General features: G+C 37.3%; 9 protein-coding genes and 2 long non-coding RNA genes across 14 annotated transcripts; 5 read left to right on the forward strand and 6 right to left on the reverse strand.

The window, feature by feature from the left end:
- Positions 1–25,119: 25,119 nt before the first annotated feature.
- On the reverse strand, positions 25,120–25,937 carry LOC131014220 (uncharacterized). The gene is made up of 2 exons (XR_009098111.1): positions 25,626–25,937; positions 25,120–25,376 (listed from the first exon to the last, which is right to left on the reverse strand). It is a non-coding gene; the product is annotated as an uncharacterized LOC131014220 (long non-coding RNA).
- A 4,508-nt stretch (positions 25,938–30,445) lies between these two features.
- On the forward strand, positions 30,446–32,178 carry LOC131014222 (uncharacterized). The gene is made up of 3 exons (XR_009098112.1): positions 30,446–30,806; positions 30,896–31,973; positions 32,067–32,178. It is a non-coding gene; the product is annotated as an uncharacterized LOC131014222 (long non-coding RNA).
- Positions 32,179–51,348: 19,170 nt separating this feature from the next.
- Positions 51,349–53,157, reverse strand: LOC131014223 (11S globulin seed storage protein 1-like). Its single transcript, XM_057942111.1, has 4 exons — positions 52,729–53,157; positions 52,394–52,662; positions 51,879–52,325; positions 51,349–51,807 (listed from the first exon to the last, which is right to left on the reverse strand). Exons 1-4 carry the CDS (start codon positions 53,018–53,020, stop codon positions 51,421–51,423), a joined length of 1,395 nt encoding a protein of 464 aa, XP_057798094.1. The 5' UTR covers positions 53,021–53,157; the 3' UTR covers positions 51,349–51,420.
- Positions 53,158–56,956: 3,799 nt separating this feature from the next.
- LOC131014224 (patellin-4-like) lies at positions 56,957–58,785 on the reverse strand. Its single transcript, XM_057942112.1, has 4 exons — positions 57,964–58,785; positions 57,765–57,889; positions 57,548–57,686; positions 56,957–57,484 (listed from the first exon to the last, which is right to left on the reverse strand). Exons 1-4 carry the CDS (start codon positions 58,633–58,635, stop codon positions 57,224–57,226), a joined length of 1,197 nt encoding a protein of 398 aa, XP_057798095.1. The 5' UTR covers positions 58,636–58,785; the 3' UTR covers positions 56,957–57,223.
- Positions 58,786–59,421: 636 nt separating this feature from the next.
- Positions 59,422–62,537, reverse strand: LOC131014225 (TOM1-like protein 2). Its single transcript, XM_057942114.1, has 3 exons — positions 61,857–62,537; positions 60,286–60,561; positions 59,422–60,054 (listed from the first exon to the last, which is right to left on the reverse strand). The coding sequence occupies exons 1-3, from the start codon at positions 62,364–62,366 to the stop codon at positions 59,707–59,709; spliced, it is 1,134 nt and encodes a 377-aa protein (XP_057798097.1). The 5' UTR covers positions 62,367–62,537; the 3' UTR covers positions 59,422–59,706.
- Positions 62,538–62,764: 227 nt separating this feature from the next.
- LOC131014226 (uncharacterized) lies at positions 62,765–64,566 on the forward strand. 2 transcript variants are annotated; one of them, XM_057942116.1, is made up of 3 exons: positions 62,765–62,901; positions 63,321–63,676; positions 63,749–64,566. In XM_057942116.1, exons 1-3 carry the CDS (start codon positions 62,883–62,885, stop codon positions 64,337–64,339), a joined length of 966 nt encoding a protein of 321 aa, XP_057798099.1. In that variant the 5' UTR covers positions 62,765–62,882; the 3' UTR covers positions 64,340–64,566. The 2 variants fall into 2 exon arrangements, with proteins under 2 accessions (XP_057798099.1, XP_057798098.1); XM_057942115.1 differs by having other exon boundaries at positions 62,794–63,676.
- Positions 64,567–73,366: 8,800 nt separating this feature from the next.
- LOC131014227 (mitochondrial ATP-independent inner membrane protease subunit 2-like) lies at positions 73,367–80,064 on the forward strand. Its single transcript, XM_057942117.1, has 5 exons — positions 73,367–73,669; positions 75,534–75,706; positions 78,297–78,480; positions 79,504–79,610; positions 79,700–80,064. Exons 1-5 carry the CDS (start codon positions 73,502–73,504, stop codon positions 79,785–79,787), a joined length of 720 nt encoding a protein of 239 aa, XP_057798100.1. The 5' UTR covers positions 73,367–73,501; the 3' UTR covers positions 79,788–80,064.
- A 3,050-nt stretch (positions 80,065–83,114) lies between these two features.
- On the forward strand, positions 83,115–85,844 carry LOC131014228 (rho-N domain-containing protein 1, chloroplastic). The gene is made up of 2 exons (XM_057942118.1): positions 83,115–83,305; positions 84,534–85,844. Exons 1-2 carry the CDS (start codon positions 83,266–83,268, stop codon positions 85,625–85,627), a joined length of 1,134 nt encoding a protein of 377 aa, XP_057798101.1. The 5' UTR covers positions 83,115–83,265; the 3' UTR covers positions 85,628–85,844.
- Positions 85,845–87,400: 1,556 nt separating this feature from the next.
- Positions 87,401–91,899, reverse strand: LOC131014229 (FRIGIDA-like protein 5). Its single transcript, XM_057942119.1, has 3 exons — positions 89,706–91,899; positions 88,207–88,382; positions 87,401–88,130 (listed from the first exon to the last, which is right to left on the reverse strand). The coding sequence occupies exons 1-3, from the start codon at positions 91,597–91,599 to the stop codon at positions 87,624–87,626; spliced, it is 2,577 nt and encodes an 858-aa protein (XP_057798102.1). The 5' UTR covers positions 91,600–91,899; the 3' UTR covers positions 87,401–87,623.
- Positions 91,900–97,794: 5,895 nt separating this feature from the next.
- LOC131014230 (uncharacterized) lies at positions 97,795–100,486 on the reverse strand. 2 transcript variants are annotated; one of them, XM_057942121.1, is made up of 2 exons: positions 100,341–100,486; positions 97,795–100,115 (listed from the first exon to the last, which is right to left on the reverse strand). In XM_057942121.1, exon 2 carries the CDS (start codon positions 100,071–100,073, stop codon positions 97,992–97,994), a length of 2,082 nt encoding a protein of 693 aa, XP_057798104.1. In that variant the 5' UTR covers positions 100,074–100,115; positions 100,341–100,486; the 3' UTR covers positions 97,795–97,991. The 2 variants fall into 2 exon arrangements, with proteins under 2 accessions (XP_057798104.1, XP_057798103.1); XM_057942120.1 differs by having other exon boundaries at positions 97,795–100,456.
- Positions 100,487–107,088: 6,602 nt separating this feature from the next.
- On the forward strand, positions 107,089–112,374 carry LOC131014231 (U-box domain-containing protein 3). 2 transcript variants are annotated; one of them, XM_057942123.1, is made up of 6 exons: positions 107,089–107,520; positions 108,575–108,744; positions 109,030–109,306; positions 109,464–109,580; positions 109,791–111,647; positions 111,832–112,179. In XM_057942123.1, the coding sequence occupies exons 3-6, from the start codon at positions 109,031–109,033 to the stop codon at positions 111,895–111,897; spliced, it is 2,316 nt and encodes a 771-aa protein (XP_057798106.1). In that variant the 5' UTR covers positions 107,089–107,520; positions 108,575–108,744; position 109,030; the 3' UTR covers positions 111,898–112,179. The 2 variants fall into 2 exon arrangements, with proteins under 2 accessions (XP_057798106.1, XP_057798105.1); XM_057942122.1 differs by having other exon boundaries at positions 107,091–107,520; positions 108,575–108,721; positions 111,832–112,374.
- Positions 112,375–143,994: the final 31,620 nt, after the last annotated feature.

Consider the following 143,994-nt stretch of genomic DNA (forward strand, 5'->3'; position numbering starts at 1 on the left):
AAAATTTAAATTGTATATATTTTATAAGCATTATATATCATAAAATTTTAATAATTATATGTATCATTGCCGAATCGCACCCTATAATTTGTAAAAATTCGTATCCCTGTACTCGTATCGTATCGCCCCCGCATCCGCACCTCCGTACCTATGCAACATAGTGTTTGACAAAATAAACTGTTAAAAAGCTTATAAATAGTAAAATTAGGTAGGTTATAAGCTTAAAAAAATAAGTTCCCCTACGTCAGATTTTTTTTTCTTCTTATTTTCTTATAAGTAATACTCATTCTTATAAAATAACTCAATTATGATTTTTTTTTCATTTTATTTCATTCTAATTCATCTCTTTTCGATTTTCTCTCTTTAATATTTCAGCTACACTATAAACCCTAAATCCTAAATATGGGCCTATATTTCTATTCTATCACATTAATGTCATATTAATGATTAAAATTCTTCAGCTACACCCTGAAGCCCGACGCTATATCCCATTTGAATTCATATCTGCAAATGATAGTTAGGAAAATAATTTTACTACACTATCACATCATTAATTAACTTCTTTACAATTTATATTGGATTTAAAGTAAATAACTATATTGAAACTAATTTATGATAGCGAATGGTTCCCATTGCCTTTTTTAAATGTTACAACCCGTAGATAACTATATATATATATATATATAAATTGATCATTTTTTTCTTTCTACTTATAATTATTATATTGAAAATTCAAACATATAAAAAAAATATTAGTAGAACGGTAAAATATATAAATTATGCATTATTTTGCTATAGGTTTCCGAAATAGAACATATATTTTAGAAACAAAACTAATTTCTTAACAGGAAGTGTAAAAAATTGAGCGACTTATTATTGTAATTAGGTTAATTAAGGATGGATATATTTATAATTAGGTAGCGTTTACTTTGATGGAAAATTTTCATTGAAAAAGGATAGATAAGAAAATGTGAGATAATATTATCATTTTCTCATTTTTTATCATGTGTTTACTTTGATGGAAAATGTTGGATAAAATTTTCACACCTCTACCCTTGGATAATATTATCCAACATTTCAGAGAAAAGGGTTGAAAAGGAGCTGCCCGAGAAAATTTTCTAGGCCCATCAAAGTAAACATGTGAAAAGAGTGGAAAAATAGTGAAAATATACTTTTTCTCACCTTTTCCATCAAAGTAAACGCAGTCTTAGTAGATTGTGGTGAAGTGAGAACAGAAAGACAACTACTGCTATGTTTGTGAAAAGGCTGCCTGCAACTCATGTACTCTATCTGACGCTGCCGCTGCCGTAGGTTTTCTTTTTTATCTAACTATAAATATACATACAAATTTGATTTTTGGTTTGTTACTTTGTTTTCATATTTTCCTTGTAAGCTTATATATGTAATTAATCAGATTATTATTATCATATTGCACTATTCATTTCTCATAAATATTTTTAAAACTCGATATGTAAATTTTATAAACATTATAAATCTGAATCACAATGGATACCCTCTTGTAATAAAATAAAATTAAGCTACATAATATAGAAAAAATAAGATTAGTTATCTACCTAGCCTATCCAAATACAAAATTATGAATACTCCCTAAAACGCGCTAACACACACACATTCACATTTAAAATATTAGGGTTATATTTTTTGTATATTCTCTACATAGAAATATTCATTAACTTCATCTTTTTCCCAATATTGACTATAGCCGGTGAGAAAAAAAAAACTCTACAAATTTTCATATCTTAGAAATAATTAGATAAAGGAGTATAAAGATTTACATTTATATCAATATATATTTATCTTTACGCGCTAATCTTTCAATACATGTCTAAAAGATCATGTTAAGTATGAATATCAATATATGTTTATCTTCATGTTTCTTTTGCTTTGTTCTTTCATATTGAAAGCTTAAGATGCATGTCTATAAGATAAATAAATACAAAAGGTGTGTGTGTTGGCCAAGCGGCAAGCGGTTAATGCCAAAAGTCTTAGGTTCAAGTCATCAGTGGTGCGGCCTTTAAATTTCTTTATTTAATACTGTTAGTTTATAAAAAAATATATAAAATGCTTATTTAATTACAAAGATCTACATTAACCCGAATTAATTTAGTGTAATAGCACTCAAAATGTCAATAAAGATTTGAGTCATAACTTGGTTCAAATTTATTAAATGTTTAAATTAATAACATTAATTAATTTAAGATACAATAAAACAACTAAATTTAATAAGTTACCAATAATAATAAAATATATATATTTTTAATAATATTAATAAGCAAAAATTATTTATATAATAAATACACAGTAACTGAGCTCTAAAACTCTAATTTACTCCAAACTCTAAATCTGCAAATTCAATAAAAATTCATAATATTATCTGCGGCCCACACACACTCACCCTCCAAGCCCTAAACAAATTTTATTTTACTTCTTCGTCTTTCTATACAAAATCCGAAACATCAAACCTCCATTGACCCTTCTTGATTTTTTTCTTTTAACTTCCGTGTTTCCATCTCTCTTATATATCTTTCATATTTTTGCTCATCTACAGACTACAGCAACTATTTCAAAACTCCAACACTTCACAATCAAAAATGTCAAGGCTATCCTTTGATATAGAAATCACACCTAATTTCTCTTCTTTGTCGTGTGCATTTTCAATTTTGACACCTATATATGAATCTTAAGGTCCAAACTACAACAATCAAAGTTTCGAAATACTTACAACTAAGTATCAATTTATTTTCTCATTTGTACAACAAAATTAAAATTAAGTTAATTAAGAATTAATATTTTTGTAGTTAGTAGATTGGGGTGAAGTGAGAACAGAAAAATAACTACTGCTATATTTGTGAAAAGGCTGCCTACAACTCATATACTCTGTTTGAGGTTGCCGCTACTACAGCTAGTGTTACACCCGTGCTACGCACGGTATTTGAATTATATATATTTTACCATTTAAGTTTTGTATATTACAGCTAAGCTCAGTCAAATACCATCTAAATACTAAACAACTTATAATAAGCTATTCAGGAGCTTATAAGGTCCTTCAAAGTGTTTGGTAAAATAAGTTCTTAAAAAGCTTATAAGCTGTAAATATTAAGCAAGTTATAAGCTTCCAAAAAAATAAGTACCTCTACCCTAGCTTTTTTTTTTCCCTCTTATGATGTTCTTATAAGTAACACTCATTATTATAAAAATAAGCTCAATTATCAAAATATTTTCAGAACTAATAAGATTTTAAGAAACTGCATTTTATAAGCTCTTAAAACATCTTGTAAGCTTCTAAACCTTATAAAGTCTTTAAATTAAGCTTAGCAAACACACTTTTATATTATTATCAAAATTCAGATTCAAATAGTTATAATTTGTAAATGATACAAAAACATCAATAAAAAAATCAATAATATATCTATACTACTCCCTCCGTCCCGCGAAGCGTGACCCACTTTCCTTTTTGGGTTGTCCCACGAAGCTTGACCTATTTCTAAAAATGGCAAAAAATTGACCCTTTATTTACCTTTTTCACTTTTTCACCTACCACACTTAACACACAAAATACCAATTTCTTAATTCCCGTGCCGAAAAGAAATGGGTCACGCTTCATGGGACGGAGGGAGTATTAATTAATTGTGAAAACCCTAAAACAAAAGTCGTTATTCAACGGTTCCACTCAACCTTCACGGTATTACACCGGTGCTCATTCTTCTCAAATCCACCGGAGGTGATACTTCTCATTCTTCATCATGAAGTAAATTTAATTCATATGTACCTCATGTTATTTATTAATCACAATAGAATTATTTTTCTATTTTTATTATTATTTCTTGAGTCGTGAATTTATTCCGGTTTATGAAGAATTAAATCTACGGATTTAATTTAGAATTTATTCTAGCTAAGAAAGGAAGCAGATATCGAGTAGTTTTATAAACACGCGATATTAACAAAACCCGGTAGTTGGATTTTTAAAAAAAAAAGATGCAATACAATATTACAGATATAGAAATTCCAAGACAAGAATTATTGCTTCTGTTTATACTTCACTTTACAAACCCCTATTTTTCTATCTATCTACCAACATTAAAAAAAAAAAAAAAAAAAATAGAATAGTGTATGTGTGTGAAGAAAATCTGCAGATATCCTTTAAGCATGCTCAAGCATGCTCAGCCATCTATTGACATTTTTCTTTGACTCCAGCTCCACGCCTATTGAAATATTCTTCTTTGACTCCAGCTCCAGCAGCATTTTTGCAAAATTTTCACACCCGAACACCTTCATTTGGTTTCAGATTTCAGCAGCTATTAATCCTCATCTCATACCCATTCCATACTTAAACGTTTTCATCATTCTCTGCCAAAGAAATTTTCAAGTATCAGTTAATTCCTGCTTCATTCAACACAGCAGCAAATAGACACCACAACCATATCCTCAAGGTATTTTCAGTTCACTATCCTCATATATGCATTTCACTTCCCTCATTTCATATAAAAGAAATTCGAAACATAGGATGAGAGTAAAACAGAGGGACATAGCAAATCACATATGCGTACATGATTAGCATTAAACAGAAATAGATTTATTCATACATTGATATCTTTATACTGCCTTTGTACTTAGAACCAAGTCATGAGAATTTCCATCGGCAACAACATGAATTGAAATACAATTGTAGAAGGATAGAACAAGAACTTAGCTTTTAGGAACATAGGACCGACTGCCCTTTTTAGCCAAGCCCCGGAGAGACCGCGGCGCTTTTCGACAGCACGGCGTCGAACCTCGCTGTTCCTGAGCCCAACTTTGACGGCGTTGCGCTAATCGACGATTCACAGACGACCCCGGCCAAGATCGAACCAAGGCAGATCGTAGAGGCAAAGCAAAGCCACGGCGGGATTTTCTAGAAGAAGATGAACTAGGGCTAGGGCTCTCCACCGATGCTTCGAATCGAGAGAGAGGAGACGAAGGAGCAGACCGGCGTCGAGGTCCGGAGCGACGCCGGCGACTGGAACGGCCAGGACTCCTCGGCGACGGCTGGATCGAGTGAGAAGAGAAAGAGAACACCGATTTGGGAGGAAGAACGATGTCTAGCAGTCGCCGGACTTACAGCAGCAGCGACGTCGCGGAGGGAGGCAGCGGCCGCTCGCCGGCGACGGCTGGAACGGCAGCCTTTGGGCGCGACAGCACCTACACAGGGAGCAGCAACAGATCGATTGAGAGGGGGGGAGGATTCTGGAACGGGCGAGCAACAACAGAGCGCGGAGCCACGGAGGCGGAACTCCTCGCCGGCGACTGGAACGGCCAGGACTCCTCGGCGAATGGCTGGATCGAGAGAGGAGCGAGAGAGAGAGATGATGAGCAGTGAGAGAGAGATGATCGAGCTGAGAGAGAGAATTTAGAGAGAGTTTTAATTTTGATAATTGAGAGAGAGAGAGAGTGGCTGCTTTAATAAAAAAAAAAAAAAAAGGGAGAGAACCGATAATTTAGAGAGATAGAGGAGAATTGTCGGTAGTGAGAGAACCGAGAGTGAAGATTTATGGGGAGAAATTTTGGACTCTTTTATTGGGCCATCTTTTTATTTCTAACTGGGCCGAATTTATTTAATGTTCTTGGGCTGGAATTTATTTAATTCTATTGGGCCTGTTTCAGATTTGTTTAGTTCAACCCAGCTGTTAATTCGTCATTTGGGCCGATTAAAGTGTCTATTGGACTAAGATTAATTCTTTCCAGTCCACATTAATTATTACTTGGATTCCTATTATTTATTAATAATGGGTCTCGAATTTATATTACTTGGGCTCCTACGATTTAATTGATTAAGTCCAATTTATTTATTTATTTAACCCAATAAGAATTATTATTTTAGGCTTCTGTATTAATCCTAATTATTTTAATTAGTGATTAATATTAAAATTTACTAATTATTTTAAGGGTGATGATGGGCTCACTTATTGGGCTTCATGATTTTATTATCTTGGGCCTCATGTGTTGGGCTCTAGAATTTAATTGATGTTGGGCCTAATATTATTAATGCATTGGGCTTTGAATTTATTCATTTGGGCTCAAATTAAATTCCTATTGGGCCTTGATTATTTTATTTAATTGGGCCTTCATAATTATTCTATTAAGTTTAATTAGAGAAGATTTTAAGACTTACTAATTATTAATTAGTAAGTGAATTAGATTATTTTAAGATGAGTAGATTATTAAAGATTAATAATCCGACCTCATAAGACGAGCTTTAATTCCTTAAATAGGATTAGCATCTCATAATTTAATTAAAGGAATATGAGTCATGCATAATCATTTCACGCATCCTCATTTATTGAGATTTTTCGAGAATTAGAATCTTATTTTATTTTCTCGGATTAAAGGTCAAGCACCAGAGTTAGAGCTAAACCGTGAGTCTGCTATTCAGGTAGGCTTTCTATGTATAAATTAAAATTATATATTAGAATTGTTAAGACTTTATGCTTATGAATTTAAATGATATTGTCAATGCCTAAATGCTTTATGTTTTATTATTAATTGCCTATCTGATGTTAATCGAATTCGGATTCTGGATGGGACCGCAAATCCCTTCGGAATTAGTGTACACCTTGTGATCGTGAGTCATCTAGCGGGTTGGCCGATCATAGTGTCCGTAGAGGGAGGCCTCCCTCTCGGCACGAGTTACTGATATGGTGATTAATGATATAAAATACCTGCGCGGGTTATTGATGAAAGAAATGATATTATGTTTGGTAAATACGAGTCTTTAAAGGAAAACCCTCGTATATTACTACTGTTGAAAGGCTTGACAATAAAATATTATGCATGTATGTAAATTTCGGCAAGTGTCCACTAAGTACTTTTGTACTTAGCCCTGCATGTATTTTTAAATGTGCAGGTTGAGCTGTGATCGAGGATGTAGTGTGCAAGCGGAGCTTCTGTCAATTTAGGATGAGTACCTCAGAGTAGAGTATATGTCTTCATACATATATTCAAATTATTATTCCGCTGCAAACACTGATTTTACTAAGACATTATGTTATCTGTCAAAACAATATGTACTATTTAATAATGTACTCAAACTCGTTGAGTACCCCTTTGAATAATATTATGTACGGTCCCCTTGTGGCCTTCGTTGAAATTCTAGTTAATTTCAATTATTTTCCTTATACAAGTCGAGTCATCAAGAAACCGAATATGCCCCTTTCTTACTCCCGCTCCTAAATTCCCTCCCTTAGTCGCGGTTTCCCCGAATTTGCTATCCTTAGCAAGTGCGGTCGTGACAGAATGGTATCAGAGCATTTCTTTTGCTCTGAGTACTACTCATTCCTTCTAAGTTGAGTCTAGATTAAGTAAGTTAATACACTTTTGAACTAGTTGACAAAAGCTTGGCACTACATCTCGTCACGCTCAACGGAGGTTATGGTAAGTACTTTCAAGTTTTAATTAAGTTAATTTCTTGAAATGTATGAAGCATGAATAAGTATGACTATTGTATGAATCACAAGAACTTAGAACTGTTAAGTTATATATGCTCACTCTCACGACGGAACATAGAAGAGAACTTAGGGAGATGCCTTATTTCTTTTTCTTCATGTTACGATGACATCGACAATGACGGTCGAAATAGAGAAAGAAGAATCACACGAAGGGTCGCATGATGAAACCACGAGCATGAAGATTGAACAGCGTAACGAACGCCAATAGTACGTTGATGACATGGGCATAGCTTAAATATTCGAGTGTTTTTCTACGATGAGATCTCGAATTAGCTTGGCCTTTTGAACTTATTTTGTTGAAACTTTTAGTGCTCGTTGCTAGATTTAAGAAAATATCATCATCACATAACAAGCCCTAAGTTCGGGAAACAACGACACTAGAACTATATGATAGTCGAATTGGTAATCTGTGATTAAGTATTAAGAACCTGTATGGCTTGTGTAAATGCTAGATTTAGATGATGAGGTGTTTTTGCACGTTATGGTTATTGAACCAAACTTGTTTTCCGATTTTAGATATTTAGAACCTTATCGCCTTAAGTTACTTGTCGTGTGCTACTTTTGACGATAGAACTTCCTTTGTTAGATGGCGAGGACTGTTTTCACCCGACGACGACCACTGCCCCCATGGGCTAGTCCAGAGGAGGTCGAGCGGTCCTACCGCACCTATGCTCCATGTCACGGGGATAACCTCGGACAGTTCCTCGCAGGTTTTCACAGACACTGGGTCGAGGCGAGTGCACATGGAGTATCAGGGTATGACGGTATCCAGAGGTTGATCTTACTGTTACCTTCCGAGTGGCAGGGATGGGCTAGACAGATTTCTGCCCACTACATCTTTCGCCGAGAAGATTACCACGACCTCATGGGAGACTTCCCTAGCTTTATTGCAGAGCTTCAGATCTGTTTCACTTTGTGGGGCCGTGCTCCTCTAGGGCCCTACATCCTTCCGGGAGACTACGTACAAGTGGGGACGCCTATGCCAGCGGAGACACCCGCTACTGCCCCTGAGTCTCCGATGGTCTTGCCACGAGATTCTACACCACGTGCCTCAGTTCTAGGGCGCCGTGGTAGGCACGATGACGAGGCAGGCCCTTCTCGTCCTCGGGCTCGCAGGGATTTCCCATCGCCTCCTGACTCAGCGATCCGAGCTACTACTCCTCCACCACCACTGATACCTACGATAGACGCAAGGTTTGAGGCTGCCATGGCAGATGTCGACAGGGTCATGGCCAACATGAGGGAGTTTCTAGATAGGGGCAAATACCCTATGCAGGAGGATGACGATACAGCGCAGTATGGTACGATAAGGATTACTCGTCCTGAACCCGTGCCAACTCCAGCTCCAATCAAGCCTCGTGCCACGGCCAGGATCAGCACCAGAGACGATCCGATCCGTGAAATTGTGGACGATATCTTCCGCTCAGCCCAGATCATGCAGGAGACAGGCGAGGGCCAGGGAGAGACTCCGTTGCCCAGCTGGGAGCCGGGCAAGGATGAGGAGGAGGACCCCGAGGAGGATCCAGAAGAGGACCCCCTGGCGTCACCGAGGAACAGTCGTACCGCGACTCAGAGTTCACAAATTTGATAGTTTTAGCTTGTGGATGTACTCCGGAAACGATGATTCGTTCCAATGACTATGATTTTATTTATGTTGTTTCTAGCTAGCATTAGTACGGAAATGTTGATCTCTAGGACGTTCCGTGAATAAAAACCCTTTTGTGATTGCTTAACTAGTAAGCCGGTACATCATAGGGATTACTGGATAGACTTTACTTACAATTTGGGTTGACAATGTAAAAGCCCTCGATGAGACAATTTTCCATGAGATATAAATGACCCTAGCATGGGTTTTCTACGACGATCTCGTGTATGTTTTATGTTTCTCTACGGGTTTTATTCTTCACGAGTCAGTTAAGAATGTAGTAACTTTGAATAATGTGACTTGTGTATGCAACGGTTCCTGTTAATATCTTAGTTTTGGAGTTATAATAAGTTAAATTTGACAAACAGTTCTTTATTAATTGCCTTAGAGATTCCTGTATAGAATGTATTAAAAAAGGTGTTTGTAATTTGCAGAATGCCGCCTAAACGAGGTCGCCCCCCTAGGAGAAACGTTAACAATGATGGAAATCGCGATGAAATACCTGAAGGGCGGCGAAACGACAGGGAACCTACCCCACCCCCTCCACCCCCTGCTAGAAGGACTGAAGAACTGTTTCTTCGGCAGAATCCGCCCACATTTACTGGGACAGGCGACCCAGCCGAGGCCGAAGCTTGGATACGCGCCTTGGAGCGTATCTTCACTTTCCTACACTGCACAGAAGAGGAGCGACTCTCGTGTATGTCTTTCCAACTAGCCGGATCGGCTGACTTTTGGTGGGAAGCCCGCCGAAAGACTCTGACTCCCGAACAATGGGCAGCATACACTTGGGAGGACTTTAAGACGGGATTATATGATAAGTATATTCCCAAAAGCTACAGAAAGAAGAAGGAGGCTGAGTTCTATAGCCTGAAACAAGGGAAAAGGACGGTAACAGAATATGACAGAGAGTTCTGCGATCTATCGCGTTATGCTCCGCAACAGGTGGATACTGATGAGAAAATGGCGGAGAAATTTTGTGCCGGTCTGAGGCACGAGATTCGGATGACTCTAGCTAGTCATGGTGGACTCTCATACACTGAGTCTTTGAACAGGGCACTGGACATCGAAGCTGCGATGCCAGTAGAAAGGTTGGCTCCATCACAGACCCCAGCGCCAGCCAACCCACCTGCACGCCCTCAGAACTTTAAAGGGAAGCGCAACTGGAACGACCATAGAGGAAATGAAAACCAGACTAACAAGAGGCCATGGCAAGGAAATGCGCCGTTTGGACAATATCAGCAACAAGGACAAGGGAAGCAACAGGGTCCTGCCCCAGCTGGAGGCAGCCAAAGACAAAATGAAGTTCCCCTTTGTCCAAAATGCCACAAACCACATCGTGGTGTCTGTAAGGCTGGAACTGACAGTTGCTACACGTGTGGCCAGAAGGGCCACTACTCCTCACAATGCCCCAACAAACAGCAGGGCGCGGCAATCAGGGCCACTTATGCCCAGCCCCTGCAAGCAGTTCAAGGGCAACACCAGCCCCGCCAACAACAGCCATACCAGCAGCAATACCAATACCAGCCCCGCCAACAACAGCCATACCAGCAGCAATACCAACACAAGTACCAACAGCGCCAACAGCAACAGAGGCGGCAGCAACCATTGCCGCAGCAGGCGAGAGCCTTTGCTCTCACCCAAAACCAGCCCGAGAAAAACCAGGGAAACCTGGCAGGTATGGGCAAGCTTAAAGGTTTTTCCATAATGATTCTGTTCGATACTGGTGCCTCGCATTCTTTTATATCTGCCCCTTGCGTAGATACCTTAGAAATCGAATCAGAACGAGCTAAGTGTGCCTTAAGAATCACTACACCCTCAGGAGGAAGATCTACCACCACACATGTTTGCTCGAACGTAGAATTTGAAATAGGAGAACTTAAGATGGTAGCGAACAATCTTAATATTCTGCTCATGTGGGACGTAGATATAATCTTAGGAATGGACTGGCTAGCTGAGAATCACGCCACCATCCTTTGTAGTGAACGAAAAATTTCTATTCGACCACCTGGAAAGGAACCAACGGAATTTCACGGCATAGGTATGAAGAAAAGAGTACCAGTAATATCCGCATTACAAGCCAGAAAAGAGATGATGAAGGAAGGAAGCACAGCTTATCTCGTCTACCTAAACGGGGAAGCTAGTGAAGACAAGAAGGTGGAAGATGTGGCAATAGTACGAGACTTTCCAGAAGTTTTTCCTGAAATATTGCCAGGACTACCTCCAGACAGGCAACTAGATTTCACCATTGATCTAGAACCTGGATCTGCCCCAGTATCAAAGGCACCGTACAGGATGGCCCCAAAGGAACTACAAGAATTAAAGGTGCAACTACAGGAACTCTTGGACTTGGGTTTCATCAGACCCAGTGTCTCGCCTTGGGGAGCGCCTGTACTCTTTGTCAAGAAGAAAGATGGAACCATGAGGATGTGCATTGATTATCGAGAGTTGAACAAACTGACGCTTAAAAACAAATACCCTCTTCCAAGGATAGATGATTTGTTCGATCAACTCAAAGGAGCCAGTGTATTCTCAAAAATAGATTTAAGGTCTGGGTATCATCAACTGAAGATCAGACCAGAGGATATATCTAAGACCGCTTTCCGCACAAGATATGGTCACTATGAATTCGTTGTCATGCCATTTGGTCTAACCAATGCACCGGCAGTATTCATGGACCTCATGAATCGAGTTTTCCATCCATACTTAGACAAATTTGTCTTAGTATTTATAGATGATATCCTCATCTATTCTAAGAATGAACAAGAGCATGAAAATCATTTGAGAATCATCCTGGAGACATTAAAGACGGAGAAGTTGTTCGCCAAATTCAGCAAGTGCGAATTTTGGTTGAAAGAAGTAATGTTTCTAGGGCACATCGTATCAGCAGATGGAATCAAGGTGGACCCCGCCAAGGTGCAAGCAGTGCGCGAGTGGAAATCACCAACCACACCTAATGAAATCCGAAGTTTCTTAGGTTTGGCAGGATACTACCGGAGATTCATCGAAGGATTCTCTAAAATAGCGAGACCAATGACGCAATTACTTCGCAAAGGAATCAAGTATAAATGGAACGAAGAGTGTGAAGCCAGCTTCCAAGAGCTGAAGAAGAAATTGACAACTGCACCAGTGTTAGCAGTTCCAGCAGCCGATAAAGAATACGTGATCTTCACAGACGCGTCCAAAAATGGGCTAGGTTGTGTGTTGATGCAAGAAGGAAAGGTCATTGCCTACGCCTCGCGACAACTAAGGCCACATGAATTGAACTACCCCACTCATGATCTGGAACTGGCAGCAATTGTGCACGCTTTGAAAATTTGGAGACACCATCTATACGGAGTTAGATGTGAAATCTTCACTGATCACAAAAGTCTTAAGTATTTTTTCGAGCAGAAAGACTTGAACATGAGACAGAGAAGATGGCTCGAGCTCGTGAAGGATTACGATTGCGGTATCAACTACCACCCGGGAAAAGCTAATGTAGTAGCTGATGCTCTAAGTCGTAAAACTCAATCCGAGTTAGGACTTCTTCTCACTCAAGAGGACACGCTTGTAAGGGATTTTGACAAATTGAAGATAGAAGTGGTTCAGCCACCGGCAACGACAAGAGCAATTATTGCAACTCTAGTAGCCGTCCCAGACCTCAGAGAAAGGATCGTCAGTGCCCAGAGAACGGATGAGAGCTTGGAAAAAGTTCATCTCAAGATCCGAACAGGCACGCCAGGAGGCTACCAAGAGGCAACGGATAACGCATTTCTTTTTGAAGGAAGATTGTGTGTTCCCCATAACGAGGAACTCAGAAACGAAATCATGAGTGAAGCTCATGACACGCCCTATACCGCTCATCCCGGAAGTACCAAAATGTACCAAGATCTAAAACAGAAGTTTTGGTGGGACGGGATGAAACGAGATATAGCCTCGTTTGTAGAGCGTTGCCTTGCATGCCAGCAAGTGAAAGCTTTACATCAACGACCATATGGGAAATTACAGCCATTGGAAATTCCAGAATGGAAGTGGGAGCACATAGCGATGGATTTCGTGACGGGTTTACCCAAGACAAATAGGGGCAACACAGCTATTTGGGTAATAGTAGACCGTCTCACAAAGAGCGCTCATTTTATACCGATTCCAATTACCCATGGATCGGAGAAACTAGCCCAACTGTACATTCGTGAGATTGTACGGCTACATGGAATACCAATATCCATTACTTCAGATAGAGATTCAAAATTTACTTCTAGATTTTGGATCAGTTTGCAGAAAGAGTTGGGAACGAGATTAAACTTTAGCACCGCCTTTCACCCTCAAATAGATGGACAATCAGAAAGGACAATTCAGACCCTTGAAGATATGTTGAGGACAGTGGTGCTAGACCGAGGAGGAAGTTGGGAATCAGTGCTGCCGTTAATCGAATTCGCCTACAACAATAGTTACCAGGCAACCATTGATATGGCACCTTATGAGGCGCTGTATGGAAGGAAGTGTAGATCACCACTTTACTGGGATGAAGTGGGTGAAAGAAAAATCCTTGGGCCAGATGCAGTAAGCGAGATGATCGAGACCATCCGCCAGATTAGAGCAAGAATTAAAGAGGCCCAGGACAGACAGAAGTCTTATGCTGATACCCGACGAACTGAACTACAATTTCAGATTGGAGACAAAGTTTTCCTTAAAATATCACCCTCGAAAGGGATCGTTAGATTCGGTGTTAAGGGTAAGTTGAGACCCCGTTTTGTAGGACCTTATGAGATCCTAGAAAGAATAGGTCCCGTAGCGTATAGGTTGGCACTGCCACCTAGCTTTGGAAACGTCCACAATGTGTTCCACGTGTCACAGCTGAGACGGTACGTGTTTGACCCCAAACACGTGATTCACCAAGATGAAATGATTCTTAACCCAGACTTGACGTACGAGGAAAAACCTGAAGCCATTTTGGACCGAAAGGTGCAAGAGTTAAGGAATAAATCGATCGCGTCAGTCAAAATACTGTGGAGACACCATGGACCGGAAGAAGCAACGTGGGAACTTGAGGACCAGATGAAAGAAAAATACCCAGAACTTTTCACATAGGTATGCAAATTTCGGGACGAAATTTTTGTTAAGAGGGGTAGTATGTAACAACCCGCTCTTTTATTATATTTAAATCCAGTAATATGATATTATTATTTCATCTTTCAGTAAATCAAGCCCAGTAATTATTTATGATTTAAATTCAACTTATGACCTTGGATTATATTCAATTAAGCAGGATTATTATTTTATTACCAAGTCAGTAGCTTCGCGTAAATAAAACCGCGATGAGAATTATTGAGTAAGCCAATAATTATTTCAGATTCATAACTGACTTAGCGAAGTCATGTTATTTATTAATCACAATAGAATTATTTTTCTATTTTTATTATTATTTCTTGAGTCGTGAATTTATTCCGGTTTATGAAGAATTAAATCTACGGATTTAATTTAGAATTTATTCTAGCTAAGAAAGGAAGCAGATATCGAGTAGTTTTATAAACACGCGATATTAACAAAACCCGGTAGTTGGATTTTTAAAAAAAAAAAGATGCAATACAATATTACAGATATAGAAATTCCAAGACAAGAATTATTGCTTCTGTTTATACTTCACTTTACAAACCCCTATTTTTCTATCTATCTACCAACATTAAAAAAAAAAAAAAAAATAGAATAGTGTATGTGTGTGAAGAAAATCTGCAGATATCCTTTAAGCATGCTCAAGCATGCTCAGCCATCTATTGACATTTTTCTTTGACTCCAGCTCCACGCCTATTGAAATATTCTTCTTTGACTCCAGCTCCAGCAGCATTTTTGCAAAATTTTCACACCCGAACACCTTCATTTGGTTTCAGATTTCAGCAGCTATTAATCCTCATCTCATACCCATTCCATACTTAAACGTTTTCATCATTCTCTGCCAAAGAAATTTTCAAGTATCAGTTAATTCCTGCTTCATTCAACACAGCAGCAAATAGACACCACAACCATATCCTCAAGGTATTTTCAGTTCACTATCCTCATATATGCATTTCACTTCCCTCATTTCATATAAAAGAAATTCGAAACATAGGATGAGAGTAAAACAGAGGGACATAGCAAATCACATATGCGTACATGATTAGCATTAAACAGAAATAGATTTATTCATACATTGATATCTTTATACTGCCTTTGTACTTAGAACCAAGTCATGAGAATTTCCATCGGCAACAACATGAATTGAAATACAATTGTAGAAGGATAGAACAAGAACTTAGCTTTTAGGAACATAGGACCGACTGCCCTTTTTAGCCAAGCCCCGGAGAGACCGCGGCGCTTTTCGACAGCACGGCGTCGAACCTCGCTGTTCCTGAGCCCAACTTTGACGACGTTGCGCTAATCGACGATTCACAGACGACCCCGGCCAAGATCGAACCAAGGCAGATCGTAGAGGCAAAGCAAAGCCACGGCGGGATTTTCTAGAAGAAGATGAACTAGGGCTAGGGCTCTCCACCGATGCTTCGAATCGAGAGAGAGGAGACGAAGGAGCAGACCGGCGTCGAGGTCCGGAGCGACGCCGGCGACTGGAACGGCCAGGACTCCTCGGCGACGGCTGGATCGAGTGAGAAGAGAAAGAGAACACCGATTTGGGAGGAAGAACGATGTCTAGCAGTCGCCGGACTTACAGCAGCAGCGACGTCGCGGAGGGAGGCAGCGGCCGCTCGCCGGCGACGGCTGGAACGGCAGCCTTTGGGCGCGACAGCACCTACACAGGGAGCAGCAACAGATCGATTGAGAGGGGGGGAGGATTCTGGAACGGGCGAGCAACAACAGAGCGCGGAGCCACGGAGGCGGAACTCCTCGCCGGCGACTGGAACGGCCAGGACTCCTCGGCGAATGGCTGGATCGAGAGAGGAGCGAGAGAGAGAGATGATGAGCAGTGAGAGAGAGATGATCGAGCTGAGAGAGAGAATTTAGAGAGAGTTTTAATTTTGATAATTGAGAGAGAGAGAGAGTGGCTGCTTTAATAAAAAAAAAAAAAAGGGAGAGAACCGATAATTTAGAGAGATAGAGGAGAATTGTCGGTAGTGAGAGAACCGAGAGTGAAGATTTATGGGGAGAAATTTTGGACTCTTTTATTGGGCCATCTTTTTATTTCTAACTGGGCCGAATTTATTTAATGTTCTTGGGCTGGAATTTATTTAATTCTATTGGGCCTGTTTCAGATTTGTTTAGTTCAACCCAGCTGTTAATTCGTCATTTGGGCCGATTAAAGTGTCTATTGGACTAAGATTAATTCTTTCCAGTCCACATTAATTATTACTTGGATTCCTATTATTTATTAATAATGGGTCTCGAATTTATATTACTTGGGCTCCTACGATTTAATTGATTAAGTCCAATTTATTTATTTATTTAACCCAATAAGAATTATTATTTTAGGCTTCTGTATTAATCCTAATTATTTTAATTAGTGATTAATATTAAAATTTACTAATTATTTTAAGGGTGATGATGGGCTCACTTATTGGGCTTCATGATTTTATTATCTTGGGCCTCATGTGTTGGGCTCTAGAATTTAATTGATGTTGGGCCTAATATTATTAATGCATTGGGCTTTGAATTTATTCATTTGGGCTCAAATTAAATTCCTATTGGGCCTTGATTATTTTATTTAATTGGGCCTTCATAATTATTCTATTAAGTTTAATTAGAGAAGATTTTAAGACTTACTAATTATTAATTAGTAAGTGAATTAGATTATTTTAAGATGAGTAGATTATTAAAGATTAATAATCCGACCTCATAAGACGAGCTTTAATTCCTTAAATAGGATTAGCATCTCATAATTTAATTAAAGGAATATGAGTCATGCATAATCATTTCACGCATCCTCATTTATTGAGATTTTTCGAGAATTAGAATCTTATTTTATTTTCTCGGATTAAAGGTCAAGCACCAGAGTTAGAGCTAAACCGTGAGTCTGCTATTCAGGTAGGCTTTCTATGTATAAATTAAAATTATATATTAGAATTGTTAAGACTTTATGCTTATGAATTTAAATGATATTGTCAATGCCTAAATGCTTTATGTTTTATTATTAATTGCCTATCTGATGTTAATCGAATTCGGATTCTGGATGGGACCGCAAATCCCTTCGGAATTAGTGTACACCTTGTGATCGTGAGTCATCTAGCGGGTTGGCCGATCATAGTGTCCGTAGAGGGAGGCCTCCCTCTCGGCACGAGTTACTGATATGGTGATTAATGATATAAAATACCTGCGCGGGTTATTGATGAAAGAAATGATATTATGTTTGGTAAATACGAGTCTTTAAAGGAAAACCCTCGTATATTACTACTGTTGAAAGGCTTGACAATAAAATATTATGCATGTATGTAAATTTCGGCAAGTGTCCACTAAGTACTTTTGTACTTAGCCCTGCATGTATTTTTAAATGTGCAGGTTGAGCTGTGATCGAGGATGTAGTGTGCAAGCGGAGCTTCTGTCAATCTAGGATGAGTACCTCAGAGTAGAGTATATGTCTTCATACATATATTCAAATTATTATTCCGCTGCAAACACTGATTTTACTAAGACATTATGTTATCTGTCAAAACAATATGTACTATTTAATAATGTACTCAAACTCGTTGAGTACCCCTTTGAATAATATTATGTACGGTCCCCTTGTGGCCTTCGTTGAAATTCTAGTTAATTTCAATTATTTTCCTTATACAAGTCGAGTCATCAAGAAACCGAATATGCCCCTTTCTTACTCCCGCTCCTAAATTCCCTCCCTTAGTCGCGGTTTCCCCGAATTTGCTATCCTTAGCAAGTGCGGTCGTGACAAATATGTACAATATAAGTAACTTTAATGTAAAATATTAAATAGGAGATAAGGTTTGCAATATAATCCAATTATCTAAATTGTTTAGTTTGATAAGCAATATGATTTTTTAAAATTGTTGGTATTGGATTAAATAGGGGAAGCCCATTAAAACCGTATTTTTTTATTTAATCTTGGCCAGAATGTCTTTTTTTTCCCACAAAAAAAATTAAGTATCATAATTGGCCAGAATGATATTCACTAATATATGAGTTTGGTTTTTCCTTCAAAAAAAAGTATCATAATTGAGCTTAAATTTTATAAGCCCATTAAAAAACTATATAGTACTTGTTTCCTCCTATCTCAGCCCATCAAATATTAACCCTAATATTCCACTATAAATATATACTACTACTTGCGCCTCGCCTTCTTTCTTCTCAAAAAACAGCTCAATCGGTTACTTCTCAAAAAACAGCTCAATCGCCCATCAAATATTAACCCTAATATTCCACTATAAATATATTCCACTATTAATAATAGAACAATTAAATAAATACAATCCAATTAAATAAGTACAATAAATTCAGCCCAATTAAATAAATACAACCCAACAAATTAAATACAGCCCATCTACACTTTTAAACCCTAAAATACTGCTCAAATACTCATCTTCTCTCATTGGTTCAGCGCCGCCTCTTCTCTTCTCTCTCGTTAGGCGTTTCTTCTCCCAGTCCAAACTCTCCTCTTTCTTCCACATGCGCCGCTGCCGGCGAGAAGCCACGGTCGCTGATGCTCTCCATCCTCTTCTCTCCCTCTGCCTCACCCTCTGCCGGCGAAAAACCTGCAACCATTCACTACAAAGCCGCCGTCCAAAAGCCCTACATCCCTAAACCACCAACTCCGCCCTCACATCTAGGCACTGACGCTGCTCCACGCCGCTGCCTCCGTCTGCACAGATACGCCGCCGCCGTCGTCCAAGCCGTAGCCTCCAGATCTCGGCCTACTTCTCCATATTAAATTTTGAATTTTTTTGCTTGCAGATTCGTTTTTTTTAACACCGAGTAAGATCTAATTTTTTTTTCGTTTATTAGTTTTTCGTTTTTTAATTTTTAATTTTTTAATTTTCTCCATGTTTAATTTTTCTTGCTGAAGTATCGTTTTTGTTCATTTAAACAATAGCAACAAATTTTCGTCTGCATATGCTCCAATGTTTTTGTTCATTTTGTTCTTTAAAAACCCAAGGCACAAATTTTATTTGAGAACGAATTTAGGTATTTTTTGATGATATTGCTTCACTTTTCTTTTTTCTTTTTCCTATACAGACATCTTTATTTTTTTTTCGCATTATTAGTTTATTGTTTTTCAGATTTTCATTTTCGTAGATCTCTGAATATCTACACATGAAACTGTTAGTTGTCGTTTTTTAGATCTCTGTAGATCTATTTGCTCTTGCTTTTCGTGTTTCATAGAAAATGCAGGAATTTTGTTTACTTTGCTGTTTCAAAAAAAATCAAAGAGGCAGCACATATGAAGAACTAAAAATCATTACTTGTTGCTAACACAAATCCATTTGAAATATTTGCTGCCTCTTTGAAATTATTTTTGATTAAGAATAAGAACAAAAAAAATCATTCTTTTTTGCTACCTCCGAAATCTGCCTTTGTTTGACTGAGTAAGTTACTTAAACCTTATTTAGCATATATCTTGCAAACTCTTCGAAATTTCATATTCAGATAACCTGTTGTTTCTTTTGCATGTTTATTCATATTTCAAACGTGTTTTGCACTTTCGTCATTATCATAAACCTGTTTGTTGTATATGGGATTATAGTAATGTTTTGCTCTATTTTTGTTTAGAAGTGCAGAAAATAGGGGGGGTTTTGCTCTATTTTTGTTTAGAAGTGCAGAAAATAGGGGGGAAAAATCTAAAGATGTAAAACTGAAATAAACACATAAAATAGGAAGAAAAGATAGTTGAAGATATAAAAAAATAAAGAAAGAAAGAATCTAAAGTTGTAGTTAATCAGAAATAAACACATAAAATAGGATGGAAAATTAAACTGAAGATATAAGAAAGAAAAGAACGAATATGTAAAATAGAAAGAAACATATAAAATAGAAACAAAAAAGCTAAAATATAAAAAAGAAAGAAAATAAAGAAAATGATGTAAGAAGTTGTGAGAAAGAAGCTTAGAGTAGAAATGAAAAGTTTAGGTAGAAATAAAAAAAATATAAAAATTGGAAGCAAGAAGCTTAGAGAAAAGAGCAAGAATATGCCAATATTACAGATAGAAAAAGAAGTTGCTGCTCATTAAAATGTAGAAAAGAAGGTGCAAGAAGCTGACAAAGAAAAAAGAGGAAAGAAAGAGAAGCAAGAACAGAAAGATAAGAAAGAGAAGCAAAATAGAAAGAGTGCTGACATTGAAGCAAGAAAGTGCCGAAAGAAAAATGGAAAAAGAAAGAGAAGCAAGATAGTGCCGAAAGAAAAGTGGCCGGTGAGGGAGAAAAGAAGATGCAGAAGAAATATGGCTGGTGAGGGATATACTCCCTCCGTCCACGAATCATCTTCCTGTTTGCCTCTAAAATTTTGTCCACCAATTAACTTCCTACTCTGTTTTTTGGACATATATACCCTCCCTTACTTTTTAAATTACTACACTTTATCAATTGGACCCACCACACTTTACCATTACTTGTCTAATTAATCCAATTTTGAAGTTAATTAAATGGAGTAGTATATTTCGAATTTTTCAGTTTATTTATTTATTTTCTGAATTTTCAATTTATTTATTTTCTGAAAATTTTATTTCCAGTTTATTTATTTATTTTCTGAATTTTCAAGTCTATTTATTTATTTATTTTTGAATTTTCAGTTTATTTATTTATTTATTTCCAGTTTATTTATTTATTTATTTATTTTCGAATTTTCAGTTTAATTATTTTCCAGATTATTTATTTCCAGTTTATTTATTTATTTTCTGAATTTTCAGTTTATTTATTTATTTATTTTCTGAATTTCAAGTTTTTTTATTTATTTATTTTTGTATTTTCAGTTTATTTATTTCCAGTTTGTTTATTTATTTATTTATTTCCAGTTTATTTATTTATTTTCCTGATTTCCAGTTTATTTATTTATTTTTGAATTTTCAGTTTATTTATTTCCAGTTTATTTATTTATTTATTTAATTATTTCCAGTTAATTTATTTATTTTCTGAATTTTCAGTTTATTTATTTATTTATTTTCGAATTTTCAGTTTATTTATTTTCTGAAAAATTTATTTCCAGTTTAATTATTTATTTATTTTCTGAATTTTCAGTTTATTTATTTATTTATTTTCTGAATTTCAAGTTTATTTATTTATTTATTTTTGTATTTTCAGTTTATTTATTTCCAGTTTGTTTATTTATTTATTTTCCTGATTTCCAGTTTATTTATTTATTTTCTTTTTTTTTGAATTTTCAGTTTATTTATTTCCAGTTTATTTATTTATTTATTTAATTATTTCCAGTTAATTTATTTATTTTCTGAATTTTCAGTTTATTTATTTATTTATTTTCGAATTTTCAGTTTATTTATTTTCTGAAAAATTTATTTCCAGTTTAATTATTTATTTATTTTCTGAATTTTCAGTTTATTTATTTATTTATTTTCTGAATTTCAAGTTTATTTATTTATTTATTTTTGTATTTTCAGTTTATTTATTTCCAGTTTGTTTATTTATTTATTTATTTCCAGTTTATATATTTATTTTCCTGATTTCCAGTTTATTTATTTATTTTATTTTTTTTTAATTTTCAGTTTATTTATTTATTTTTCGAATTTCCAGTTTATTTATTTATTTATTTCCAGATTATTTATTTATTTTCTGAATTTTCAGTTTATTTATTTATTTATTTATTTTTGAATTTCCTGATTTCCAGTTTATTTATTTATTTTTGAATTTTCAGTTTATTTATTTCCAGTTTATTTATTTATTTAATTATTTCCAGTTTATTTATTTATTTTCTTAATTTTCAGTTTATTTATTTATTTTTGAATTTTCAGTTTATTTATTTTCTGAAAAAATTATTTCCAGTTTATTTTTTTATTTATTTTCTGAATTTTCAGTTTATTTTTTTATTTATTTTCTGAATTTCAAGTTTATTTATTTATTTATTTTTGAATTTTCAGTTTATTTATTTCCAATTTATTTATTTATTTATTTCCAGTTTATTTATTTATTTTTCGAATTTCAAGTTTATTTATTTATATTTTTTTGAATTTCCAGTTTATTTATTTTCCAATTTATTTATTTCCAGTTTGTTTACTTATTTATTTATTTATTTATTTTCTGAATTTCAAGTTTATTTATTTTTTGAATATTTTATTTCTAATTTATTCATTTAAATGCTTTCATTTAATTCACCTAATAAAATAATGCCAAATAGTTAGTGCAAGATTAGTAAAAGTAATCACAATACATTAACACTACCCTTTTAGTCTTTTACACCACCTTTACACCACCTTTTTCAGCTTTCTTAAAACCCGTGCCGAACACCAAATAGGAAGATGATTCGTGGACGGAGGGAGTATAAAGAATGTATCTTGATGGCTAAGTTTTGTATTAATGAGCTCTGCATTAATTGTTGTCTTTGAGCCCCACAATAATTATATGTATAGTATTAGATATGTCAGCAATTGTACAAAAAGATATGTTGAATAGTTGTTGAACAGTGAAAATATTTATTGAGTCATTTATTGCAACCACAATTTTGCAGCACAAAGCACGTGCAAATAAGACAAAAAAAAATATTGGCTGAAATGCAATTGGGCGGGAATGTGTGTGTATTTTGGTGCATTGTTTTTGTGTTTTTAGATATTAAGTAGATTAAGTTCCAAGAATCATCTTGTTTGGAGTTTGAAACAACAAATTTAACTTGTGAATATCATCATTTAATTGGGTTTCGAGAATCATCTCGCTTGGAGCAATTCAAATTGTATTAGTCTCAATCATTCCGCCAATTAAATATAGATTTTTAATTTGGAGAGCAAGAGTTTCTTCTTGTATAAGTTTTATTTTAGTGAAACCTTATAAAAAAAAATAAAAAAATCAATGTGAAATGAGGTGATTTATATGAATTCTTCACTCGATTGAGATTATTATAAATTTAATACTCCCTCCGTCCGCGATATCGTTTCCACATTGTGGACGGCACGTGTTTTAAGAAAAGTGGTGGATAGTAGTAGATATGTAGTGAATGGAGTTTGGGTCCCACAATTGTTGTGAGTGGAAGTTTGTGGACCCTACTTCTATAAATTGAAGTGGAAACGATATCGCGGACGGACCGAAATGGCAAATGTGGAAACGATATTGCGGACGGAGGGAGTACATAATTAAAGATTTTTAATGTATTTTAACATCATATCCTCTATTGTTCTTTATCTAAATTCTTCATTTATGCATTACTAATTTCATAATTTATCTATTATTATTGTTATTATTATTATTATTATTATTATTATTATTATTATTATTATATTATTATTATTATTGACGAAACTGAAACAAATAAAGTTTTTAGATATGAAAAATATATTTTTCTTCCCTATACAAATAAAATGTACGGATATATTTTATAAAAAATAAAAATAAAATTTTAATTATTTTGATAGACATAAAATAAGATTTTGTTTTAAAGTAATCGGGTTATAGAATTTGTGCCTTATTATTAGGGCTGTAAACGAGCCAAGCTACTCGTGACTATTCGACGTTCGACTCGATAAAAGCTCGTTCGATAATTTAATGAACAGCTCGTTTAGCTAAACAAGCCAAGCTTGAGCATGACGATGTTCGGCTCGTTAGCTCGTGAACAAGCTCGTGAAGTGATTTATCTTAAAAACATAAGATTATTCATTAAATGTCTTACTATATTTTATAGTATATGTAGTAATATTTGGATTAAGTATCTAATTAACATCATTTATTTACAAGAAAATAGTAAATATATTATATTTTTGTGAATAAAATAACTTATATATTTGAAAATTAACTTATGTATTAGGAAAATAACAAAAATTTTAAATAAAAATTTAAATTTAAAAAGCTCGATTAGGCTCGGCACTGTATTCGACTCGATTAAAGCTCGATCGATAATTAATCAAACAGCTCGATTAGCTAAACGAGCCAAGCTTGAACAAGACACTATTCGGTTCGGCTCGGCTCGATTACACCCCTACTTATTATTCAACCATGTAAATCAATGACCGAACCCATTTATAATTTACATACACGTACAGTCTCAATTCAAACTCAATTTAAAATTGATTTTATTGAAAATTAAGAAGATAAATATTATATATATATATATTATATATAATATATATATATATATATATATATATATATATATATGGTGCGGTTATAATGAGAACCACACTTATCGTGAGAACATAAATAACCATTAAAATCAATGCATCTATTATATAAATTAATGCATTCGCTATTAAATTTAATGCATCCGAAAATAATAAATTTTTTGCTTCCTTCAGGATTCGAACCCAGGATCTGCATTCATCCACCAAGATGATGCATCCACCGTAGATGTAACACCCAGCATTTTCACTGCAGTATATATATTATTAATATTGTTTTCTATGATTTTAAAGAAGAAAGAGAAGTCTCAATTTTTATGCAAAACTTGAACTTAGTTATTTAACGAGCAGATTATATCGAGATTTTTTTTAAAATCATAAAAGCCCGAGTATTTCATGATTTTAAGGTTGATAGGATTTTATGCAAAAAGCCCAAATTAAATTGTCTCAAGTTTTTATTCACAGCCGAGTAGTTATTTATTTGGGCCAAGAGGTTGTTAAGAAAATAGTGAGGAAGCCCAATAAGTATTTATTTGGGCCAGGAATATTGTCATATAAAAAGGGCCCAAGCCCAATTTTATATCTTTTAATTAGAGTTTTAAATTGCTAATTAGATCTATTAAGCCTGATTAGCTCACAGAGGGACACGGCAGCTACTCCACAACCGACTTCAGCTTATTTAAATCCCCTCACCTCTCACGTTAAACCCTTTTCTTCCTCATTCTGCAATCTTAAACACGCAGCAATCATCCATTCAAACACACATCCTCCACAGCAGCAGACATCAAAGAAGGTAGTCTTTCTTTCAATACAGTAGATTCTTTATGTAAAGAAAAGCAGTGAAAACAGACATAGCTACACCAGTTAAGCACAAATAGATATCTCTAACTCTAATTTCTATAAGCACAGTACGATTTCCCCAACCATTACAGCTTCAGTTTTTCAATAATCAATCAATGAAAGAACATAATTTACAATAAGAAAAGTAGAAAAAAAATAGAATCTTGAGCATTGATCAGGAGGCGGGCTGCCTCGCCGGAGTTGAATCATCGATTCCTGAGATAAGGAAATAGTTAGAGATTTATTTAATTTATCGTATTAAAACCAGCAAATAGAGAAAAAGAGAAGAGAGAGAGAAAGAAAGGGAAAGCAGAGGCGGCGGCCACCCCCGGCGCTGCTACGCAACCACGGCTCACGGCGGCAGCCGCGAACAGGGCAGAGAAAGAGAGATCGAGAGAGGGCAGAGAGAGAGGGAGTTCGAGGGAGAGAGCAGAGACAGAAGTAGAGAGAGAGACAGGGACTTACCTGAAACAGAGGAGGCGGCGGCGTGACAGAGACGACGGCGGGGCGGTAGGCTTCGCCGGAGAGACGAATCTCAGAGGGGAAAAGAGAGACAGAAACCCTATATATATAAGTTAGGAATTTTAGAATTAGAGAAGAAAATAGAGAAGAGAAAGGAAGGAGGGGGAAGGAGAGGGCCGGCCTCGCCGCGCCGGAGGCGGGGAGGACCGGCGACATCTGCCAAAGGAGAGAGCGAGAGAGAGAGAATGGCAGATTTAAGAGAGAGGGAGCGTGAGGATTGGGGAGGTGCTTATACGTGCTGCTAGAGGGAAAGAGAATTTAAGCTTTGGTTTTATATTAGTTATACTTACTCTAATGGGTTTTGATAATTTGGGCCCATTTCTTATTATACGTATTTGGGTTGATTAATGGAGTGGTGGCTTTGCTTAGCCTTAATTTATTATTGGGCTATTATTAATTTAGTTGGCCCCTTAATTTAGTTAAAGTGAGCTAAGTTATTTTAGTTTAAGCTTATAAATATGTATAAAGGATTATTAGCTATTAGCTAATAATTAATTTGATTTATTAAATGGCCTAGACATGTAGGATTATTTTAAATAGTGTGAGCGGAGTTATGATTAATGCCAGAGTTACAATTATCGTAGTTTAAGTTGAGATTTAGATAATATGTTAGTATGCTTTTAATAAGTTAAGTTCAGAAAAGTAGATTACTTAGACTAGAGGAAGCAACCCTAAAGTTTCAATAGATATAAGTTTCAACTAGGAATTCTTTTATACTTATTTCTTGTCTATTTATCCAATCTTACATTGGGAACCTCATTATAATGAAGGTTCGAGTGGCTTTATAAAGTGAACAAGCAAGGATTTCTACTTCATTAAGCGTATCAGGTGGGCTTTCTAAACTCAAAATATGAAGTGCACACTATTTCATGATGTTTACATGAATAAAGTTATATTAAAGTTATTGACTTGCCAAAACTTTTATGAGCTTGTATGATACCTATCTGACACCAGAAGTTAATCGAATTCGGATCATGTTCTATCCAGATGTTAGACAAGATTAGTGTACACAAGGGACCGTGAGCCGATTTAGCATATCGGCCGGCCTAGGACTGTGAGCCGGTTTAGCGTATCGGCCGGTCTAGGAACGTGAGTCGGTTTAGCGTATCGGCCGGTCAGTGACCGTAGAAGGTGGCCACCTTCTCGGCACACAGTTATCATTGCAGATATGGTATAGTACAACGAAGTATGTCTGCAGACGTATATGATGTTATGATGATATATATATATATGTATATAGAAGTTTTACAGTTTTGGCGTGCACAGGTTATTTAAATAAAACTCCTGTGTGATGCTTGAGATGGCAAGTTCAATATATAGCTCTAAGAGGAAGCTTTAAAGTTATTTCGGCATGTGACCATTGAGTACCTTTTTAGTACTCAGCCCTGCATATATTTTCTAAATGTGCAGGTTAAGCTGTGTTGCAGATGGATGTCAGCAGAGCAAAGTTTTTGATATATAAGTATTAAATTAGGCTCAGGATTCCATGTCTTCATACATGTAATCCACTTAAGCTATTCCGCTGCAACGCTCAGTGCGTTTTACTTTATTGATGTGTTGCAAAGATTTCAAACTAATAGCTTACAGAATTATATCACTTGATACTTCTACAACTTGTCGTTATGTATTGTGAGTTGTCTGCTTTTGAGTTTTAGAAAAGATTGTTTATGATTACCAAATACTTTGGTAAATTATTGTTTAAGCAGGTTAGTGATTTTTATTGAGATCTATTTTCTTTTTCATTTTCTTATTTTGTTTTCATTCACACTTTTTCCCGACTTAACTATTCACTAGCTTAGGTCGGGCTGTGACAGTAGATCTTGATGATCGAATGGTTTAAAATGGTTCTCTGTTCTAATTTTATTTAGTGGTTCTTATTTGAACCTCTCCCTATATATATATATATATATATATATATATATATATATTCATACAGTATAATATATTGCAACATATACATATAATATATACGCTTTTGAGAAATATAAAATTAATAACAAATATACATCTAATGATCTAATAACTAACATTTAATTAACATCATGTATAGTTAATAATATTATTATATATATATATTTATAATTAATTATATTTATTAAGATTAATGAATCTTTATATGGAATGTATTAGTTAATTAATTAATAAATGATGAAGATTATATATGGTAAATTTTGAAATGGTGAGATTCTAGATATGCCACTGTAAACACAAATTTTTGTATTTCAATTTGATAAAATACAAAAATGCGTTACAAAGATAATTTGATAGATTTGAAGATAGATTTATGCGGGTTGTAATCTCTAGTTAATCCTCTGATTCTTCTCTTCCATTTGATTCTTGAACAAACTCGAAGGTTCTTGAAATACTTGATTTGATGACGCCAATCCAAGGGACTCAAGTCATGATTTTGGATTGAACGTTGAACTTGATTTGATTTGAGAACATTCTTAGAATTTGTAAGAATGCCTTGAAGCTTTTGAACTTGATTTCTTTGGATACTTGAAGATCACTTCAAAGATTTGCAGGAATACTTGAGGAGTTTGAAGGATACTTGAAGATTTGAACGCTCAAATACTTGAAGATTCGAAGGATACTTGAAGATTTGAATGCTCAAATACTTGAAGATTCGAAGGATACTTGAATGTTGCCTTGAAGATTTGAAGGATACTTGATGAATACTTGAAGACTTGATAGAATTCTTTGAACTCCTCAATCTTCCACTTCAACTTGCGATACTAGAGAGGATTCTTTATGCTCTTCGATCTTCCGCTCCCTCCAGTTTTTTTTCTAATGAGCACCCCCAACACCTCTATTTATAGATTTTAGAGATGGGCTTCGTGGGCTTTATGGGCTTTGGGCCTTCATGCATGGGCCTTAGGGCTTTAGGTGTCCATAAGCCCATTAATTTATTTATGTTAAATATTAATTATATATCTATTTAATTTAGGAATAAAATCCCATTTAATAAAATAGAAAATATAATTGAATATTTAATTCATGAATTTACACGTGGCATGATTTAATTCGACGACAATTTAATTGTCTACAAATTGCCCCATCGAGACTTGTTTATGGACAAAATGTCTTTGGTAATAGACAAGTTTCGAAATTTATCTTGATAGTTTAAACTCTTATCGAGGAGTTCTTGACTTGAATTTAATTTTTTTTTTGAATTTTCAAATAGTTTATACTCGTATTTAGGAGTTCTTGAATTTCTTTGAATTTTTGTAAATAGTTTATACTCGTATTTAGGAGTTCTTGACTTGAATTTAATTTTTTTTTGAATTTTCAAATAGTTTATACTCGTATTTAGGAGTTCTTGAATTTCTTTGAATTTTTGTAAATAGTTTATACTCGTATTTAGGAGTTCTTGACTTGAATTTAATTTTTTTTGAATTTTCAAATAGTTTATACTCGTATTTAGGAGTTCTTGAATTTCTTTGAATTTTTGTAAATAGTTTATACTCGTATTTAGGAGTTCTTGAATTTCTTTGAATTTTTGTAAATAGTTTATACTCGTATTTAGGAGTTTTTGACTTGAATTTAATTTTTTTTGAATTTTTGTAAATAGTTTATACTCGTATTTAGGAGTTCTTGAATTTCTTTGGATTTATAAATAGTTTATACTCGTATTTAGGAGTTCTTCAATTTCTTTGAATTTTGTAAATAGTTTATACTCGTATTTAGGAGTTCTTCATTTTGAATTTGAATTTGTAAATAGTTTATACTCGTATTTAGGAGTTCTTCATTTTGAATTTGAATTTGTAAATAGTTTATACTCGTATTTAGGAGTTCTTGAATTTCTTTTGAATTTATAAATAGTTTATACTCGTATTTAGGAGTTCTTGAATTTCTTTTGAATTTATAAATAGTTTATACTCGTATTTAGGAGTTCTTGAATTTCTTTGAATTTTGTAAATAGTTTATACTCGTATTTAGGAGTTCTTCATTTTGAATTTGAATTTGTAAATAGTTTATACTCGTATTTAGGAGTTCTTCATTTTGATTTTGGAATTTTAAATAGTTTATACTCGTATTTAGGAGTTCTTGACTTGAATTTGTAAATAGTTTATACTCGTATTTAGGAGTTCTTCATTTGATTTTGGAATTTTAAATAGTTTATACTCGTATTTAGGAGTTCTTGACTTGAATTTGTAAATAGTTTATACTCGTATTTAGGAGTTTCTTGATTTTTTTTTATTGTAACAATTTTAGCAATTAAATAATTAATTGCTTGATTACATTTTGAGGTGAACAACTAACACCTTCAATATTTGGGACCATTTCTCGGTCCAAATCAAATAGGTAGGCTAATAAACTCCTTAAGCCCATTTTTGAAACTCCACATGGCAACTCCTATTTCAAGTTTGTTTGATCACTCTTGTCTTTTAATCCCAGCCATCCGTTCTTATGATCAGTGACTCCTTTTTCCAGCAGCTTTAATTTGAGAATTTGTTGGCTACTGCAAGTTGAGTTCTATTTTAAGCTACCTTTTGTGCCATCCTCAGCCATCTTATGCGTGCCAACCATCTTATGCGTGCCAACGCAAACAAAGTCCTTCGTTGCATTAAATGTAGTCCCTTTTAAGCTTTAACAGCTTGTTTTGAAGGGCCTTTCATAGCTGGAAGAATAGCTGGAACTCCACTCTTCGTACACTGGCAGCTAGTTTAGGGATTTGGTAGCTAGGATTTTTGGTGAGAAGTTTGCCTATAAATAGAGGAGCCACTCTTCCTTTCTTTCATTCACAAGCCCAGTAGCCTCCTTTTCGCAACCTTAGCATTCTTTAGCAGCCATCTCCCTTCAGCTACCCTCCTCTTCACTTCTTAGCCTTCTTAAAATATAGCCATGTGAAGAGTACTTCGAGAGCTGCCATTTCTTTCTCAAAGTTCACCTCTTTTTCATCTCCACAGCAACCTCCCTTCATAGCCAAAGACCTCTCTTTTTGTAGCTCTAGCTCTTTGGTTACGTTTCTTTTGACAACATGCTAATACCATTTATCATCTTGATATATAGTTCAAAGCAACTTCATTTTGGTTGTTTCGTTCTAGCGGCGGTTGAAGGTAGAGGCGTCGAACGACGACGTGTGCTGCTTCGTAGTCCCGGCGAAAACTTTTGGCAGCGTAGGTAACCTTTCTTTCTTCTCCGCAACTTCTATGCCGAGATATCATCGGCAATACACTTACAACCCCTTTTTTTCTTCCTATGATGTGCAGCTCTTTTCACCAAAGCAACTTTCATTTGCGTGGTTCCGTTCTAGCAGCGGTTGAGGGTAGAGCTAAAAGCCGATAGTAGCGGCAGCAGCAGAATTTTGAAGTCTCCGCGTTACGCCGTCGCCGTCAACTGCAAGACTTACGTTGAGTCCCATCTGCCGCAGCTGCTGGAGTATTCACGCCACCGTACCGTCGACTCGGTCCTTCGTGAAACAATGCCACTAAAACTCTCCGCCGACACGCCTCTGTGTTTGACTGCTCGCGAAAGCTCATTGGCTTGTGTCCGAGATGCAGCACAGTTACGCAGCTCGCTGCTTGTTGCTTGTCATGAAGGAGTAGAGGTTGGAGCTGTAGGGAGCTTCTCACTGCCGTTCGCCGGAGATTGAGGAGTCGGTGGCTTTGAACTTGAGGTGGTCCAGGCTGGAGAGCGCCAAGGAGGCTGTAGCTGACCATGACTGGAGGTCTTTCGTGGCGACGTTGCTCTAGCGGGAGGGCTGCTGTCGGAGCAACGCGGCGGCGAGACGCCGGATTTGATAAAAGGAGCAGAGCAGCGTCGTGTATGTGTGTACTGTCAGCGAAACAAAAGAGAGTATCACCTGCAGAAAATGTGGCGCCGGCAACGGGAAGAGGCTGGCGACAGTGGGCAGATTTTGGGTGGACAGTGGCGTGAGGTGGATGGCGTGAAGGAGACGGCGCCGGGCATAGCTCCTTGTTGCTTCCCTATTTTGCCGGAGCTATGTGCGCAGCGGCAGTCTCCGGAAGCGGTGGCGGGTCTGCTGAGTTGTCTCGCGAAAGTTCAGATGGCGAGGAGAGGCGACCGGAACGAGGCCGGATGGCAGGCGGTTGCCGGAGAAGAGAGAGTATGAGAAGAGATGCGCCGCCTAGGAGTGTTGGCTGCGGTCTCATCCGAGGAAAAGAGAGAGTATGCAATTTAGCCCTTGGTTGAATTTATGTTGGGCCATCTTTTGGTGGGGCTTTGGGCTTCATTGCTGGGCTTCTTTAATTTGTAGAGAGGCCATCTTAAATTACACCAAGCCCATTTCTATAAATCAAATAAATCGGGCCCAATTTTGGAAACAAAGTATGGGCCCAAGTTTTGAATTGATTTTTTTTTTTTTATCAAACCATTTATTGTTATTCAATAATTTTTTTTTTTTTTTTTTTTTTTTTGCAGCTGGCAGCAGCGAAAGCTTGGTGATGACGATTTTGGAGGGTTATGTTCAAGATTGGCGCAGTCTTATCAACCAACTTGATGGCGGATTTTGCCCCAAACGAGATGCTTTGAGTATTTGCAAAGTTTGGAATCTATTGTTATTTTTCTTTCAGTTTTGACATCTCCATTAGCCCGACTAAAGACCATCCTCAGAGAGTTTATCCAAAAATCTGGCGGCAGCTCATCTAAGACCTTATTTGAGTGATGTTTACTTTGCACTTCAGGTGGTTCAATTGGCTTTTAATCAGATTTCGGGTGCGCTCAGATCTGGGCCATTGTGAGTCCAACCTTTGAAGATTGCTGGTTACATCTTCTCTTTGCGCGCATTTGAGCAGGCTAGATGACTCAAAGGTGTGAACGTGTATTTCCACTCCACAAATAGTTTCAACTTTAGAGAAGTGAAGTTGGCGATGCATAGCTGACCTCAACGCCAGATGACTCAATTCTTTGACAGGTCTTGGGTGCGCTCGGACCTGGGATTGTTCGAGTCTGGTTTGAGTGAGGTTGTCATGTTTGGCATCTCACGAAGTTGGGAGAATTCTGCACAGCGACTCGAGAAGATTGAGTCTTCTCTTCTTGATGCTTAAGCCAAGGAGAATGAAGCCATCGTCAGAATTGCTTTGATCAAGGAAGAGCTTGCTATGATAGAGATGTGGGAGATGGAGATGACGTTGTTCTTCAAGCAAGATAGTGCCTCCTTTCATATTGCCCGAGGTGCAATCCCATAATTCAAAAGAGAGTTTGACAAACATAAAGTTGCACATGTTGATGAGGAAATGCTGCGGAATTTTGAAGACTTCAGAGTCACTTTTGATCTCTGCTCAGAGAACTTTGGAGGATCAAGACCCATTTGCTTAGTATTGGTGCAAACCGCAGTTTCTATCATTTTCCTCTTTTGATGACTCTCATTTGGTTTGTGATGGATATTTTGACATCTTTTTCTCCAGATACTTGTGTTTTTTTTTATGACTTGATCTTCTTCTCAACCTTAGAATGAGACATATTCGGCTTCACATAATCAACTTAAATCATAACTTGATGATATAAATCGAAAAGAGTCAAACACAACTTATGACTGAACCTAGAAATTATCTAAGTTGCCTACGTACCCTTTTGAAAGGGATCAAGTCAAAACGTAGTTCATAGGATCAACAGGTGTTTGAGATTGGGTGCCGTGCACAGTTTATACTCATGCGGGCCAGGAGTAACATGCAGTTTAGGCTCGTGCGTCAAGGAGCTGTCTTCATACACTCCATTTTGTTGCTTTTCTTCATCTGACTCATTTTTTGGCTTTTCTGCTTTTCTATTTTTTTTTTTTGGCTTTTTATGCTTTCCATTTTTTTTTGGCTTTTCTATTTTTTTTTTTTTTTTGGAACTATATACATATGTACATGCTTGAACTTCTACCACCCTTCAAGGATAGTAGTACTTCAAGAACTTTCCTTTGAGAGTGATAACAATTGGCCTCCTTGCAGCGAGGGCCATGTCTCCAATTTGAAAAGAGGGCGCTCGCACTGCTTTGTTGAAGGATCTTGAAGGAAGAGTTTGATAGTATTCCAATTTTGCTGGACTTCTAGTCTCTCTTCATCCAGAGTTTCCAGTTCTTTGGGGCTCAAGTGCGAATTCTCTTCTCCAACGACCGTTTTCTCGCAGGAGGTGATATGGTTTGCTGTGACAACGTCTTCGTCTTTTCGGCGAGGATCTTTGCAATCAAAACACGTCTTTATGCTTTCATTTCTCTGGCGTATGAAGGCTATATTCTCTGCAACGCTTGTTGTGATAACGTCACTTCTAACGAGACTTGCAATTTCACGACGCACTTGACTTTGAGTAGTATGAGGAAGAGGAACCGGATTACTAGCACTATTAGTAGTGTAGTAAGAGGAAGCCACACTTTCTCTATCTTCTTGATCTATGGCATCTCGTGTGAAGATGGTGGTCTTCATTTGAGCTTTCATTTTTTTCCCACATGACATAATCAAAGTGGTGTATCTTTTCATTCGAGGAGGGATCAAACTTCTCCATTTCTCTGTTATGTGCAGTTCATCACTCCCTTTTGTCTTGCTTCGTTTCCATGATTTGCCTTTGCCAAGTCTTTTAAAGACAGATACTTGTTGAGCTTCTCTTCTACCCATCCTATTGAAAATAGAAACCCTTTGGGTTCTCCGATTGCTTGAAGATTCCAGGATTTGCTTGGTGCTAGCATAGTTAGCAGTGGCTCTCTTGATGGCAATTCGAATGGGGCTTTGCACTGTATATCCCAAACCTGCTTTGGAGTTTTGGCCTGCGTTATCAGTCTTTTCCAAATGAGACCTTGACATAGAGCTTTCTTGAGGATTGTATCCAGCATTCACGAGGAGTTTATATGCCTTCGGACCAAAGTGCTTTGAGAGTTCTTTGTTTGAGAGATCTTCATGCTCTGTGATGCTACTTTGCTTTGGTCGGACAAACCCTTCAAATGGTTGGTGAATTGGCTTCTTGGCATCAATCTTCGTTAAAGGCATGGTGAATCCTTCCATCTTCAGAAAAGATTCTTCTTTCTTTTTCTCCTGGCAAGATCTCAACTCGTCATGTGATGTATCATCTTTCACCATTGAGACTTTGGTTCTTTCCAAATAGAACTTAGCATCAGCAAAATGTGATTCTGCTTCCGTAAACGGCTTTTGATCACCAACCACTTTTCTTATGGCACCATTTTGATAGTACTTGAAGCATTGGTGCAATGTAGAAGGAACAACACCATTTTCATGAAGCCATGGTCGACCCAGAAGCATATTATAGGACGTCTTGGCATCGATAACATGAAGCAACGCTGTCGAATCCATGTCCTGCATCAGCAATCGCAACCTTATAGTTCCAAGAGCTCTTTGCTCTTCATGATTGAAACCTTGGATCATCAATCGACTTTTTGACAGCTTATCTACTTGGATTCCCAATTGCTTCAAAGTCCTTAGTGGCAAAATATTGACCGCCGAGCCTCCATCGATGAGAATTCGATTGACCTTCTGCTCATGTGTATAACAACTCACGAACAATAGCCTGTTATGAGGTTCAAATCCAAGCCGCAAGTCTTCATTGGAGAATGTGATTGCCAATGCATCATCGTCTTCATCCATATTTAGCTCAGGTTCTTCATCTACTTGATTGGATGTGTCATACAGAGCTCCAATACCTTCTATTATGTCATTCAAGTCTGTGGAGACCATATTTACAGCAGTAGCGTCTTCTTCAAGAGATATTTTCCCTTCTCGAGTGACAAACATGGATTTCATACCTCAATATCGCACGAATTGTTGTTATTTTCCCCCATGAATTGATTGCATATATGTGTTTGTATCCCAATTTTGAGTTTTATGTAGTTTTGATTGCTTGGTATAGTTTTTGAGTATTTTCAGGGCAAATCAAGAGTTGATTGGAGAATTGTGAGAGCATAGGATCGAAGCACGTCTCGAGAGGAATCCATGAGCGTGAACGGCGCCCGAATCAGAGTTCGGACGAGGGAGAACGGGGCCGACAAAGTCAGCCGCGCACAGGAGGCCGCGGCCGCGGTCGCGCGTCCGTGGGAAAGCTCTCGCCCGCGGTCCCCACCCGCGGCCGTGGGCCAGGACCGCGGGCATCTTCACCAGTTTCAGGGCTCCCCCGCGGTCATCACCCGCGGCCGCGGGCCGGGACCGCGGGTCTCCTGACCCTCCCCCACGTTTGTCAACCGCGACCGCGGGTCAGGACCGCGGGAAAAGAGCAGAGCCTCCCCCAAGTGGGCCCCAGTCGGGTTTTTCAGCCCTTAAACCCCATTTTCCCCCCTTTCCTCTCACCATTCATCATCTCCATCATTCAATACTCATTCCTACCTCCATATCCAAGCCCTAACCCCCATTAATACTCCTTCCTACCCATTTGAAGAAGGCATTGAAGAGGAGAGAGGATTGAAGCAAGCTTCTCAATAGGATTTGATTATTCTTTTCTCTCTCTTTCATTTATGTTTCTCTTTTCATTGGGTATGTTATTGTTGAACATGATAGGCTAAATTTCTCTTTGATTTGGGGATTAGGCTAGATGATTATTGTAATGGATTGATTATTTGTGCTCAATATAAATCTTGTTTGTTCCTTTGCACATTATCTTTTCAAACCCTTGTTTTATTTCTTGTATGGTTTGTTGGCCACATTCTATGCATTTCTAATTTGCAATTTGAATCGGGAGAGAATAATTGCAATAGATAAGGTGTTTGAAACATATCAATTCGATAACCGGGAGGTTGAGAGTTGGGTGAGAGTATGTCGATCTTTGTGTGCTTTTGGGAGTTATAGGTTAGAAGTTGACCGGGGACGGCAACTATGACCCGTAATCTACCGTTCTAGTCGTCCGGGAGGGGGCTAGAACTAGTTGGGAGATCACTCTAGATAATTAGGATTGTCAAGATTAATATTGAGCTATAATTGAAGTCTTTTGCTTAATTATCGATGCCTAGTCCCTAAATCGCCTTAATCATCTTATTTATCCACTTTGCTTATTTGATTTTTATTTGTCTTTGCACTTGTTAAGTATTTAGTTAGATAATCAAACCAATCACTCAATCGTTTAGTCTAAATAGTCGAGTAAAATGAATTAGGATAATCACTAGATTGAACTACTAATCCTTGTGGGATACGACCTTGCTTCCATATATTACAACTACCCGTATACTTGCGGCGTGGTGAAAATATTAGCGAACAAGTTTTTGGTGCGGCCTCCTGTGCGCGGCTGACTTTGTCGGCCCCGTTCTCCCTTGTCCGAACTCTGATTCGGGCGCCGTTCACGCTCATGGATTCCTCTCGAGACGTGCTTCGATCCTATGCTCTCACAATTCTCCAATCAACTCTTGATTTGCCCTGAAAATACTCAAAAACTATACCAAGCAATCAAAACTACATAAAACTCAAAATTGGGATACAAACACATATATGCAATCAATTCATGGGGGAAAATAACAACAATTCGTGCGATATTGAGGTATGAAATCCATGTTTGTCATCGAGCTAACCGCATGACCCTGTCTTTGAAGATGAAGCAATCATGTATGGGGTGCCCAACCAGACGATGGTATTTGCAGTAACTTGGATCGTCTGTCCTCCCTGATTCATTTGGTCGCTTCATTTCTGGCAACTCGATAAGCTTTTCTTTGATCAGGTCATCAAAAATTCCTGAAACATCAGAGTCTAAGAATGGATATTGTTTTTGTTGCATTTCTTTCAAGGTAGGTCTTCTTTGCCCCAAATCTCGGGAAGAGTTCTGGTTGCCTTCTTGTCCAGCTTCTCTCTTTAAGAATTTCACCGAAGTTGCCTTAATCGCCATGGATTCTTTCTTTGGTGTTTCATCGGACGGTTTGCTTCCTTTCTTGAATTCTGGCTTGAATTTGCGAGGTTCTCGGATGGGTGGTTCTTCGATCCCGCTTGTCATCATGCTCAACTCCATATCATGAGCTCTTGTAGCAAGTTCTTCGAATGTTCTAGGTTGGATTCCTCGCAAGATGTATTGCAAGCCCCAATGCATCCCTTGAATACACATTTCGATGGCAGATGATTCAGACAATCGGTCCTTGCAGTTGAGACAAAGGTTTCTCCATCGGTTGATGTAGTCAATGACTGGCTCTTCTTTGAATTGACGCGAACTTGTGAGCTCCACCATGCTGACAGTTCTTCTAGTGCTATAGAAGCGGTTGAGGAACTCATGCTCCAGTTGTTCCCAACTATCAATTGAGTTTGATTCTAAGTCGGTGTACCAGTCAAAGGCATTACCTTTCAATGAGCGAACAAACTGTTTGACCAAATGATCTCCACAAGTACCAGCGTTGTTGCATGTTTCAATGAAATGAGCCACGTGTTGTCTCGGATTTCCTTGGCCATCAAATTGTTGGAATTTGGGGGGCTGATAACCAAGAGGCATCCTCAAGTCGTCGATCCGCCGAGTATATGGCTTGGAGTAAGTCAATGATGACTTTGAGTTTCCAGCATTGTTACTCTTCATGGTTGCTTCGATGAACTCCTTGAGTTGGTCGATTGGGATAAGGCCACCAGACGAGAAAGGAGTATCCTTTCCTGAAGATTTTCTTTCATCATAGTTTTGCTTGTCCTTGGAGATTTCTTTATCATTATTCTCTCCATCTTCTTCGTCTTCTTCATCTTCCCTATCATTGTTTGCGTGACTTGATTCTTCTTTTTCTTCTCTCAGCTTTGCAATCTGGGCATCTTGATCTTGGATATGCTTAGATAGAGATTCGACCATTTTTGTTAAGTTTAAGAGTTGTTCTTCCACAGTGGATGTGTTTGTCATCATGACATCCGCGTGGAGTTGATAATTTTCCATGGGAAACATGAAGCTTCTTCTGGAGTTGTCATCCTCTTCATGAATAGATGGAAGACGGGAGGTCGACTTGGACACCTCTTGCATCAATTTTGCTTTGCTTCGCGTAATTACACCGATGCTTTCCGAAGAACATTTAGATGAAGCTTGAGCAGTTGCATTTGGTTGAATAGACATTGTTCAAGATTTTTGGTGAAGAGTAGAGATGAGAGGTAGAGATGTCCCACCGGGCGTGCCAAAATTTGTAAACACAAATTTTTGTATTTCAATTTGATAAAATACAAAAATGCGTTACAAAGATAATTTGATAGATTTGAAGATAGATTTATGCGGGTTGTAATCTCTAGTTAATCCTCTGATTCTTCTCTTCCATTTGATTCTTGAACAAACTCGAAGGTTCTTGAAATACTTGATTTGATGACGCCAATCCAAGGGACTCAAGTCATGATTTTGGATTGAACGTTGAACTTGATTTGATTTGAGAACATTCTTAGAATTTGTAAGAATGCCTTGAAGCTTTTGAACTTGATTTCTTTGGATACTTGAAGATCACTTCAAAGATTTGCAGGAATACTTGAGGAGTTTGAAGGATACTTGAAGATTTGAACGCTCAAATACTTGAAGATTCGAAGGATACTTGAAGATTTGAATGCTCAAATACTTGAAGATTCGAAGGATACTTGAATGTTGCCTTGAAGATTTGAAGGATACTTGATGAATACTTGAAGACTTGATAGAATTCTTTGAACTCCTCAATCTTCCACTTCAACTTGCGATACTAGAGAGGATTCTTTATGCTCTTCGATCTTCCGCTCCCTCCAGTTTTTTTTCTAATGAGCACCCCAACACCTCTATTTATAGATTTTAGAGATGGGCTTCGTGGGCTTTATGGGCTTTGGGCCTTCATGCATGTGAAGGAATATTAAATTGAATTAATACTCGATTGCCCGATGATCGTTTCTTGGATTATTATTAATTCATCATACAACGATTAATTCCTAACATGCTCCTATGAATTTAACAGCTGCACACAGGTGTTAGGAAAAACTTACTTGAGAATCGGATGCACAGATGGTTGATGATCGCGTCGAATGATTCAGACTCCAGCTCTGATCTTCTCGACTGTATCCCGCTCAATTCCCAACGTTGGATGGACAACGAGCTATGAGAACTCCCAAGACAGAAAAGCCAATCACGTTTTTCTGCGCCCCCTCTCTGCTCTCAAAACCCTAATTTTGATCAGTGTATTTTCCTGAGAGCTGACAGCTGTATTTAATAGATAATTAAATACGTATGGGGCGCTGCAATCTTTGTGATAGGCGACTTCTGCCCTACTTGGGCTAGGAGACATTGGGCCAGCCCAGGGACCAGATACAAGGAATAAAGATGGGCCTCAAATAAATTAATTTATCTATGGTCAGCCCAGACCATAATTAATTTATAAATATCAGTTCATTCCACTAGAGAACCGATACTGACTTACCCCTTTATTGCCGGTGATGAGTCGGGGCTTGTATTTAGACTTATTAAATCTCCGTATTTAAAATATCCGACATCCATTAATTAATTAGAGCTCTGACAGCTTAAATTAATTAATCTCTTAATAATTCCTTAAGCAGTACCACTCAATCTTTATTATTACGCCTGAACTTAATCAACCTGCAGGGTTTAGCGCAATAAACCTTATTGAGCTCCTTAAGGGGATGTCATTATCTTATACCGGATACGGGTACTAATACAGATAATCAAATATCATATATTAACCGCTATCACCCAAGATACAGAGTACTCGAGTTAGTATATAACTTTCACCCATAGTAAGTCAAAGTGATATACGAGTTAACATATATATCTGAATACTTATTAGTATTAAGATTTATGAGTCACCGAGATCTTGATTCTTCACTTAAGTCAGATAGAAGAATACATCTCAAACTGTGGTCCTATCAATACGTAATGACGTACCAGTATAGACAAGTAGCCAAGACAAACTACTTCCATCTATACTGCAGCCTAAACCAATAACTTGTCCTAGAGTTATTTCGGCTGTGATCATATTATATCTCTTAAGGTTATTCCAATTATATGGTCTTCTGTGATCTACAACACACCATATAATCTACTTATACAGAGATAAAGAACATACATATGCAATCATGAACACAATCAGATAGGAGATAAGAATAGTGAATAACAGGAATCATTGTATACAAGCATAAAGTTCTTGCTTTCAGTATACAAATCCAACAATCTCCCACTTATACTAAAGCAAAACTTTTAGTATACAATGTGTCTAAATACTAGCTATTACAAAACTTCACTTCATCTCTCCCACTTATACTGAAAGTTTTTCTCTAAGTGGGTGGCATCAACCGCAATCCCATCCCTCGAGCATGCTTCTCATAGGTCTTTTGCGGTAAGCTTTTCGTGAAAGGATCAGCTAGGTTCTCCAATGTATCAATCTTTTCTACTAGCACATCTCCTCTGTTTACGATTTCTCGTATGATGTGGTACTTTCTCTCTATGTGTTTTGACGCCTTGTGGCTCCTGGGTTCCTTGGAATTTGCCACTGCACCCGAGTTATCACAATAAATTATGATACTCTTAGGCAAATTAGGGACCACTCCTAGATCCAAGAGGTAGTTCCGGAACCATACAGCCTCCTTAGCAGCTTCCGAAGCAGCTACATACTCGGCTTCCATGGTGGAGTCTGCAATGCACTTCTGCTTTGCACTCCGCCATGATACGGCTCCACCTCCCAAGGTAAACACATAACCAGAGGTAGATCTCTTCTCATCCCGGTCAGCCTGGAAATCCGAATCGGTGTAACCCAAAGGAAATAGACTGTCTGACTGGTAAACTAGCCTATAATCTCGAGTCCGTTTCAGGTACTTGAGAATATGCTTTACCGCAGTCCAGTGTCCTGGTCCAGGGTTCGACTGATATCTTGCAACCATGCCAACGACATAGCAAATATCAGGTCTCGTGCATAGCATCGCATACATGAGGCTACCTACGGCGGAAGCATAGGGTATCTTCCTCATCTCCTCAACCTCACCAGGCGCCTTAGGACACATGTCCTTAGACAGAGGAATGCCATGTCTAAAAGGTAGCAAGCCTTTCTTGGCATTTTGCATGCTAAAACGAGCAATCACAGTATCAATGTAAGACGCTTGAGATAAGCTCAACATCCTTTTCTGGCGATCACGAACGACCTTGATCCCCAGGATGTACGCTGCATCTCCTAAGTCTTTCATTTGAAACTGTTCGGATAACCACTTCTTTATGTCTGATAATAGCTCAACATTGTTGCCAATGAGGAGGATATCATCTACATAAAGTGCAAGGAAAACCACGTCACCATTGGCATCTAAACGGTACACGCAACTTTCGTTCTCACAACGAGTAAATCCATAGGATTTAATGACCTCGTCAAAACGTTTGTTCCATGACCTCGAAGCTTGCTTAAGTCCATAAATGGACTTCTTAAGCTTCCACACAAGATGCTCTTCGCCCTTCTTCACAAACCCTTCAGGTTGCTGCATTTAGATGTCCCTTCCTTCTTCAAGGAAACCGTTTAAGAAAGCGGTCTTGACATCCATTTGCCAAATCTCAAGGTTCATGTGGGCTGCTATGGCAAGGAGTATTCGGATAGACTTGAGCATGGCAACCGGCGAAAAGGTCTCATCATAATCTATACCCTGTTCTTGGGTATAACCTTTCGCCACCAGTCTAGCTTTAAAAGCTGCGACTTCGCCATCCGAATCTCTCTTTCTCTTGTATACCCACCTACTACCTATAGCTACAAAGCCATCTGGTAGTTCGGTCTTCTCGTATACATCCATAGCACCCATGGATTCTATCTCAGAAACCATGGCCTCGTACCAAGAATCTGCATCTTGATCTTTCATCGCTTGTCTATAGTTATCAGGGTCGACATCCTTTTGTTCATCAACAGGGAGTAGATCCGAAGATTCTCCCAAGAACATAAATCGATCGGGTTGAACTACAACCCTCCCACTACGACGAAGCGGTGGTGGTACAGCTGTGACAATGGTTTGTGCAGTGTCTTGTGGTGCATTCACTTGCACACTTGGCTGGGGTGATGGAATCGCCTGTCCATTGCCTTCGATTTCTTGAAGGACAATCTCGGACCTAGACTTGTGATTATCTATATAATCATGTTCCAAGAATCGTGCGTTGGTGCTAACAACCACTTTCTGATCCTTAGGATTATAAAAATAACCACCTTTCGTTCCTTTAGGATATCCTATAAACAGCATTACTTCACATCTAGGTTCCAATTTCTTCGCTTCCTTGTCTAGCACGTATGCAGGACAACCCCATATCTTTATATGGTTTAGACTGGGCTGGTACCCATACCATAACTCGACAGGAGTTTTAGGAACCGATTTGGAAGGCACTAGATTCAGCAAGTATACCGCTGTTTCCAAGGCATATCCCCAAAACGAAATAGGCAATGATGCATAACTCATCATCGATCTTACCATTTCCAAAAGAGTTCTATTTCTTCTCTCTGCTACACCATTCTGTTGGGGAGTACCCGGTGCAGTCAATTGGGATGTAATCCCTGAATCTGACAAGTATTGCAAGAACTCGTTCCCGAGGTATTCGCCACCGCGATCAGACCGCAATGACTTGATAGATTTACCCAATCTCTTCTCCACTTCCGCCTTGAATTCTTTGAATTTCTCAAAGCATTCAGACTTGCGTTGAAGTAGGTAAATATACCCATATCTTGAGTAATCGTCAATGAAAGTGACGAAGTACTCATACCCTCCACGAGCTCTAGTGGACATCGGTCCACACAAGTCAGAGTGAATCAATTCTAACACATGCGAGGCCCTATTCCCCTTGGCCTTAAAAGGCCTTGCCGTCATCTTTCCCTCTATACAGGATTCGCAGGTTCTAAATGGAACAGCTTGAAAGTCTTTCAAGACTCCATTTGAAACGAGCCTTTGGATCCTATTTAGATTGATGTGGCCTAACCTTAGGTTCCACGCATGTGTATATTGTTCATGAGAATAATACTTCCTCTTATTTGGATTTGGAAGAATTTGTGATGTAGATGCAACATGGACAGAGTTATTCATTGGACATGTAATAGTATAGAGAGAGTTGTTCAAAATTCCAGAACAAATAATCTTGTTATCTCTCATGATAGAGACACCCCCATCAAAAGTAACAGAATATCCATTCAAAAACAACTTTGAAACAGAAATTATGTTCCGCCGAAACTCCGGCACATATAAAATATCTCTCAAAACTAAAATGTCATCACCAAAACATAAAGATAAATCTCCAATAGCAACAGCTGCGACCTTCGACGCATTGCCCATGGAGATGGTGATCTCATCACTTGCTAGCTCCCTTGTTGGGTTGAACCCCTGCAAGGTGTAACAAACATGGTCAGTTGCCCCCGTATCCACTACCCACGAATGAGTAGAAAACGAAGCTAAACATGTTTCTGTTACCAAAACTTGTGTACCTTGTCCCTTTGCCTTGAGCACTGGACAATCTTTCTTCCAATGCCCAACCTTGCCGCACTTGAAGCACTTTCCCTTGGCCGTTGGCTTGTTCACGCCGCCGGTAGGGCCATCAACTTTGGCTTTACCGCTCCCACTAGCCTCATGGTCATGCTTGCCCTTTGGACCCTTCCACTTCTTTTTCCCGCCTTTCGACGAAGAAGTAGATCCCTTGGCAGCAACAAGGACCTCTTTCCCATTGCGCGTGCCCATGACTCCCTCCGCCGAAACTAGAGCATTCAATAACTCATTGAGAGTATAGTTGGCCTTGCTCATAACGACGTTGAGTCGGAAGTTCTCATAGGTTTTGGGGAGAGTGTTGAGGATGATATCGACTTTGGCTTCGCCTTCGATACCCCCTCCTAGCAGATCAAGCCTGTCAAACAAATTTGTCATATGCATGACATGATCGTGCACCGAGCTGCCCTCGCTCATTTTACAAGATAAGATTTCTCTCATCAAGTTAAAACGAGCAGACCTCTCGGACTCCCCATAAACCTCCTTGAGGTTTAACATGATTTCAGCCGCGTCATTCATGACCTGATGCTGGAGTTGCAAAGTTTGTGACATAGTCATCATAATATAGCACTTGGCCATATTATTTGACTTGTGCCACCTTTTATGCATTTCTCGTTCCGCATCAGTGGACTCATCAGTTAAGGGCGCGGGATGTGGAGTAGTAAGCACAAAACTGTGCTCATCAGCGTCAAGAATATACATAATATGGCGTTTCCATTCGGTGTAATTTGGACCGATGAGAGGATTGTTTGCTAGAATGTTAATAATCGGAGACATAGACATATCTGAAAGTAAACAAATAAACATGTAAGAACATGAAACACATATAGTTCGTAACAATAATATTGTAACCTTTTGATAAAACAATATTAGTGAAACCTCCAACTGCTCAAAGAATCCATATGCAAGCCACGCGGGTGGACGTTTACACACGAACTCCTCAACCAGACTATTTACCTAGTCATTTAATTTCTATCCATGTCAACTTAACCTTTTGACAAAAGAAATTAATAGTTGGCACCTTAACTAGACCATATCATAATCAAGAAGGGACTCCGCGGGGAGTTGTACATTGTACTTGATATGATATCTAAGCAATGACCACAATTTAACCTTAATAATTAAATTCTCAAAATTGACATACTCACTCGGACCATGTCGCTTTCGATTTAATTACTTTGGTTATCTTATTTAAAATCATTCTCCAAAGTACTTGTGAAAATCATACAAGCAAGCCACGCGGGTGGACGTTTACTGTATAACTCCCACTACTTTAATGAATTTAAATATTTTTATAGAAACCTCTTCTGACAAACTTATGAGAAACAAATATGAAGTAAGCCACGCGGGTGGACGTTTACCCATACCGCCAATCACTTTGTCTAGAGACCGCATGTGGAGGTCTAAAATAATTTTTAATCACTATAAAAATTATTAAACAGCTTAGTCTTTTTCTTTCAAAAGGTTTGTACATGCTCAAGCACATAAACCTAAACATGCTCCTCTAGAACACAACATGTAAAACATGCTCGCAGAATTCTAAAACATGCTTAAGAAAACGGCAAACCTACTAGCATGCTCGTCTAAGCGCAATTAATAAACAAATATTAACAAGCAAAGACGTGCAAAAGCAGGTAAAGAGCATAAGGGATTAACAACCACGACATGCAAAGAACATAATTAAAGAATTAAAATTCTTCGTGACCCATTCGTGGAATCCCATTTCTAATCTATTACAATAAAACAATAGAAAAGAAAATAAAAAAAATGGGCAAAAACAGCCCAAAAACTCTCCAGTCCAGCAATTGGGCTCAAAAGCCGCGGCCCAGCCCTTGTTTGGGCCCAAATTCGCGGTCAAAGGCCCAGAACCCGGAGTCAACAGACCCTACCCGCGAACAGTATCCGGATCCGCGCCTCGGATCCGGTTCCTCACCCTTCTGACCCGCGACCTGCACCTTCCATCGCTAGGGTTTCGCGCCGCCAGAGCGGCGCCGCCACCTTCCAACGCAGCCGCCGCACAGCAACCCTCGGCGCCGCACAGCATCACGCCGGTGCTGCAACAGCCATGGCGCGCGCAGCGTCGCGGCGCTGGCAGCAGCCCGGCGCTGCATCAGCACGGTCCGGCACCTCCAGCAGCGTCAATGGTCGGCAGCAGCTCTCGCCTGACTCGGCCTTGGCGTCCCCGGCAGCAGCAACGAATGGCGACAGCAGCGGCTCCAGCGTGCGGCAACAGCAGCGGCAGCGTGCCGCCCGCCGGGCGCGCAGCGCGCAGGCGCAGCCCCGGGCGCACACCGCCCCTGCCCGCTGCTTCCAGCCCTCGCCCAGTCTCGCCACGCCTCGCGCGGCCGCCTGCAACCTGATTCCGGTGCCGGGCTCAGGTTACAACAGAAAGTTTGAATCGGCAAACATCCTCATCCCCGTTCTTCGTGTTCTTCGTTTGTTCTCCAAAATTACAGATTACAACAGAAAAACGAATACAATTCGAAAATCTAATCTAACCACGGATTTTCTCGTGGTGGAAAAACAATTACAACGTCAAACCGACGTATCCCACGAATCAACAAGCCACGAAGAACAACAGCAGTTAAAAAACAACGCATATTATTAATCGTACACAAATTAATAATAGAGCCAAGAAATTAATCCTGGGCTCTGATACCAATTGAAGGAATATTAAATTGAATTAATACTCGATTGCCCGATGATCGTTTCTTGGATTATTATTAATTCATCATACAACGATTAATTCCTAACATGCTCCTATGAATTTAACAGCTGCACACAGGTGTTAGGAAAAACTTACTTGAGAATCGGATGCACAGATGGTTGATGATCGCGTCGAATGATTCAGACTCCAGCTCTGATCTTCTCGACTGTATCCCGCTCAATTCCCAACGTTGGATGGACAACGAGCTATGAGAACTCCCAAGACAGAAAAGCCAATCACGTTTTTCTGCGCCCCCTCTCTGCTCTCAAAACCCTAATTTTGATCAGTGTATTTTCCTGAGAGCTGACAGCTGTATTTAATAGATAATTAAATACGTATGGGGCGCTGCAATCTTTGTGATAGGCGACTTCTGCCCTACTTGGGCTAGGAGACATTGGGCCAGCCCAGGGACCAGATACAAGGAATAAAGATGGGCCTCAAATAAATTAATTTATCTATGGTCAGCCCAGACCATAATTAATTTATAAATATCAGTTCATTCCACTAGAGAACCGATACTGACTTACCCCTTTATTGCCGGTGATGAGTCGGGGCTTGTATTTAGACTTATTAAATCTCCGTATTTAAAATATCCGACATCCATTAATTAATTAGAGCTCTGACAGCTTAAATTAATTAATCTCTTAATAATTCCTTAAGCAGTACCACTCAATCTTTATTATTACGCCTGAACTTAATCAACCTGCAGGGTTTAGCGCAATAAACCTTATTGAGCTCCTTAAGGGGATGTCATTATCTTATACCGGATACGGGTACTAATACAGATAATCAAATATCATATATTAACCGCTATCACCCAAGATACAGAGTACTCGAGTTAGTATATAACTTTCACCCATAGTAAGTCAAAGTGATATACGAGTTAACATATATATCTGAATACTTATTAGTATTAAGATTTATGAGTCACCGAGATCTTGATTCTTCACTTAAGTCAGATAGAAGAATACATCTCAAACTGTGGTCCTATCAATACGTAATGACGTACCAGTATAGACAAGTAGCCAAGACAAACTACTTCCATCTATACTGCAGCCTAAACCAATAACTTGTCCTAGAGTTATTTCGGCTGTGATCATATTATATCTCTTAAGGTTATTCCAATTATATGGTCTTCTGTGATCTACAACACACCATATAATCTACTTATACAGAGATAAAGAACATACATATGCAATCATGAACACAATCAGATAGGAGATAAGAATAGTGAATAACAGGAATCATTGTATACAAGCATAAAGTTCTTGCTTTCAGTATACAAATCCAACAATCTCCCACTTATACTAAAGCAAAACTTTTAGTATACAATGTGTCTAAATACTAGCTATTACAAAACTTCACTTCATCTCTCCCACTTATACTGAAAGTTTTTCTCTAAGTGGGTGGCATCAACCGCAATCCCATCCCTCGAGCATGCTTCTCATAGGTCTTTTGCGGTAAGCTTTTCGTGAAAGGATCAGCTAGGTTCTCCAATGTATCAATCTTTTCTACTAGCACATCTCCTCTGTTTACGATTTCTCGTATGATGTGGTACTTTCTCTCTATGTGTTTTGACGCCTTGTGGCTCCTGGGTTCCTTGGAATTTGCCACTGCACCCGAGTTATCACAATAAATTATGATACTCTTAGGCAAATTAGGGACCACTCCTAGATCCAAGAGGTAGTTCCGGAACCATACAGCCTCCTTAGCAGCTTCCGAAGCAGCTACATACTCGGCTTCCATGGTGGAGTCTGCAATGCACTTCTGCTTTGCACTCCGCCATGATACGGCTCCACCTCCCAAGGTAAACACATAACCAGAGGTAGATCTCTTCTCATCCCGGTCAGCCTGGAAATCCGAATCGGTGTAACCCAAAGGAAATAGACTGTCTGACTGGTAAACTAGCCTATAATCTCGAGTCCGTTTCAGGTACTTGAGAATATGCTTTACCGCAGTCCAGTGTCCTGGTCCAGGGTTCGACTGATATCTTGCAACCATGCCAACGACATAGCAAATATCAGGTCTCGTGCATAGCATCGCATACATGAGGCTACCTACGGCGGAAGCATAGGGTATCTTCCTCATCTCCTCAACCTCACCAGGCGCCTTAGGACACATGTCCTTAGACAGAGGAATGCCATGTCTAAAAGGTAGCAAGCCTTTCTTGGCATTTTGCATGCTAAAACGAGCAATCACAGTATCAATGTAAGACGCTTGAGATAAGCTCAACATCCTTTTCTGGCGATCACGAACGACCTTGATCCCCAGGATGTACGCTGCATCTCCTAAGTCTTTCATTTGAAACTGTTCGGATAACCACTTCTTTATGTCTGATAATAGCTCAACATTGTTGCCAATGAGGAGGATATCATCTACATAAAGTGCAAGGAAAACCACGTCACCATTGGCATCTAAACGGTACACGCAACTTTCGTTCTCACAACGAGTAAATCCATAGGATTTAATGACCTCGTCAAAACGTTTGTTCCATGACCTCGAAGCTTGCTTAAGTCCATAAATGGACTTCTTAAGCTTCCACACAAGATGCTCTTCGCCCTTCTTCACAAACCCTTCAGGTTGCTGCATTTAGATGTCCCTTCCTTCTTCAAGGAAACCGTTTAAGAAAGCGGTCTTGACATCCATTTGCCAAATCTCAAGGTTCATGTGGGCTGCTATGGCAAGGAGTATTCGGATAGACTTGAGCATGGCAACCGGCGAAAAGGTCTCATCATAATCTATACCCTGTTCTTGGGTATAACCTTTCGCCACCAGTCTAGCTTTAAAAGCTGCGACTTCGCCATCCGAATCTCTCTTTCTCTTGTATACCCACCTACTACCTATAGCTACAAAGCCATCTGGTAGTTCGGTCTTCTCGTATACATCCATAGCACCCATGGATTCTATCTCAGAAACCATGGCCTCGTACCAAGAATCTGCATCTTGATCTTTCATCGCTTGTCTATAGTTATCAGGGTCGACATCCTTTTGTTCATCAACAGGGAGTAGATCCGAAGATTCTCCCAAGAACATAAATCGATCGGGTTGAACTACAACCCTCCCACTACGACGAAGCGGTGGTGGTACAGCTGTGACAATGGTTTGTGCAGTGTCTTGTGGTGCATTCACTTGCACACTTGGCTGGGGTGATGGAATCGCCTGTCCATTGCCTTCGATTTCTTGAAGGACAATCTCGGACCTAGACTTGTGATTATCTATATAATCATGTTCCAAGAATCGTGCGTTGGTGCTAACAACCACTTTCTGATCCTTAGGATTATAAAAATAACCACCTTTCGTTCCTTTAGGATATCCTATAAACAGCATTACTTCACATCTAGGTTCCAATTTCTTCGCTTCCTTGTCTAGCACGTATGCAGGACAACCCCATATCTTTATATGGTTTAGACTGGGCTGGTACCCATACCATAACTCGACAGGAGTTTTAGGAACCGATTTGGAAGGCACTAGATTCAGCAAGTATACCGCTGTTTCCAAGGCATATCCCCAAAACGAAATAGGCAATGATGCATAACTCATCATCGATCTTACCATTTCCAAAAGAGTTCTATTTCTTCTCTCTGCTACACCATTCTGTTGGGGAGTACCCGGTGCAGTCAATTGGGATGTAATCCCTGAATCTGACAAGTATTGCAAGAACTCGTTCCCGAGGTATTCGCCACCGCGATCAGACCGCAATGACTTGATAGATTTACCCAATCTCTTCTCCACTTCCGCCTTGAATTCTTTGAATTTCTCAAAGCATTCAGACTTGCGTTGAAGTAGGTAAATATACCCATATCTTGAGTAATCGTCAATGAAAGTGACGAAGTACTCATACCCTCCACGAGCTCTAGTGGACATCGGTCCACACAAGTCAGAGTGAATCAATTCTAACACATGCGAGGCCCTATTCCCCTTGGCCTTAAAAGGCCTTGCCGTCATCTTTCCCTCTATACAGGATTCGCAGGTTCTAAATGGAACAGCTTGAAAGTCTTTCAAGACTCCATTTGAAACGAGCCTTTGGATCCTATTTAGATTGATGTGGCCTAACCTTAGGTGCCACGCATGTGTATATTGTTCATGAGAATAATACTTCCTCTTATTTGGATTTGGAAGAATTTGTGATGTAGATGCAACATGGACAGAGTTATTCATTGGACATGTAATAGTATAGAGAGAGTTGTTCAAAATTCCAGAACAAATAATCTTGTTATCTCTCATGATAGAGACACCCCCATCAAAAGTAACAGAATATCCATTCAAAAACAACTTTGAAACAGAAATTATGTTCCGCCGAAACTCCGGCACATATAAAATATCTCTCAAAACTAAAATGTCATCACCAAAACATAAAGATAAATCTCCAATAGCAACAGCTGCGACCTTCGACGCATTGCCCATGGAGATGGTGATCTCATCACTTGCTAGCTCCCTTGTTGGGTTGAACCCCTGCAAGGTGTAACAAACATGGTCAGTTGCCCCCGTATCCACTACCCACGAATGAGTAGAAAACGAAGCTAAACATGTTTCTGTTACCAAAACTTGTGTACCTTGTCCCTTTGCCTTGAGCACTGGACAATCTTTCTTCCAATGCCCAACCTTGCCGCACTTGAAGCACTTATTGGCATCAAACATTAGCACAAGCCGATATACATTATTCCTCTTGAACACTTATTTTACATTTATTTATGGACACATTTTCTCAAGCAGAAGCAGGTCGTCTCTGAGTCCCGCTGAAAATGAGCGTCTCCCGTCGTGAAAACTTGAGTCTCTCGGCCTCCTCCCTGGAGACTTGGTAGGCGTTGGCGACGACATCGACGGGCAGCCCCCTGATGGCGGAGGTGCGGCCGCTCAAGGTGTTGATAATGGCGTTGTCGTTGGTGTTGAACGCCACCCACTCAAAGCCCTCCTCTCCAGCCTGCTTGACCACGGCGAAGTTCTGAGGCACCACCACGACCTGGCCCTCCCTCAGTTGGCCGTCGAATACGGCGTGCCCGCGGTGGTTGACTATCTGCACCCGGGATGCCCCGCGAGTGACGTAGATGAGGCTGTGGGCGTTGGCGTACCAGTGCGGCGAGAATATGGCGTTCTGTCAATCAAAATATGTATATATATTAATCAAGTGTTAAGAGCTAAGAGAGAGAGTGGTAGTGTTGTTACCCTATGAAGGACTCCTCTGGCGGCGCTGAGTTGGAGGAAGCGGAGGATGGGAAGGTTGAAGCTGTTGAGGGTGGAGAACCTCCCGGCGCGTGGGTTGTAGAAGTCGGCGCGTGATGCCCTGTCGAGGTTCTCTTTGACTCTGGCGCTGCAGACGGTCTCCTCGAGGCCGTTGTCGTTGTGGTAGCCCTCATCCTCACGTCGGCTCCTGCCATAGGGCTGGATCAATTTAATGCTCTTCTCTGCCCTGATAATATGGCCCCTTTCGTCGTTTTGGCCCCGGAGCTTTCTGGCGGTCTCCACATCAACGCCAAATGCCTCCGCCAACAACTCGTCGTGGAAACCGCGGAAGACATTACCCAACTCTGATTGGGCTTCTTTGCCTCCGCGCAGCCTCATGTATTGCTCTTCCTCTTGCTCGTTGTTGGGGTTTCCGGCCAGGAAGAAGGACTGCATTCATTCATTCATTTTTAATTAAAATAACACTACCATGGATGTATATCTATGTATGTATGTACCCTTGGGTTTTGGTCGAGTTGGTTGGCATAGTTGGCGTTGTGGTGGAAAACAACAAGAACAAGCTCTTGATCGCCGTCGTTGTAAACCCAGTGAGCCTCGCCGGCCCTGACGGCGATGACGTCACCCTGCTTCACATCCTCAACTTTCTGGTGTCTGTCTTCTCTGAATGATCTCTCGCTTCTTTCCTTGCGAGAATATTGTTGTTGGGCTGATTCGGCTTCGAATGTTTCGGGGCAGCCAGAATTCAAAACTCCATAAGTTCCCCTGCCTGCACATACACATGAATTAAACAATCCATTTCAATTTCCAAAAATATACATGCAAATAAATCAACCTTGGACGACATAGACGAGAACGGGGGCGTTGTGGTACACCGGCAGCAGGAGGCCTCTCTGCTGGATTCTGTGGCGGCGGATGGACACACCGGCGCATCGGAACTCATCGTTCCGGTTGTCCCAGAACTCGGTCTCTCCGCCCTCCGATCTCACGGTGTAGGACGGCTCCCGGGCGTCGATGTTGCTGATCTGGCACTCTCCCACCTGCCACGACCCCTCTCGAACATGAGTGGCGCACCCCAATCCTAACACTAGAAGAAAGCTTACAACTGAGAGCGAGAGCTTCGCCATGCTGGAATGTGTTGTATTTTGATGATGTGAAGCGGCGAGGCGGAAGCGTCATTATTTATAGGGGAGAAGTCTGCAACATGCATGGCTGCCTACCTCCCATGCCTTCCACCTATGATTTTCTCAGGGGGCACCTGGCTTCATTCATGCTTCCCAAATTATGTCTCTTTCTCTTCTCTCTTGCATCTATATGCTTCCACTTTTTCTATATTTCCTTCTTATGTACTTGGACCAAAAACAAGCCTACATACATTCCTTAATTACTGCTCTTCAATTCGATCAAAAACTTAACCATAATATTTTTCATGCATGCACCTACCGAATAATTTCTAATACCCATCGATTTTACATTTTTCATCAATCTTAATTATATACTCCTTCTTTCTCATATTTATCTTATAGGCGGATAACCTATACAATTTTTAAAATAATAAAACACACACACACATATATATACAGGGGAGGGCTACCATGAAAAACACCACCCCTTATACTATAAAATAGGAACATTTCCTCACCCTAGATCTATACCAAATTAACGGTTCAGATTGAAAATCTGTATTTTGGATTAATTCATTTCAAATGTATTATGAATTCAGAGCTATGATGGTAGAACATGTACGATAGTCGTCGATGATGCAGAGCAACTGGCCCGAGAATCAAAGAAATGGGCGATAAACAAGCCAAGGTCGAAGAGGAGAGCAACTCGACAATCGTTGTTCCGATAACCCAAATAGTTGTCCAATTTTACATATCTTGATGATAAATTCGGCGATCGCCAAATTCGTTAAGGGATGAAGAAGAAAAACGGTGATCGGTTTGCTCGATCGCCGAGTTGTTCTGTTGCTTATATCTTTTTTATGTTTTGTTGTATTTTTTTTGGTAATGTTATAACAAGAATGTTAATAACACTCAAGCTAACACACAATTAAAGGTACATGTACATGCAATTAAAGCTAACATGCTTACCGGTCTTAAGTCCGCCACTACTTTCGGCTTCTCAACCATCATCTTCGTTTTCAAAGTCTGTGAGGATCAAAGATATCTTATACTCTGTATTCAAAGTTCGATTGTGAATAAAGGATAGCTCGATTTCTTAGCCCGTGGATGTAGGTTGAAAAACCGAACCACGTAAATTCTTGTGTCGGTTTTTCTTATTCACCAATTAGCTCAACAAGTGTCACCGTGTGTGGGAAGGGAGACCACCGATCGATGATCGGATGTCGATGCCAAGAATTGAATCTAAAAAATTCACTAGGAAAAATGACTTTTAATCAAAATGCATGCGCTATTGAAGCATCAGGGTTTTGCAGCTGCATTGAAGGAGGATGATTTCTCGTCTTGATCATTATCGGCCAAAGATGCTTATTCAAAAGAAAAGATTGCAGCAGCCGCAGATGAAAACCTCAAGCTGAGCTACACGAGAAGGCGCATAGTTTGATCATATTGTGCTTTGGCGGTGATAAGGTGCTACGGGAGGTGGCAAGGGAAAAGTCTGCACGTGCAGTTTGGGAGAAGCGTGAGTCAATTTATATGACTAAATCTCTGGCGAATCGACTCTATTTGAAGAAGATATTGTACTCTTTCAAGGTTGTGGACTCTAAGCCTTTGGAGGATCAATTCGAAGCATTCAACAAGATCATTGATGATCTTGAGAATGTGGAAGTAAAGATAAGTGATAAGGACCAAGCTATCATTCTTCTGAATTCTCTCCCATCATCATATGATTGCCTCAAGGATGCTATGCTTTATGGGAGGGAGAATGACATATCGGCTGAAGAAGTCCAACCAATTGATGTTGCGTTTGAGTATAATTTTAATCAATTGTGCAGGTTTTGAGCCTTTTAAAGTAGCCATGATGGTAGAACATGTCCGATGGTCGATGATGGAGAGCAACGAGCCCGAGAATCAAATAAATGGGCGATAAACAAGCCAAGACCGAAGAGGAGAGCAACTTGATGATCGTTGTTTTGATAACCAAAATAGTTGTCCAATTTTACATATCTCGACGATAAATTCAGCTATCGCCGAATTCGTCAAGGGATGAAAAAGGAAAACGGTGATCAGTGTGCTCGGTAGCCGAGTTGTTCTGTTGCTTATATTTTTTCATGTTTTATTGTATTTTTTTGTAATGTTAACAGGAATGTTAATACACTCAAGCTAACACGCAGCGAAAAGTACAGAACAAATATGAATGTCTTCGATACAATCTTGGTATTGCACATGCTTACCGATCTGAAGTCTGCCACTCCTTTCGGCTTCTCAACCTTCGAAATCAGTCTGATAAGAGTGTGATTCCATTCTATAACCCTTGTGTTCCCGTTGAGGACGCCCACCTGCTTCGTAATAGACTCTCCCATAGCTGACCAAAAGCTCTAAAAGAAACGAGCATTGAAACCATCAGGTACTGGTGCTTTTGTCGGGTGCATATCGAACAACCTGCTCAAAAAAACATAGTCTTCTTCTGATCAGGCCCGTACCTGAGGGCATGCTCAACATGCTGCCGCATAGGGCCCCAAATTTTTGGGGGCCCAATTTTTTTATTTTTATTTATATATATAGTATATATAAAAATTATTTTTGTTTAACAAATAGTATTCCAAAAATAAATGCAGTAACTGAAAAGACATTCTAAAAAAAAGTGAATCAAAAAGCTTATCTAACTATGTCGCAAGACATGTTGAATGGGTTGGTTATGTTATCAATTGAAAGAAAATTGGTTGATCAGTTAGATTACACAAACTTGATAAATACATCTGTCTCTAAAACTGCAAGACGTGTTATATTTAGATAAAGTAAGAAACTTATCCCTATTTTGAACTAATTTTTGTTGTATGTTCTATCAATATTTCATATTATTTATTTTTTTTCTCAAATCCTAATATTTTTGTCCTTTTTGGTTAGATATATAAGAATTTTTTTCTCAAATCCTAATATTTATTTCATATTATTTATTTTTTCTCAAATCCTAGATATACAAGAAATTAAATTGTGTTTTGGTTAGATATTGTGGGACAGATTGCATTCAATACTGCTGTTATGGTGAACCGTATTATAAGGTATTTATTTACATAGCTTTGTGAAAGTTCTTTTCTTCATTTAGATCATACCGTTAATGTTGAATTCTTTAGTAACTTATATTTTCTTCTCTTTTGATTGAAAATTCTTTTGAATGATTGATTGAAAAAGTTTATGTTAATAAATTATTGTTGTTTCGTCAATATAATTTTTTTTATTAGGGCCCGTTTTTTAATTTTTGCTTAGGGCCCTGTGAGATACAGGATCGGCCCTGCTTCTGATACTCTTTCCTCAATTGTGCCAACCATTGTATCAATCTGTGTTTCCCGAAGGCCTACGTAACTTAACATAAAGAGCTTGCCAAAGAATTCTTGTATCACCTGAGCCTTCTCTACCTTACTCCATTCACATTTTAACCTCTTTATTGTACATGTTCTTCTTTTTATGCTTCGATACTTGCGCATGAAAAGCTTTAGTGTTTCTATCGCCATTTGCCCCGGGCTCGTTGTTTCCAATAGCATGCTTCCGCCTCAACTGCTTTCTCAATCTGAATTCTTGGTTGCCATGTTCTTCATCAAGGTATTCCGCTCTGCTCTCAGTTTTTTAACCGTGCTAGCTAGATTAATCAATCTTTTTCCCTGCCCACTTCTTGAGGAAGATCTCACAGAGGTTTAGCTTTCTTGTCATGCCTTAGAGATGTCCATTCGCATAAGAAATCACATTCCAGGAACCACTTATCTTCAAAGTGAAAACGCCCCCTCCCTTTACACGTAACCTGCCACCACTCCTCATCGAACTTGCATGAGATGGGTACATCTTATAAGTTGTTTCGGAGTTTATTTTGTCAGCTATTCTAAACAATTTATAAACCCAACCAAACAATGTGTATGTCGTCCTTGAAAAAGCTGATTGTCCAAGAAATTGGAGAGAAGTAAAAAGTAGTAATACATTAATCACATTACATAGAATGCATAAGCCAAAATTAATTAATACTAGCTATTACACATGTACATGTGGAGGTTTACCTGCAGCACACCTCTAGCTAGTAGCGGATATCCCGCCTCACAAAACCCATAAGGAAAAGAAAAAGAAAAAAAAAAAGAGGCGAAAATGAATGAAATACAATTAGCAAGATTATTGCCAAATGCTTTGTTTAGCAATACTAGAAAGCCTAATATGAATGGGGAATTAATTGTAGATCCTATAGATGGGCAGACTTTGCCTTGTCTTGTACCTGTAGAAAGCCTTCTTCCTTGTGTATGAAGCATTGAGTATGCTTATCACAATCTTCCCTGGCTCTCTGATGTAGAACGAATTCCGGATGCTCTCTCCCATTCTCTTCTCCTGCAGCAGAATCTTGTACGAGCACTCGTCGTCTGGTACGAATTCTTCTCTGTATGTCACATCGTATCCGATCACAGTTATGTCCCACGTTAAACTCACCCCTGCCTGCAGCATTCATCACCAATTCATCATCAAAACTAAGTTAATCATTTAACTGAATGTATTTACCTCCACAGGTATCTGTATGAGTTCAGTCCCATTTGCTCTGATATAAGCTTCAAGAACTTTGTCTTCTGATGTGAATTCTGTGTCGTTCTCTCTCCTAAGCCCCCCATATTGAACCAGTATGTTCTCTATGGTGGCGTACCTTCATATGTATCATCCATCAAACAAGAGTAAATGAGTTTATACTAAGAATTAAGAGATTAATTGATTGGTTAATTACTTGAGAAGGGTCTCTGTAACTCTTGATGGCTTCACAAATATGAACTTGTTCTTGCTCCTCTTGCCCAGCATCCGCAGATTCAAAGCGTTCAGAGTCAGAAACCACGATGGCACATTGATGATCAGCTGCATATATAAATCGAGAAACAAATGAATTATAATTACATAGTATAGTAGAATTGATAGTGATATGAACTGACATTCTTGTGGACGATGCCGGGATAATGATCATGGAGCAATGTGATCATCTTCTTGCCGATGAGCTTCATCTCCTTGGTGGTGGGGCCGCCGGCGTGCCTCATGTCAAGGATCTGCACGACGGAGTCGACGCCGCCGGGCCTGAAATTGAGATGGCGGATGCCTTCCTCGACGCAGAGCAGCCTCCACCTCAGATAATCCTGGTAGCTCTGATCGCCCAGGCTCACCAGATTCTTCTGATACTCCTTGCCGAGGACGTTGTAGCAGAGGGGCCGCCCCTCCTTGTCGGCGCCGCTCGTGAACCACACGTTGTCCTGGGGCGGGGCCAGCTCGTCGGCGGGGCGGAAGTCGGCGCGCCACCGCAGCGTCTTGCGCAGGGCGGTGAAGGCCTCGTGCACCTTGTAGCGCTTGGCCTTGAGGAACTTGTTGAGGACGGCGTCCGTGCCCTCGTGGCCCTGGCTCGGCAGCAGCGGCACCCCCCACAGCCGGGCCTCCTCCGCCTCCCCGTCCGCCTTGCTGGTGAACAGGTAGTTGCCGTTGATGGCTTCCTCCACCCTGAACCGGAACTCGATCAGGGATTTGCTCCGGGACCGCGCGTCCACCACGTTTTCCAATTCATCCTCGCTCTCCGACAGAGCCTCGCTTGTTGCCACCTGCTTCTCCTCGATGATCATTTTGTTTTGTTGCGTCTTCCGAGCTCCGGCCGGCAAAGACTCACCAGCCGATCAAGGAACACTTTTTGGCCCTCTCCTCTTTTTTGTTTTTTGATTTTTTTTTTCTTGTGAGAGGCAAGGGAATAAGAAGTGGTGGAGTTCTGTTGGTTTGCCGCCATTTGTGGATGAATTTATATTATTTGGCGGAATCAATGGTCGTTATGGAATTTGGAGGATTTTCTTTTTAGTGGAATGGAAACTAAGCCATCCACAAATTTAGCTCTACTTTTGTCTACGTACAAGGATTCAAACCTATAGTTATTGGATTCGAGGTTTAATCTGTTTGACCAATCTTCAAACTGTCTATTGATCTCAAATGTAGTCAGGAAATTACCAATTAGTACTATTAAACAATTTTAGCACGACATAGGTATACCAAATTTCTCTCGACACTAAGCGCTCGTTTGGTTCAAATAGAGGAATCAAAATGGAATGAAATCAAATAAAGGAATGGAATGATAATAATAATCATTATTTTTGTTGAGTGTTTGGTTTAATAATGGTAATGAATCATTAATAAGAGATTCCATTTCTTTTATTTCCCATCTATTTTGAGGGATAACAAATTGAGTGATTAAATTACCCTCAAGTAGGGGTAATGATTATCTCATTACTCAAACAAAACAACAAGTAATGGATTCAATTATTTGATTTCCTTTTCAACCTCTAAAAACACCCAACCAAATGTAGACTAAAAGTAAAATATTAAGTCATATTTCAAAGGATACATCTGTAGCAAGACAAATATGAAGTAAAAGTAAATAAAATAATTAAATACCAGCAAGATTCAAATATCCAAATGAAGCTCCGATTCAGGAGGTGAATGAGAAACAGGAGCTTATGCAAGCAAAGTATAGAAGCTGCAGACTGCGGCTAAACCACACACATTACATATCCTAAGGCAACTGAAACCTTATCATTTATTTACAACACAACCACCTCATCATACTGCAGTCGGGCTGCTTGAACCGATGCCGTTCCTATGGCTAGAGACAGTTTCTAAATACAAGCAACCTCTTCCAGTGCGCTCGATCATTCTTTGCTGCTCTTTTCAGCACTCTCTACTTGATGACTTGACTTGTTGGACCCGGTGGTGCCTGCTATAGAATTATCTGTAGTTTCAGTCGTGTCGTGAGGTCCCAATGTAGATTTATTAGTAGTAGAGTCGTCAGAAAGATCCTCTGTATTCTGGTCCTTTGCCTCTCCAGATTCCAGGGCTGCTACGAGCTCACTATGTCTGGATATGGCATTTTGAAGCTCTTCGTGGAGGTTTAGAGCATCGAAAAGCATCACTTCATCATCAGATGTGCTTTCTATAATTCTCTGAACAACAGGAAGAGACTGCTGGCACCTCTCCAACATACTAACCGTAAGATCATCCTGCGTAGAACAATGTACTGATCATCAGGAAAGACCCAAGAGAATACACATCCTGAACATTCTAGGATTCATACAATAACGAAAGAGAGACATGTTACCACACTCTTATATTCTATATTAAAATTTAAAAAGAGATGTGTGATGGCATGATAAGCTATCTAATTTGCACTCTATCAGATATGAGAACCTAAAGGCTAAAGCAGAAATATAAAGTTATAGAATAAAAATAACCTTGACGGGTTTTGGTTCGGTGTCAGAATTCAAAATGCTGGAGAGAATATCAAGACTGTTCCGAGCCACAAGAAGATGCTCCTTTTTCTCTTCATTGGACTGGAAACCATAACTAATGAAACTGGGAACTTCTTCATTTGCTGCACCTGAGTTGGGAATGGGGTGTCCCTCAGACGGCGCTAGTTGCTGTTCACCAAGATAGGACTCCAAGTTGCGTTGCACAGTGGGAAAGCTTTCTTCCGGTGCTGTAGGAGGGAATTCTCTAGATTTCAAATTCTGAAAAAATGAACTAAATTAGATCTTGAAATGAAATGCATTTCCAACAAACTAAACATAAAACTACTGAAGAATATGGCATACAACAAAAACACCTGAATTCAAGCTCAAATGTTCTTCTAAATTCTAATACAGCTACCGAAATAGAAACCGCATGTGAAGAAAAAATTACAGAAAGATAGAAGATAGAAGCCATTAAAAAATCATACAATCATAAAAGAATATGGAAATCTTCGATGAGAAAATGAACACAAGAACTACCAAGTTATCCATAGTCGATGAATTTATTCTAAAAGTCCACAGCCTTAAAAGAGTGTCCTATAGCGTAACCACTTATACATGTGAAAGCACAAAAGATAGTTACTTAGGAGGTTATTCTAGTAAATTTCTGATTATGCAACTCTTGGGCATGGCATACACCTTGAAGTTCCATTTTTATTTAACACAACCAAACAACAACCTAAGACAATTTCATTTTAATTCAAGCCCCGTGTAATGTTTTGCCTTCTTCATGTGACTAAAATGTAGCTTAGCAGCTTGAGGGACTTCTTGCCTTCTAAGAGAAGCACACCCACTTTCTTCCATCTTCAACTTATTGGTTTACTTCATGAACTAGTATTTTCTTTCATGAAGAATCCAGAGATGCCTATATATGTCTGTTATGTCGGAGCAAATAGACATGTGGTTGCCACTACATGACTGATTCATATAGTTCTCTAAAAAAAGCTCAACTTTTGCCATATCAAAGATGAAGTCCGGTTTATTCTTATTTAGTTGCTGGTTCGAAGAAAAGCAAGTTCAAGATGTTCTAGACCAAATTCCAGCTCTTGCTCTGAGTATTTTAGGCGCTTGAAGATAACAGCTTATGATTGCAATAGTTTAAGAGCAGATCTGAATAACGAGTCCATCAAATAGATATCGTCTAAATACAAACAAGAAAAACATTGCCGCCATTGGAGTTTGAGCCAAGCATGAAACCCAAACCAACATTTAGCACAGACGCGATCTTCAATCGAAGCAACAAATGATCATCTTAGTTTCTCAAACATTTAACACAATACATATGCACATGAACAAATAAGTTTTGAAAGTATTTTTCAGAAGTAATGCAACTTCGAGAAGGCAATTATCGTCCACGCATCTTCAAATATAATGATCGAGTGTAAGGAACTAAGCAACAAATCAATTTTCCGAATGAAATGAAGTGCACGTATATTTATATAACCTAATTTCTGATTTTCATCTTTCCCCAGTGCAATTCAAAAGCAAACCAAATTTAGAGAGAGAAAGGTCACCATATACGTCTGACGGAAGACGGGCAAGTAATCGAGATCGTTAGACTCGCCCCAGCCCCTGATAAGCTGCAACGCCCTGACCCTAACGCCGTGGTCCGTCCTGGGATCCTCGATGAGTCTGACCATATCATCGAGCACCTTCTCCGACGCCACCTCGGAGAAGACCTTCTCGCAATTGGAGGTGCAGGCCTCGAGCAGGTCGAGGCTGAGCCCCTGCGTGGGCGGGCTACGGGCGGCGGTGAGCTTCTTCTTGATGGCCCTGACGATCTCGGCGCCGTCGTACTCGGTGCGGCTGATCATGGCGCAAATGCGGAGGTTGAGGCCCCAATTGGGCTCCGGCAGCGTCTCGGCGGTGGCCTCGTCGACGGCCTTGGACTCCGGCGTAGGGGACTGGAGGATTTCCTTCATCTTGGAGCTGATGGTGCGGCCCATCTGCGCGCCGCTGGTCTTTATGCGCTCGCCGAGGGAGGAGGAGGCCAGCTTGAGTTTGTTTAAATCGAGTTTCTCCATGGATGCGATTGGGAAGAGATATTTGTGGTATGGCGGGGGAGGGCGGCGGCGTTGAATTGATAAAGTGAGATACGGAGGATAAGCAGAGGATACTAATACTAGTAATATTATATGCTCAAAATTGGAGTTAGTTGCACCAGTCCACACTAGGAAATACGAATACTACTACTCGGGCTCGTTTGGTTTTATGTAATGGATTAGCTAGTATAATATTAAACTAGATAATTAGTGTGGATTACACTGTGTTATTAATATTAATTGGATGTTTGCTTTTACGTTTAACTAATCATGAATTCTGTTTGGTATTCATAGTACTAGGTCAGATAAAGTTAATAATGGACAAAAATGTCCCCTTCTAATTTTCGAAATTCCAACCTTGTCCTCTGCTTTACACCATTACACCCACTAATCCCTATTCTCCGAAAACATTCTTCACCCGCCAAGAACTCTTCTGCGCAGAAGGTGAAAGGTCTCTCTCCATAGAAAGGGCAAGAAAGCAATCTGAACTTGCCGATAATGAGTTCTGCAACTCAAGGTAGGTCATTCTTCTCCCATGTCGCGACTCCTTAGAACTATATCCAATGGTTTTTTAACAAATATTAACGTCGTATATGAGTCTTCGCCTTGATGAAAATATATTTTTTAGTCTTTATGCGATCTGTGTTTATATCATGTTCTGCTCTTGGTTTTGCAATATTCGTCTATCCGTTTTAGTGGCTGTGATATTTAGATACTTGCTACTTGCTAGCGCCGACCGCAAAACATAATTATTTTGCTAGAGTATATGATCGTATTTTGGACTGGTATAAAAACGTGTTGGTCGGGATTTTTAATAATATGAAATGCCATAAACGGATGTTAAATAATATGAAATACAAAGCTGGTGGTCTGGAATAAGTATACAGCAACACATGAAACACATTGCTGGTGTTTTTCTTTTTTATGGTTGTTCAGGTAGCAATGGAACAACGCTTTCTGGCCGTGTTAACAAGACGACCCAGAAGCGCCGCAGTTGGTCTACACGCGAAGAAGAAGTGCTAATCGCTGCATTGAAGGAGCTCGTTGCGCAAGGATGGAAATCCGACAACGGATTTCGAGCCGGTTATTTGAGCAAGTTAGAGGAGGCTATGAGGAAGGACTTTCCGACCACCGATTTGAAAGGGATGCCTCACATAAACTCGAAGGTAACAACGTGGAAAAAGACTTACTATTCATTGTGGAACATCCTCAAGACCAGTGGAGTTGGTTTCAATGTGGATGGAAAGCACATGATTGATTGCGATGATGAACAATGGGAGAACTTTGTGAGGGTAAGTCCATTTACATTGCTTATTTGCAGCCTGGTTTTACTATGTTTTGTTAAGCTTTAAATTGTAATGTAGGTCGATAATAGCGTGAGCAACTATCGCAAGAAAAGTTGGCCTCTACTTGAGGATTGGAAGATAATATTCGGCAAAGATAGAGCTACGGGCGATGAGGCGGAGGATCTCATGGAGGCGTCCCATGAGATGTATCGAAAATTGGATACTAGCCAACCGAATGCCGATGATGATTACCGCGTCTCACTTGAAGATCTCTTCGAGAATGGCGAAGCGGGTGACAATGTAAGCCACACCCAAGTTCATGAAGAGAGTGTTACGGCTGAGAAGGAAGTGCGGGGTTGCGGCAAGAAGCGGCGCCGCAGTGCCACCTTTGACGACAGATTCTTCGAGGCCCTACATGAAATTAACCGGGGGACCGAAACTAGACTTGATACAATATCAAGTAAAATGGGTTACGACTACGATATATCAAAGGCAAGAAAAGAAGTCTTCGCTCAATTGTCTGCTATTCCGGGGCTGTCAAAGATGGAAAAGTTTGAGTTGACAGATTTGCTTGCAAAGGAGGTCGAGCGTCTGGATGTGTTCTCAAGCCTCCCGGATGACGCGAAGGAAGACTACGTGCACTACTTGCTTGCTTTGAAGCATAAGTAAGTCACCTTCGTGCAAGGAATGTTTTGGTGCTCTTCTTTTGCATTTTGAAATCTGACAGTTTCTCATATCATGTTCAAAGAATATTTTGGAACTTGTTGCAAGATTGTTTAGGTTTATGTTGGGTACTAGTTGGCCCTTTAAGCTTATGCAGTTGTTGGTACTTTGTTTCATGGAGACCGATCATGTTATTTTGTACCTTGTTTCATGGAGATTTGAAAGTTATTTCATACTTTGTTTCATGGAGATTCAAATGCTATTTTGTAATTCGTTTTATGGAGTTTTGAATGATAATGTGTTTATTTTGCAGAAATTTTATTTGCATGCTCAGTAGATTGCAGAAAATTTATTATCCATATATGTCATTATTTCATTGGTTGATTTTCATTTGTATCTAATTTATAGTTCGACCAATTATTGAGTGCACATAACATGTAAAAAAACATGAGTCCAACCAATTATTAGAGGGAAAACAGTAGGGTACTTCAATAGAAAACATAAAAACCTATTAGCTCATGGAGACGCCAAAAATAAGGTCAAAACATAATAATCAAACATGAAGGTGAAATATAAGAGCAGGACGGCAAAACAATGGAAGAGATAGCGGCAAAATAACTCTATTTGAAAGGAGAGGACGACGCGCACGAACTTCCACCATAACCGCCGTCGCGATTCTGGTCATCTTTCGTTTTCGTTGGCCGACGGAGCTTATTTTTGAGTGCATTCCATGGGAGCTTATTGTGGAAAGAAGCTGTCGCGCTTGAACAAGCATCGTCTGGGAAGATGTTCCTAGCGGCCACTGGTTTGGCCACTGGTTTTGGTTTTAAAATAGGAGATGTTACCTCATCTTCACTCCAGTATTCGCCGTTGATAGTATGGTGGGATGGCTTCTTCACAGTTGACGAGTCTTCAATAACGATTACCGTATGAGACAACTCTTTTTTTACGTCGTAGAGGCCAAACAAGTTGCACATCTGTAGGTACTCCGGATCACCGTTATGATAATAGGCTCGGAAGAATGCATTTTCCTATGATGATAGCAAATAATGGAATAATGTTATTTGATTGATTTATTGATATTTGCAACAAGGTTTAATAGAAAGAGTATTATGCGTTTTCTAACCTTGAAGAGTTCTTGCCACACTTGGTCATCGGCATGAACGACGTTAGTTGTTCGATCCCACTGAGTTTCCTTACGATTGCACAAATGCTTGAAGCAAACGTAGCGGTCGTGTAGAAAATCAACGCGACTCTCAACTTCATTCAACGAAACACCCGCTTGTAGCTGCGAATTCAGAGCCATCATTGCATAAATTAAAGCGTGTGTAGATAGATGTGGTGGAGTTGGGCTGCATTCTTCAATTTTTTCAATGAGACATGCAAGGATCAATTTATCCTTGGTGTCGTCCCAATTTGCCGGATAAAGGTAAAGTGATTGAGGGCCAACTTGAGGGAAAGCCATGGTGTCGGAGAGTTGGTGCTGAAATTTCAAAAGTTTTGTGTTTTATGATACCTGATTTTAGTTGCTTGAACCATATCTGAAAGGCCTATTTATAGATATGAGGTTAAGCTAATTTTGACAGCACCATTAAAATTAGTTGTTGGGGAGGTGGTGGTTTGGTGTCATCTCTCTATGTATTTGATTGACACCTGTTATTATTGCTAATTTGAACTTGATTCGTCCCAATTTAACATTTCCCAATAGCTTTGAATTAATCAACATTTCCCAATGGCATGTGGTCAATGCCCACCGTCCATGACTACCATCCTACAAATTGCATCAGACAACTGTACAGCCACCTCTTTTGGGAACAAACAATATTAACTCCCATTGAACCAAGAAACAAAAGTAGAAGTTACTAAAAAAAAGTCAAATAAATTTAAAGTGGAATATAACCCCATATTCGAAATTCAATACATCACTCACGTAAGAGCAAAATGAAACAACAAAGTACTTCACATTGCACAGTAATCAGAACTACAACACCATAATCCAAGGTCATTACAAAAAATGTCTCAAGCTGTAGCCAATAGAAAGGAACTTCAACAGAGGAGTACATAAAACAAGTGTCATTTTCAAAAGCAATAGACGCTGCCCGACAGATCACCACAAATACCCTCACATAAATTTTCCAATTATAATACCAATAATCAAAATCATTATAGTGCGACAAATAACAGCACTATGGAACTCCAGGTACCCACGGGGTGTGTTCATGTTGTTTCCCTGAAAATCTAAATCGCTGGCAGTAACGACCATACTAGGTGAAGCACGACCTCGGGTTGCTGAAGATCCGGCAGTTGGAGAGACAATCCGATTGGATAAACGATGATATTCGTCGTACCAATAAAATCCCTTCCAATGATCCTCACCCAATGGACATTTGTAGTAGTATCTGCCAGGGTTCTGTGATCCATAGCCTGCACACTTTAACTTCATGATTCCATTGCCACAACTACATGGAGGGCATGGTGTTGATGCATCGGAAGCGGTGTCCATCCTAACAATGAGGCATACAACAAAGAGAGAGTTATTTTAGCACCTGAAATACCTCAATAATATGAACATGTACCAGCAAATGAAATATCACAATAAAAACACTATTCAACTTTGAATGGTGTTATGAAGTGGATATTATGATCATGTACCAGTAGCTGAAATATAATAATAAAAACACATGATCTACGAATACAAAAATGAAGTGAAATTGATAGTAGAACATGTACCAGCAGCTGAAATATCACAATAAAAACACATGATCTACGAATACAAAAATGAAGTGAAATTGATAGTAGAACATGTACCAGCAGCTGAAATATCACAATAAAAACACATGATCTACGAATACAAAAATGAAGTGAAATTGATAGTAGAACATGTACCAGCAGCTGAAATATCACAATAAAAACACATGAACTACGAATACAAAAATGAAGTGAAATCGATAGTAGAACATGTACAGCAGCTGAAATATCACAATAAAAACACATGAACTACGAATACAAACATGAAGTGAAATTGATAGTAGAACATGTACCAGCAGCTGAAATATCATAATAAAAACACATGAACTTCAAATACAAACACGAAGTAAATATTATGAACATGTACCAGACATGACAGCCACACACCTAATTCGAATTCATATACTGTTGCCACATGGTCTCGGCTAAGATATTCCTCGCTGCGTTCCATTGTGGAGAACATTCGACGGTGTCTATGAATTCGTCGTGCGGTGCATCTATAACTACACCGTTCTCTTGTGCCATATCGTCGAATTGTTGTTCTATGGGGTCAATCGGCATCTCCATCCGAACAAAGTTATTGAGTAGAAATGCTGCCATAATAATTCTATTTTGAACCCGGATTGGATAATAGGACGGAGATCGTAGAATACCCCACCTCATCTTTAATATACCGAAGGCTCGCTCTATAGCGTTTCTTGCCTTACTATGTCTCAAATTGAAGAGCTCCTCTTTATTTTGAGGTCGGGCAGCGTTCGGACCCCACTCTTTTAAATGGTATCTAACACCTTTGAAAGGCGTTAGAAAACCATCACTATTCGCGTAACCGTTGTCACACAAATAATATTTTCCTTCATTAAAATTAAAATATCAATACATATTCATGTCAATATTTAAATAATTCAAAGTAATGAATGAGTTTGATAACAGGTTATACCCTTTGGGACCTTAAGGCCGTGAGGCCGATTGATGGCATCTCGTAACACGCGAGAGTCTGCAGCCGATCCTTCCCAACCGGTTAGGACATAACTGAAATTCGATTGTCTATCACATACGCCTAAAACATTTGTTGATATTTGCCCTTTCCTTGTTCTATAACGAGGTTTGTCCTCATTGCCAACCATCACACTTACATACGTGCCGTCTAAGGCGCCTAAACATCCCTATGCACAAGACACAACAGTAATGAGTTAAAAACAACATAATTATTATATTTAATTCATTCATAATAATATTCTTGCATATTATTCTATTTATACCTTAAACCACCGCCATCGTGGGTCAGTGCAACCATCGGGAACAGCCTCGGGTGTGGCTAGGAATAAGTGGTGAATCCGTATAATCGCCCCTAGCACCGCATGTACATAATGCGAGATCGTTTGGCCGGATCTCCAAAAATCAAATTTTACTACTCTATTTTTCTTATGATGGGCAAGAACCGATAGGAACATAGCTACTTGTTCTTCAACAGTTACAAACCGACCATCAACCAACCCCCCTTGTTCACGTAATATCACACAAAGCCTAGCAAAAGTTCTACGGTCCATACGGAGATTCGAAATACAATCAGCGTCATTTATACCAACCAATCGATTTAAATATTTTTCTTGGTCGGGAATCTTACTTATCAATTCGTATTTTAAGACTCTTTGACCACGCTTTCTTTTATTTGATCTAGCCTTAGCATAAAAAGCAAGTAAAACTGCAACTTGTATGACGTGAAAGCGCAAAATCTCTTGCAACAACATGAAGCGTATGTCACGCCCACGAATACGTTCCCTATCAGCCATTTCAAGTCACAAACTAGCAGGTTTTTGATGAAGCCTACTTGCAAATGAACACAAGGAACTGTCAATCCACATGTAACGAAACTAATATATAAACACTCAAAGGAATTCCACAATGAATATGATCAACAAATCACAAATATATGACATAGAACCCCCATATAGTAGTGAATAAAAATCATAACATAGAACAATGATTACTAATAAATCTGCCCAACTATAATCACAACACACATATACTCCATGAACGTAGTAAATATGCAAATAAAAAACGAAACAAATATACTCCATGAACAACGAAATCTGTGATACACATAAATCAATAACACTGGGAGTAGCAAATGGGGGCGAAACTGACCTCTGTCTTCTCTGTACTGGCTATGTTTCTCTTCGAGTCCCTATAGAAAAATGAAGTATAGAAAATTTCAGTCTAATGTAGTCGGCAACAACAAATATATGATATCTCAAAAAATCGAGATAGCTAAAGGAGCCAAAACAGGAATGGCAGCACAAATTTGAATTCTCAATCCGTTCAATAATTTGATTTCACAGATTAATTCACACAATGTATATGTGAGTACACGAAAAAAAATACGAATCAGAACCAAATCAAAGAACCCTATAAATTCCTGTATAAGAATGGTGCATTTATCTGATAGAACATAGCAATTCCTGTTTTGCTCCTATACATGTCTCTAAAAAAACACAAAATCGCAGGAGATTCATACATAAATCAGACCCAAATCAAAGAACCCTAAAATTTTGGGCGAAATGAAAAAGGACTCGAGGGATTTTGGGGGAAAAGCGTATTAAAATCCACGCCGTTCCAAAGCATCAGGCAATTGTTCAGGCGAAACAAATCGGAATCATCTAACCTCAACAACTATGTCGTGCCCTTCGATTTTGGCGCTGAAGAAGAAGATGCAAGATCGGTGAAGAAGAAGTTCACCTGATTAATAAATAGAATTGGGGATCCTTGATGTTGTTGAGTTGAAACTGAGAAGAGGGCGGCGAGCAGAAGACGGCAGCAGCAGCGGCAGGAGCTGTCGTGCTGGCTCGAGTGAACGGCGGCGACAGCGCTAATTTTGTTGATGACTGGCGACAGCGCTAATTTTTGTTGATGAACGGGAGAGTGAACGGCGGCGACAGGTAGACCACCGATGGAGAATGACCAAGGTAAAGAGGATTAGGTCTTTTTTTTAATTGAACCTCGATTTTCGTAAGAAGGGTATGCAAAAAATTGGTGCAGAATCTGGGTTAATTCCTAATCGGGGGGGTGACGAGGTATTAATTACCTTGCGTAATACCGATTTTTTGCTCCGGGCCTTGAGTTATCGCAGGGCCGCCCATAATAAATGTACAGAATACCAAACTATGCATTATGCTGGATTAAGTTAGCTAATATGGTGCATTCCATAAAAAAGTCCACGTCACGTTGCGGCTAAAATGTATAGATGGTGTTCGCCTGATCTTATAACGGCTAAAATGTATAGATGGTGTTCGCCTGATCTTATAAGCTTCTTCAAAGTGTTCGGCAAAATAAGCTCTTAAACAATTTATAAGCTTCAAAAATAAGTTTCAAGAGTTTATAAACTCCCAAAAAAAATAAGTTCTTCTACCCCAACTTATTTTTTTATAATCTTATATTCAACAATCATTTTACAAATATTTTTCAACTATAATTTATTATTTTCATTATATATCATTTGAATTTATTTTTCTTCGATTTTCTCTTTCAAATTTTTTTTTTCTCTCAAGTAAAAAATTATCTCTCTAACTTATAAGCTCAATTATCCAAACACTTTAACAACTTATAAGCTCTTGAAACATCTTATAAGCTCCAAGAACTTATAAGCTCTTTAAAATAAGCTTAGCCAAAGTATGAGCGTTTACTTTGATGGATAAATTTATCTATGGAAAATGAAGGATAACAAAAATTTATGTCTTGAAACGTCTCATTTCTTTTCCACCATTTGACACACAAAAGATGTTCACCATTTTTCCTTCCTTATTGCCACTAATGGACCCACCTTACAACAACTTTATCATTTTTATATTCTATATTTGTTACACTTTATCACTAGTGGACCCACCACACACACCTTTAACACTTTAGTCAACTACTTTATCACTTTAGTCAACTACCCTTATATTTAACCCACAACACTTTTTTCAACTTTCTTAGTCTCTGTGTTCACTCTCAAATGGGGCTTTAATTGGTGGACTGAGGGAGTATCTTTTTATCCTTCTTTCTTTCATGTTTTTATTTTATTATATATATTTTTCTTATTTATTGTACATGAACAACTACATTAACTAATTATTTTTTTTCTAATTTATATTCCATCTGTCCGATTTAGGGGTGGGAATCGGGTCGGGTTCGGGTACCCTACCCGAAAAAATCAGGTACCCGAACCCGAAAATCGACCAAAACACCTACCCGATCTCGAACCCGATTTTGAAATCGGGTACCCTAATACCCGAGTCGGGTATTCGGGTACCCTAAATTACCCGACCAAGATGAATATGAAATACGCTGCCAGAAATTGGAAAATTCTTCTACCTATCACACCTACAAAGGAGCAACAATTTTCTCACTTGAAATGGATACAAATCCACTTCCGTTATCTCCTTAGTTGACTAAAACACTCCACTGTCAAAAATTCAAAAAACGTAAATCCCTAAATCGGAAAATGAATCTATGAATTCATATAATATAAAGACTTCATCTACATCATAAATGGAGAAACATTTACCAAAAATTCTGTTCCATTCATCCCTTTAAATTCTCTAATTGAATTTCTTCAACAAATAGTATTGTTCAAACTTCTGGACTGACAGCGCTGTCGCTACTGCTGCGCGGTCGGAGCTGCGATGTAAGGCGTCGCGTCTGGATTGACGGCGTTGAAGCGATTGCTCTGGTCGCGTCTGGACTGAGTTGCAGCGTGCAAGCTCGAAGTCGGCACAGGGTAGGATCAGCAGGTATCGTCGGTGATGGGACGATAGGCTCGTGGCGCAGCTTCCGGCGAACGGCAAGAAACGGCCGACTGCAGCGGTTGGAGCTTGAGAGGGATTCGGTGGGTGTGGATTAGTGGCTATAGATCTGAACAGCTTTTAGAGAATAGGCTTTAAAGTTTACATTTAGTATTTATTTATTTAAATTAATTAAATAATTATATATATAATCGGGTATTCGGGTATACCCGATACCCGAACTACCCGATCCCGACCCGATACCCTAATTTTTCGGGTATCGGGTACCCTATACCCGATCGGGTATCGGGTCGGGTCGGGTATACTCGATACCCGAATCTGATTTTCCCACCCCTAGTCTCATTTGTATTGGCCCATTTGTCATTTTGGGCTATCCCAATTATATTGGCCCCTTTCTTAAAATAGCAAAAATAAGGACTCCTAAGTGGGCAAAAGTAAAACACTCTACCTACTTAATAAATAAAGACTTTTTTAATCTTCGTGCCCAAAAGTAATGGGCCAATACAAATGGGACGGATGTAGTATATAATAAAAACATTGGGTCCTGATCAATAAAAAAATGTGTTTAACTAAAGTAACTATTTACGGTATAACGAATACAATAAAAAAAATATAATTTGTGAAATTTATAGATATATATTTTTACACTGAAATAATATTATTTTTATATAATAATTGATATGCTTATAGTTTAACTATGTATATAAAAATAATTCTATGTGAAATTTATGCTAAATTTTATGGACTTCTTAATACTTAGTCTCAATATAATTAAGTACCAATTAATTCAAACGTAAGTTTTATAAAGTTAAAGAAAAAAAAATTACTTAAATCTATCTATTGACAATCTATCTATCGACACTCATTTTTCAATTTTTAGGAAAAAAGTGTATATCCTTTAGAACTAAATATTACATCCACAAAATTACCAATTAGTTTAAATTTTACAAATGTTCTTCATGAATACATCAATAAAATATTTATTTACTCAATTACATTTCTAATTTTTATACTATTGAAGTGATGTAAAAGGTAAATTAGTAAAATAAAATAATTTCATTCCATTCATAAACTTTATTTCTAACTACCAATCATAAGAATAAAATCAAACAAATAACCACTATTTCATTATTTTAGTATTTCTTGTACATACTAAACATATAAATCATTTGAGATTTGTCATTCATTTCCCATTTTCATTCAATTATTTTTACTTTCATTCCATTCCATCCCCATTTTATCCATACCAATCACCTCCTAAGAATTAATATGTTAAAGTCGAACATTTATTGCAAATCTACGGTGCTGAGTAACATAAACTTCATTTTTCCCTTAATGTGCGTTTACTTTGATAAATAAATTTATCATAGGAAAATGATGGATAACAAAAATTTATATGAGAAAATGAGGGATTATTCTTTATTTTCTCATGATAAATTTATTCATCGAAGTAAATGTACCCTTACATTTTACTTACAGATCGAAAATGAAAAATGTTAAAATGGAAATTTCGTGATTGAACACGCAGTTTATGTGATACAAAGAAAAACCTTCTCTCAAAAAAAAAAAAAAAAAAAAAAAATCAAACTACTATTCGATAAAATTGGAAATTCCAGCCATATTACGACTCATATCACCAATGAGTTATTTCTTCAAAAAAGATCACAAACGAGTTATAAAAGGAAATGCTCAAGGGTTTAACGGAAATTACAGGCTACAGACCTCACCTTTAGAAATGGTTGCGCTCTCAACATGGCTGCGCTACATTGGAACCAAATTTGATTACTCTGTCTCCGTCGCAAAGATGGTAAACGCCCCCCCCCCCCCCCCCCCCCGGATTGATTAGCTTATGCTTTGTTTCACATTTCTTGATTTCTGTAGCGGATTCTTTCTTTCCGTTTTGGTTCGAGTAATAGCCCCTAGTTTTAGCGACTGGGGCGTTTATTCCGACTTTTTTGCCGGGAGGGTTTTGGTGTGTTTATCGGATAAAGATTTTAGCAATTTCGTTGTTTTGATTGATATATTGGTTGAGGAAAGTTAAATATCCTATTTCGCTTGAGGAGCGACAGATTCTTTGTTTTGTTCAGGATTGTTGAAATGTTCGTGATCGTTCAGTCAGAATTTCTAAAAGAAAACAATTAAGCATGGAAATTAGAAGTACATTATTTTAAAAGATAAATTTCCCTTTCTTTGTCACTGGTCGCTTAAACTATACTAATCTACTACATTTCACCATTGACAGTTGCCTGTTGAAACTATATGTTTTCAGCACATCGACTTGATTTATTTCATTTTAGATTCCTTGATGGCTTTTTGTCAACGTCTTTCATACTTAACTTGCTTTGTACACTTTGCCAAACCATCTGATCGTGGTTTTCTGTAAGGTTTATGGTTTGTGTTCTTCAATACAATGCACTAAATGTTAAAAAATTATGTGAATAAATGTGGATTGTTCTTTACATGAATATGGACAGCTAGAGGCAACTTAAGGATTTATCTTCTTCTGTTCTTCATCAAGAAACATCTTTAAGATGTAAAAGTTCTATTTGATTCTCTCATTTCCCACAACATCAGTCTTATTGACATTCCTATTCTTTAAGATTTCAGTGCCAAATCTCCTGTACTTACATTGTTTTGAAAGTTATGCTGATTTATTTAAGAGATTTTTTCCAACAGGTGAAGTACTGGGAGGGTATTTGAAAATAGTAGATATGGACCCCTTCTTTCTCTTTGTCTTCCTATCTTGCTGTTGCTAGTTGTTTGAGGAAGAATATAATATATGAGATTGAATACATGGGATAGACCAGCTTACATGAGGATAGTATTATAGGTGTTGTTGCTTCGTATGTATAATGTATGTCACTTTGCTAGAAGTAGGCTTGGGAGTTGGTACCAATTAGATACTTTCAACATCGCCTATTTGCCTCTGATGCAGGTTTACTGCTGCAATCAGCATTCTCTAAAGAATTTTTGGTGGATGGTATAATTTTTGCTAGAGTATTGAAACTTCATGTCACAAGTTTCTGCACTGACATGCATTTAGGAGGCATTTATGTATCGCTTTTAGTTATTACTTCTGCTTCTTTGATGTACTGCTTATTCTAGATGCAGAATGTGCCGATGAATCTTTTGAATTATTCAGTCTTGTGACTCTTGTCTATGGCTTGTAAAGTTGTTCTTATGGATAACTTCGTGAACTCTAATTTGGAAACACTCTCTATAATTAAAGTTATTAATCTCTTTAACACCACATCAGATAAGAAGGGTCTTACATAATGTTACTTTTTTTAGGAGCTGTTTACTTTGAGTGATAGGATTGATAGATAAAAATCATCCAAGCTAGTCTACCATTTACTTTTGATGGATTGATTAATTTTGCACTTGCTTGACCATCTTATTCTTCAAATACTTGTCAATCCATCCTATCACTCAAAGTTAACACCCCCATTAGGGTATTTCTATGGTGTCAAGAGGCATTTTCTTACTTCAATAATTTAAGACTTTTGGCATTGTTTCCACTTGATTTTGTTTGGTGGAGGATTTTGTTACAGTTTTTGTCTATTTTCCTGGGCATTTTCTGAAACTTTTTTACATGGACCATTGTCCATAGCTATACTGGATTGCACAGGGACCTTGTTCATTTACTAAGAGAATATTTTATTTTACTGCAGTCCTATGTACGAGGTCAAATTGCTGACACGCAAGTACTTGATACCATATGGAAGAACTTTTCCCATGGAAGGTTGACTTTCTTGCATTGGAATAAAGGAGAAGAGATGGACCCAATAATTGGGACTCAGGGTGGAACTCTTCTTGTTCGGAAAATTCCAGATCCTGATCCTACGTATGGTTTACCATAAGAAAAATCTATCTAATAGTATTACTTAATTGCTAGTTAGGTCTAATGCTATTTATATCTATTGAACACTTAAAATATATCTTTTCTTTTTCGATATTTTTTTTCCATTATCTGGTCTGATGATTGTATTTTCTTTGAATTCGTGACATGTCAAAATAGGCATTAGACTCAAGATGATTTTTTGAGATGGATGTGTCCATTGCATCTTAGCTGTACAAGCAGCCACAGAGAAGGGAATGTTTTGGAAAAAAAAAAATCAAACAAATTGAGTGTAATATTACTGTAGGAATGTGTAGATACTAGATAGGAACTGCCAAACTTTCATAAACTATACTCCCTTCATGGATCTTTTTACCATTTGGTCCGTCCACATTAAGTGTGGTGTTTTCCATTTTGGTACACATACCCTTGTATTTTCAATCCCATTCACAAACAATATTTACTAAAAACCCCAACACTTAAACGCTCAAAACCCTTTGTGGGACCCTAATACAATAGCCTTTGTGGGACCCTTTATCCAAAACACACCTCCAACATTTTATTATAATCCGTGCCCTCCAAACCACACCTCACTTTTGGTGGACGGAGGGAGTAGTATTTTTCAAGTTATGCAACTACTATTTTCTTCTTATTGTCACATGATTTAACTTTGCTCAAACATTCTTATACTTCAGCTGCACCTCATTGTATTTTATAACTTTTTGTTGCTTGTGAGTTTTGAAAACACTGAACTTAAAAAAATGGTTTATAGGTGAGCTTATGATTTTTGGATGCCTCTATAAAGTTGATAAACTTAGAAACCTAAGTATAGGACACTGAATATATAGATGGGATTTAGAACTGGCAAACTTGCTACAAGGAACATAAGAGTCAAAATGAATGATGTATTGTAGGACAATTTGAATAGTAACTATTTACTGGAAGCTTGAAGACAGTTGTTTCTTTCGGTCCAGAAACCAATTCTGCTGCCAATGCTTGCTGATCGTTGCTTAATAAACTTTACTTGCATGTGTGTGTGTGTATCCTTGTTCCATGTGGCCATTTGATCCAAAACATAGGAAAAGTCCAACTCTTTGGCTACTAAACAATGTACTTTTGTTTCATTAAGTCTAGAAGTGTAAAACAGAAGTCTAGAAGTGATGCATTAAGCTCTGAACATATAGGATTTTTTCAACACCTTTCTGGTGCATTTAATACACATGACTATAGCGCATGAAACCAACAATAAATTATAATAGTGGAGTCCACATGTAAAACAGAAGTTTGAAAGACCAATCTTAGAAGATAAATGTGAGGGCTTTATAGAATAAACCTTAAGGTCAATGGATTTTGCCTTTTTATTTTGTGTTCGTACTGGTAATTGTGTATGACACATACCAAAAGGGCACTAAAAAAGCCTTCAATAATAGCAAAATAAAAGTTTGAGCCCTCAATACTTCAAAACAAACATATGTTTAGGCTCAATTGACTTAATGGTTTTGGGGGCAAATAATTGGATTTGGCCTTAAGCATATCATAGATTTTATGCATATCATCAACATATTAGTATTTAGTATTCTAAGAGTAATGGTACTGACCTCTTGTGTTCGACTGATTTTATGCATATCATCAACATATCATAGATTTTATGCATATCATCAACATATATGTGTAAATTTTTTTAGCTTATGACTTGTTCCTGGCGTGTTATACTTGCTAGAGGTTAATTTATACTTTATGACCTCATCTTAGCCCTAGTTTCAATATGGCCCGACCTTTAAAAATGTAAAAAATACCCTAACTTTTCATCAAAGTTTCAAAAAAGGCATTGAGAGGGAATTTTAGGTACGGTGATGTGCAATTTTTATTGTTTCTTCTATCCTCTTATACTTAGGAACCCATAAGAAGATAAGAAACAGAGAAAAAGGAGAGACAAACGAAGAAATGTGCAACATTTTGGTACCAGAAAATTGCTGTGTGCTATTTTTGAAACTTTGATCAAAGGTAAGGGTTTCTTTTGCATCTTTTTGAAGGCTGGGCCATTTTTTGCCCAAAGGCCAGGCCATAAAATAAAATTAACTCTATCTGCAAGTCATCTTGAGCTGTTGGGTATTATTACATCAAACTCTATGCTCTCTTGCTCTTGTAATTAGATATAAGTTTTTTGGCTATAGATTGTGCATTGTAAGATGATGGAGCATAAATTTTGTTGCTGTGGCTGATTTGACTGTTACATATACAGCTAATGCACGTTTTCTAGTCTATGTGTTAGATATCAAAGAAACAAGTAACAATGAGTTCTCTATTCAAGCCTGATGTGGGAACCCTTCATTAAGTGTCTTAGCCAATTTCACTTTCAACTTTGCAAAATGAATAGCAAACATGGTTGCAATCATCAGAAATTTTTTAGTTCTTCCATCTAATATCATTTCATTCTACTGGTGTTTTGAACCATTACCAATTTTTTTATCTGGTCTTCTTTTATTTAGCATCCGAGGATTGTGGAAAAGGCCTCAAGTTATGGTTGCAGCATATTTCTGATTCTGTCGTTGCTTGTGTCTTCAAGAAGTTGATCTCTTCTCTCTGTTTGTGATAGGAGCGTGCAGATTGGAGATGTGGTAGTAATGAAGGACCCTGAAGATTCAGCCAATTATCTCATAAGGAGGTTAGCTGCAACCGAAGGATATGAAATGGCATCTAAAGATGCGGATGAGGAACCTTTTGTCCTTGAAAAAGATCAATGTTGGGTATTAGCTGACAACGATAAACTGAAGCCAAAGGTATATACTTCTCCATATCTTCTTTCAATATGCTTAACATGCCTCAAGGGAGGGTATGAATTACTTGGTGCTAGCTACATTTCTCAGCTGGGACGCCCTATGGATAAAATAGTACCATATCATTGTTATGGAACATGTAACAGGAAAAAAATGTTCCATGCCTGATTTACCAACTCCCGCTGTGAGATATTTTAAAATTTCTTCAACAAAATACTTTTATTTAGTACTCCCTCCATCCCACTCTAATAGGCTCGTTTTTCTTTTTGAGACGTCTCACTAGAATAGGCTCATTTTCCATTTTAATCTCTGTGCCCAAAAGAAGTATGCCTATTAGAGTGGTACAGAGGGAGTATTAAAAACTGTTTCGATTTCAGATGAGTAAATTTTTTTCATTTCTCTAGCTGCATGCTCAATATGGAGCGAATGCCAAGTGTTATCTTCTTGTTTATGTCTTCAGATCCTTAATTTATACTCCCTCCGTCCCTCAAACATCTTTCTAAGGGAGGGTGGCATGGGTTTTAATAAAAGTTAGTTGTGTATTAGATGAGTGGAGAATGGGTCCCACAAAAAGTGAAGATTGTAAGAGTAATAGTGAGTGGAATTATTTCCAAAAGTAGGTTAGGGAGATGTTTTGGGGATTGACCAAAATGAAAAGAGAGGAAGATGTTTGAGGGACGGAGGGAGTAGATACTTTTGGTCTGATAAATTGCTATAGAGTTAGTAGTTAGCAAAAGCAGCTGCTATGCTTGTAAATATGTCATTACAAATTTCTTCATGAGCATTTCTCGAATAGTTATAGATCATCCATGTGCTTGTATTTAATTGAAGGTCTTCTCAGAGATAAGTGAATTTGCAGCTTTGTTCTTTCCACCTCATTATTTTAGTTCAATTTGTCCTCGTCTTGTAGATTAGTTTTTTGGGACAATCCATAATTATCGTGGTTTGTAATGCAGCTGTTTTCTTGTAGAAAAACAGGCAGTCATCGATGATTAATATTTTATCCACTGATCTTTTGTATGACAGGAAGCCTATGATAGTCGAATTTTTGGTCCAGTTACCATGACGAACATAGTTGGTCGAGCCATTTATTGCCTGAGGAATGCTGTGGATCATGGGCCCGTCAAAAATAGGTAATTTTTTACGGCTGTTGTGCTACACTATTCTACTCTGAAAACTCCAGTTGTAATTGTATATCGATGGATAATCCTGCTTTTTTCAGCGAATCTAGCACGACAAAGGATTCACCTGTTCTGGAAGTGGAACTAGATGTTGATGAGATGTTTAAGAACCATAAAGCACAGAGCTAGGTTATGCTCCGCTCTTTCTTCGTTCGAGCTGTTGGACGATGCATGAGTACGGGACAAGAAATCGTTTTCATACAAGTTGTGAAAGAAATGCTGCTAATCAAGGTAGACTGATGGAAGTGGGTTTGCCAATATTGAGTATTTGTTGCTCTGAGATTATTGTGGTGATTTTGTAGCAGCTTTCAACTATGGTTCCATCATTGCCACTGCTCATTGTTCTCAATAATTCGGATTACTTTGGGATACATTCTAATGCAATTTTTCTCCAATGATTTTCTCATTTCTGTGTACGCGTCGAATTTAATTTCTCACAATTAATAAAGGTATCTAAATTCTTAATGATAATATGCTTTAAAAAAAAATGGTTGATATTCATTGTTGCTCATTCATGTTGGATTTTGAATAATTCATGCATTTTGATTATTTATTTATTTATTTGGAATCCTTAAACTTTTGACCCATTCTATGAAATAGGATTTTGATGTTCTTTTTTCCTTTTCTTTTTTTCGCGATGGTGAATAATGTTTGTGTAAAAAGGAAAAGGTCTTGTATTGAATCCTACCTCCTCCTAGCTCAAAATAAATACTCCTTTCGTTCCGCTGAACTTTCGTATTCCTTTTCGAACTGTTACACCAAGATTGAGTCATTTTCATATTTGGTAAAAATTGAGGATATTAAACTACTCCCTCCGTCCCAGTCCAATAGGCTCAGTTTCCTTTTTGGGACGTCCCACTCCAATAGGCCCAGTCTTAAAATAGAAAGAATTAGGACTTATGTAAGTGTAAGTTTGAGGCTTAATTAAGGGAGATATACTCCTAATTATTTCTCTCATTCACACACTCAGCCCACCATTCTACGAACTCATTCCTCGAGCTCATTCTATCATTTCTCTCTCTACTCAAACCCTAGAATCGAAAAGGCGCCGACCCTTCTTCAACCTCCGCCGCCGCTCCTCCACCGATCAACCGCAACCCACCTCTTCAACAACCAGAGTGTCGCCGCCGACTCTAGAGCTCCAGTGACACAGTCCCCAGACTGCCCCTCCTTCGTTTCTTGCCAGCAGCCACCGACCGACCGACTCTAGAATCCGGCGAACAATAGCAGTAGACGGAGCCTACCGCCGCTGCGCGAACGCCCTCTCTCAATTAGATTCGCCGCCTAGCTCAGATCTCGCTTCCACGTTCATACTCAGATCTCGCCGACCGCGTTCATACTCAGATCTCGCTTTCCCCTAGCTCCGACCGACAACAGCCGTTAGCTCACCGCCGGCCACTGTCTCCCTCTATCTCTCGGCTCAACAGCATCAACTCCCACCCGACTCGACTCAATAACCCCAAAACGGAGTTCAAAGCTTAGTCCGGATTTTCAAGTCAAATATCTCTCTTCTCCTCCTCCAGATCCCGGCGACTTCATTCCTCCACCCAAGTCACCATTCTCTCTTCAATTTCCGACGACTATCCAGAACTCCGCCCACTTTCCTCTCCTCAATTTTCGGCGACAACAGGGCGTGCGCCACCCTCCTTCTCTTCTTTCATTCCTCCTTAATTTGAACATCAATTTTTCGATTTTCTGGAAGCATTAAACAAAGTTCTTTGTGACTATGGATTTTGAACATCAATTTTTCTTTATGTGATTTATGTTGAGGTTTGTCGAAGGTTGTTCTTTGTTTGATCTGCATTACTATCTAATTGCTTAATTTAATTGTAAAGTAAAGGTGTGATTAAATGTTTAATTGGTGTGGAACCCACCTTTTTTCTTCCAAATAGTGTGTTTCTTAATCTTCGTGCCGAAAGGAACTGAGCTTATTAGGCTGGGACGGAGGGAGTAGTAATTAGACTTCAATATTTTCTTAAAATTGAGATGACTAAATTTTGCGGCCCATGTTTTTTGGTGGCCCAATTCTAGAATATTCCATTTCCATCTTTCATTTCCACTTCCAAACCCTAAGTTTTCCGCCTCCCCTCACGATCTGGGCCGTGTTCTTCGGTTCCTTTCGGCGATTTTAGTTTAGTTCGTTGGCTCCTCTCACGATCTATAACCTTTTTCTCGATTTATCTTCTTCCACTCTCTTTACAAAAAGTCCCCTTCTTATCCGTCAAGATGCTTTAACTTTAATTTTGAGTTTCAGATTATTGTAACTTTCAGAAAATGTGAGCAGGAATAAAACTTTAAGATTATTGTAATTTATGATTTAAAGTTAAAAAAATACTAAATAAAAATCAGATTATGAAATTTAAATTTTTTCAGTTAAAAATAATTTAAAATTACTAATTATATATAACTATATAGATAATGACTTAACCTCAAACCTACATACATATTTAAAAATAATTAAACATAAATTCCTTAAATCTCGTGCAAAAAAGAAACGCTTCAAGTCCGATGGAATGGAAGGCGTATATTTTATAAGCTTCCAGAGCTTATAAAATAAGCTGAGTCAAACACCCACTAACCTTTTTCTCAATTTCTACTAATTTTAGATTTTAAAAAGGGGTTATTGCAGGAAAATACATGTAGTTTGTCAATTTTCTGGTTTATAACATGACTTTATAATTTGACCAGAAAATACATCAATTTTCAATTTAATCGTAATTATAACATGACTTTATAGTCTGATAAGAAAATACACCACATTTCAGTTTATTCTCAATTATAACATGACCTTGTAATTAATTTAGTAGTATAATAATATCAAAGTTTAATATATTAAATATTTTTAATTTTCTTTTCATCTCACAATATACTATATATATATATATACATATATATTTAATAAATATACATCTATATGTATATAATATTATTTACTTTTTAACATAGTTTCTATTATATATGTACCTAAATTATTTATTGGTCATAATATTTTATAATTTCATAATTTAAATAAATAAATACTTATTATATATGTAATATATTAATAGAATATTAAAATCAAATATATATATATATATATATATTATGAAATAATTAATCATCTAACTTAATTTTTATAAAAATTAATCAATTAATTAATAATATTTTCTACATAACAATTTAATATAAATACAATAAATATTAATACATCTATGATGAAAAATAATCTAAATAAGGTCATGTTATAATTGAGAATAAATTGAAACTTGGTGAATTTTCTTGTCAGACTATAAAGTCATGTTATAATTGCGATTAAATTAAAAATTGATGTATTTTTTGATCAAATTATAAAGTCATGTTATAAATCAGAAAATTGACAAACTACATGTATTTTTCGACAATAACCCCTTTTAAAAAATACAAGACATGTATGAAAAGTAACGGGCTTTTAGTATGGATTAATCCGTTAGGCCAAATATGAAATATCCATCCACCTTGAGCTTATTGCCGGCGTAGAATAGTTTATAGTACTAATATATAAAACCCACTCACTGCTCCCAGCGTCACCGTCTAATATGTTCAAAACCCCAATTCAATTTCAACAACTTTCGTCGCAGCTTTTCCAACAATGTCGCGCTCTATTCATTTCATCTCCAAAACCATTCCTGGTAAATATGTTTTTTGTATGTATATTATGTATGCATAGTATGTGTTATTATGCCGCGCTGAAAACGTTCTTGCACGAAGCAAATACATGGCTTTGGTGAATAGTCGCTTGCCGCTGATTTTGCGTTTTATGCTTAATTGAGAGACGCCTGCAATCTGTTTGATGAAATGCGTATTTGCTTTTTTATTTTTTATTTTTAATTTGGTTCCGTGTTTGTCTAATTTGGGGATAGCAGTTTGTGGCTTGCTGTCAGCTGACTGCTATTTTGAAGTTGTTTCTTTGGCTCTTATACTTATCTTTTGTTTGCCATTTAAAATGTAGAAATCTGGAAAGTAGTTTTAATTGGATGTGTGGTTTTATAGGATTTTGCAGATTGAAGTTTCTGAGTAGTTTTTATTTATTACGTAGTATTAGTGATACCAGACGAAACATATCTTGTTTTTTCCTTTTTCTTGTGATAAAAGCCTGCTGGTCGCATCCTCTGCTTAGCTTGTGATGCATATGTTTTTTTGGCAATTTTTGGGTATTTGATGTATCGCACTTTATTAGTTGTTACTAATAAAAGGAAACAGGTTTTACTTCTCATTCTCATTTACCTACTGGTAATTTTTCTCATTACTTCTCCGCTTGCAAGCCTTGTGTTATATAAATGAAACAGGTTTCTCTAATTTCCAAACACTGTTTTCTTATTAGTTGTTACTAATACTAAAAGGAAACAGGTTTTACTTGAGGTCCTTGGGTTATTGAACTTCCATGTTTGAAAATATAGCTTCTCAGTTGATCTTTTTCACCTTAGTCTAAGGTGTGCAAGACTGGTTTTATAACTCTTGTGTGCTCTGGTGATACGTTGAGTGAGAATCTGGAATTCGCAATGAGTTTATGTTGTTGGAGCCACTGTTTTTATAACTGGAAACACACTTGATGATTCTTAATGACCGTCCACTGCCAAATTCTGATAAGATGCATGAGATATGATGATTGTCTTAAATATGTGTCCTGCCTTTAGATAAACTTCTACTGTATTTTTGGAAGTTCAAGTCTGGTAAATCAACACTGCCAATATAGTTCGTTGAATTCTTTCCACTCACCAGAATAATTTGTATGAATTAGTATTTCAAATTACTTGCAATAAGTTTTTATTGTCGAGACTCTTTCCAGCATCAATGTGCCAAGTGTTCCTAGTCAGGAACTAAAGATGTTTTTGACATCCTTCCCTAATTTCATTGCAGGATATGGGCCATCTGATGGCGGTCGTCCTCCCTGCTCTGGAATTTCTGGAAAAGCACTCTGCTTATCACCTAGATCTTGTCGTGAACACAAGGTCGTTTCTGATGTCAAGTTATCTTTGAGATGTGTTTCTAGGTACACATCTTCTGTGTGTAATGCAAGTTCTAGCAACTATAGGAGAAACCCGGATTTCCCTAATAACCAAAAAAGGCATGGATACTCCCGCAATAGGAATAGGCAGAATGAAACAAGAGAAGAATATGAAGACCCCGAAGAATCTGAAACTCTCTCTTCCAAAAATGGACCACTTCTTTCTGTCTCCAACCATAAATATCAGGCAACTGCAACTACTGGTCCTAGAGAAAAGGAAATTGTTGAACTATTCCGTAAGGTGCAGGCTCAACTACGTGAGAGAGCAGCAATGAAAGAAGGAAAGAAAATTGACGAGTCTCAAGCAAAAAGCAAAGAGAGTGAGACTGTAGATTCTCTACTCAAGCTTTTGAGGAAACACTCAGTTCAGCAAGGGAAGAAAGGCAACACCACTGCCAACGGCAGGGACTTCATCCTGGATCAGGACGAACAGACTGCCCCATTGACAGAGGAAAGAAGCACAAGCATCGCAGACTCACACTCCACTAGTAGCGTGAAGCATGAAACGCAAGAAAGCCCAATCCCACGTCTTAGCCGACCAAAGTCAAACTTTCGTAAGAGATCTCCAGTTCCTGAAATCAAATTCCAACCTGTTTATACTGAGGACTCTGTTGATTCTGTATCGGAGGACAATGTGGACAGTGAAAGAAAGTGGACTAGTACGGAACCAGAAGCCCATGATGACATCCAGGATGTTGAATACGATTCAGAATCTGATGTGGAGCCTCTCATTTCAGAAGTAGATGCTTTTGATGAAATCTCCGAGGATAAAATGTCGGGGATTGTTGAAACCGAGCACGAAGATATAGCAAAGGACGAAGCCAGCAATTTGCACGAAATGAAGCTGACTGAACTGAGAGCCCTTGCGAAGTCGCGGGGCATGAAGAGATTCTCAAAGTTGAAAAAGAATGAGCTAGTTGAGCTGCTGAGTGGTGGATCAGTGTGATTATTTATCACGTAAGGATACAATGGAGATTTTGTTTTGCTCTCTCTTTTCTTGTTAGGTGTATGCTTTCTTTTAGCAACATCTGTGTGTTCACTTGCTACTCCATTTAAGTTGGACCTGCCTTTCTCGCTATTTGATTCATAATAGGTCCAGACTTTGCTAATATTCAAAGAATTTATGTAATCATCAAATCCGGAGTTAAGGTCTTTTTTGCGAACTGAGTTATTTGTCACTTCAATACAGCTCAAAATGAATTGAAAGCCTTACATTATTACTACAATTTATGTATTGTATGACATGAGACACCTGTTGAAAGCACAAATTATAAGTAAAATTCGAATATTCAATTTGAAATTTGAAATTTGGTTTGGATTTTTTGAATATTCGATTAGGTTTGGATCGAGTTTTGTCCAAATTTTGGATTTTCAAATCTTTGGACTATAATATATTTTAAAATCGAAAAAAAAATGAAATTTGAATTATGTATAGAATAATGCTAAACGACAAACGTACATAGTATGTATGCATATAATTGAATTTTTGTTTGTCATTTACATATTAAGGAATTAATTTTATTTTATTTGAATTTACAATTTATTTAATAAGCCATGGAAATTATTAAGGAAAGACCTATCCATAACCTTTCCTTAATGATTCAAAATCTTATTTCCTTCAATTATATGAACTTGATCTTAAAACTAAGTACAATCCCACGGCATTAACCACATCAAAAAACTAACTTCTCCGACTGATATAATTATCATCGGTTATCATATGAATTTCTAATCTAAATAAAGAGAAGTTAGTTTTAAATTTTTATTATATGAATTTCTAATACGAACTTCTAATAAAAGTTAAAAACTCACTCCTAATAGGAATTGAAATAAAAATTAGAAAATATAAATGAATGATTATAATTGTTTTGAACAATATCATATGTTGGGTTATCGATCGAAAACTCAATAAAAATATACTATAAGACAATATATTATAATAAATTAGTAAACTCAAAATAATTTTTTTTTTAAATTTACCATAATTGTGAAATTAATGGAATACGTTGAACATCTCAATCGATTACTCAATGAAATGATATTGTATTATATTAATAAATTAGTGAACTTGAAAAAAAAATAGGAAGGAATTAGTATAATCGTTAGTAATATCATATGCTAGCTACATTCTTTGATTATTTCATAAAAGTATGCATTAATGAAAAATCATAACAAACTAATGAAATTGAAATAAAAAAAACAAACAGAAAATATTAATGAATGAATGAATGAATGACTATAATTGTTTTGAATAAGGATAACTCAATAAAAGTATACTATATGATAATACATTAAAAAAATTAAAACGAAATTGCTATAATCGTGTAAATAATGGCATACGTTAATTTAGATCTTTTTTGCATTGTCAGATTTTTCGATTCTGATATGATTTGATCATACAGTTTTCGAAGTTCAGGATAATTTAATTTGATTTGATTTCATTTTTTCTTTAAAAATTGAATTTTTGAGATAGATTCAGAATAGGCAAAAGTTCGAACCTAAATCCAAATAATACCATTAATTACAGGCGCTTTCAGATTTCCGTTATGCTTTGAAATTACAAATTGGCATCATTAAAAAGGCAAAAATACATTTTCATGTTCCAGTTATTCGCCTTTTTTTTTAATATAACTTAACAATTAAACAAAGAAATTTGAGATATAAATTAAGTCTTGAGGTTCAATTATAGGTGATAGGAATTTATGTGGCACACCCAAAATTGAGCTGAATTTTAACAATAGACATTAACAAGATTAGCATTTACATCAACCAAAAAAAAACATCTATCTGGTAAGTGCTTAGGAATTCATCCTAGGAAGATATCGGAGAAGTTCCCACCCACTTTTGAGCAACTCATTTACAACTTGGTAAAACTCATCCATCAACAAAAACAATCCATGGCGTCAAAAATAAAAATAAAAATACACTCCTCTCGGGATAAGTTAACATTGGTTGTTGTTAGCAAACTGCCCTAGATGTAATCCACCCCCATTCATCCAGGCGTTCGTCCGAGGTCTTTTGCGAGGACCGGCAGGGTGGGGCACCTGAACCAAGTTTTCAGTAGCCTGAGGGAGAGCAGCATGATACGTTTTAGTTTGGCTCGACTGGTGTTGAGGAGGCCGTCTCCAGACAAAGGCAGACCCATTATTCAAACCATGGCTAGGCGCTATTTCAGGATTTAGGGCAACGGCACCAGATCTTTTGGCCTCCTTACGAAGCCTTCGTCGTGCGTTCTTACTTAGGTGTTGCTGGGGTCCATAGTGTCTCCCCTGTTTTGGTATATTAGGCGATGGAAATGGAATACCACGTCTGAAGCTGGCTTGAGACATTTCCAACTGCTTTATCCTTGCTGTTAGAGCGTTAGGGGAGTAGTCAGATTCAAGCCCGTACTTGAGAATATGTTCGATTGCAAGATGCAGAGCAGCAATCTCAGTTGCAATCGCCTTCTCCTGATATCAAATGCATCAATCTATGAGCTTCATCTAGTCGTTATTGAACACAAGAAAAGAAAAGGTTTACAGATACCTGTGCTGCAGAAGTGTTATGCTCGCTTCTACATTGTGCATTTGCTGACAACTTCGAATGTGTTGCATAATAATTGAGGATGGCTGTCTGTGAGAACATGTGCTGAAGCTGATATTCATAAATGTAGGTGCTCGCAAGAAGAAACTTTTTCTCTTGTATTAATTCCTGGATATAATCTATGATACAGGAAAATAATGCTTTTCAGCCAATGAAATGACATAATAATATTGTAGAACAAAATATCTTACTATGTACCGGGATACAAACTAATACATATGTAACAAAGCTGGAGAGATTCAACTCGATGCAGTCAATTAACAACCATCAAGGAGAACTAAGTATTAAATCAATTAATTAGTAAAAATGGGCAAGTCCGACTAAGTTAGGGGCAGATCGGGTCAACTCCTAATTCGAAACTAGGTTAGTCCAAAACCAGACCCATGAAATGGGGCCAGAATTGGTATGGATGGGATGGGACCAAGAAAAACCAACTTACAAGTCATAATTGTAGTTCAACAGGTGCCAAAAATCGTGACTGGCAACATTTCCAACCCCAAATAAATATGTGGGAGTTACTATGTTTCATAAGCAAGCATATCACTTCATCAATTTAGGTGATACTTTCGTAATTTTCAAGTATATAAACATTTTCTCGAGTCTAGACTATTGGGTGTTTTAGTAATTCTGCACATCTTGTATATATATATTCTGCATATATACTTTCAGGGGTGATTTTAATCTTCTTTTTCGATCTGCCCAAAAACGTCAACAATCCTTCTTTGATGTCACCACCCGCCCATGCAATGTTTTGGAAACTATCACCACTTTTTCTAATTTGTGAAACCCCTTCTCCAGTCACCAATACACAACTAACTTCCTTTTTGGGTTGTCCCACTTCAAATGTCTTGTTTCCCTTTATGGAAAAAATTAGTCACAAAAAGTGGGAATCTTTGGAATCCACGTCACCTTTTCAATTCTACACCCCCACTTAATAATCTAGTTAACATCTTACTAAATAAGAGTGCTAAAAAGAAACAGGACACGACGGAGGGAGTACTACTTTAAGATAGGTTTTTTGTTTCCTTCTATTCCTTGTAGCTATTTAGATTGTTTTACTACTACCTACCTTCTATCGCTATTTCCTGACTAATTGTCGTTCCGTCTCTTTCTCTCTTCACCTCTCACCTTTCTTTCTTCTCCTCTCACGTCACCATAAAACCCTCCCTTCTTCTCAATGCCCACTAGACTTTGATGCTCCATGGTGATAGGCCGGACTAAAAGCACCCAAACTTGGCGCAATATCACAAGTCATGTACAAGGTCAACATATTTGCTTTCGCCATATGAAATGTTCCTTTATTTTGTGAACTTTTCATCTAAAGGGTGTTTTAGTCACTATACTTGGAATACAGGCATGACAGAGAGTTCACATTGTGTGAAAACTGGAAATAAACAAGAGAAAGAGAAAGTATATCAAGTGAAGAGGAGAAAAGAAAATACCAGGAATTTTCTCTTTGAGACCAAAGGTGAGACACAAGTCACGCGTATGCCTATGTTTTTCAGCCAGCTTTAGAAAACTGAATAGCTCGTTTTTGTCAAAAGAAGAGGATAGATCGTATGCAGCCAAAAGACGCAAGAATGCTAATGCCTCCGTCGGATTTTCAGCAGCACTAGTACTTATTTTCGACTTCCATCCAAGAGCAAGTTTAATTGCTGCTTCTGTAACACAAGGCTGAATCTTAGGTGACAGTTTGGCTAATTGATCCAACAGAAGAATTGTGGCTGTTCTCTCCGTATCAAGTATCCCTGTATGGAGTGCATTAAACTCTTCCACTACTTCTACAACTAGCTTTGCTGGATCAGAAGATAGTGAAAGGATTTTATACATGTTACGGCTCATCGATCTCAAATCTCTCTCGGGACCACTAATTAACATTACTAAGAAGTTCTTGTGCATTGCAGGTTTCCAGTCTACTGATTCATCTTGTTTAGTTACTAAACGAGCATCAGTGGTATCAGTTAACATTGGTTGTTTTGATCCTTGTTCCTTAAAATGAACATCATGTAGCTTTTCCATCAAGTCTACTTCACTTGGCCTGCACACCTGTTGCCCTTCATCTGCATCAATCCCCACGGGTCGTCGTTGGGGCTGATCTAGCTTGCTTAATGCAAGATTTTCCTTTGCACAAGTTTGTGTGGATTCTCTTACATAACTCAGACTCTTCTCCCTAGAACCGTGCTCTTCATAGTCATGTTCTTTTTTACAAGACACCAAATTCGCTTGCTTCAGTTCAAGCTCTTGTTTCTTTTCTTCAGGCTTATTCTCCAACATTTGAAGCCCCAACTTCTGCTGCTCAGTCGATTTTCCTCCTCTCAACTCAACCTCGTTTGTCCTCACAGTACCAAAGTGCTCCTCTTTTGTTTTATCTTCTTGAGACAAATTAAGCTCTTTCTCAATACCCTCAAGCTCTTTGAACCTTTTCTCCAATAATTCTCGAATCAACTCAGCCTCGTTCAACCTCGCGGTCAAAGATTCATGGGCCACCTCCTCCCTCGACTTAATCTCCTTAAACCTCTCATCCATAATCACCTTCATTCCACCTAACATATTTACTGCCAACTCCAACCTCTGGATAAGCTCATACCCCAACTTCTGTTTCTCCTTAATTTTCTCATTAGCTAACCTAACCTCCTCAACAAACTCTGTCTTCTTCTTCCCCAAAACCTCCTCTTTAAAAGCCAGCTCTCTCAATTTCCCATCATGTAAAGCATCAATTTCCTTCTCCCTCTTCTCAAACTCCCCCAATCTTTTCAACAATTCGCTTTCCCTCTTCTCAAACTCCCCCAATCTTTTCAACAATTCCCATTCCCTCTCCTCAAACTCCACCAATCGTTTCTCCAATTCCCTTTCCCTCTTCTCAAACTCCCCCAATCGTTTCTCCAATTCTCTTTCCCTCTTCTCAATCTCCTTCAACCTCCAGCGCTCCTTCATCCGCAGATCATCAACCTCACCCTGGGACGCTTCCAATTTCTCGATATGCTCATCAACCAACCTCAGTTGTTCATCCAATTTCTCCTCCCTCAATTTCAACTCCTCCTCACTCAACTTCAAGGCCTCCCCTTTTTTATCGTGCAACAACTTCAATTCCCTCTCCGTCTCCTTCAAATCCCCCAACCGCGTCTCCAACAACTCGCTAACCGACCTCAAATTCTCCTCCCGAGATTCAATATCCGAGAAGCAATCCACTAAACCCTTAAACACACTCTCGCCCATAACCTTCCACTCCTTCACCCTATCAATAATCGCGCTGGGAGCCCCACCGCCTCTCGCCGGCGTTCGTCTCAGAGCGCACAGAAGTTGCTCCGCCGACGCCATTGCCGGAAAGGATTCCATTGTGCAGCAAACACACACACAACTAATAGTACTATGTATAACTAAGCAGTTATGTAAGCACACAATATGCAGAATGTATGTATAAATATGCAGAACAAGAAATTTTGACCTGCAACTAGGGCTTCAATGGAGAGGAGAAAAGGTAAAAGTGAAAGCCTTGGCCACGAGGCAGATTTTTGAAGGCGGCAGAACTCGGCGGTTTGGCGTAGACGTGTAATTTGTAAACTCCGAAGAGAAATCGGAACCGATTTGAATTATATACAAGAAAATAAAATATATGTATATATCTTTCTCTCTCGTTCCAATTCAATAGGTCACAAAACTTGAACAAGCATGTTAAAAAATTAATAAATAATATACGTGAGAGAGTAATTTTTGTTGAGAATATATTTATTCAAAAAAAATAATAATAAATTATATGAAAATATTTATTATGTATTAATTTTTCATTTTAAAAAATAGCCTATTAAATTGAGATGTTCAAATAAAAAAATATGACTATTTATTGAGAATGAAAGAATAATAGTATATCTTCTTTTTTTAAATTGCGAACTCTTATCTATAAATAATGAGATCCAGGGTTCAAATCTTACCGTTCATCCGCCCTCCAAAGTGTCAAAAGAAAAAAGAAGTACTCCATCCGTCCCAATAAATGTGGTCACCTTTCCATTTTGGTTTGTCCCACTAAAAGTGGCCACTTTCCCAAAATGAAAATATTTATAATTTAATTAACCCTAATTAGTTATCTAAACCTAAACTCTAATTAAATAAACGAACACACACACTCACACACACATCACGCAGATAAACAGCGTCGCACCCTCTCCCTCTCGTCTGCACCCTCCGGTCGACGGCGGCGCCGCCGTTGCGCCACGACCGCCGTCTCCTCACCCTCTCGCATCTCTCTCTGTCTCCCCCTCTTTCACCCTCTGACTCTCTTTCTCATCTATCGCTTCTCTCTCTCTAAAGAGCTTTATGTCTGCCGCCGCCTCCTGCCTTCCGACGTCTGGTCTTCATGAATTCGGAGTCGCGCCGCCGCCGCGTCTCTGTAATTCCGGCAAGAGAGCGAGCCCTAGCCCTGAGAGTGGTCGCGATTTGGGGGTGGCGAGCCCTAGATCTGAGGATGGCGAGCCCTAGATCTGAGGATGGCCGTGTCTCCTTCTTCCTCCCTCTCTTAGCTCGCTTGTGAAGGTGAGGGGTGAGCGGCGACCGCCGTCGTCGTTGCCATCGCTCCAGGCAAGCCACTGCCCTCTCTCTTCCTCACTCTTCTCCAGACTCCCTTGCAACCTCTGCTTCCTCTCCTTTCCCGGGTTTGGCACGAAGCTCGACTCTTCTCCCTTGCTCAGATCTCTATCGAACAAATCCGACCCAACTTCTTGTGATTTGGTTTGCAATTGCAATTTGGGATATGCGATGTGCGATTTGGGATTTATTTATGTTCATTTGCGATCTGGTTTAGTTCATTTCTTGTGATTTGGATCTGTTAATTTGCGATCTGCTTTGCAATTTGGGATTTGGTTTGCGATTTCGTCGCCGGCGTCGCCTCTGGCGAGAATATGGAACTGATGTAGTGAGAAGAAGACTTAATTAGCTCTTTAATTTTGATAACACTTAATTAAAAAAGTAGGCCACACATGATTAACACTTAACTATCACTTTCTTAATCTCCGTGCCGAAAACAAAGTGGCCACATTTATTGGGACAGAGGGAGTAATATATTATAAACCATCCATTTGAACAGATTATGTATTTTTGCCTCTAGCCACGAAAACCAACGTTTCGCTAAACGAGGAGTCGATTTTGGATTTCAATTAGCACCTGTATAGTTTTCTTTTTTTCGTTTTCGTTGGTCTCATAAAAATATATATACTTTATCTATAATAATAATTCTCTCTTTATAGTAGTTATACATCACAATTAATGCGGGATCATTTCTCCATCCATATTATATTTTATTAGAATTTTTTAAAACTTATGTAATCCCATATTATGTACTCTCTCCGTCCCATTATAAATGTCTCGCTTTCCATAGCTAGATGTTTTGGTTGTGAATTCGAGTTTTAAAACTAGAAAAAAAAAAAAAAAAAAAAAAACTCGAATTTACAACCAGTTTGATGAATTCACAACTAAATTGCTAATGTTAGTTGTGAATTCGAGTTTTAAATCTTGAATTCACAACCAATTTTATTGTTAGTTGTGAATTCAAATTTTAAAGTTTGAATTCACAGCTAGAAATAGTGATAGTCGTGAATTTGAGTTTTAAAACTTTTTTTTTAGAAAAAATTTGAGTTTTAAAGCTTGAATTCACGATTAACAATATTTTAGTTGTGAATTCATTTAAACCTTGAATTCACGACTAACAATATTTCTAGTTGTAAATTCACAATTTAAAACTTGAATTCACGACTCACACTATTTAAGTTGTGAATTCACATCACACTTTAAAATTTGAATTTACGACTAACACTACTTTTAGTTGCGAATTCAAACTTTAAAACTCGAATTCACAACCAACACAAGTTATTCAATTGTGAATTCAAGTTTTAGAGCTTGAATTTACAACTAAAATTAATGTTAGTTGTGAATTCGACTGGTTGTGACTTCGTGGATAATTATTAAATTTTTATATGAAGGGTAAAATGGTAAATGTGACCATTTTTTATTTTTTTTTTATCTTAGTGGCCAATTTTTAAATTTACTATTCCAAAGTGGCTATTTTCAAAATCCACTAAAAATTAATATGTAATACTACCAATTTTGGACCACACATTTTGTTCATATAACACATTAAGAACACATGTGGCAAATACCTTTTAATGCAAAATATACGCAGGGATAAAATGATAATAAAAATATTGGATAACAACAACAACAACAACAATAATAATAATAATAATAATAATAATAATAATAATAATAATAATAAATTAATCTAATTTTTTTCCGCACTGCTCGTCGACTTAATTATGCATATAATGGAACACAATAATGGATATATATATATATATATATATATATATATATATATATATAAGTACAAATATGCATAACTTTGCACACACAAAATATGCATGATGTTGCCACGTCGACTAATGCAATGCATAATTGTGCTTAACTATACACATTTATGTGTGCAACGTTATGCATATTTGTGTTTATATATATATATATATATATATATATATATATATAGGGTCGCATTCAATGGAGACCATTTCTTATATAGAGAATGAAGACCAAATCAAGGCCATTCATCTCAATCCAATCAATGATCCAGATTATTTCATGATTTGATTTTTCATGTAATTAAATAATGGTTAATTACATTTATTTAATCCAGAAAGGGCAAAAACGTCCACTCAAATCTACTGAAATATGGGATCACATTGAACAAATCCCGAAAATTCATCTTTTTCCATTCTGGGACCTAATCCGTCAATGAACATAATAGATGAACATTAGTATGTTCATTGTTTTCCTACGAACATTTCGACGAACATCAGTATGTTTATTGGTTTTTCTACGAACATATCGACGAATATCAGTATGTTCATTGGTTTTTTCTACGAACATATCGACGAACATCAGTATGTTCATTGGTTTTCTACGAACATATTAACGAACATCAGAATGTTCATTGATATTTTCTACGAGCACTTCATTGACGATATGCAGATCTGCAAATCCGGCGACGACGCGGCACGGCGGTCGCCACCACGAGCGTTCTACCATTGTCGTCTTCATCGGCTTCACCCTGACGACGCCGGGGCAGCACAGCCTCGAGAATCCTCCGCCTGCGACGCCGACGGAGCAGCAGAAGGAGGAGGAAGGCGGTGGAAGGGAGAATGGAGGGGATGGCAGCGGAGCAGAAGCGGAGGAGCAGCAGAGATGGGGAGGCGGCGGAGCAACAGGGGATTGGGGGAGGCGGCGGGAGAGGGGGGAGAGTGATTGAGAGAGAGAGATAGAGAGAGAGCGTGAATGAGAGAGAGTGGGTGAGATTAGGGTTAAATAGAAAATGACATGCTTAACCTTTTGATTATAAAATTAATAAATTTAATTAATTAAATTATCACCATTAGATTAAGTTAGATCAAGGAACCAGATTTGGTCTTCATTCTCTATATAGGGGAGTGGTCTCCATTGAACTCTCCCCTATATATATATATATATATATATATATATATATATATATTCATGTTCAATTATACGTATAATTAAGGCAGCGAGCAATGATCAGCGATGAAAGGCACTTGACGAGTCGCCTTGTGCAATGCATATTGTACTTAACGATATACTCCCTCCGTCCCAATAATGAAGACACGCTTCATTTGGGCACGGAGATTAAGGTGAGGTAGTTTAAGGAATAAAGTGTTGTGGGTAGTTGATTAAAAAGTTGATTAGGGGCTTTATTTATTTTTATTTTAAATTATTTTAACTCTCAACTCTCTCTCTCTCTCTCATCTTCTCCAACCACCACCGCTGATACCCTCTGCTATGCTGCCAAAAATCGAACCCATAAAATCAAACTTAGAAATCGCAAATTATCCAAAAAATTTAGTACCAAATCTGTGACTGCAAAATAAAAATTGGCAAAGAACAAACAATTCTCATTCCAAACAAAACTATTCCCATTCCAAAACAAAAATTGACATACGGTTAAAACAAAAATTGGAAGAAATAAAAATTGACACAAAACTATTCCCATTCCAAAACGAAAATCGAGGGTTCTGAAATTGGGGTATGAATCTTGAAGGGGAACTTAGGGATCTAGGTTTTGGGGAGAAGTAGAAAAGATTGGGGGTTGTGCGATGGCTGCTGCCATCGGAGAGAGAGAGAGGTTGGAGCTGCGTGGTGGTGGTTCGGCTGCACAGGGCGGTGGTGGTTTGCCGGATCTGGGTCCGCCATGTATCTCGAGCGTCGCCTCTCTCAAATTGAACCCAGAAATTTCAGATCCGCCTTCTCTTCCTCTCTCAAATCGAACCCAGAAATCATTTTTTAATAATCTTATTTTAATAAAATATAATAAATTATTAATAAATTAATTTATAAAAAAAATTGAAAAAACCTACCCCTCCCTCCATCCCCAAACATCCCCAAACCTACCCCCTTCCCTAACTCCCCCGACCACCACATCAGAGGTGGCTATTGTTACCGCCTGACTTTAGAGCAAGAGAGACAGAGATAGGAGGGGGGAAATTGAGGTGGAATCGGCGGCGGTGGCTTGAGCTACTGCCCGACTGAACGAAGGGAAGAGAGGGACGACTGTTTCCAGCCGAAGAGAGAGAATGAAGAAGGGAGGGAGATAGAACAGTGACCAAGGAGGGAGGCAGCTACCGATGTGTCGTCGGAGTTTCAGAGGGTGACCGGGAAGTGGCGGATTTCGCCTGAAAATAAAAAGGAGCTGACAGGATCTATGAGTGTGTGCGCTGCCTAACTGTGTGCTGTTGTCAGTTGAGAACAGGAGGAGATGGGCGGCGCCACCTCTCGAGATACGGGTGGCGGCAGTCGGAGATGAGAAAGGGAGGCGGTGGGAGTCCAGAGCTCGGCAGCGGTAGTCGTCTGGTGCCTAGCCGGAACAGGGTTCTGGTGGTCTAGTGACTTCGCCCCAATTTTTTTTAATTGTAATTGACGTCGTTTTGATTAAATTGTGGTGGTCGGTCGACATAGCCACGCTAGACATTTCGGTGTCCATGTCAGCTTCAAATTGGGGGGATTTTTTAATTTTAGGAACATTAAGAACAAATTCTTGATTTATGTATTCCTACGCTGATTTTTAAATTGGTGAGAATATTGCGAAATTTCAAAAAGCTTTTGAATTTTACGACAATTAACCCTTATTATTTGTGTTCAATTATATGTATTATATGCATAATCAAGGCGGGCACTGAATGAAAATAATAATAACAAAAATAAGGATATAGTAATTGATTGTGCGAAAGTAATTTTAGCAAATGACACTAATTCAAGGATGAATCAATGACGAAATGCATCGTAATTGATAAAACACTTCCTTTCTAATAGGTTCAGAGTTCGAGTCACCTAATGGCTATTGTACATGAATGAGTGTGTGTGGGTCGTAATTCTTAAAAAAGAGGTGATATCATATCCGTAGCAATAGCTAATACCTGAAATTATATCTCCGTGAGCAAAGAGGTGATACCTATTCCACAATAGGAAACTCATTGCACCAGCAAATCAACTAGAGCTCACTAGCAAGAGAGATTAATAAGAAACAAAGATAATTACATACTACTAATTTTCACAGGCTTAATTTTGTCACAAGGGGAAATGATAGATGAAAGCCTTCCAAAAGAAAGCAAGCACAACTACATTGGCATTACAAGAAAAGGGGAAAGATTATAAGCTCAAAAACTAGCCTGTAGTTGTAGTGCTCACTGCAAACCAAGTGCTTCTCTATACTGATCTACCACCATCAGGAAACTAGAAACATCATCTTTGTCAAAATAGGAGGCTAGCCCAAATGCTGACAATAGGAACAAGAATCCTATCACCTCCAATGATTTTGCATTTTGAGCAGCAGCTCTCAATCTAGACTTCCATGAAGTAGCAAGTTCCATTGCCTCTTCCCTCACACGAGGTTTGATATTTGGAGACATTTTAACCAGCTGCTCCAACAGAATTATACAGGTCCTCCTAACGTTGAACTCCACGTCTTCTTCCCTCAGATGGGGAGGGTAGAACCCCGCCATCGCATCTAGAACCAACTTTGCAGGATCAGAGGATAGGTGAAGAACTTTGAAGATTTCATCCCTCATTGATTCCATGTCCTTTTCAGGATCATTTAGGAACATCTGCAAGGTTTTACCATCCATTCTCACAATAAACTTCAAGTCCGCGGACTCATCTGGTTTGATCTCAACAGGGGCATTGAAGACATTAGTTGAATGCCGTTGTCTTAATTCAAGCAGTTTGAAAGTATCCCTCATCTGTTTTTCCTTGAATTCAAGTTCCTTTTCTGCATGGTTGAGACGTTGCTCTCTTACACCAAGATCTATATCACGTTTCTCAACCAATTCTTTCTCAGTTCGTAACTCCCTTTTTTTGGCAAGATGTTCCTTAAAGCAATTACGCGTAAATTCTCTCACAGAATTTAGATTCTTCTCTCTTGAATCTAGCCTCTCCGACCTTGCTTTCTCTCTATCTTCAAGTTCTTTTTCCTTAGAAATCAGACACTCTTCCTTTTCAGCGATTCTCTGTTCTTGTTCCTCAGATTCTCTTGCTTTCGAGTCAGCCTCATCCATTTTCTTCTCAACCCAATCACGAATTGAATCCAATTCAGTTTCCTTCAAGCCAACCTCTATAAATTTCTCATGAGCCAGGGCCTTCAATCCCTCCACAATATCCTTTGCCAAACATAACCTTTCAAGAAGCTGGCGCCCCAACTTCTCTCGTTCCATCAATTCTTCATTCCTTAACATGGCTTCCGTAAAGACCATTTTACTCCTCGAATCCAGTAGCTGCTCTTTTGAAGCCACCTCCCTCATTTTCTCACCAACTTCATAAAACCTCTTTTCAACACTTCTCTTCAGCCCCTCCACATTATCCATAGCCAACTGTAACCTTTCCAAAAGCCGGTGCCCCAAATTCTCTCGTTCTATTAGTTCTTGATTCATCAACTCGATATCCTTGACAAGCTTTTCACTCATCGCATCCAGTTGCTGCTCTTTTGAAGCCAACTCTCTACTTTTCTCCTCTTGGAATGTAATGAATTCAGTTTGCATCTTCTCCAACTCCTCCAACTTTTTCTCCACGGATTCCCTAATCAAATCAGCTTCTTTTACACTCAACGCCAACGATTCCCAACCTGCATTGTCCCTACACTCAATCTCCTCAAACCTCTTATCCATCTTCAACCTCACGTGATCAAGCTTATTTTCTGCCATCTCTATCCTCTCGATGAAGCGATGCTTCAACAGTTCTTGGTCCCTGAACTTGTCATCAGCCAACCTAGCCTGCTCACCAAACTCTTTCCACTTCTTGTCCAAACTCTCTTGTTTCAAAGCAATTTCTCTCATTTTCCCCTCTTGGAACAACTTAAACTTGAGCTCCTTCTCCTCCACCGCGCTTATCCGAGCATTCAAGCTCTCTCCCTCAGCCTCAATCTTCTGCGACCACTCTCTCTGCCGCCCCCTAATTTCTCGCACTTCAGCCTCCGCCATCTCAAGCCAGTCATCACGCTCATTCACCGCTGCGAGACGATGGTTCAGTTCCTCCTCTCCCATCCTAATTTCGTCGTATAACCTAACACGCTCCAACCTCAGTTCCTCTTTCTCAGACGCGAGTTCCCTCTTTCTCCTCTCTTCGAACAAGAAGAATCTCCTCTCTTTCTCCTCCAAATCCCACTCCCGTTTGACCAGCGAATCTCTCAGAAAATCGACCTCACCCCAAGCTGCATCCAATTTCCGCTTCCTCGACTCAATTTCTGAACATTTTGTTTGCAGAAAATCCACCATTTTCTCAGTTACACTAGTCCGCTCGCTCAGAGCTTCCAGAGTCTTCTCCATCACGCACGCGCACAAACATACGGGAAAGGAGCACAAATTAGAGGTGACATTGTGGAACGTGCATCAGCATTACCGCAAGATACGCGGGAAATAGGTGGTGTGTGTGTGGATTGAAAATTTGGGACGTGGGGATGATGGCATTCAGGAGAAAGGGGAGAATGGAGTGCAGCAGTAAAATTGTTACAAAAAATTAACAAAATATATGTAACTACTTACATTGGGGGTAGAAGTTCTTTTGTCTTTTACACTTTGGAATTGGGGAAGAGGATGAATCCCTACTCAGTACTGAATGCTAATAAACCTAACTCTTTCAGGGTTTCCCAGAGCTCTTTCAACTTTTTTATTTCTGTTTAATATTTTATTTTACTTTTTCGATTTTTTTTTTTAATTAAAGAGGAAGGATACGCTACATCAACATGAATATGATAAATTGATAACCACTATTGACGTGGCATTTTAGTTTTCATCTAATTTCTTCTCTTATACTCCATATCTTTTAAATTATTAAATCAACAAATTATTAGTTTGCTTCTCTTTCCCTCCTTAGAGCATCCGCAATGGACTTACTTGATAGCCTACCTGATAGTGGGTTGTGTTATTGAGTAGGTAGTGCTGCATTGGGGTTACTTGATAGCCTACTTGATAACATTAGTTTTGATTTTTATGTTTTTCATTTAAATTTAATTGCTCAAATTTAAATAACACAATTTATTTCAAATTTAAATTACATTAATTATAAAATCCTAAATATTACATAAAACTTAAATAAAATAAAAACAATTCCTAAAAATATGATTGGGGGCAGTATGATTGAAGCACTTGTTTCTGCAACTCAACCAACTCCATGAACTTTTCAGCTACTTCGTCGGAATCGAGCGAAGAATCATGTTCGGGTGACGACATTTTTGAAAGAACGAAGATGATATTTTGCAAGAAAAAATTGTAGGAGGAAGAATGAGTGAGTTGTGATGAATGAAGAGTAAGTTGTGATGAATGAGGGAGGGAGAAGTATTATTTATAGAGAGAAAAGAAGAGGGAAAAAAAAAATGCTCAAACGGCTAAAAGAGCCGTTAAAAAAAAATTCAAAAATATTGAAAACAGCCGTTGGAATTTTTTTTTTTATTTTTATTTCAGGCGCGTGCACAGCACGCGCCGCTCGAGTGCTACACGAGCACTCGAGCAATACTCGAGTCGCCCCCCCTCCCCGCAACGCACATACACGAAGGCAACGCCTTACTCGAGTAGGCACTCGAGTAAGGCGTTGCCGATGCTCTTAATTTGAGTGTCTATTACACCTATTATTTTAAGTAAACTGCACCAATTTGAATCATCTATGATCTATCTATCTGTATCATTTGCAGACTAGCGCACTCGAAAATGAATGGGGACTTCCACAATATCAAAAAATGTTAGCGAATCTTTGCATTTGAAATTAATTAACACAAACACTTTGGTGTGCTCCCACTAGACATGTAAATTCGAGTCGAGAGTATCGAGTAGTCCCTCATCCGTCCCAATACTCGCACAAGTATTGAATACCCGATATCTTCTAAAATTAATATGAGGGTGCGGTGAGGGTATTGAATTTGATAAAATTTCGAGTATCAGGTACCCGTATCGGGATTGCGGGTATACATGCAAATCCGATTATTTTTTATTTTTATTTTTATTTTTATTTTTATTTTTATTTTATACTCTCTCCGTCCACGAAAGAACTTCATACTTTTTTTTGGGACGTCCACAAAAGAACTTCCTACCTATTTTTGGACTATACCCCACCACTTACTTTTCACTTTTTACCACTCTCAATACTAATTATAACATTTTTTCACCACTCTCAATACACTCAACAACCTTTTCTCACACTTAACCACTTTTTTCTTAAAACTTATGTCACTCCCTCCTAGGAAGCTCTTTCGTGGACGGAGGAAGTATTTTATATTATTATTGTAAAAAAATCAAAATTCAAAGAAACAAAGTAAATTAATTAAATTCAATTTAAACTTTCAAGTCAACACACACATACTCTGCCCGTCTGGCTTTAACGACGTACTGCCCCCGCCAGCCGTCGTCCGTCCTGACAGCCCTTCCGTTCTCTTTGGTGCTTTGCCTTCACCAGACGTGGCTCCATTCGTAAGGAGCACAGAGCAATGTAGCAGACCACCGCCCTCTTCCCCATTTTTTTGCCCACCACCACTCAGTTTCAGATTCTTGTCGCCGACCATCTCTAATGTCGTCCAACACCACTCAGTTCCATTTTTCCGGTGGCTGGCAGATAACATTTTCTTTGATCCTAATTATGTGAAATGATTGTGAAATTATAGCTAAATTAACCTTTATTATTAGTCGAAAATTGAGAATAGCTCGGCCGGAACTCCTAGATAATGTAAAGACATTAATTGAGGAGAAATAACTCGTGTCAAAACCTAATATCAACTGATAATACTCTGCTAGGCAAGTAGTAGCATTACATTTAAGCATAACAATATTGCCTTAGGCGTGCGAGTAGAATACCATCAACCTACAAGAAATCATATAGGGTACCCAAATACCTGCTGCGGATACCCGTTGCGGGTATTCGGGTACCCGCATGGGGGATACAGGACGGATCAGGGAAGCAGAGTTAAGAGATTTTGCAGGTCGATTACCCACATTTTGCGGTAGGGTTTGAAAATTTTTGCAAATAACACTTTGAATATATGCAAATGATACTTTTAAATGTGGCTGAGAAGGGTTTGAAATTTTTTATAAAAAATGGATAATTAAAAAATAAAGAGTGATAGACCGATAAAAAAAAACTGGCCCAGAAATGTGCAAGCATTGAAGGCTTAGAAAAGGCGTTGAAAATGAAAATAGAGGTACATGAGGTGAGATTCGAACTCCTAATCTCCGCCTCATTGAGGCATCACTAGGGGTGAGCATAAACCGAACCGAATCAGACCAGAAAACTGACCGAACCGACCATTTTTGGTTCGGTTCGGTTTTGGATTTTTTTGTTCGGTTTTCGGTTCGGTTTGCAAACTAAAAAACCGACATGGTTTCGGTTCGGTTTCGGTTCTCCGACCATGTCCAACCGAACCGAACTGATACTTTAATATATTTTAATAAATATATTATTTATTATATATTTTATCTAATTTTCGAAACCCTAAGTAATGATATTTGCAAATGCTTTCTGCCCTACTACTCACACCTAGGTTGCACAGGTGCGAGGGGGCGGGGGCGGGAGAGATACGATTCGGGTACGGGGATACGGATTTTCAAAAATTATAGGGTGCGATTCGTGAAGGATACGTCTGTTATATATATATATATATATATATATATATATATATATGAGATAAGTAATACATGTCATGCTTTAAACATATGATAATTAATTTACTTAAAATATATACATAATAATAATATTATTATTATGCAAATTATTTTTTAAATAAATTAATTAAACTAATGATGTCTCATTTAAGTAAAAGAAGCTGGGCATCATTTAATTAAAAGAAAGTGGACAGCCCAAGACTTATTTTGAAATAAGCCCAACTACTTTAATAAATTATAGAGGCCCAAATTCGGTCCCTCCCTCTCCAAATTCGGTCCCTCTCTCTCTTCCTCATAGCTGCGCCCGCCCGCCCGCCCGCCCTCTCTCTCTCTCTCTCTCTCGATCCTGTTCCCGGCGACGGGTCCGGCGCCGCCGCCGCCGCCTCGTTGCGCCGTCGTCTTCCCCTTCTCTCCGTCTCACACCTCTGTCTCTCTTATCTCTCAATTTCAGACTTCCTCTATCCCAAATCTAAAATCGAAAGGAGCCCTGAATTTCCTGAAATCGAATCCGCCTCCGCCTCCGTTTGATGCCGCCGCGTCCTGCAAATCCGGCGACTGTTAGTCGCCGTTCTACCCTCGTCTCTCAAAATCAGGGGAGGTCGCCAACAACTCCCGATTCGCGAATCCGATTCGTGAATCCGATTTTTTTTTTTTTGATTTTTGGGGGGATTCGCCACCTGGCGAATCCCGTGCGAATCGGACGCGAATCGCGCCCGCACCCGCCCCCCGCGCGAATCGGATACTGCACGGGGGTGATTTCCGGCGAATCCGTGCATTATAGACTCACACGCACCACCAGCCACCTCTACTCTCCATTGGAGAGTCCAATTCCAATTTCAAAACCAAACTGAAACTCCTCCCTCCCACGCCGCGCCGGCGTTTCCTCTCCCCCCCCACGCCGCGCCGGCTTTGCCTCCGCCCCCACACCGTGCAGCTTTTACTCTCCGACTCTGCGGCGCAGCACGAGCAGTCGAGCAGATCGGCTTCTTCCGTCGCTTCTCCTCCAGCCACGAGCAGACCGGCTTCTCCTCCGCCGGACCAACGCTGACGCAGACCTCCCCCCGGCTTCTCCTACGCCACGACGCCAACCTTCTCCCCAACTCCGCAACTTTGTTTTCTTAATCTAATAATTGTTCTTTTTTTCCTAAAAAATATTTAAAAAAAAAATCTAATTGTGCTTTTATGGTTGTTTTCGAAAGAATACTAATTATTACTTACTATATCTCTAAACAAACTCAGCAAATATAATATTAACAATATTAATATAATTGACTCTTTTAAAAAAATATTGTTAAATGTATAACTAAATGTCTTTTTATCTTTATTTATATTTATATTTATTTTTTCTAAAGATTGGATGCGTTTAAACTTTTCTGTTAACTTTTTTTTTGTCTTCTTCTGATATTTTGATTATTATATTCTGCATTAATATTTACTTTAATGTATAAAATTTATTAATAGAAAAAATAATATTATTATCAAGAGATATCAAATTATATATTTATAGTTTATGTTACACAAGAAATTAGAAAACAACCACATTATAAGGATGTTGTAAACATTTATGTTGTCTATTAGTATTATTTTAAATTCATAAATATTAAAAGGTAAATTTTAATATTATTATATTTTAAATCCATAATCCATGTGCATCGCACATGTGGTATACTATGTAGAAGAATGTGTAAATATATTTATTTTTTTAAGAAAAAAAATTCAACTAGAAGGACATAATTGAAAGTTTACAATTAAATGTATAATTAGATGTTTATAAATAAATTATTTAATCCACAAATGACCAACAATTCTATATAATCACACACGTAATACAAATATTTCAACTATCTAATGCTCAAATTAAATTTACAATTATTTCAAATAAAAAAAGGAAAAAGATTCACTCATCCAATTAAAAATTAAGGCACTCTAACATTTTCTTCTTCTTTTTATTTGCATAGACCATTTTATTCTTTGTGTGTAAATGATTTCTAAATAAAATATGCAATATGCAATATGTCTATTAAATGAAAGTTCATGAAATTAAAGAGGTCTAATATACGATACACTAATTATTTTTATTAAAATTTGTATCGTCTCTTTTTAAGACTATTTTTTATGACCGAAGAAAATATAAAATATATACATAATTTATACGAGTCTAAAATCACAATCACCGCACATAGCGCGAGAGATACACTAGTTCTATAAAGATGCAAATGATCAAAATGCCTTAAGTTGATACCATTATCAACTTTTGCTACTAAATTATGTGACAGATTTGGCCGATCTAGGCTGCCCGGTTGTTAGGAGGTATTTATTTTCCACCTCAATTTTTATCATTATCTGTTTTCAGTCGTACAATTTTAAACTAATCTTTCCTTCTTCCTTTTTTCCCACACCAAACACGGCTTAGACTTCATTTGATTTACTTACGGAATTGGAATACTACGAACGAACTTGATTAAGTAGCCGGCACCGACAGCTATTAGTGGTCAAAACAAATGGACAATGCCCTGTTTGGTTACAACTTTCCATGCTATTCTATGACTGTATTTTTCCCTATTTATTCAATTCCGACTTCATGAGTAGATAATAATTCTAATATAGTGGTTCTTTTTTCAAAAAAAAAAAAAAAAACTTCTAATATAGTGGTTATTTACAAAAATCCTAATACAGTTCCCTATTTTTTAAGGCAAAATTTACAGCCGAACATTTTGAAATATTCACATTTGAAAATTTTGTGTGCAAGCGAATGCATGGTGTATATGTCACAATTAAATTTAGTGCTAATGGTGTGAATTAATTAAATAAGAATATTTTTTATTCTAATTAGGCAAGAATATTCTCGTTTGATAAAAGTAGATACAAATTTCAATGAACAAATTTTCTATTCTTGGTAATTTCCAACACATTATTATTTCAATTTTCATGTGGTCAGATAATACTACATCATTTATTTTCACTCTGACTTTACTGATTTTGACATTCTGGATAGTCCAAAACCAGATACTATTAAATTTGCCGGATGTATACAGTTAGATTTGGAAAGACCAAAAAGCCCATGTCCTTTTCTGAAAATACTATGATGGATCCATATCACACAATTCCTTCTTATTTGTTTATTTGATTTAAAATCATTTATTTGTACATCCGTTTAATTATCGCAAGTGCTCCATTAAATATCTCAATTATCATATAGTACATTATAGATTTATTCATACATGCAATTAAATGAATGCAATATCTAGCTATCTATAGATAATGAGCACATCAGCTATCGACCAGTGGACCAAGTTTTACAAATTAATTGTACAAAAATATTATGAAATCAATATATTTCAAGTGGTGCATGAGATGGTAACATGAGTTTATCGTGCTTATAAATTTGTTAATTCCATTGTTTAGTTCAACATGAAACACAACTTTCTAGTTTGACTATTTGGATATAAAAAACTTCATGACCTAGTTGAGGGAAATCGTTAATTCTGATATTTAATGAAATATTAATATCCCCTTTTTCCTTTTTATTAAAAAAAACATGTGGTCTTCATTAACAGGGCAAGGACAAAATGGTCATTTCACACACACAATGGTACTTTGCCTGCGAAAAGATATTGGATATCATTCCCCTTCACCAGTTCATTAAAAAAAGGTTCAAACTTTTTTCATTTGCATCTAATCATGGTTTACAGATTCCTCCTCATTTCTTAATCCTTCTCCAAATTATTAAATAATGACAACCAATTCATAATTACCTCATTAATTTATTCTTCCCCACCACGTACAAATTTGCAGCTATAAATTGGGACCCACATATTCCTCCTCTCTCTTAATGTTTTCGGATCCCTTCAATATTTTTTCTCGATTTTTCCAGCTCCAGAATGAAGCACAGTGAAGAGGGGTGGCAAGATTTCTTGTTAAAAGAGCATAAATAAAATCATTTTTTGTGGAATCTCGTAGCTGACTTGACGACTGAGAGATCAAGAATTATGGGATTTTCGCTTTGACCGGAATTTCCTTCTGGGCCGTCATCAAGATCTAGAATTGTGTACATCATTTCAACAGTCTTCTTACAGAGGTGGAATTCCAATTTGGAGGGATTTATTTCAGTTTTCTCGAATTCAGCAATATTGCATTTTAATGGAGTGCTGAATTTTTGCATGTTCTCTTGAGCTTTTTGTCGAACATATTGCGATTTCACAGTATAGAGTGAGCTTGGTCAAATCAGCATAGAAATTCTATGGAGATTTCAATATCTCTTGTTGGTTTGGTTTTATCATCGTGCTTTCTGAAACGTCAGCAATTTTAAATGCTTTTTGTCTGCTGACAATTTTGCCGTTATTTAGGTGTGAAAACTAAGTAGAAGAGTAGTTTTTTGTGGCGTGAAACATTGAAAATTTAATATGTTCTTAGCCTGCAGCAATTGAAGTATGATTTAGTGTTGTATTTCAAAAGTCTTGTTAGGCAGTTATGGTACATGTTCATATATGTTTCTAACAATTTGAGCACTTACATAGTTAAAACTATTAGCAAGACCTTTAAATGTCAGCTGACATGAATAGTAGTATTATTTTTCTCGAGTTCATTCAGGAGGCAATAAAATATCGTATCTTGCTGTTATTTCCATGCCATGTTGTAGGATTCTCTAGTAGTTGACTTCTAAGGTCATGTAATTGCTGCTGGTGTTGATACTCATTTTCTACTATTGAAAACCTTGCATATGCAACGCTATATCATATTATCATCTCAATACATGATTTAAAATGTGTAATCTTCTTGCGTTTCGATTTATCTTTTTAGTTGATTTTTGTGGTTTTGTACACTTAGCCGTCTAGAAACTAGTTCTTTGCTTCGTTTTTGTTTCATGTATCTGGAAGGGGTCTTCTTCATATGTCTATCCACCAGTAACTTCAACTGTAATGGGCTTGTTCGATGTATTAGTATTTCTAGAAAAATACATAGTAGCATCGTTGCCTGCTAAGTTTAAGCTTGGAGGACGGGAATATGTACTACCTTACTTTTCTCTAAAATGCATACATTCATGCCTACAGATAGACAATTCTTGAGTTCTACTTTCTGTTAGTGTGAATTTTTAACTGACTACAATTTCCTTTAACTCTTGTATAATTTAGGAGGAATTGATCCACTCTGAGGGCCCCTATCACCATTAACTACATTAATCGAGCAACTCTAAGTGGCTTCAAAGTGCAACCTTTCAACTCCTGGTCATTGTGGTTGCTTGATGCCTTGGTGGTTGATCAATTTTCTGCAGAACCCTAGTAATTTTCCATTTCTATTACTGGTAATATCCTTTTTTCGCTATAGCTTGAGTTAGCAATCCTGATCTGCAAGTACTATTGGAAGTAGATTTTTTGTTGTTGTGTTGCTTGTCTTTTTCCCTTATTTGACCTGTCAAGAACCTTTTCCTGGAAAAAGATAAAATAAATGAACTAAGTGAGTTTTATTATTATTTGGATTGAGAAAAGAAATGTCTTGAATCATGTTGCTCAATTATTTCCTCAATTATTATTTAGCTTGAGAAAAGAAATCCGTTTCTGGTTCTTATTATCTGTCCTCATTCAAACAGGATGGACTTGACACCATTAAGATGTCTTATTAACAGTATTTCTCGATTCATTCATCTGGTAACATGCCGTGTATCAAGTACGATGCCGGCTGAGAAGGATTACCAAACTTTGGTTTCTATGTTGAAGCATTTGAAACCAGTACTTGATGATGTTTCTGATCACAAAGCACCACTGGATGAAGCATTGTTTAAAGAATGTGAAGAGTTGGATATAGCTGTAAATGAGGCCAGAGAGTTCCTTGAGAAATGGTCCCCAAGAACGAGCAAGTTACTTTTTGTGAGTACCTTCTGATTGCACATGACCTCATTCTCCAATTAAATGGAAATATAAACACATAAAGTTAATGTGTTAATCATGGGAATCAATTTATGAAAGACTGTTTCTACCCAGAATTACTACAATTCTAAAATATACCAATACTGTGTGTTTTCAGGTGCTGCAAAGTAAGCCATTGCTCTTGAGCATCCAGATTGCCTCAGTCAAGTTATCTTGCATTCTTTGCAAAATATTTGAATCATTACCAACTTCTTCGAGCCTGGCTCATGTGCAGGTAAGGAGTTATTACAGAACCTTGCTCCATTGCCGGCCTTTTCTAATATATACTTATTTGCTAAATTTTGCAATCTTATTCCTTGACCTTTATTTTCCCTTTTCTTTGTTTTTGAGAATGCTTCTTTGTATGTGGAGGGAGCATATTTCCACCTTTATGATACTATGCATCTAATGACAAGAGAATATTTAACATACATATCGTGTTCAGTTTTCTGTGCAAGAGTGTCAGAATCTGAAGCTAGGGCAACTAGCAGAACAGATAGAAGAGATTCTGAAAAGCCAAAAAGAAGGGAAAGTTCCTGGTGTTCAACATCTTAAACACATCATTGAGTCCTTCAACTTGACATCAGGGGAAGAAATCTTGAATGAGTATATTGCACTTGAGAAGGAGAAACAAAAGGCGGAAGGCAGTGACATAAAAGGGGATTTAGATCATATTTCCCGTACTGTCGATCTTTTGTCTCACGTTCGTGATTATGTTGTTAATCTCGAGAAATTTAAAGCCATAAATGACATCCAGATTCCTTCGTATTTCCGCTGTCCATTATCTCTGGAACTAATGTTAGATCCCGTAATTGTTGCTTCTGGCCAAACTTATGAGCGGGCTGCTATTCAGAAATGGTTGGATTATGGATTAGGGATATGCCCCAAAACAGGTAACAAGCTTTCCCATAAGAATCTTATCCCCAACTATACTGTAAAAGCTCTCATAACAAATTGGAGCAATGAAAACAAACTAGAACTCATTAGCAAGCGTGAAAATCTGGAAATAGAAAGAGTTCATTCCCCTTTGGAGCACATCAGTCATGAAGATGATAGCCAATGTCCGCAAAGTGGTAATTCTGCATCTGGATCCTCATTTAGACACGGTCTGGAGACTCAGAAGGTTGGTGAAGAAAGATATCGCGTTTCCAGAGGGGTGATTGAGAAACTCGATCAGTCTTCTCCAGAGCATTCATATGTACACAGCCGGAGTGAGTCAGAATCAAGTGCTGTGTCCAGCATTGATTATGTCGCAACAGCAGAAACTGAAAATGCAAGAATATCGAATAAGCAGGAAAATGTGATTGATAAGTCAGATGATACAGAGTCTGCTTGTTCCACTTCCCACGGAAGAAAATCTGGTGGTGCTTCTCATTCTTTACATGGAAGACAGTGTATTAGTGCCAAAACAATGGGTGAAATGGTTGTCAACGGAAACCATAATCCATCTAGAGCTGTGTCGCTTCCATCTGAGTCGGGGTATGATGTATTGACTTCTACTTCCCATGTGGAAGAACTCGTCAACAGCTTAAAAAGTGCTTCAAATGAACTACAAACTGCAGCTGCCAGAGAACTACGGTTTCTTGGGAAGTCTAATATGGAAAATCGCATCATTATTGGTGAATGTGGGGCTATTGCCCCGTTGATCGCTCTTTTACACTCAGATGTGGAGGCGACACAGGAACATGCCGTCACTGCTCTTCTGAATTTGTCTATCAATGAAAACATCAAGGCCAGGATCGCAGAAGAAGGTGCTCTAGAACCGCTAATTCATGTTCTGAGAACTGGAAATGCGGGAGCCAAAGAGAATGCTGCCGCCACTCTTTTTAGTATCTCACTTATAGATGAGTACAGGATAAAGATTGGTCGATCCGGGGCAATCAAACCGTTGGTTGATCTTTTAGGAAGAGGTACTATCCGAGGAAAGAAAGATGCTGCAACCGCGTTATTTAACCTATCTATCTTTCATGAAAATAAGGCTCGTATAGTTCAAGCTGGAGCAGTGAAGCATTTGGTGATGTTGCTGGACCCCGAATCAGAGATGATCGACAAAGCTGTGGCTCTTCTTGCAAATTTGTCTACAATTGCAGAAGGATGCTCAGCTATTGCTCGAGAAGAGGGCATTCCATTACTTGTTGAGATAGTCGATATGGGGTCCCAAAGAGGAAAGGAAAATGCAGCTTCTGTACTGTTGCAGCTGTGCATCAACAGTCCCAAATATTGTCGGAGCATTTTGCAAGAAGGAGCCGTTCCGCCTCTTGTGGCATTATCTCAGTCTGGCACTCCGAGAGCTAAGGAAAAGGTATATAGTTCCATTCAGCCCATCTATTCTCGCATTTTTTTCAAAATAACATCAATGTCTTCTGCACTTGTCTTTTCACAAAACATTGCAAAGTGTTCCCTATGTTCTGTGAATATGCATCAGCTATTACGACATACATAGCTTGAAAGAAATAAAATTTTTCTTCTTTTCTTATTCGAACCAGGCGCAGCAGCTTCTCAGTCACTTCCGCAATCAGCGTGAGAGTTCTGCAGCAAGAGGGAGATCGTGAAAAGGGGCGAAAGAGTCGCTCACCCATGTTCTCTTTGGCTCCTCTGTGTAGGTAAATTTCTTTAGGCAGGGTTTTTGAAAATATATATTATTTTACAGATTTGTGGCGACGAGCTTGCGCGAAATGCATACAGAACCAGACGTTTTCTTTTCTTGCTCCATAAATGGCTGTAGCTTCGCTGGAGGTTTGGATTTATTTTTTCCTCTGTCCATCACTGGATTACGTGCCTACCTGTACAGTAGTTTGTATATATATCTTGTGAAGCAGTTTTGTTGATTCAAATTTTTGCTTGCGCTGCACATCGTACCCCGTCATCTTAGTCGAGTGTCACTGTCGCGTGTCGTGTTTTGAATTTTACAGTTAGAATAGGTTGGATCCCATAACCCCCCATGTAGGATTGATATGCTGAGGTCAAAACATGAGACCAATTAGAACTGTGATTCGTTCGAATTATACAATTGCGTTTGAATCTCGTCATTCCATACCTACTTTTATCTAACATTTGTGAGTGTTGAGTGTATTATTCTTGAGTCAGCTTTGACATAGGTTTGTTAGATCAACTTTGAAATCAGTGAGAGTGAGATGCATCAACTTAGGTAGAAATTTGTGAAGTACGGTGCATTGCTCCAATTAAGATTCACCAATCTCAGTTATGGTTGATTAATTTCTAATTAGAATTTATTAATCTTCAATTATGTTTTACTAGTATTATTTATAAGTGTTAAACTGAAGTGTGCCTCATTTGCGTCTGCCGTGGACCGTGGTGCTTGACGTCTCTCTCTCCTGTCTCATGTCCGCGCGCTCACATGAATGAAGAAGTGGATCTTCTGGTTTTTCTTTTATTATTATATTTTTATTATATATATTTTAATTTGGATATTATATTGAATTTAATTAAATGAAAAATTATCTGACATGTATTGCACTCCATTAGCTTGTAAGTTTGTAACTAAGGAAGTGCCCATTAAAAGAATTTTTTATTCTTCTATATTTTATATAAGGGTTAAGGTGCAGATCCACCCCTGAAGTAGATGCTCCTAGAACGTTTACCCACATTATCGACCTTGGTGCAAACACCCCTCATATTCCAAAAAAAATGGTGCAATTAATTCCAGACCTTTAACGCTGTTAAGTGCCGTTAAACGTCTGGGTTTAATTGCACCCTCTACTTCAGGGGTAGATCTGCACCTTAACCTTTTTTTTTTTTTTTTTTTTTTAAATTCGGCAACCCACCTTCGACATCAGTTTAGCTGCCCCAATACTCATCGGCTTCGACTTGGACCATGTCAGCTCGCACGCGCTCAATTTCTTGGTCGTGACTGCCCATCGCCCACATGCAGCAACGCCACCAGATCCAGATCTGGACCGGATCCTGTTTGGTCCAAATCCAGATCCATATTTTTTTACTTAGGTTCGGATCCAATCCAGATCTATTGGATCCAAAAAACGAGATTTAGGTCTAGATTCATAAGATCCTTAGGGTCTCGGGTCCTAACTCGGATCCATTGTTTTTTCTCTTTTAAAAATATTATACAGAGTATTAACTAAAAATAAAATCATAATTATTGTCTAGAGTTTTAACAATTATTCAAAATAAATAATTAAATCATAGTCTATAAAAAATATTATAAAAACTTAAAATATTATACACAATTAATATCATACGATAAACCTAAAGTGTTAAGGTGTTGGAGGAGATGCTGTTGTGCGGGGCGATGAAGAAGTCGGTGGCGCTGTTGCATGTCGGCGGTGGGCAGTCGACGATCAAGAGATTGGGTGTGTGCGAGCTGACAAGGTGCAGGTCGGTGCAATTCTTACAACATTTATTTAATTTTTTTAATTTAAACCTAATGCTGGTATGCTTCTTAAAATGTTCGACAAGTGACAATAATCGACTAGAAAACTTAAAATGTGATTTTATGCAATGAAATTTAATTTTAATCCAAAAATCTACCTACACAATCGGCATTTTCGTTTAGCCGCTAACCGTTCAAATTTTATTTTTTTACGTGACAATGAAATAAAATATTAAAATATGAGTCTCGTTAAATTTGTACTATGACATTTTAAATTGTGTTAATAAACAAAAATGTCCATTTATATATACAAAATGCTCACTTTCATAAACACGAGCATTATATGTCGAAATTGAGTGAACGATTTTAAACAACCTTAGATGTTGACGGTGATGATGGTTTTTTGTGAAAAAGTTTTATACTCCCTCCGTCCATGAAAGAACTTCCTAGGAGGGAGTGACACAGGTTTTAATAAAATGTTGTATAGTGTATTGAGAGTGGAGAAAAAGTTGTAAAGTGTATTGGGAATTGTGAAAAAGTATTAATAATTTATTGTGTTGTTTTAATTAATGTTATTTGAGTGGTGGGAATTGTCTTAAAAGGGGAGTATTTTTTAAGTGGTGGGGTATTGTCCCAAAATAGGAAAAAGTAGGAAGTTCTTTCGTGGACGTCCCGAAATAGAAAAATAGGAAGTTCTTTCGTGGACGGAGGGAGTATATTTCTTACACAATTATGATTGTGTCATAAATGTAAGAAAAATATGAAAAAGTGAACAATTTAATAATAATCAATCAAAATCATTTAGTTGGCGACTACATGAATTTTGACATATTATTGTCACATCGTTCACTTTTTCAAAAGCATGTCAGAAATGTGTGAGGTGTTGTCTTCCAAATATAATACTCCCTCCGTCCCGCTAAAGTTGGCAACATTCGTTTCGGCACGGAGATTAAGAAATTGAGTGGGGCCCATCAAAATTATTGAGTTAATTAAAATCTGCCAACAACCACCACAAATCTGCCAACTCACCGCCGCCGCCGCCGGCGACCGGAGCACCACCCCCTCCGACCACCCTCAGATTCAAGAGCACCACCCTCAAATCTGAGAACAACCCCCACCACCGTAGCCAACAACCACCACCCTCAAACCAGCCGCCTGAAAACCCTAGCTCCCAAATCGCGCCACCATCTCGAACTTATCGGCGATGGCAGAGCCACCACCGCCATTCACCAGTTCCACAACTTCGCCTCTCATCAGCCTCACCTCGATCTAGGCGAATCACCCTCAAATCGCGCCACCCTCAGAGAGGGGAAAGGTTCGGCGGTGGTCGCGGCGCAGACCAGAGAGGCGGCGGCCATGGGGTCGCGGCGCAGACAGACAGACGGCGGCCATGGGGTCGCGCCACCTCAGATCTGGGCGAACCACCCCTAAATCGCGTGAATCGGAACCCTAAGGTAAGCGATTGTTGCCTTGCTCACCGGAGACGACGACAAATTCAGATGGGGAAGCCGGCGGTCAGACGAGAGAGAGGAGAGAAGCGTCCGACGGAGAGAGAGCGGAAGAGCAGAGGCGAGAGAGGTCGGGGGCGCAGAGGAGAGAGAGGGAGAGCAGAGAGCGCGCGCACACAACGAGAGAGAGAGAGGGAGAGCAGAGGCGAGAGAGGTCGGGGGCGGGGCAGGAGCCGACGGCCGGCGGCGGTGTCGTCGCCGGAGAAGAAGAAAGAAGAAGAGGTTAGAGAGTGGCGGCTAGGTTAGGTGCAAATGATGGAAAAATAGATTTAAGTAGGTTAAATTAGGGTTTTCTTAATAACTTAATTAGTGACTTTAATTAAGTTAATTTTTTGTCATTTTTAGAAAGTGGCCAACTTTAGTGGGACGCCCAAAATGAAAATGTAGCCAACTTTAATGGGACGGAGGGAGTAATGATTGAGACATTAAGGGTAATTTAGTCCATTTGAGCATAAAATGCATATATTTATATAATTGGATATTTTTTATATAGACTTTAGTGGATGTGGGCATTTGTAATTTCCACTCAATTTGTGTAGTTGCATCTACTATACAGTTATACAACTTATACCTCAATAATCTTATTTACAAAGATTCCAATTCCAATCCCAAACACAAACAAAAACACAAAAAATAAATAATAGTGGGAGATATTTTGGAAATGATGAGTTATTTTACGTTAATTCTCACCTCCAAAAAATGTGACGTCCATATTTCACTTATAATTTAATGAAATGATATTAGGTTATGAATTATTGAAGTTCAGATAGGTTGAGCATGTTTATCGTTTTTTTAAATAAAACATGTTTCAAAGAATAAATAATTAGTTATTATGTTTATAGTTTGTATAGAAGTACGTTTTGTACTAAAACGTTTTTAGATTTGATTTAATTTGGAATTGGAAGAAAGCATGTTTATGGTGCATTTTTGTTTTTGTTTTTTGAGCATGTTTGTTTTGTTGAAAAAACAACACATGAATTTAATGAAATTACATGGATGATTTTTCCAACCTTGCATATTGGTTTCTGGCCAATTCAACATGTAATTTTATGAAACTCTCGCATATTTATTTATTTATTTTATCTTGTGTGCAGATGGATGATTGACCGAAATATATATGAAAGTATTTTCGATAGTTGTGCTTATCCATATCCTGAAGTGTTTGTGATGATGATGATGTTTGGGGGTGATCAAGAGCAGCAAATCATCCTACATGTGTAGGATAGTCAGCTGGAAGGTCCCTTCATTTAATTTCTCATAGTCTTCAAGATATAGAGGTGAATATGATGCACAATCGATCCACTTGAAGGATTCAAAGATGTTTACTTGGGCATCTCCTTCATGGTGGGCAGACTAACTTTAGGGGATTGGGGTTCTTGGTCTCGAACCCGCACAATATGGAGAGGTTCAAGTAAGAACCATCTATTTGAAGAATCGATAAGTAATCATAGTCATCTATTTTATGTAATCTAATGGCTATCAATTTCGCTGATTTCATGCGAATTTTGTAATTAAAAATTTTGATGAGCATGTTAATAATTTTGATGAATGCAACATATTTTATTTAATATGTTCACTCCAGGATTCGAACCCTCGTGTTCATTAAAATATCACAATTATTGATTTGTTCAACATTTCACAAATTTCTCAAAATATTTAATTTCTCAATGGGACCTAATCCTATATATATAGGATTAGGTTTCATTGAGAAATTAAATATTTTGCGAAGTTGCGAAACGTTGAACAAATCAATAATTTTGACAAACATGTCATGTCAATACTTTTGATGAACAAAATATGTTCAATGTTTTGCAATCTAGTTTGTATCAAATTAATTATAGAACCCTTTGTAAAGAAAGGTTCTGTATACCACCTCTTAGGCGAGATATATAATACTCCCTTCGTTCCATAAAGCAAGATCAAGTTTCCTTTTTGGTCTGTCCACGAAGCAATATCAGTTTCTAAAAATGGCAAAAAAAAAAAAACATTTATTCACCTTTTCACTTTTTCACCTACCACACTTAACACACAAAATACCAATTTCTTAATTCCCGTGCCGAAAAGAACTATGTCTTGCTTCATGGGACGAAGGAAGTATAAAATTCTAATTATATAAAAGGTTAAACTATCACAATTTCACTTCTATCATATATTAATAGATTAGGCTACCGAAATTTTACTCTCATAGTATTATAATTTATATATATATATATATATATATATAACAAATAAATTTATTATACAATTAATCAAATATAATATTGGTATTTTATATACTATAATACATCAGAGATAAAATATATACCGAGGGACAAAAACACGTTATGACTGCCAATTTCGATCTAAAAATAAGAATTTATATGATTGTCTAGTGTTATAGCAGCAAACAAGGCATCATGGTTTGGTACCTTAAAACAGGGACATCCTAACAATTAAGAGCCGCCCACGATGCTTTCTTCCCAAATTTCAGACAACTCACTTCACCCAATTTTTCGAATTTTCGACTTTCATTACTTGCCCTACTTATCCAGATATTCCTATTCTTTTTAATGTCACTTTAGCTTAATAATGTTCAAATTGTTCTAATAATAGAGTTTCAGGGTTTTTTTTTTCCTTTCTTTCAAATTAATTATTACCAGTATATATACTAGATGAATACTTTAAAACTATCAATTAATCAACTGTTCCGCGATTTTCAAAACCATAGGCTAAAAGAACTTGTTTACTGATAATTAGAATTTGATATATAATTGGTCATGAACAGTAGTAGAGAGTCTAGAGACATTGTTATTGCAAAACTCTACGTAATATCTAATCCCATGGTCTCTACCTTTTTGGGGTTTAGTCATCTATATCTTTTCGTTCTCATCCTATGGAATGCATAGAGTATTATTTTAAACATAAATCTAAATTTAGAAGTTCCAAAGGGAACTTGGAATGGTGCGAATTCATGTCTTTGAACAGTGAGCTTGTTTTATACTTGATCCGTCTATCAAAGAATCTTTTACCTTTTTTTTGGAACGTTCACAAAAAAGTTTCCTACTTATTCTTGGACTATGCCTTATCACTTAGTATAATACTCTATTTACTACTCCCTCGATCCACCAATTTGTGTCTTAAAGAAAAGGGGCACAATTTTTTTTTAAAATATATTGTTTATTTAATTTGTTGAGTGGAGAAGGGGCACGACTTTTAAGAAAAAATGATTTACTCCGTATTTGTTAAGGAAATAGTTACTAAAATGGGTAGGACACAAATTGGTGGACAGACCAAAATGACAAATTATGACACGAATTGGTGGACGGAGGGAGTATTATTTTTCACTTTTTCACTTTTTCACCATTATTAATACTTATTAAAATACAGTTTCACTACTCTCAAAGATTCAACAATTTTTTCTCCATTTTCAATACATTCAACAACTCTTTCTTAAAACTCGTGTCACTCCCTCGTAAGAAATTTTTTCATGGATGGAGGGAGTAGTTTTTTGAATACGTCGAAAAATTCATTACATTATGGACGATATGAATTTTAATAAAATAGTTGGTATAGAGTTGTAAGGGTTCCACTATAAATTAATATAATTTTAAATTTAGTGGTTATAAAGTGAACTAATGGTCACATCAATAACAAATTTTCTAAATAATGTGGAATTGAAGCTTAATAATTAATATGATGATAAATTGTGTGAACACTATTATTATAAATGGACATGACAAATTTTTCGTAGAGGAATCGAAAAACAAATTATGATAAATTTTTTTATAGAAAAAGTGGTCTATTGTGAGTCTCACATGTCATTCTTCTTAAACTATTACCTGCTCATAAGTAACATTATATTTAATTGTCTAATCTTTCTTTACTATCATAGATTTTAGGGATATCAATCAGGTTGGTCCATTCGATTTTGGGTAAGCCCATTCAGTTTCAGATTATTTTTGGTTCAGGTTAATCGGCTATTTTATTTTTCGGGCTAAAATATTTCGACTTTAACCCTAACCCACTCTGTTTCGGGCTAGCCCATCGAGCATACAAGTTTATGATTTTTTTAACATGTATCATTTTTTATTGATAAATATATTCTTGCAAGAAAAAATAGGTCATGTTATTTTAATCAAGACACTTCATCTCGTTTTAGATACAAAAATTAGTGCTCTTTCAACGCAAATTTACATAATAGCTAATATGTAACTTCATTACCTTTAAGAATTGGATATACATTTAAGATAAATGATTATCTTTTTTTGATTTTTATGTTATAAATGTTTGCTATTAGCCATTGGAGAAAATCTAAACACTTTTCACATGCATCAAAATCTTATTATCAAATTAAAAATAAGGTAATAAAGTTTGAAAATCAATAATTAAAAAAAAATTGGTTAATTGGACCAATCCACTCAGTTTTCGGGCCAGTCTTATCGGGGCTCGAGCTATTTTTGGTTTGGACCATTTGAATTAAAAAAAAATTGAATTAAAAATTTTCAACCCTAATCCTCATTTTTTATCAGTCTATTCGGATCGGCCCCATTAATTTTGGGCTTTATGAACATCCCTAAATTTCATGTAGACTCTAAGCACATGATATGACTTTCATTTAATACGGTAGACTCTTCAACTTCTTCATTACCATCAACAAAATTTATCTTCTTCTCAATTTTAGGTAATGAACAAAGTTTATCTTCTTCTCAATTTTAGTGTCGAGATATTCCAATGCATAATGACGAAGTCATGATGAAAATTGTAGAACTCAACTTTATGACACACAATGTAACCATATTTTTTTTTTTGAAAATGTAATCAAATTTGGGTATGAATGAATTATTGAAATAGCTTCTTCACCATTTTAACATCTTCAACTATGTCTAGACTTCACCTGGATATATACAAAGGGATTTCCAATAATGGGTTACATACTGGCTATTCTCACTAGAATTTTTCGTTTTTTTTTAAAGTCAACGAAAATTATATAAGGAAGTGATATGATATCAGAGGTACTCAAAATATAAAAGAGTTCACAATGCAATTAAAAAAAGAGAGAGAGAAGATATTCCAATTTTTTTTTCTCCATAACTAAAAAATATGTTGAGTACAAAAATGGAGTATTTTCCGAATGTGCATCCTCCCTTAATTTCACTATTTATATTATTAAAAAGTAGTATATATTAACCTTAATAATTAATTGTTAACTTATAATTTGGAAAACAAATATAAAAAATCATTATAAATCCTAATTGAATTAGTAAGTCATAGTTAATTATCTTGAGGGTTATTAGCCTGTAAATACACAAACTTTTCCCAATTTTTGAAATTTAACATGACTTTTATTTTCTGCCTATAAATACATGAACCTATCGGTTTTTTTCTTCTAATTTTTTACACCGATAAATAAAACCATTATTTACTATTGACATGGAGGTCAGGAATACCACATCATCAAACTAGAGGAACATAAACTGAATGATACCGATCATCTCTTATAATGACAACGACTAGCTCTGATAAGGAACATCCCATGAAGCCAAAGTCCAAGTATCAGATCATACAAGGATCGAAGGTATCGACAGATATAAAAAGTCTATTTTTATTCTTAACTTATAGCCTATTAATAGAGACATTAAGTTCAAATGCAAAGGGCATTCATTCATTAATAGAAAAAAGAAAAATATATTCTCTCTACTAGTGTATTACCCGTCGAAATTCGACGGGTACATATTTTCTTGTAATTTATATATTTTATGTTATTCTTATGATAATTATATAAAATAATTTTTTATGTAAATTATTTATATAATTAATTAAATTAAATTAAATTAGTAATACATTTTAAATTATACTCCCTCCGTCCCCAAAATAAGTTCCTCTTTGGGGACGGCACGAGTTTTAAGGAAATATGGTAAAATGTATTGGTAGTGGAGAAAAATATGTTATAATTAGTATTGGGAGTGGTGAAAAGATGAAAAAGTGTTATAATTAGTATTGGGAGTGGTGAAAAAGTGAAAAGTAAGAATAAATAAAGTATTATTAGTGGTGGGGTAGTTGTCCAAAAAATGAAAGAAAGAAAGAGGAACTTATTTGGGGACGTCCCAAAAAGGAAAAAGAGGAACTTATTTCAGGGACGGAGGGAGTATTAATCTCAACAACTTTTAGCAATTAAATTATTAATTTTTGTTGAGATCATAAAAATACCCATTAGTTTTCATATGAAATTTTATAAAAAGTTGACGCGTAAGAAAAAAAAGAGAGTAGAAATACATATAAATTTGACATAGGTATGATGGAGGATTGATTTGTTGCATTTGTTGTTACAAGATTTATTAATTTTGTTCAATTTTTTTTTTTTTTTGCCTTTTGACCATAATTTTATATGGAGTTTGAAAAATCATAATTGTATTGTGAGTATCATATAATTTCGAACTTCTAAAAGCATAACTAATTATGAAAATAATCTCGCTTGATATTCAAAAGACCATAACTGATTTATCGAACACCGTATCATTTGGAGTTTTAAGACCAACCAAGTTGTGGGCATCAGCTCGTCGCAAACTTGACAGATCACCTCTAACTTCTGAGCATCATCTTGTCTGAAACTTGAAAGAGAATCATCTCGTCTAAAACTTGAAAGAGCATCATCTCGTCTGGAGTTTTGAGCATCATCTCATCTAGAGTTTGAGAGAGCATCATCAAATATGAAATTATATTCAACCATGACTCCAATTGTCAACTATCTAACAAACATAACTCTAACAATTTAGATATTTTATTTATATATGTAATTTTATTAGTTCAAACTTTAGAGAGAAAGGAAAGAGAAGAGTTCTTAAAGCAGTAAAAGAGAGAGCGTGTGCTTTATTTCATCATCGTAGGTATTTATAGGCATTACAATCGGGGTAAAGTAGTAAATTCGTCTGGTCATCTATTCCGCATGCTCGCCATTAAACTAATTAAGGCTATTATTAGATTATAACTTGTCAGGTCGTTGTCCCCTAATTACAAAGCTGGATTCTGTCCTCATCATCCCGCTCTGTCTAGTTGCTCTGGATTTCCTTCGTTGGGGCAGACTTCTACTCTTTGGCTCCGCTCTGCTAAGTATCTCCGTCTTTTGGCGAATTATCTCTGGCGTGTGGCTCCGCGCTCTGGCTCCAAACCTTAGCTCTGACTCTGGATCTGGCGATTTGGCTCTGGCTCTGACTCTAATGACTTAGCTCTGACTCTGGATCTGGCGACTTGGCTCTGGCTCTGACTTTAATGACTTAGCTCTGGAATCTCTGCTCTGGCAACTTGGCTCTGACCCTCTGCTCTGGTTAGCTCTGGCTCTGGCAGCTCTGCTTTGGAAGCTCTGCTCTAGTAACTCTGCTCTGGACGCTTTGCTCTGGAAACTCTGCTATGGCTATCTCTGGCTCTGGCATCTCTGCTCTGGCAACGTGGCTCTGGCCCTCTGCTCTGGTTAGCTCTGGCTCTGGCAGCTCTGCTCTGGAAGCTTTGCTCTTCTGGTGAATTGTCTCTGGCGTGTGGCTCCGCGCTCTGGCTCCAATAGCTTAGCTCTGACTCTGGATCTGGCGATTTGGCTCTGACTCTGACTCAAATGGCTTAGCTCTGACTCTGGATCTGGCGACTTAGCTCTGGCTCTGACTATAATGACTTAGCTCTGGAATCTCTGCTCTGACAGCTCTGCTCTGGTATCTCTGCTCTGGTAACTTGGCTCTGGCCCTCTGCTCTGGAAGCTCTGCTTTGGTTAGATCTGGCTCTGTCAGCTCTACTCTGGAAGCTCTGCTCTGGCAACTCTGCTCTGGTTAGCACTAGCTCTGGCATCTCTGTTCTGGCTAGCTCTGGCTCTAGCTCTGGCAACGTGGCTCTGGCCCATTGCTCTGGAAGCTCTGCTCTGGTTAGCTCTGGCTCTGGCAGCTCTGATCTGGAAGCTCTGCTATGGCAACTCTGCTCTGGAAGCTCTGCTCTGGAAGCTTTACTCTGGTAACTCAAAATGGTATATATGGACCCAATCAACTATAATTTACATATTCCGTCGAAAGGCTTATAACATATCTTTCACAAGTCAGAAACAAATTTTATTCAAATACGAAGCACTAAAATTACACAGCAAAAGGTTTGCTTTGCTCCCTAAACACAGCAAAAGAAGAACAAAAGTACCTTGTGTTGGCTGAAAAAACACGATGCATCGTAAATTATTATTAACTAAGGAATTTATAGCTAAAAATCTATGTATGCAATTAAAACTTATAAATATCGAAAAAACAAGGATTAAGAATGTAGGTATGCAATTAACTAAGGCCTAATCTGGCGATTTGGCTCTGGCTCTGACTCTGGATCTAGCGACTTGGCTCTGGCTCTGACTTTAATGACTTAGCTCTGGAATCTTTGCTCTGGCAGCTCTGCTCTGGCGTCTATGCTCTGGCAACTTGGCTGTGGCCCTCTGCTCTGGTTTGCTCTGGCTCTGGCAGCTATGCTCTGTCAACTCTGCTCTGGCAGCTCTCCTCTGGAAGCTTTGCTCTGGCAGTTCTGTCAACTCTGGAAGCTAGCTCTGGCTCTGGCATCTCTGCTATGGCAGCTCTGCTCTGGCAGTTCTGTTCTGGCATCTCTACTCTGGCAACTTGGCTCTGGCCCTCTGCTCTGGAAGCTCTGCTCTGATTAGCTCTGGCTCTGGCAGCTCTGAAAATGGAGGTATCAAAACAGAGAAGTCATCGGTGGGGTGGGGGTCGACGGCACGGTGGACGAACTCCAAGGCTCAGCGGTGACTCGGCGACGGATGAACCGCAAGCTCAGCGGCGACTATTTCGCCGGAGTCTAGAAGAAGGAACGGCAACGGGTTATAGGAAAAAGAAATCTTAGGGCTCTTCTATTAATTGCTTCGAATGGAGAATTCTCATGGGTTTAAGAAGTGGAAACATAATCGAACTAATTAAGGAATGGAAGAGGAAGTCAGACATGAGGCGGAGCAACGCCGCCCTTAGGACGGCGGCGACATTAGAATTTAGAGGGAGAGAGAGGCGGGCAGTTTAAGGGGGAAATTAGGGCTCGATTTGAGTGTGCAATCGACTTTAGAGAGAGAAAATGATTGAGAGAAGAGAGAGACAGTGAAGGGGGAGACGACGCCGACCGGATTCAGGGACGGCGACGATGGGGTGAGGAAGAGGGGGAGGCGTGACTTTTGTTTTAAAAGTGAGAATGAGAATATATAGATTGGATTCTCAAATGCCACGTTGGAGATTGAGATTGAAAAGAAAGAATTTGAGGCCTGCCACGTAGGCTAAGGCCTAATCGTATTATAGAATAGATAACTCATATCAAGTTCTTAATTCAATTTTTTCCGTTCTTTCGCAATTTGCTGTGAAATTTTAAACCCAATTTAACACCATTAAAAATGAGAAAGAGGATCATATGTGATTTTTTACAGTGGACATTATAAATTCACACACACACACACTTATATATAGGGGGCCGCTCCAATGAGTCCCCCTAATTTTAGTAAGATCTAGGGCACAATCTGGTGCGTTTATTTTATCAATTCTATGGCTGATATTGTATTTGGAAGGAGATTTTTTTTCCCAGGGTTCAAATCCTGGAGGGAGCAGAATATTTTAAACTTTGTTATTCATCAGTATATACTGCATTGTTCATCAGTATATATGTCTTATTCATTACCAATTTTTTAAATTTTATTTTTCATCAGTATATACATCTTGTTCATTATATGCATGATTTTCTCAAGTTCTCGGTCGCTGATTATTATTATGAGGGGATCTGGCATTTTTCTGCTAGATTTGTTGAACGTTATCCTGATATTGTTCATGACATTCTCATTCTTCCGATTGGCTTTGACAATGATGTGTTCTTCTGGAAACATTCGTTGAAAGGCGAAGTTTCCGCGGCACTTACATTCCATGAGCACTGTCATAATTTCCCGAAAGTCTCTTGGGGAAGCTGGATTTGGGAGAGGTATGTTCCGGTCAGACGGTCAATTACCTGCTGGAGAATTCTTCATTATCGGCTGCCTACGCTCGATAATCTCATTCGCCGTGGTCTAATCATGCCTAGCTATTGTTATATTTGTCGGCGGGATTTGGAGTCTATTGATCATATTTTCTGGACTTGTGATGGCGTGAGGGAGATTTGGACTACGTTTCTCACTTGGTTTAATGTGGAATATCTTCTTGATTGCGTAGACATTCATTCCTTCTTTGTGTGTGCTTGGAATATGAACTTCAGCTGCGAGATTACTAGCTACTGGAAGGCAGGGATTATGACGTTGGTTTGGAAAATCTGACAAGATAGGAACAAGGTTGGATGTCAATTAAAAAGACGACATAAGATTGAATTCACATGTATCCATGTGGACGTGAAAAACAAACAATACATACACCCACAAGGCATCTCTCCTTTTTTTCAATTAATAGAAAATGTGAGTCATTTTATAATGTGTGTTAACAGGTAAAAGTCATCTAATTTCACTCTTTTATAAATGTGATTCTGAAGTCCATGTAATTGGTGGTCATGAGATTTCAACGTCGTCTAGCTAGTTTCTAATCATAAATTTTATGTAGATTCTAAGGGTGGGTGATGTTGGCGACAAAGTCCACCGCTGTTTTATTGCATCGATAGGACATTATTGAATAATGTGGACTGATTGAGAACGTTGATGTCGTTATTTGAGTCAGCGACTTCGAAGAAGACGTGTCAGATCCACAAATATTGTGAAGCAACGGCCTCAAGTATAATAACGGGCTCGCCTAATCCCCTTGTCACTATTTTATTAGTGACAAAAGTGCAACTAGAACAGTGTAAGTGTAGCAACATATAACAAGCAGAGTATCGAATCCACGAGGACTGATATAACGAATCACTCTAAATAATCCTAAGAAAACTCTAGTAATATTCAGGCAAATCAAATGATAAAACGACTGATCATACGGAAGTAAATTCATTAACCAAATTCACACAATTAATCTATTAATCATATTTACCAGTTTAATCCAACTATGACGAGAGATCACACATTTGATCAATTACTCTTGCTAGAGCAACAATGACAGTAGATTAGTAAATTATCTATCACCGTTAGGTCTCAAGAAAATTTACTAACTTCTAAAAGCACCTAGGAATAGCTCCCTATGATCCACCTATCTCCGTTAGGTCTCAAGGTTAAAATCATATCATACATTCCTGAATCCGCTAAACCGTTATCTCCCTTAGGTCTCAAACCGAATAGCTACACATGCAAATTATTGATAAGGTAATTCACAATAATTCAAGCACCAGGAACTATGAATCATAAACTGGAAGACAAAAATGTATTAACAAATTAATCACACGAATTCAGTTAACTATTTACAAACCTTAGAATCAGATGAAGAACTTAGCCAATCTTGAATCTTCAATCCTTGTAGAAATTTAATCCAAGCACTAAAAACTAAAAAACAAAGAAAACTAAAAGCTATGAAATTGAAAACTAAAGTCTGGGACCCTAGATAGGTCAACAAAAGACCTATATATAGTCTCAGGGAAAAACCCAGTACAGAAATAAAAATACAAATAAAAATCGCGAAAAACTAAAAAGAACGGGGATAACGACGGCCCAATCGACGACCGCCGATCAGGTCGCCGATATCCAACATTTTTCTTCATGAAAACGGCGGTCGCCGTTTTTCCAAAACAACACACGAAATCCATCCAGGAACTTCGGCGGGCGGAATGGCGGTCGCCGATCTGCTCGCCGATTCCCTTCTCCAAAAGGCCCCAACTCGGCGATCGGGTGACTTTCTCAATTTTCTTCTTTTTTCTCGATATTCAAGCTCGTTTCTCTTCCACCTCTTCTCATCGACATATTCCATTGGTTCTAAATGCTCCAGAAACACTCATTTCTATATTAAATTAGCCAAAACTATACCCAAACGTGAAATCACAAAATGATATGAAATAAACTCTAAACGATAACACAATGGGCACAACTTTGACATAATTCACATAATATAAGCCATAAAAACTATGCAAAATGAGTGTTTATCATCTCCTCGAGTATAATCGCAATGCCAAGCCACTAGACAATTCTTCCAAGCCTAGTGCATGCAGTCTAGCTAGGCTCCCCAACATTCCCAGGAATCCAAGTTTGGCCTCGTGCATTGCAAGTAGTCGTTGAACGTCGGCAGTGGTTGACCTCCTCAAATATACCTTGCTAAAAATACAAACAACGGCTTTACAAAATTTCTTCAAGCACGTCAACGTCGTCGTTAATTTACGGAGATATTCGTCACAACAATCAGCAGCAGTACCGTACGTCAGTTGTCGAATCGCCGCCGTGCACTTTTGGATCGGTGAGAAGCCAAAGCGGCCACAAGCATCGGGGCGTTGTTGGAAGAATGGATCAACTTCTAGCTCATTCACAATGCGTAGAAATACGCCCAACTCATGCGAAAACGACGTCGAAATAATTGTGGGCTATACACTGCATCGGGAGCAAAATAATCCCGATAAAGGCGATCGCCACCACCTTCACGGTCACGACGAATAACTCTACGCTTCCTCTTAAGTGAAGGAGAATGATCAAATCAAAAAGAACTCGCCACTTGCAAGAAATTGGAAGTAAGACTCATGAAAAACAATTTGGGATTTTCATATGGATCGGGAAGAGGAGGAAGTTGTGGGTTTGGAACTTCTTCGTTCGTCGGATGAGAATCATTGGAAGTATTGTTTGAAGAATTATTGGAGGATGACAATTTTTTGGATTTATGAAGAAATAAGAGAGGAAGAGGATTGAGAAGTGAATGGAGAAGAGAGGAAATGAAGTTGTATATATAGAGGAAAATTAAAAGAAGATAAAAAAATATTGAAATAGCCGTTGAACGACTATTTCACCCGACTCCTCCAACGGCTGCATTCAAACAATAAGTTTAGATTTAATTTTAATTTTTTTTTTAATTTCTATAAAATTTGTGATTGGGCTCGGCAATGGGGGGCTCGCGCGCACCGGGATGGAACCCAATTCCGAGCCCCCCCATAGCGGATGCTCTAGAAGACGGACCAGACGGTCCCTAAAAGTATTGCATTAAAACTTTTACAAGTTTACGTGAGTTCATATTTAACTAAACTTTAAAGTGTTGTTTGTAAGGGCTTTCTTAAAAAAAAATTAATAAATTTTAATTTAATAATATTTAATTAACATCAAAGTGCATACGAAAAACCAGTAGTTGTATCTTTTTTTTTAAACCGACCAATAGTCGTACCTTTAATATTACATATAAACTCAACGATGGTGAAGAAATAATAGTATAGGAAATCGAAGCTTGTTAGAGCATCCACGGTGGGAGGCTCTAATTGGTAGTCCCCACCTTATCGCCTCCCTTTCACAGTGCATTGGTTCTGTAAGAAGCGCTATAATCTCTATTTTCATTTAATTTTATTTTTACTCTTGCCTTTTAAAATTCTACTTTTCATTAAAATTAAAAATTCAACGTTACATTAAACAAAATAAAATGAAATACTTAAAAATAAAATAAAAATTACAATAATTTTTTTTACGGGTTAATCAAATTAAAACGAGACCAAATATGCTCCTTCTAATCTAAAGTGAGGGGAGCATGCATGTCGCGGTCTCGCATGGAGGCTTGTTGAGCCACATACGCTAGAAATTCCGGCGGAGCTCCGGTGCGAGGATGAGTCGCAACTGAGTTACTTGAAGGTTCGTCGGTGACATCTTCTTCCCATTTCAATGCGTGTTCTCCTTCGCCTTGAATGATCATATTGTGGAAAATGATGCATATTAACATGATGTCACTCATCTGCTCCTTCTTTCAAAGACAAGCTAGCCTTCGATGATGTCCAACGAGCTTGAAGCACGCCGAAAGCTCGTGCAATGTCCTTGTGAGCTGCTTCCTGCATCAACTTGAATCTCATGCTCTTCTCGTCCGACGGAAATGGAGGACTCTTCACGAAAGCGGGCCAATTAGGGTAGATGTCGTCGGTCAAGTAGTACCCACTTGTGTGGTAGGAGTTGTTAACTTGAAATGTGATCGGTCCCCTTCCTTTCAGTCGTTCGTTAAACAACGTCGATGTATTGAACACGTTGATGTCGTTGTTACAACCAGGAGTCCCGAAAATTGTGTGCCAAATCTACAGATCTTGGGATGAGACAGCTTCGAGGATGATGGTTGGCTCCCCCTGATCACCTCGAGTGTATGCTCTTTGCCATGCCATTGGACAATTCTTCCATGCCAGTGCATGCAATCTAGGCTCCCTAGCATCCCCGGGAACCCGTGCTTTTCCTCATGCAGTGCAAGAAGCCTTTGAAAGTCGATGGACGTCGAAAAGCAACTGTGCATTTCTGCAGCGGTGTGAAGCTGGGTTTGTTATGTGCGTCCGGACGTTGTTGGAAGTAAGGATCGGAGTGCGCGACATTGACGATGCGAAAAATAACGCACGACGAATATGGAAATGTTGCCGAAAAATGGAATCGGTGTAGATCGAATTTTCTACAAAATAATCCTTGTAAAGACGTTGTGCTTCGGCTTCATGATCCCGATGAATGTAAGCTTTCTTCTTCGGCCTCCTTCGCTTAGGAGGGCTTTCCGGCGGTCCAATGGCGTCAACAATTTCGTAAAATTACAACACTAGTTGGGTGAATCCTTGATGAAGTCGCTCGTTGCCGCTTGAGTCGGAAGAAGACGATGATGATGAAGCCATTTTGCTAGAGTGAATTTCAAAATAAGGAAGAAAAAACATGTATGATTTGTGATAATGTGGAATGGCGCATTTATAGATATTGAAAAAGAAAAAAAAATGCCAAAAGAGATGTTGGCTGTTGCAACGAGAATTTTTTAAAAAGTAAAATTAAAAGAGGCAGCTAACGTTTAGAATTTGATTTTTTTTAAATGGGTGCATGTTCAACACGCGCCACACATAAAAAACTTATGTGCTCGGCACCAACGGGCGTTCCAACACGAGTCTGTGCAGCACGCCACCGCGTGTTTCTCCTTCTTAATGGGTTCATTCTGGCACTCCAGGGAGTGCGTTGTGGATGCTTTTAGGATGATTAGCATGCGAAATAAAAAAGCAAAATATGAGATAATAAAGGAAACACTGAATTGAAATTACAATTAGGATAAACTCTAGAAGCAAATGCCATGCAGAAAAGTTGTGTTAAGGAACTATCTATACAGAAGACAAGATACACTCCGATAATGTATATGGCATTGGTGTGTCGCCCTCAAAGATTAACTACTTCCTCTCATAAGTAGCAGCACCATATATCGAGATCAGAGTTTTGACTAATATGCGTGAAGGTATATATGTATGTATTGCAGATTTCAAGTGTGTTTGAATGCATGTGTCTCTATCCTATTTATGGCCTCTATCCTATTTATGGCACAATCCATTCAAACTGCAGAGAGGTTATCGAAAATAACCCACAATGTAGTCATCATGACAGACGTTTCTGTCAGCTATAGCCTCGCATAGTCAACACTTGAAGCAACCAACGAGTCTCCATGTGCACAAACAAACCTGTCAAGCTCGACCACGATTTATTGAGTCCCGGGCGAATTGATACTTTAAAAAATATAAATTTCGAGTCTAATCAATAAAGTTTAAGTTCTAGCCAAAAGATCAATCTCTAAGATCCAAGCCCACGGACTCAGACTGTACACGCACCACGAGGCCGATCGTTTAGGCCGAGCGGGTTGCAGCAACAACCCATCACTTTAGCAAATAATTATTACATTCATCAATGTAACAACTTATATACATGATTAATTAAAATTAATTAATCAACATGTGATATTAATATTAAATAATCTTTATTACTTATTTATTTATTTGGGAAAATTGCATGAAAATACACAAACTTTGCTAAAAAAATTATATTTGACGCGAAGTTAGGATTTTACAATTAAATACATCAATTTAATAAGTTGTCCAATTTTAACACCAATTTCATTTCCAACCACCGGATAAAATGACGTGGCGCTTACGTGTCAAACAATTAACTTATCCAGCGTGGAAGAAAAATTACTGCATTTTGGTAGCGTGTAAGAAAATGACGTCGTTTTAGACATAACAAAATGACTTCATTTTGTTAATTGAATTAAAATTAGGGTAATCAATATTTTTTATTGTTAAGTCTTCCTATTTCTTCATGCAACGTTTCATATCCCTTTGTTTTCTCTTCCAACCTCCTCCTCTTATCACCCATGCCGTCGCTCCCTTTTCTGTTGCCGTCGGCTTAGTTTGTTGACGATGAGTGTTGCTCATCGTAGGATAATGGTGGATGACAGGTATTGAACCGATTGTCTTCCCCCTCCTATGTTGTTCCGTCTCTTTTACTTATTTTTATTGGTGTGTGTTGTTTAGGATTAATTGCGTGTTTGTGTATTTGGTGTCTAATTCATGTTTTTGTTTATGTTTTACATTGATGTTTTCTGTGTTTTATCTCCATCATGGGGGTTCATTCCAACAATTAGGAAAAAAACGATTGTATTTGGAGGGTAAAGTTCAATTTATGGCTAACTTTGATAAAGATAGATTCCGTTTTTTTATTTAAAGGACGAAATCACCAAATTGGGGTATGTAGACTACGGTGACTTAGAGTATAAAGCCCCTAAAACTCATGATTACTATCCCCTCTACGATGGGTATGTTGTAGAACCTGTCTTCTACTTGTAAATACTTTGAGGTCTCCACCTTTTAGGTTTGTTGAACCGGCATGTAATCAATCCTGTCGCCGTTGGATCGATATGAAAATGATGCGGAAGAAGAAGACATGTTGATAACCGTAGGTTTCCACAATCCCGTCGCCTTTGAATTCCTGAAATTTGAGCTCTTGAAGAAGGCTTCAGAATCGAAAATGATTGAACAAATTAGGGTTCATTCATTTGAATTAATAACAAAAAGACAAAACAACACTGTTTCATCCCATTAAAAACGACGTCGTTTAGTCATTTTACTGACTAATTAAAAGGAGTGTGTCGGCGAGCCACGTAGGATCCACGACATTTTAAAAATTGGGGGAAATAAAATCGGTGTTAAAATTGGACAACTTATTAAATTGGTGTATTTAATTAAGTGTAAAATCCTAACTTTACATCAAATATGGATTTTTAGTAAAGTTTGTGTATTTTAATGCAATTTTCCGCCATTGATTTCTCACAACTGTCGCCAAAAAAACAGCCCTTTTTTTCTTGATCGGCAAAATCCGCATTGATGAGAATCAAATATATATTAATGATGGAGGATTGTCACACCCTAATTCCCGAAAGAAGGCACGAATATTGAGAAGTGATTATGGGTTGGATTTAAGAAGTGGGAAAAAGGGGAATAATATATACTCCCTCCGTCCGCAATATCATTTCCACATTGTGGACGGCACGGGTTTTAAGAAAAGTGGTGGATAGTAGTGGAAATGTAGTGAGTGGAGTTTGGGTCCCACAATTGTTGTGAGTGGAAGATTGTGGACCCTACTTCTATAAATGGAAGTGGAAACGATATCGCGGACGGACCGAAATGGCAAATGTGGAAACGATATTGCGGACGGAGGGAGTATATATATATATATATATATATATATATATATATATATATATATATATATATATAGGGTTAGGTTCAATGAAAAAGGCCTAAATGTAAGAAAGAAGAGAGAAGTAATCTCATCCGTTGATCTTATCTAATCTAACAGACATGATTTATTCACGCCATGTTCAACGGATTTTTTCGTTGAACATTCGTGAACATATACAATATTTTTGGGGGTTCTGGGTTTCGACCCCCCATATGTTCAACGAAAAAATCCGTTGAACATGGCGTGAATAAATCATGTCCGTTAGATTAGATAAGATCAACGGATTAGATTACTTCTCTCTTCTTTCTTACATTTAGGCCTTCTTCATCGAACTTTAGCCTATATATATATATATATATATATAGCTTTTTGTCAATGTTCCTAAAAATATTACTCCTTCATTTCCATTACAAATGTCTCATTTCTTTTTTGGCAATATATTTTCTCTCTATATCTAATATATAAATAATTTCCACCAATCCACTTTATCTACTTTTTACACATTTCTTAATCTCCGTGCCCAAAAATAATGGGACGACGGGAGTAATATATATAGTAGTAAACACTTAACTAAGTACAATATATTTAGTATTAAAGTCGGAAAGCTTGGCTCAGTACGTTGATGGTATAGAACCATTTACAAATATGTGCAATTAAACAGTTGAATATTTAATAGCAATCTAATAAAGCAGTAGATGATGGGGAAATCGAGTCTATCTTGCCAAAATGAGTTGACCGACCAACTCACTCATGAAATTGACATAGAACAACACGATATGAGGACTAGAGTTCTAGCACACTCAAAATGTATAGTGGACTATCTATATATTAGTTATTCCAAAATATTGCAGCGAAACACGTCACAGCTGCTTCCATTTCCACTGTATCACTAACTGAAAAGATTAAAAAAATTTGTTGGCTGAGTACTAATGTACCCAGTGGGGCATGCACTTTTTAAATCATCATTTTCATATGATAATTCATGCATATACATGAATTATAGAAGGTTTTAAAAATAAATATTTAACTTCTATAATCACAAATCATTTTCATTCATTTGCGCGCATCATACCGTAGCACAACCGTTACCTTTATCATTTCATTTGTAGGCTCTGGGCGACCACTGAAAAGTAATCATTCATTCATTAACTAGATATAATCCTGGATGAACTCATTTGTCAGCTACACCATCTACCCAGATTAAAGACGAACTTAAAATTCTCCTTTAGTCTATATAGTTTGTGTGTATCAATCTACTACTTTAAAGACGGTACACATAACTTTTAATAGGTGTGTTAGGCTCATTAAAAATCACAATTATTATCATAAGAGCATTAAATACTGAGACAACATAACAACATTTCATAAATAATTCCACTTAACAATATCAAAACTTAATAACTTAAATATACTTTACAAAATATAATCCACCTTTTCAAAGAACTTCACTATACCCGTATAATACTTGGTCGTCCACCTTAACGTACGCCTTTTAATAAATTTACTCTTTTTCTATTTCTGTTTGTGTGTGTCTTTAATTTGAATTAATAATATATGCTGAGCCCTATTTATGTTAACTTATTTGTAGGCACGATGAACCATTAATATAAGTTAATAACTTACTCTTAGGTTTATAGGTTTGAGTAGCTGCTAGGATTACCATACATGAATGTCCCTAACTTTATTCTTATTATACATATATATATGCATGGTTTGAGTACTAGTTACGTAAGTAACTTATGCTCCATGCTAAATACTTATTTTATATATAGTTATATATATAAATATACTTACAATTCCTAGGTTTGAAAACTATATATTAATATATACATATATAATAGTTAACTGTTTAATGGGGAGGTCTAGGATATAAACACTTTTTAACATATAAAATAGGAATTAGATAAAATGCATAAATTTTATGTAAAACGCGTATGAATTTGCTGTGTGACTGTATGAATTACGAAAAATAAATTTTTTGCTATCTATTCGAATTCGGAATCAAGAATTCATTCGTCAAGGTGATGAATCAATCGTAGATCTTAATGATCTATGGACTAAAAATGATTCTTATTTTATAAGCTAAGATGTATTTTTATTTTAGCCCATCCCACTATTTAGTTATTTAAGCTATAACATTACTTTTATATATATATATATATATATATATATATATATATATATATATATACACACGCTGCATGCATATAATCTAATTAAATATCTATATATATAATTCTACTTGGACTTTTAAATACCCAGCGGTACATTATTCAAAAATCTAAAATTCTTGAAACAAGTTATAAGAAACAAAATATGCTAAAAAGATACAGGTGGTCTTGGGTACACCCGGATGTACCGTACAATCAGGTTATACCTTCACTTAAACTTTGACCCGCACCCTGATTTGCACCCATACAATGACCCAACCGATATAAATTATACTATTTTGGGTACGGGTCAACCCGGTTGTACGGTACACCCAGGTATATCCAAGATTTTGTGGGAAATCATAAATGAAACCTTATTTATTAATTAAAAATAATGTGTTTTTTTATTGTCGATATAATTTATTCTAAATTTAAATGAATCCTAAATTATTTCAAATTTCACCAAATATTCTAAAAAATAATTTAATACTATTATTTTATGGAAAAATCGGGGTGCTACAGGAATAGAGATGATGATGTGGTGAGGAAGAAAATTATGGTGGAAGTGTTGCTCGATTTGTGGAGAAATTATTGTGAATTTAATTAAATATTTGAGATTGTGTGCTATCAAATTATTGTGGAGATGAGTTTGTATGAATTCTTGAATTCAAAATTAGTTCTCTATGAATTGAAAACTGAATCGCTAGTGTTGGTTGTGAATTCGAGTTTTAAAACTCGAATTCACAATTAATTGTCTTGATTGTGAATTCGAGTTTTTAAACTACAATTAACAACTCAATTATAGATTGACTGTGGTCTATGATGCACGGATTCTTCAAAAATTAGCATGTACGGCGAATTGGATTCTTTTAGGGTGCAATTCTCTCGGATTCTCGTCGGATTCGCACCCGATTCACCACGTGGCGTATCTTTTAAAACAATTTATAAAAATAAACCGGATTCGCAAATTCCATAGGCGAAATTCACGTATCTCGTGCACGAAAGGCCTACACAAGGTTATTTTGATAATTTTATTTTCAGTTATGACTTATATATTGGACTAATAATATTTGAATCGTTATATTGTTGCTCAATTAACTTGTATAACTGAAAATGCTTAACTTTTGGGTAAAATAAAATGTAAATTACATATAATTAATTTAAGAAAATTTAAATTGTATATATTTTATAAGCATTATATATCATAAAATTTTAATAATTAGATGTATCCTTGCCGAATCGCACCCTATAATTTTTAAAAATCCGTATCTCCGTACTTGTATCGTATCGCCTCCGCATCCGCACCCCCGTACCTATGCAACATAGACTGTGGTCCTTGCAAAGATCATCGGTGTGTTAGTAATTTCAGCAAAGCAAAGGTAAGCTGGGATTTTTTTTTTGTTTGCATGAATTGAGAGTTTTGTGATGTTTGAATTCCCAACTAGTTTTAAAACTATAGAATTAACAACTTAATTATAGATTGATTGTGGTCCTTAAAAATATCATCAATGTTGTTAGTAATTTTAAAATTTGAATTCACAACTAGTTTTAAAGCTTGAATTCACAACTAGTTTTCTTGATTGTGAATTCGAGTTTTAAAATTAGAATTAACAACTCAATTATAGATTGATTGTGGTCCTTGCAAAGCAAAGGTAAGCTGAGAAATTATTTTTATTTGAATTGAGAGTTTTGTGATATTTGTATATTGTTAATGTTTTGAATTCCCAACTAGTTTTAATATAACGATGAATTCACAACTCGAGTAGTTTGACTTTGAATTTTAAAATTAGAATTCACAAGTCGAAAATGTTGATTGTGAATTCGAATTGTAAAGCTATAATTTACAACTAGAAATATTATTGGTTATGAATTCGAGTTTTAAAATCAAAATTCACAAATCAGAATAGTTTTAGTTGTGAATTTGAATTTTAAAGCTAAAATTCACAACTAGGAATAAGTTTGGTTGAGAATTCGAGTTCAAAAGCTCGAATTAACAACTAAAAAGTTAGTGGATAATTTTTAAATTTTTAACCTCAAGTGTAAAATGATAAGTGTGGTTAATATATATATATATATATATATATATATAGGGTGCGGTTATAGTGAGAACCACACTTATCGTGAGAACATAAGAACCATTAAAATCAATGCATCTACTATATAAATTAATGCATTCGCTATTAAATTTAATGCATCCGAAAATAATAAATTTTTTGCTCCCTTCAGGATTCGAACCCAGGATATGCATTCATCCACCAAGATGATGCATCCACCGTAGATCTTGATGATCGAATGGTTTAAAATGGTTCTCTGTTCTAATTTTATTTAGTGGTTCTTATTTGAACCTCTCCCTATATATATATATATATATATATATATATATATATATAATCTTAGTGGATAATTTTTATTTTTACTATATTAACTTAGACATTTTCAAAGTCTGCTCTACCTAAAATACGCTTTAAAATACTTTCTCCGTCCATGAAACATTTTCTTAAGGGGAGAAGATACGAGTTTTAATAAAAATTAATTAGTTGTGTATTTGATGAGTGGAGAAGATGTCTCATAATTAAAAAAACTAATGGACCAATTAAAATAAAAAGTGATATATGGGTCCATTTGTGGCATTTGGTGTAAATATCTGAGAATTGTAAGAGTATATTAATTAGTGAAATTATTTCCAAAAATAAATTAGGAAGGTGTTTCATAGGGCTGGGAATCGGGTACCCTACCCGAAAAAATCGGGTACCCGATCCCGAATAAGACCGAAAATCGATACCCGACCCCGAACCCGATTTCTTAATCGGGTACCCTAATACCCGACTCGGGTACCCGACTCGGGTATTCGGGTACCCTAATACCCGATTTAAAAAAAAAATCGAAATGAGGAAATATAGCCGAAACCAAGCCATTTCCCTAAACCAAGCCAATTCAAAGCAGCAGCAAATTCAAATGAAGCTAATCAGCAAATTCAGCCGAAATTCATAGAAAATCTGTATTTTTTTAAAAAAAAAAAAAAAAGAAGAAGAGAAGGCGTAGGCGTTGTCGGAGCTCCACTGGCGGCACGGCTGCTGCAGGGCGACAAGCTCAGCGACCCGACGGCGGCGGAACGAAGGGGCGACTGGGCTAGAGGGTCGTGGCTGGGGGGGACTGGAAGCGAGCTCCTCATCGGCGACTAGCTCTGGTATGGGCGATGACGGGCGGCGAGGGGCGCCGCTGGGTCGTCGACTCATCGGAGAAGGGAGGCATTTCTGCCCTGGAGTGGGGGCGGCGGCGGCAGGGAGGGGGGGAGGGATTACTTAGGGCTGGATTTCAAATGGAAATGGGGACGGCAGATTCAATCGGGTAATTATTATATAATTTAAAATGGGGACGGCAGATTTTAATGGGGACGGCAGACTAAAAATGGGTAATTATATAATTTAAAATGGGATTTCAAATGGGGACGGACGGCAGACTTTAATTATATAATTTAATATATATTTAATTAAAAAATTGGGTAATTCGGGTATACCCGATACCCGATTTTTTCATACCCTAAATACCCGACCCCGATCCCGAAAAAATCGGGTATAGGGTACCCGATACCCGATTTTTTCGGGTCGGGTATCGGGTACCCGATTACCCGATCCCGAAATTCCCACCCCTAGTGTTTCAGGCCGGGACAGACAAAAATAAAAACTAGTGTTTTACCCGTGCGATGCACGGGATTATACATATGTTGTTAAAGTTTTATTATAACATTCTCGAAGATATTTTTGTATAATCTCTAAAATAAATGAGTTTTAAAAATATTTTATTATACAATTGTTATACCAATTATATTACTACTAAAATATATGTAAGACTATCATTTTTAATTACATAAAAATCAATGTAAAAATAATAATACATGAAAATACAATTGGAAACTTCTCATCTTATTATTATAAATTTTGGAAAACTTCTTTATATACAACATTTGTAGTAGACGAACATTCTACTTTGTCTTCATTACATATCAAGATTTCAGACCCCTTCAACTTGTCTTCCATCATTGCAAAGTACAGTTTTGACTACTTTCTGATAAACCACACCAATTACATCTACATATATAAATGCATACCAATAATGTAGATATATCAAAATGTTGAGTTTATAAAAATATGAATTTTGAGATTATCAATTGAATATGCATGTATAAGGAAATAATGAAATAAACACATTACCAAATAGCATATTGTCATTGATAATATCAATGGAGGCAACTTCTTCAAAACTTTTAAAGTTAAATAGTTGGCGTGGAAAACCTTCTTCATAAATTTCAACTATATGATTACTATTAATAAATTTAATATAGTAGACATTTGTCGTTGTTTTATACTTTTTGTTGGAATCATGCATCACCAAATTTTTTTTTATGGCATGAACACTGTCTTCTTTCAAGATATGTTTGAACTTGGGGATCAACGTGTGATCAAGTGTAGCATGGATGCGGTCACCCTATATTAAAAAAACAACTAAATTAGAAAAACATAATAATGTTGCAAAAATGCTTAAATACGAAATAGTTTAGTGAATAGAGAATTTTTACCTCACGATCATGAAAAATACACTCATAGCTGGTAACATTGTTGGTGCTTTGAGATGAGCGGTTGTATGCACGCACAAGTCTCATTTTAATTGTAGATCTGACATTATTTGGTTGCAAGTTTTTCACGAAAGACCACATGGTCGGCATGCTTGTGATTAGAGAAATGATGAATATCAAAATGAGAAGGGAGTGTAAGTAAAAGTTTAACACGAAAAGTTAGTTTATATAGGCCATGAGGATGCACATTTACTATTGGTGATTTTAAAAAAATATACTATTGGTGATTTCAAATTTTAAAAAAATATAAATTCTAAGTATAAATTCATAAATTTACTATTGGTGATTTTCAATTTTAAATATTGGATATTTAAATTCACAATATATATATATATATATATATATATATATATATTTCAAAATTTATATAAATTCACACTGAAAAATATTGGCGACTTTAAATTTTAAATATTGGATATTTATATAAATTTATCTAAAAAAATATAAATTCACAATAATAAAGGATATTTTTCACAAAACTATACATTGCATGATATAAAAGAGCACTGTATAGATTGTAGCAAGTGTTCCCGCAACTATATAAATCATCCTATGAATTAGTGAACTTTCTAAATATAAATCAACTTTCCAAAAGTAGATGGAGTAAAAGAGCGAGAAATTTTTTTGGCTAGATGGACCAGCTTTTATACATGTATAGATAGATTTTAAAATTTTAAATATTATTTATTTAAATTCACAATATATATATATATATATATATATTTCAAAATTTATATAAATTCACACTGAAAAATATTGGTGACTTTAAATTTTAAATATTGGATATTTTTATAAATTTATCTAAAAAAAATTCACAATATATATATATATATATATATATATATAATTCAAAATTTATATAAATTCACACTGAAAAATATTGGTGACTTAAAATTTTAAATATTGTATATTTATATAAATTTATCTAAAAAAATATAAATTCACAAAAATAAAGGATATTTTTCACAAAACTATAAATTGCATGATATAAAAGAGCACTGTATAGATTGTAGCAAGTGGGCCCCGCAACTATATATATCATCCTATGAATTAGTGAACTTTCTAAATATAAATCAACTTTCCAAAAGTAGATGGAGTAAAAGAGAGGGAAATTTTTTTGGCTAGATGGACCAGCTTTTATATATGTATAGATGATATAAAAGAGCAGTGATAGATTGTAGCAAGTGGGCCCCGCAACTATATATATCATCCTATGAATTAGTGAACTTTCTAAATATAAATCAACTTTCCAAAAGTAGATGGAGTAAAAGAGCGGGAAATTTTTTTGGCTAGATGGACCAGCTTTTATATATGTATAGATAGATAGATTATGAATTTAAATATTGGATGTTTTTCACAAAAGATTTAATTGAAATTGATAATTTTTCACAAAACTATAAATTATATATTGGATATTTCAATATAAATTTATCTAAAAATATATAAATTCACAAGAAAAGGATATTTTTCAAAAAAATATAAATTCTAAGTATAAAAAGAGCACTGATAGATTGTAGCAAGTGGGCCCCGCAACTATATATATCATCCTATGAATTAGTGAACTTTCTAAATATAAATCAACTTTCCAAAAGTAGATGGAGTAAAAGAGCGGGAATTTTTTTGGCTAGATGGACCAGCTTTTATATATGTATAGATAGATAGATAGATTATGAATTTAAATATTGGATGTTTTTCAGAAAAGATTTAATTGAAATTGATAATTTTTCACAAAACTATAAATTATATATTGGATATTTCAATATAAATTTATCTAAAAATATATAAATTCACAAGAAAAGGATATTTTTCAAAAAAATATAAATTCTAAGTATAAATTCATAAATTTACTACTGGTGATTTTAAATTTTAAATATTGGATATTTAAATTCACAATATATATATATATATATATATATATTTCAAAATTTATATAAATTCACACTGAAAAATATTGGCGACTTTAAATTTTAAATATTGGATATTTGTATAAATTTATCTAAAAAAATATAAATTCACAAAAATAAAGGATATTTTTCACAAAACTATAAATTGCATGATATAAAAGAGCACTGTATAGATTGTAGCAAGTGGGCCCCGCAACTATATAAATCATCCTATGAATTAGTGAACTTTCTAAATATAAATCAACTTTCCAAAAGTAGATGGAGTAAAAGAGCGGAAAATTTTTTTGGCTGGATGGACCAGCTTTTATATATGTATAGATAACGGAAAATATTTCAAGAACGGATGTATTACGTAATTCGAATCTAAAGTTTCCTCATACAAGTCAAGTTAAATAATATCCAATTTTAAAATATAAATATATAAATCACGTAAAACTTAATCTAGATCATAGAATGATGTGGATGAAATAATATAGGACTTGAATTTGAAATAGGGAAAAAGAGAGCATTAAAAGTTAATTAAAGATCGGAAATAGATTTGGATTTGGAAGTGACAGTGAGAGGGTTCCTATAATGCTTGAACATGATTGATGCAGGAACAGAGGCGACGCTCTTCTTAGAAATTCAAACTGTTTTCAAGTCTTCGACCAACACTTAGCACAGTGTTTCTTTAGTATTACCATTTCTCAGCCATCAATATGACTTGCGTGTCTTAGGTTGTTAGGCAGCCATGACAATCGTTTTTTACCCGGTTACACTTTCCATCATTTTCTCATCTCTTTACATATTTCATGCTTTTTTTTCAATAAATATTTCAAACTTACGTTTTCACCTCATAAACCAACGATAAAATAACTTGATTCTATACTATTCAATATAAAGTTGTAGAAAAATAAAAAAGAAAAAATTATGAACTTTTCTTTTGTATAAAATGTGGGAAAAGAGAAAAGATATTTAAAAGCATAAATAAATTTTTGTTATCATTCATTTTTTCCATGATAAATTTATCAATCAAAGTAAACGCATCTTAAGAATTAACCAAAGAATCTAGCAAGGTAATTATTATTCATTCGGCCGCCAAATCCTATAAAGCAGGACATAAGTTGATCTTTTTTCAAAATTGATAATTTTTGAAGTGAAAATGTAAGTTAAGAGTACTATAAAGAAAAATGAAATGAAAAACTTCACGACGCAAACTATGATCATGTTTTCTTTTTCTTTTTTTCCCTGTTAGACAGCTCATTTTTGTAAATCGCAGTTCTACAATTAATCTTAGGGTGTGTTATTTTTGGTTGATAAATTTATCATAAAGGATAATAAAAATTTATTCCTTTATGGTGTGTTCTCTTTGGTTGATAAATTTGTCATGAGAAAATAAATGATAACAAAAATTTATCCCTTGAAATGCTTATTTTCGTTTCCCTCATTCCCTACAAAAGAGAATTTCATCATTTCTCATTCATTCGTTTCGCTCTAAGAAGGGATAATATTATCCCTGCATTTATGGTGTTATAATATTATCCCTCTTTGAAGTGAAAAGGAGGCACGAGAAAGGGTGATTTTTTTTTGTAGAAAATGAGGGAAAATAAAAGAGACATTTAAAGGGATATTTTTTTTTGTTATCCCTCACTTTCTCATTATAAATTTTTCAATAAATGAGAACATACTCTTAAATTATCTTTTTCTTTTCCTCTATTTTCTACAAAAGAAAATTTCATCATTTCAAATTCCTTCTTTTCACTTTAAGGATGGATAATATTTTCATACAAAAAATAGAGAGATAATATTATCACATAAAAAATGTGTGAAAAGAAGGAATTAGAAGTGGTGAAATTTTCTTCTGTATAAAATAAAAGAAAAAAAAAGCATTTGAAAGGAGATATTTTTATGGTCCCTCATTTTATCATGATAAATTTATTAATAAAAAATAATAACTTACAAGAGTATCTTTTTTTTTTTTTTTTGATAAAAACTTACAAGAGTATCTTAATTAGTTTTAAATCTAACTTTTCATAAATGATATTTTATCTGCGTAACGTAAGATATGAATTCTTCTATTTTTATATATTATGTAAATGTTTTATTTCTATGGACACACAAGCACACGGAGTGCGCGAGCTGTACGCGTTATTTCTTATTTGATACGATAAATTTATAATTGAATATTTTATACATAACTATTTTTATATTAAAATAATAAGTAAGATATATATCATTATCATCACTACAACAAAAATTTCCACTAATGACAAGAGGCTTGATAGTTATTATGCATGTCATAAAAATTAGTGATATTTGATGATATAGTTAATCACTAATAGTTTCATTTTCAAAAGCCACAAATTTTTATGACACGAGTCTGTCACTAATAGAAACTTTTTTTGTAATATGAATATAATAAAAATCAAATTATATAAATTAATATACTCTTTTTATATTAGTGTATATGTAGAATTTTTATTTTTTCAATATGAATCGAAAAAATCTTGTCCGTGATTCTAAAATACATACTACATACTTTGAGTATTAATAATAATAATAATTCT

Source organism: Salvia miltiorrhiza, chromosome 3 (assembly GCF_028751815.1).
Source record: "Salvia miltiorrhiza cultivar Shanhuang (shh) chromosome 3, IMPLAD_Smil_shh, whole genome shotgun sequence".
NCBI classification, from domain to species: Eukaryota; Viridiplantae; Streptophyta; class Magnoliopsida; order Lamiales; family Lamiaceae; genus Salvia; species Salvia miltiorrhiza.

Bases quoted from the DNA above. Each gene is read 5' to 3' on its own strand.
- LOC131014223 (XM_057942111.1), bottom strand. From the start codon at position 53,020: ATGGCGAAGCTCTCGCTCTCAGTTGTAAGCTTTCTTCTAGTGTTAGGA. The intron at 52,326-52,393 runs GTACATACATAC...GAATGAATGCAG, and splicing joins AACTCGACCAAAACCCAAGG to TCCTTCTTCCTGGCCGGAAA. The intron at 51,808-51,878 runs GTAACAACACTA...TTTGATTGACAG, and splicing joins CCAGAGGAGTCCTTCATAGG to AACGCCATATTCTCGCCGCA.
- LOC131014224 (XM_057942112.1), bottom strand. From the start codon at position 58,635: ATGATCATCGAGGAGAAGCAGGTGGCAACAAGCGAGGCTCTGTCGGAG. The intron at 57,890-57,963 runs GTCAGTTCATAT...TTATATATGCAG, and splicing joins CCGGCATCGTCCACAAGAAT to CTGATCATCAATGTGCCATC. The intron at 57,687-57,764 runs GTAATTAACCAA...ATACATATGAAG, and splicing joins GTTACAGAGACCCTTCTCAA to GTACGCCACCATAGAGAACA.
- LOC131014225 (XM_057942114.1), bottom strand. From the start codon at position 62,366: ATGGAGAAACTCGATTTAAACAAACTCAAGCTGGCCTCCTCCTCCCTC. The intron at 60,562-61,856 runs GTGACCTTTCTC...TCATTTTTTCAG, and splicing joins TCTTCCGTCAGACGTATATG to AATTTGAAATCTAGAGAATT. The intron at 60,055-60,285 runs GTTATTTTTATT...TGTTCTACGCAG, and splicing joins CCGAACCAAAACCCGTCAAG to GATGATCTTACGGTTAGTAT.
- LOC131014226 (XM_057942115.1), top strand. From the start codon at position 63,278: ATGAAACACATTGCTGGTGTTTTTCTTTTTTATGGTTGTTCAGGTAGC. The intron at 63,677-63,748 runs GTAAGTCCATTT...ATTGTAATGTAG, and splicing joins AATGGGAGAACTTTGTGAGG to GTCGATAATAGCGTGAGCAA.
- LOC131014227 (XM_057942117.1), top strand. From the start codon at position 73,502: ATGAGTTATTTCTTCAAAAAAGATCACAAACGAGTTATAAAAGGAAAT. The intron at 73,670-75,533 runs GTAAACGCCCCC...ATTTTACTGCAG, and splicing joins CTGTCTCCGTCGCAAAGATG to TCCTATGTACGAGGTCAAAT. The intron at 79,611-79,699 runs GTAATTTTTTAC...TGCTTTTTTCAG, and splicing joins CATGGGCCCGTCAAAAATAG to CGAATCTAGCACGACAAAGG.
- LOC131014228 (XM_057942118.1), top strand. From the start codon at position 83,266: ATGTCGCGCTCTATTCATTTCATCTCCAAAACCATTCCTG. The intron at 83,306-84,533 runs GTAAATATGTTT...ATTTCATTGCAG, and splicing joins CATCTCCAAAACCATTCCTG to GATATGGGCCATCTGATGGC.
- LOC131014229 (XM_057942119.1), bottom strand. From the start codon at position 91,599: ATGGAATCCTTTCCGGCAATGGCGTCGGCGGAGCAACTTCTGTGCGCT. The intron at 88,383-89,705 runs GTATTTTCTTTT...CCTGTATCATAG, and splicing joins TCTCAAAGAGAAAATTCCTG to ATTATATCCAGGAATTAATA. The intron at 88,131-88,206 runs GTATCTGTAAAC...ATTTGATATCAG, and splicing joins ATAACACTTCTGCAGCACAG to GAGAAGGCGATTGCAACTGA.
- LOC131014230 (XM_057942120.1), bottom strand. From the start codon at position 100,124: ATGGAGAAGACTCTGGAAGCTCTGAGCGAGCGGACTAGTGTAACTGAG.
- LOC131014231 (XM_057942123.1), top strand. From the start codon at position 109,031: ATGGACTTGACACCATTAAGATGTCTTATTAACAGTATTTCTCGATTC. The intron at 109,307-109,463 runs GTGAGTACCTTC...GTGTGTTTTCAG, and splicing joins GAACGAGCAAGTTACTTTTT to GTGCTGCAAAGTAAGCCATT. The intron at 109,581-109,790 runs GTAAGGAGTTAT...TATCGTGTTCAG, and splicing joins CGAGCCTGGCTCATGTGCAG to TTTTCTGTGCAAGAGTGTCA.